Source organism: Talpa europaea, assembly GCF_964194135.1.
Source record: "Talpa europaea genome assembly, chromosome: 2".
NCBI lineage: Eukaryota > Metazoa > Chordata > Mammalia > Eulipotyphla > Talpidae > Talpa > Talpa europaea.
In genome coordinates, this window is record NC_140068.1 from 681,943 (window position 1) to 786,519 (window position 104,577).

A 104,577-nucleotide genomic window follows, 5' to 3' on the forward strand; every position below is an offset into this window, starting at 1 on the left:
GTGCCCGGCGGGGCCCCTGGGCTGCCCTGGGGGACGGCAGCGGAGCCTCCGTGGAGGGGCAGGGCCAGGGCGCTGGCTGGAGACTCCAAATTCTCACCCGCGGCCCAGCCTGAGCCCCGCTCACCAGCACCTCCTGGGCCACCCTCTCGGGGTGGGGCCCGGCCCCGCCATCCTCCGGGCAGCCTGGCTCTGCCGGCTCCTTGGCGTCGGGGCGCCCCTTCGGCATCCTGGCGTTGACGGGCCACCAGCAGCCGTGGCTTCGGCGGGGCCCCCATTGTGACCAGCGCGTGACACCACTTCCTGTCCCCCAGGAGGCCCCAGGAGGCCAGCTCAGCTCCCGGAGCCCGAGCGGCGTCCCGAAGGGCCTCCGGCCCAGAGGAAATCCCCGAGGCCTGCGTCCACTTGCTGTCCACTTGGGGTGCGGGCGGTCTCCGCGGGGGAAGCCGCCTCCCTCCCAGCACAGAGGCAGCCCCGCCTGAGGCCGCCTGGTGCCTGCCTCCCCGGGGTGAGGACGGATTCCGGGTCCCCCAGGGTGGGCGGCGCCAACCCTGCCGGGGAGTCAGGAAGCACCCCGCTCCTCAGCTGACTCCTGCCTAAGGGGCAGCCCCCTCGAGCCGGCCGCGCTGTGCACCCCAAGCCGCAGGCACAAGACTGAGGGAGGCAGCGTGGGGCCTGGACGCGCCTCCCGTGGGAGCCGGGCTGGCAGCCCCTCCCCCTCCCGCAGCCCTCACTGAGCCGCGGCCGCGCCCAGCGCACACCCGTGGCGGTGCGTGTCCCTCTCCGGGCCCCGCGGCCACTGAACCGCGTTTTGACGTCTAAGCAAGTGTTGGCTGGAAGGAACGTCGCGCGCAGGAGGGAAGCCACCCGAGTGGAGACCTGGACACGGGCGACCTTCATCCTCGCACGGAGCGCCTCCCCCGCCGGCCGGCAGCGGGCACAGGGCGGGGCGCGGGGCCGGCCAGGGGACACGCAGTGACCGTGCCGCCGCCGCCGCCCGTGCCGCTCCAGGCAGGGCCACCACGACTGTCAGCGCGTCACAAGAAACCACGAGCTAATGTCACGAGGGCGCGACGCGGTGTGGGGTCACGGCCCTCCGGGGTCGTCCCGAAAGGCAGACCCGCCGCTCCTCCTGCCCTGCTCCTCCGCTGGCTCCTGGAACATAGCGGGAGCCGCCAGGCGCTGCAAGGCGGGGGCCACGGAGCCTGCGGGCCAGCGCCAGCTGCAGGGACGCAGCAGCCCGCACCCCCAGGAGCTCCTCCGGGCACGGGACGCGAGGATACAAGGCCGAGTGGGGCGGGCCCCCGCCTGCGAGGGGAGCGGGGAGGCCGGAAGGGCTGAGGGCTGACGCGGGGGTCCGGGCCCGGGCGGGAGGGGGCGCAGACGCCCAGCCGCGGGCCTGGCAGGCCAGCAGGTCATGGCGACGGGTGTGCCGGGAAGCTGGGTCCTGCGGGAGGAAGGGGCACACCGGGCTGCGTCCACGCGGTCAGCGGCACGGCCACCAGGCGTCCACCCGCTGCCCTCCCCTCTCCAGTGCCAGAGGAGGCGGGGCTGGCCGCCAGAGCCCAGCCTTCCAGGGTCACATGCGGGCCGGGGAAGGGTGGTGGCGGTCTGGGGAGGGGTCGGTGTCCTGGAGGGGCAGCGGGAGCTCCAGGAACCGTGCGGGAAAGGCCACGGGGCTGAGAGAAACGACATGAGCCCACAGGGGCGGCAGGGCCTGCCGGAGGGGAGGGTGGGGGCCGGTGGCATCCTCGGACTGGGACAGGCGGGCCCGTCCCCCTCGTGCCGCCCAGGGCCGGGCTGCCGCGCAGGTCCTGTCCACACAGCGCATCCTGGGCACTGGACCCCACGCGTGACACGAGCTGCAGCAGAGCCATAGGCCACGGCCACGCCGCCCACGGCACCCTCCACGCCGCCCAGGGCACCCTTCATCGTGCTGCTCCTGCGACGCCTGCTCGCTGCCCCCCTGGACAGTGCCCCCCGGAGCCAGACGGGGTTGGAAGCTCCAGCTGCTTCTCTCCTTGGCCCAAAGCAGGGAACGCCTGACGGGCTCCAAACTCCTCAATAAAAACGCAGTAAACACCCTGACTTTGTCAAAAAGAGGCCCGAGGACCTCCACAGCCGGGGGCGACCTCTGGCCAGGGACCTGGGGCGACAGGGCACCAGAGCTGCCACGTCTGACAGACCCCCAGGTCCGCAGCGAGCAAGCAGGCCGCTCCCGTCCGGGCAGGCACGAGGGCGACGTCCCTGAGCGCGGTCCTCAGACCCTGTCCTGGGTTGAGACGAGCCTGTGATGTGGGGGTGGGGGTCCCACAGAACCAGCCTAAGCCAGAGGGAGGACCCACAGCTGTGGGCTGGGCAGCCAGGCCTCCGGGAGGAACCCCAGGAAAGCCCGTGGGCCCCGAGGCTGGGGGCACCCGCTGACAGTGCCCACGTGTGGCGTCACCACGGAGCCAGGCAGCTCCAGGGCGAGGGCGACGGCTCCGGCCCCTCCCCGGGCTCGCCGCCCCGCTGTACACCCCGGGGGGCCCCGCGCACCCTGGCTCAGGCCGGGAGGCCCGAAGCAGCCAGCGGGGCTGATCCTCTTGGCCATTGTAGGGACTCGGCCGTCCTGACACCACCCCGGCCACGTTCCCAGGGTGGAGCAGGCGCCGCCCAGCCCTCCCTGTGGGCCCCCATGGGCCCCTCACAGCCCCCCCGGGCCCCCATCCCAGGCGGGACTTGGCTCCGGCTTGACCCCGGGCGAGGCGAAGTGAAACTCAGCTTCCCCTTTCCAGAGCAAAACAGAAGAGAGAGAGGCGCGCGGGGCTCCCCCGCTCCGGCCCGGCCTCCTTCCCAGGCAAATCGGGCGCCTGACTGGCCGGCGCTGACTCAGCAGCTCCGGGACGGGGCGCAGACGCCGCGTCTGGGGCTGCAGAGCGGGTCATCCCCACCTGAGCAGAGGCTGCACGTCCACGGCGGGCGCAGAGCGGCCCGGGCAGAGCCCGCCATGTCCCTGTCCAACTGCTCGGCGCACAGCGCGGGGGTGGACGTGGCCGTGGCCTCGCTGCTGCTGCTGGAGTGCGGCCTGGGCCTGCTGGGCAACGCCGTGGCGCTCTGGACCTTCTTCTTCCGCCTGCGGGTGTGGAAGCCGCACGCCGTCTACCTGTTCAACCTGGTGGTCGCGGACCTGCTGCTGGCCGTCTGCCTGCCCTTCTACGCCGCCTTCTACCTGGTGCACAAGGCCTGGGGCGGGGGCCCCGGGGCCTGCCGGGCGCTGCTGTTCCTGCTCATGCTGGGCCGGGGGGTCGGCGTCTCCTTCCTCGCCGCCGTGGCCCTCGACCGCTACTTCCGGGTGGTCCACCCGCACCTCAAGGTGAACCTGCTGTCGCTGCGGGCTGCCCAGGGCATCTCCGCCCTGGTCTGGCTGCTGGTGGCCGCCCTCGTCCACCCCGGCGTGTTCGGGCCCGGGTCCGAGTGCCCCCCGCAGGAGCCGGGCAGCTCGCTGTCCTTCAGCGTCCTGTGGCGGGAGGTGCTCCTCTGCCTGCAGTTCCTCCTGCCCTTTGGCCTCATCTTGTACTGCAACGCGGGCATCATTGGCGCCCTCCAGGCCAGGCTGCGGGACCCGGCCCAGCAGCCCCGGCTGCGCAGGGCCCGGGCCCTGGTGACCGCCGTGGTGGCGCTGTTTGCCCTCTGCTTCCTGCCCGGCTTCCTGGCCCGTGCCCTGGCGGCCACCCTGCGCCCCTGGGCCGGCTGCGGGCTGTGGAGGGCGCTGGTGCTGGCCTCCGACCTGGCCGGCAGCCTCAGCTACCTGCAGAGCGTGCTCAACCCCGTGGTCTACTGCTTCTCGCACCCCGCCTTCCGCAGCTCCTACCGCAGGGTGCTGCTCACGCTCCGGGGCCGCGCGCCCGAGGCCGAGGAGGCCCCCGGCAACCTCCGAGACTCCTGCTCCTGAGGCGCGGTCAGCCGCCCGGCACCCGGCTCCCACCCGCACGACCAGCACCCTCGGGGACCGGCAGGAAGGGGAACTCGCCCATCGCAGCGGGGGTGCGGCCGGCAGGGCCGTCGGACGCGTCCCAGACCCAGCAGCCCTGACTGCCAGAGGCGCGGTCAGGCCGGAGCCCTGGGGCCAGCGGGGAGAGGGGCCACCAGCCTGGCTCCCCGCCCCCGGCCTGCCCCGATGCCACGGCCGAGCGTCCCTCCTGCGCGCAGGCTCCTGCCGCCTGGCTGGGGCGGGCTCGGCCGAGTCTCCCAGGCCCGCCGCCCGCTTGGGTCTGGGGAGAAGCTGGTCCCGTCAACCCGGCAGCCCCCCCGGGAGCAGGCGGGGCTGCTGCGCTACCTCCCGAGGCCACGTCCAGCAGCGCCCGGGCCCCCGGGCACCAGCGGAGGAGCCAGCTGCAGGCCAGCGGCAGCCCCGCGGGGGGCGCCCGGCAGAGCTGGGGACGCCCCGCCCTGCCCGCGACACCCCACAGCCACCGCGTCTCTGCACCGCATTCCTCTTACATTTTGCTAAAACGCTAAGTCATCTTGAGATGCTGGGCCCGGGCTCTGCGGACTCCCGGCAGCCTCGCCCGCATCAGGGGACCCTGTTCTCCCGGGGGCCGTGGCGCGCTCTGCTGTCTTCAGGGTCAGGCGGGAGGAAGGGCGATAGGACGTGGCAGAGCCTGGCCACTGCCCGGGGGGGTCCCGGGGGCTCCGAGCAGGACGCCCGGACCCGCCCAGGCCTGGCAGGAGGGTGACACCCCAGGCCCGGCCCTGCCTCCGTCAGCAACGGTTTGCTGCTCTCGCCGGCTGTTTCCTCGGACAAGGGCAGGGCCGCTGGGGACGCGGGCCGCCGGGTCAGACCCGGACGTGGCCCCTTCCCGCCGGGAAGACGCGGCCTCGTCCTGACCTGCCCATACGACTTTCACCCGCTTTAGCGCCTCGCGTCCGCCGCGAGCATTTTCCAGGGGACGACGCCTTCCCACAGGCGCCTGCAGTGGGCCCCTGGCCCGTCGGCGCTGTTCTCCCCGGCTTCTCCCTCCCTGGGGGGCGCTGGACGCGGGACTGTGTGCACAGGGAGGCGGACAGAGCACCCCGGCGTCGGCACACCCCGCCCCCGAGCCGCGGAGAGGCCGCGCCAGCAGAGCGTGTGCCGCGCAGCCTGTCCCCTGCCCCCCGCCTGCTCTGGCCCCCTCGGCTCTGGACCTGCCCACCTCTGGGCCCCCTGGCTCTGGCCTCTCCAAGCTCTGGCCTCCCAGGGCTGTGACCACAGGCTCCTGTCCTGCTCCAGCACCGCCCTGGCCACACTCTGCCCCTCTCCCTGCCCCTATGTCCAGCCTGGCAAAGCAGAAAAGCCATCACAGGGTCCCTGCCGCCCAGGCCCTGCTGGTGCGTCCTGGACAGGGCAGGTGGCCATGTCCCCTCAGGCAGCCGAGGCGGGACCCCCGCCAGGCCAGCCGCCCCTGGAGCCGCCCTCAGGCGGTCGCGTTAGGAATGCAGGAGAGTCGGCTGCGAGCACGAGGCGGCGAGGAAGAGCAAATGCAGAGACCGCGCAGCCGGGGCCCCGCGCTGCAAGGACACCGCGAAGGGCTTTACTCATTTCATAACCTTTTTCGAAAGTAAAGTTTACATTTTCCTCATGAGACGCGGATGTGGCTGCGGCCCGAGCCAGGCGCCCTGCTCAGCCGGCCCCCAGCAGGGGCGCCGCGGGCGTGGGGAGCGGGCTGGGGGCGGGGGAGCCAGCGGGGCGGGGGCGGGGGGCGCCTCTGCCGGGAATCAGGGCCTCCAGACCCGGGGGTCCAACATCCCGTCCAGGTCAAGAGCCAGCTCCCCTTCCAGAGGCGGCAGAGACGAGACGGGCTAAATGCCGACGTGGTTGCTCCACAGCCCCGCTCAGAGGCCGACGGCCGGGGCTGCGGGAGGGAAGGACCCCCGCTGCACCCCTCCTCCCTGCACCCCTCTTCCCTGCACCCCTCCTCCCTGCACCCCTCCTCCCTGCACCCCTTCCTCCCTGCACCCTCTCCCCTGCACCCCCTCCTCCCCCTGCACCCTCTCCTCCCTGTACCCCATCTTCCCCCTGCACCCCCTCCTCCCTGTACACCCCTCGCTGACCCCCCCGCCCCTCCTCCTCAGACGCAGGTGGGAGGGGCGTGGCTGCTGCTCTCTTCTCCCCCCGCTGCCCCAGCGTCCTGGCATCCACCCCCGCCCTCCTCACTGCAGGGCGGGCACCGCAGTCCCTGCCCCGCCGGAGCCCCTGCTCCCACCCGCAGGCCAGGGCTGCAGCCGGCACGGCCGTCACGCAGCGGGAGCGCAGCCCCGGCGCCCTCGCGCCTGGTCGCAGCCACGGGCTGAGTAGTGGCTGGGAGGCCGGAGAGGGACGTCCACGCCGGCCAGAGCTCCCAGCACAGGCCCTGCTGCCTGACAGGGCGGCCGCGACGAGGGCTGCTGGCGTGGAGCAGCCGCTGCCCGCGAGGGCCACGCTGGCCAGAGAGGGAAGGCGGGCGGAGGGCCCTGGCCTGCTCCCGCGGGGTGACCCAGGCCACGCAGCAGAGCCGTCCGCCGCGAGTGCGGCCGGAGCAGCGAGGCGCGGCCGTGGGCCCGAGGCAGGGGTGGAGGGTGGCGAGTGAGGGCGTCCGGGCAGCCGCTGTGCGGGCAGCCCCGTGAGCCCCGGCCCTGGGCGTGGACGGGCAGGCCCTGGGGACGGGGTCAGACATAGGGAGGAGCCAGCTGCGGGGGTCCAGGGGGCCTCGCTCTCCACCACCATGTGCCACGGTCCCAAGCCCAGGGCGGCTGCACAGAGGGGCGCCCGCCGCCCTCCTGAGGCCACCCAGGGTCCGCGGGGCTGGGGTCCCAAGCACGCCGCAGGACAGCCGCGGAGGCGGGGAGCCCCCATGGGGTGCAGCAGCAGCCTGGCCAGGCCGCCCAAGGGGCCCGCATCTGGGGAGCTCTGACCAGCCTGCTGGAAAGGACCGGGCAGGCCGCAGCCTCGGGGCAGGGTGGGGGGGTGGGCTGTCCCTTCAGAGAACCCGCTGGTCCCGGTCTGGCTGCACCCAGCTCTCGGGGCGAGGGCGGGAGCCACAGGCCCTCAGAATGTGACTGCTGGAGATGCCCTTGGGGGTGCTTAGGGAGACGAGGCGCTGGCGCCCCCATAGAGAACCCAGGACACAGGGAGGCGCTGCCGGCCGTGCGGGCAGCCAGAAGCCCCGGGGGACACAGGGGACGGGGCAAGGCCTGGGAGGATCCAGGCCCGAAACCTTGCCCCACCCTGGCCCTGGCCTGCTGGCTTCAGCACCCAGCTAGCCCACATGCTGCCCACACGCTGCCCACACGCTGCCCACACGCTGCCCACGCCACAGAGCACCTGGAATTTGCACACGATGCCCAGAAATTTTAAAAGTTCGGAAAATGGTGTCCTCTCCTGGGCTCCTTTAAAAACCAGGCGCTCCCGCTCGGAAGCAAACAAACCAGCGAGCCGAGGGCCGGCCAGACAGAGCCCACGCCACGGCCTGCTGTCCTGCTGGCTGCCAGGGCCTGGGCCTCTCACTTGTAGCCGACCGCGCCATCGCCACCAGCCGCCGGGGCCACGGGAGGATCCACGGGAGGATCCACGGGGCCACGGGAAGGCGTCCCCGGCCAGCCGACGGGCGGATGTCAGAGAGCCCACGGGCGGCGGGACGGGCCAGCGTGTCGCTGACAGGTCAGGGCTGGGGCTCTGACAAGGGTGGACCGGCCAGGAGGACGCTGTCTGGAGCAGCCGCCGTGGGGGCGGCACCCTGGGGGGGAGGGGGAGCCTCTCTGTGGGGGGCCCCAGCGGCATCCCAGAGGGCACTAGCACCCGGGCAGGAGGGCGGGCGGGGTCCTGTGCCTTCCTGACAGTTTTCGTCACCACGGCTGAAATTTTAAAAGGCCGCTGCTTTAGGAGGCAAGTCTCACCTCCCTGAGGCCAGTGGGCTCTGCCCCCCGGGGCCGGGGCCTCTCGGGACGGACCCGCCAGCTGCGCCCCGGGACCTGCTTTCGGGGCCGGGAGCCCGACCCCAACCCTCGCCGACGCGCGTCTGGACGCAGCCTCCACGCCTCACAAAGCAGCTTTATTTTGCGAAGCCAGCACCGCGCGGAGAAGGGGCAGGGCTGGGTCTCGAGCGCGCTGGGGCAGGTGCAGGCCGGGCTCGGGGCTCTGCCCACGCGGGACAGGCGCCCTGCGGGTCCCCGCACGTCCGGCCTTCGCTCCATGGACTTCCTCCTGAGTCGAGCACGGTCGGCGGCGCCGCCTCCCTGGAGCTCAGGTGACCGGGGAGCGGCCAGGCCTGGCTGCAGGTGCAGCCCTGAGGAGCCACGCCCCTGTCTCCGCCGGGCCTGGACGCACCGCCGCGGACCCGCTCGCTGTCCTCCGTGGGAGGTGGACTGTCTGGTTTTGACAATAGACTCAAGCCGCTGCCACTACGAGCTGCGCTGTCACTGGGTTTGCTGAGCAGAGACCAGGAAGCCCCTGGGGGCCTGACGTGGCCTGGGGGGGCGGGGACTCCCTTCCGCGGGGACACTTGCCACGCCAGCCGGCCACAGCCCCTGGCCCTGGCGCCTCCAGGCCCGTCCTGTCCCGGGAAGCCTTTCCAGCTGATCGGGCTGGAGCCCGTTTCCTCTAGAAGGTGGAGAGGCTTTTTGCCGGCTCCCGGTGGCCCAGAGGGGCAGAGTCCTGCTCGGGCCAGGGTGCTCATCGTCGGCCACAGTGGACGTCCAGCAGGTCAGGTGGGCGCCTTGTGCCCGGGCGGGGCGGGGAGAGCGTTTGTATTTTCCAACTTTGCTTTTTCAAGCCACGTGACTTGAGGCGAGGGGCTGGCAGGCAGCGGCGTGCGCAGGTGCTCACGGCAGTGAGAGTGGGGCTCAGCTCCCTAAGCCTGTTTGGGGGCACAGCGGCCCTCAGACCCCCGAGCCCCAGGGCCCCCAGCCGCAGGCCCCCGGGGAAAGGCCCTGGCCGCGCGCGTCACACGGTGAAGGAGGACACGTTCTCGTGCTCCGCGGTCTCGCTATTCTGCCGGGAGGGGAAGGCCTCGGCCTGCAGCCGCCCGCAGGGGAGGCCCGGCAGCCGGTGCCCCCACCATGCGCAGCACAGCCCCTTCATGACCTTCAGGAAGTAGCTGCGGAACTTCTGGCCCACGAAGGCGTAGAGCACGGGGTTGAGGCAGCAGTGCAGGAAGGCCAGGGCCTCGGTGACGGCCGTGGCGTAGGCGCCCGCCTTCTCGCTGCTGCACGTGCGGTTCATGGAGCCCAGCCTGGCCGCCTTCACCAGCAGGACCACGCTGTGGGGCAGCTGGCAGGCCAGGAAGACCACCACCACCGCCATGATGACGCGGATGGCCTGGTGCCGCCGGGAGTTCTGCGCCCGCACCAGGGTGCGGACGATGAGCGTGTAGCAGACGCCCATGAAGGCCAGCGGGATGAGGCCGAAGACCAGCTGCAGCCCCAGCGCCAGCAGCTTCCAGCGCACGGGCTCAGGCACGCGGGGGAAGTGCTGCTCGCACACCTCGCCGGTGTGCTCCTTGTACTTCTCGTAGAACACGACCGTCCAGCTGGAGGTGAGCACGGACACCGCCCACACGGCCACGCAGATGGCCCTGCGGTACGCCAGCATCCGGGACCGCACGCGGAAGGACCTGGCGGCCTGCACGATGGCCACGAAGCGGTCCAGGCTGATGCAGGCCAGCAGCAGCATCCCGCAGTTGAAGTTGACGGCGTAGACGCCCTTGGTCAGCTTGCACATGGCGTCGTTGAAGACCCACCGGCCCATCGCGTGGTTCACGGCCCAGAAGGGCAGCGTGAGGACGAACAGCACGTCGGCCACCGCCATGTTCAGGAGGTACACGTCGGTCATGGACTTGGACCTCTTGTAGAAGGCGAAGGTGAGCACCACCAGCATGTTGCCCACGAGGCCGCACACGCACATCAGGGCATAGGCCGCCGGCAGGAAGAGGGCGGAGAAGCGGCGGACCTCCTGCAGGGAGCAGGGCGAGTCCTCCGCGTCCAGCTCTCCGTAGTCGAAGCTGTCCCAGTAGCCGAAGCTGGAGTTGGTCTGTTCCTGGAAAGCGAACGCAGGGCGGTTAGCCAGGGACGCGCCCCCATGGCGGGTGGGAGCCCGGGCTGCCCGCCCACGTGCTTACCTCACTCATGGTCTGGTTGCGGCAGTGGGCGCGGCCTGGGGTCCAGGGAAGGATGTCTGCCCTCGGCTCGGCGCAGCGCTCACAGGAGAGCAGGGACCTGAGGGGCGAGACCAAGAACGTGACCGTTCCCAGCGGCTTCCCAGAGGCCCAGGGTGTCCACGGACAGAGCCACCCCTGAGCACTGGGCACACGGCCAGCGGGTGACTGTGAGGGCCAGAGCTAATGGGAGACCACGAGGGGCAGGGCCAGCGGGTGACCGTGATGGAGAATGTGCTTGGCAGCCTCCAAGGCCACACGTCACGGCTGCACAACCCACGGGTGTCTGGGGGGCGGCGTGGACAGTGCCCCGGAGGGAAAGTGCTGGCCCCGTCTGCGGCGGGCGACCTTGAGCAATGGTGGACAGGGTGACCCTCCGTCCTCGGACGTCCATCTGCACAAAAATCCTCAAGCGAAATTCAAGTGCATCCACCGAGATTCCACGGAACAAACCCCGGGACACAGGGCAGGAGGCTCGCGGGGGTGCCGGACACGGCGTGTGGCTGCGCGGGGGCTGTCGCGGGTCCACAGGCCCTGGGTGCGGTGTGCAGGGCATGACTGGCCATGCTGGGGCTGCCGAGGGGCACGGACCCTGGGGGGAGGGGATTTGCTGTTGGCCTGATCGGGAGCTTGGGCGGGTGACGCGGGCGTGACCTGGGCCTCGTGAAGCCGGCTCCCGACTGTCGGGTGCTGTGGGCCTAGGACGGGAGCGCCTGAGGGCCGGGGAGGCGGGGGAGGCAGAGGGGCCCCGGGGACCGTGCTGAGCTGGGGCAGCAGCAGGAGGGGAGCAAGGCGCAGGGTTACTGGGGACGCCCAGGGAGGTGCTGTGGGACTGTGGTCAGCAGGCTGCGGTCAGTCTGGGCAGGGTCAGCCGGGGTGGACCCAATGTGCCTGTGCCCCGGGGGTACAGCGGACAAATGGGGCGCTGGGCAGTTGATCTGGGTGAGCATGACCCACCCACCGGGCCAGGGGAGTCTGGGGAGAGGCTCGGCTGCCCTGGGATCCAGTTGATGCGGCCCCGGGGTGTCTGCTAGGCAGGTAGGAGGGCTGGGCGAGGAGCGAGCTGCAGGCCCAGCCCCACGGCAGGTCCAGAAGGGCCGGGAGGGCTGTGGGAGGACAGCAGGTGGAGGAGGGCGGGCGGATCCCAGCGGCCTCAGCCGCGTCCCGTCCTTGGAGGGGCGAGCCAGGTGCCAGCGGCATCAGGGGCACAGCTGGAGCCCTGGGGCTGACGTGACTGTGGCTGACATCAGTGCTGTGGGCTGGGCACAAGGCGCAGTGACCGCAGGGGATCCGGCCACCTCCTGCACTTACAGCGGGGAGCCCTGTGGGCTGCGGAGGGAGCCAGGGCTGGAGGAGCAGCGAGAGCTCCCTGCTACCAGGCCTGGAGCAGGACCCTCAGGGCTGGTCCAGGCTCTGCCGCTGTCGAGCCGCGGGTGCTGGGCGGGCGTGGCCTCTGGCTCGGCGAACTCGGGTCGGGGCCAAGACGGCGCAGCCCTGGACGCGCCTCCCTGCCCTCCGGCCCCACCCTCCTCCCGCTGTCCTGTGGGCTGCTTGAAGCCATGCTGAGCGCTGCGGGATTCTCAAAGTGATTTGCTCGTGTTTGGGGGCCTTTCAGGAGCGATGCTCCCCCCCCAGGTGCTCTGAGAGCCGCGTGGGCGCAGGCACAGCAGCCCCAGAAGACGCGGCAGGAAGCGCTTCTCCACCCCGGCGCCCGAGCCCAGTGCGGCGGGCAGCGACGCCGGCCTCCCGTGTCAGCCCTCGCCCTCCTGCTACACGTCCCAGGGGCAGGAGGCGGCGCCCCAGATGACGCACGTCAGGACACCCAGCTCTGAGGCACCCGGGCGGCAGAGCTGGTCCGGCTCTTTGCGGAGGAGAGTCGGGTCCGGGCAGCATGGGCTGGGCTCCGCGAAGGTCCATTTCAGGAAGGACCAGGCGGCTCGGGCGGCCTCTGCACCGGAGCCCTGTCTCAGGCCCCTGGGCAGGGAGGTGCGGGAGATGCTGCAGGCCCAGGTGGACTCTGCAACAGGCAACGGCCAAGGGAGGACGAGCAGGCCAGGAGTGGGACAGGCGGACGCTTATCTGCGTGGTCGCCCTGCCCCCCCCCAGCATCAGCTGCTGGCCCCCCCCCCCCAGGGACAGACACAGGCCCGGCTCCCAGGCTGGGGACACGCGAGCTGGAGCGTGACGCAGGTGCAGACTCGCTGAGCTGAAGCTCCGAGCAGGGCCGAGCTGTGGTGGGGCCAGGGTGGGACCGCGGGGCACGAGAGGCCCTGGCCGGGTGGAGAGACCAACAGAGGGGAAGGGAGGGCCCAGCAGCAGGACGCTGGGGTTGGCTCGATGGCCAGTCCCCTGGACTGTGGACCAGCAGCCCTAGCTGTCCTCGGCAACGCTCCCCACGCCCCATGCGGGGCCTGCCAGGCCGAGTGTCCTGCAGCCCGTGGGCAGGCGGCCGGGCCTGCAGACAGGCGGGGGAGGTTACCCCGCAGACCTGCCAGGACGGAGGGACGGGCCGAGGGCTGCCGACTCAGGGTGGGCCTGGGAGCTGGGCACACAGTGTGGCCAACAGGGGGTCCCAAAGCTGGGTTCTGGCGGCCATGTCGGGGAGCAGGGCCCGGGCCTGCCCTGTAAACTCAACGGACGGAGCGGGCGGGGCTCTGACCCCAGCGCCGCGGGGTTCTGAGTCTGGGTCGTTTAAGATGCTAACTTTTTGGTAATTTTTTTTATGGCTGCAAGTCGGAACTGAAACAGCATTCCATCAGCTGTCTATTAAAGTTGAGCTTGATTTTTAGCCAAATTATTACAAATCTAAGATTAGCACGAAGTACGTCTCGGTCCCCTACACTGCACACGGGTCACGTCAACATCGGGCTGCTGGGTCGAGGGACCGGAAAGGCTCCGGCTGGAGCAGGCGAAGCCCAGTGGCCAGAGACAGAGCCATGGGCGGGGGCGGGGCCAGGCCGGGCCTTCATCAGACCTGGGTCAAGGTCAGGCGGGGGCGGCGCGTTTCAGGGCACGGCGGCCCCTGTAGCTTGCAAGGCTGTCCCCTGAGAGGGGTCTGCCCCCCAGGCCTGGATGTGCCCACGAGCTCTGCAGACAGACCTGCAGTTTGGAGGGCTGGCAGGAGCCGCCGCATGCAGGGAGGGCGCGTCCGGACCCGCAGAGGCCCCCGCGTCCTGCCAGAGCACCCGAGTGGGGCAGCGGGTCAGACCCGGGCGCAGGAGTTGGAGCCGGAGCTCTGTGGAAGGGGGGCACGGGCCACACCCCTCAGCTCCACGTGCGCAGGAGGAAGGGGGGCGGGGGGCGGCAGTGCTCCCCGAGGACTGACCACTGGCCTCGGAGGATGCCATGGACAAGGTTCTGCGCCCCATCTGTCTCGGCTCCTCGGGGCTGACTGTGGCCTGCCCCCGTCCTGAGGGTCATTTGAAACACTGAGACCTTCAGGCCCGGCCGGTCACCCCTCACCCTGCCTTTCCATGCAGGGAGCCCAGCACCACGCAGCTGGCCGCCGGACCTGGCCGTGCCAGCACTTAGCAGGGAGACTGCAGACACGCTCTGGGGAGAAGGGGGCCGGCGCTGGCCACGCGGCTGCTGCCGCTGACGCCCCCATCAGTGTCCTCCCGGCCTGCTCGGGACGCTGTTCCCCAGACTGCTCAGCACAGGTCCTGGAGCCAGTGACCTGTCCTCTGGGGATGCTTCGGGAAGCCGGCCTGGAGGAGCCGCCCTGGCTTCACCTCTTCACCCACCAGAGCCCGGGTGGGGCTCCCGCCGGCCCCGCCTGCTCCCCGGCGGCTGACAAGCCCCACACCGCCAGCAGGCTGGGCCCGGTGACCAGAGCTTCTGGCCTGCGGGGGACAAAGCTCAGCCTCGCACTAGCCCCCACCAGCGCCCCCCGCCCCCGCCCTGCACGCCCTCCACCGGCGGGGCCCGGCCGCCAACCGGCTCCTCTCCCTCTTGCGGCGGAGCCAGGCTTCCTGCCACTTCTGAGCCAGCGCCGGAGCCTCCCGAGGAGCAGAGGGGCCAACCCCAGGGGGCGGCTGCGGGCTAGGGCCGCCAGGGGCTCAGGGAAGGGCCCCGTGGTTTCCCGCTGCTGCGCTGCCCCCTGGGGACCCGCATGCAAACGCGCCCCGCCAGCGGCCGGCGCCCGCCGTCCAGCCAGACCCCAGGGAGCCCGCGTGACGGTGCAAGGGGCCGCCTCGGGGGCCACATCACACAGGAAGTGTCAGAAGACGTTTGACTTTTTACATGCGAACTTACCTAATGTCAGTTTGCATTAATACACGCCAAGTCGCTTAGGGAAAGAAAGAAGCGGGGGGCCTCTCGGGAGCACACCACCCACGCCGTCGCCGGGGGCCAGGGCACCCCCAGCGCAGCACCCCCGCCTCCCTCGAAGAGGGAGGGGTCCTCAGGCAGGTGACCAGGGACAGGACCGTCGGGCGGCCCCCGTCCTGAGTAGTGAGCGACTCAGCTGGTGTCCGGGGACCGGACACACTCCCGAGCGCAGTCTGCAGGCTGGACTCTGGGGACAAGGGTGAGGCCCGGGCAGCAGCATCCCAAGGGGACGGCTGCCCCAAGGGCTGGAGGAGGGGCTGAGGGGGGCGAGAGCTGTCCCGGCCGCAGGCAGGCTCCCGCGGGAGACAGTGTCCACCAGAACTCTGCCGTGAGGAAAGCTGCGGACGTTTCACATGAAGCGACTCCAATGTCAAGCTTAACAGATGGTGGCCATGCAGCAGTGTGCAGGCGTGTGTCCACGCGCAGTGGGCGAGCCAGCCCCAGGGCACGTGTGTGGTGTGTGCACGTGTGTGCCGGTGTGTGCCCACGTGCATGTGCTGTGTGTGCATGTGTGTGTGCTGTGGTGCGTGCCGGTATGTGCCAGTGTGTGCATGCTGTGTGTGCATGCATGCGTGTGCTGTGTGTGCTGCGGTGTGTGCACGTGTGTGTGTGCCATGTGTGCTGTGTGTGCCTGCATCAGGGATCTGGCTGCACCCCGGGACGCAAGCACCGCTTCCCCTCGGCCGGCTGCTCGGCGGGCACTGCCCGGGCTCAGGGTGGGGCTGGGCTGCCCGGGGCGGCCCCTCCTGTCACCGCCCCCGCGGACTCCCCTGGCAGGGGCCGGAGGCCGATTCCCACCAGGTCCTGAAGGCCACGTTCACCTGGCCAGGTCAGCCTTGCCGGCGGGCTGGGGGCTGCCCGGCCGCGGGGCGCCCGGCCGCGGGGCGCTGTCTCTTGCCCTTTCTCAGATGAGCACGGGGGTGCGGAGCGTCTGCGCGACTTCCTTCTGCTTTTGAATCAGGGTGGAGAGAAACCAGGAGGTGTTTTCCAGCGATCTGTGGAGGGGCTGATGTTTCTTCTTTTTTCTCTGGTTCCTTCTGATTCATTGCGCGCCCACTCGGATGTTTGCTTTTTATTTGCCGAAACGACGTCTTCAATCATTTCGAGACAGCTTTAGCTCAGCCCTGGCGCTGACCTCCTTCTCTGCGGCTCCGGCCCCCCGCCCCCGGCTGCTCTCAGGCGCTGCGGGACCCACGGCCTCTCCGAACGTCACCGCCCGCTCTGCTGCTCGCACAGCCCGGCCGGCGGCCCCCGACCCGTCCCCAGGGGCTGCGCCTGCCAGCACCACCGCCCGCCTCTCCTGCGGGGCCCTCGGGCGCCTCCCGCGCCACCTCCTGCTCCTCCGGACACCCCCTCTCCGCGACAGCCCTGCCCTCCCCACAGAGCAGGTCTCAGCCTCGTCCCCAGCCTCCCCACACGTTCCCGCCAACGTGAGTCAGCACAGCGCAATGTCCCAGCCGACGCGCAGGGGCAGGCCAGGCCCTGTGGCCCGAGGGGGTTCAGACGCTGGACACCTCCGCTGCGTCCAGAGCTGCAGGACGATGCGCCTGTGCAGCGGGGGGCCCTGCGAGCACCTCGGCGGCCGGCCCGGGACCACCAACAGTCCTGCCCACACCCTCACCCGGCGGGGGCACGCTGGGGGCACGCTGGGGCGCTGGGGGTGCTGGGGGGCTCCGCCAGCTCACCTGGGCTGCCGGGTCCGAGGAGAATGGCCGTCACACCGTCGCGCTCCGGACAGCCATATCCCGCTGGGTCTGTGAGCAAGAGGCAGCGCCAGGTGAAGACAAATGCAGCGCGAGCCGGAGCTGCCCAGAAGAGTCGCCGTCACCACTTCCTACTTCCGAGCGACGCCCTCTGCCCAACGGGGTTACCCAGGCGCTCAGCAGGTCACAGAGCGGCCCCAAAGCGGGTGAAGAGGGGGTGGGTGCTGCCCCAGCAGGAGCCCCCAGAGCAGGACTCCACCGGGGTCCTGGACACAGCCGCTGGGGCGAACCGGGCTTGGGCAGCACCGACGGAGCGCGGTGGGCGCGAGCATCCGGGCCTGGGCCAGGACTCGCCCGGAGAGCAGCCCCACGGACAGCCCTGGCCCCCGGGCACACGCCCTCCTTGTGGAGCCCCACGGCCCTGGCGCCCACGCCGTGAAGCAGGGGGCAGCGCTAGAGCAGAACCCCGGCTGCGGGGACACTCTGGTCAAGGGCGCGGGCCCGGCGGAGCGCCTCCCCAGGGAGACTTGCCGCCGGGGCGGGGCCTGCGGGGCCCCCAGGGCCGAGGACTGGAGAGCAGCAAACAGCTGAGAGCGGCTCTGAGCCGGCACCTGCACCCGCAGTGAGTCACGTGGTCGCGTCTCGGGAGCGAGGGAGGGCCAGGCCCAGCGGGCAGGCCCAGAGGTCAGGGAGTGCCAGCCGCACGCTGGCCGCCTCCCGCCACTGCCCGCGCCCGTGATCTCCTGACACACGCTGCAGGCGTCGCTCCTCGGCACAGACACCGCCCGGCCAGTGTGGAGAGAGCAGCTGGCCCCGCCAACACACACGGATGCTCGGGCCACTGCAGGGCAGGACGCCGGCCGGTCCCCCGGGACCCAGGGCCCACACGGAGGGCAGGGTGGGTGCCCCAGTCCAGGTCTGCGGGGTTCAGACTCGGCGCTGCCCTGCCAAGGGCGTCAGCCTTTCTGCAGCTCATGGCCACGGGGCGTGGGGAGGCCGCCACCTGGGGTGGACGCCAGGCCCGGGGAGGGGAGGACACACCTGTGCGCTCAGCCTGGGGCAGGGCGGACGCCCTCCGGGGCCTGCTGCACGGCCCGGCGTCCGCCAGAGCGGCTGCTCCTCAGGCCCCTCTCGCTCCGTGGCCCGGGGCGCCTTCACCGTTTAGCTGCCACGAGGGTCCGGCTCCAGCGGTCCCCGCCCTGTCTCCGGGACACCTGCTGCCCAGACAGCCACTGTCAATTCCCTCCCCACGTTGCTGGCCCTCCTGACCCCGCAGGAGGGAGGCCTCAGAGTCGGGGTCCCACCTCCCTCCCGCTGCTGCCCCCGAGTCGTCTCCTGCAGTCCCGGCTCCGTGCCCTGCGCGCCCTGCTCTGCCCCCCACCTGGGAGCAAGGGCCCCTCCTCCCACCTCGCCCGGCACCGTCACCGCCCCACCCGCAGCGCCCACTGCTGCCCCTGCTGCGTCGGGCCCGGGGAGTGTCCGGGGGGGTCCCGGCAGCCTCACCGTGGGGCTCCCCCAGGCCTGGCACGGCCTCCCAGCAGCCGCCTTTTCTCCCCGCCCCCGGCCTCTCCCGACGGCCTCGCTTACCCAGGCTGAGACCCTCACAGCCAGACGGGCCGGGGGCCGCCCTTGCCAAGCACTGGGCGCCGGTTGGACACAGCCCACTGGCCCGGGAGGCTGCTCGACCTCCTGGTCTCCGGCCTCGGCGCGTGCGGGGTGGAGCTGAGCGTCTCCCGTGCCTCGCCCTCCCCTCCGGGTGTCAAAATCCAGCCCAGGGCGAGCTCGTCCGAGGATGGAGCCCCAATTTATCTCTGCCTCCCTAGAAAATGCTCCCGGGGGAGGCTCTTGGCAGCCCACCCAGTCGCCCCGGCCTGCGCAGGAGCTGCCGTGCGGGGCTGGGTGCGGAGACCGGGGCTGGGAGCGGGCCTGGCCTGGGAGCAGCGAGGGGCGTCGGGGGGCAGGCAGTGGCTGGGACACGCCGGCCAGCCCGAGGCCGTCAGACTGAAACTCAGAAACCGGCGACTTCCTCAGACCGTGCGGCTTCACTCAGGCTGTCGCCTGACACCGCAGCGCGACATCCGAGACCACGGCGAGGGCATGAGCTCAGGAGAGTCTCACAAACCAGCCAGAGCAAAGCGGACGGCCCACGGCCAGGCCCGCGGGGAGAGGCTGGCCTGCCAATCCCTGACCTGCCCGACGGGAGAAGTCGCAGCGCAGGCAGCGGCGCCTGTGCCAGGCTGGGCCGAGTGTGCCTGGGCGGGGGTCCTGTCACACAGCAGCGCTTCTTACTGCGAGTATGTGGCTGCCAGGTCACCGCTGTGACTGCTGGTCACCGCTGTTACTCCCTGGTCACTGGTGTTGCTGCCTGGTCACCGCTGGGGCTGCCTGGTCTCTGCTGTTACTCCCTGGTCACCGCTGTGGCTGCCTGGTCACTGCTGTTACTGCCCTTATTGCTGCTGTTGTTGCTGCTACTGACCCACCCTCTGAGGGGCTGTGGGGTAAGTATGGCCACCATCTAGGGTGCCCGGGACCGAGGGGTGCTTGGGATATGGAAACTGCAGGCCAGAGAGCCGGACAGCCTGGCAGAGCAGGGCCCTGGTCCCCGAGGGCGGGTGCAGGACGTCCTCTGCCCTGCAGGACTGGGGTCTCAGGCCTCACTGCAGCGCTGACTCCGGGCGGAGGGGCCTGGGCCCGGGACGCGGGGACGGGGAGGGGCCGGCTGGGCGTGCAGAGCGGGAGGGGTGTGGCCCTGCCCTCAGCTGCCCCCAGGAACCCCGGCAGGAAGACGTGGCTGCGGAGGGGGGAGGTGGGCTCCGGCCCCACCCTAGACGGTCTGTGAGAAAGTGGGAAGGAAACTCTGGGAGGCTCAGGGCGGCGAGGGGTGACTCGAGGGTCCCAGGGCCCTGGAGAGCCTGAGGGGCTGAGGAAGCCCCGAAGTTTCTGCAAGAGACCAGCGCTGGGGCCGCGTGCAGAGTGTGGCCCCCGCGTGGCGCCTGCGGCAGTGCTGAGGGGGTCCTCGCGCCCCCCACCCCGTGGGGCTGTCTCCCCGCAGCCCCGGCCCGGGAGGCGGGCGGGTTTCAACAATCCGCACGGGCTTCGGGAAACCCGCGGCGCCTGGCGAATGTCATTTGAGGGCCCAGATTTCCAGGTCTGGGGCTGCCCACAGCTCCGGAATCTCCTCGTTCTCATCACACGTCTCCGCCAGAAAGTCCGTGACCGCGGGCCGGGGGCACAGGCTGCGGGGCCCGGCGCGCGGTTACTGCTCAGAGGGGCCCAGAGGGCCGTCCGGCCGCTCCCCGCACGGCAGGCAAAGGCCTCACAGGCGCCTCCAGCCGCCTCTGGCACCCCCAGTGTGCCTGGGGCGCTCCCGCCCCGCCGCGTTCCGGGACACCGGCCGAGCGTCAGCTCAGACAGGCGTGGGGGGCAGCCGTGCGCCCGCCGGCCAGGCCGGCCAGCAGAGCCCAGCGGCCCCGAGGCCCCGCCGGCCCGGGCTCCTCCCGCTCACTTCAGGAAACCACAGGCGCCGGGGGGCCTGAGCAGCCTGCCGGGACCACCCGCCACGAGCACGGGCAACGCTGGACACCGTGGCCCAGCACCCCCGTGCCCCCAGGGCGCTGGGGCTCTGCCAGAGGCGCTGGCCACCGCCCAGCACGGGGCAGCCAGGCAGCCCCCAGCCCCGGCGCTGCTGCAGCCTCGCGTGCTCCCCACACACAGAGCAGCCGCCACAGCCGCGCCCTTTCCGTGGGGGCCCCGGCCCAGCCGCCCGGGCGTCCACCCCCACAGATGAGCCCCAAGCGCCTCCCCAGCCCGGCACAGGTGCAGCCTCCCCCCGCGAGGGCCGGGGCTGCCCCTGAGTCATCGTTCGTCTCCGTGACCCAGATTCAGGCCCTGTTTTCTGTCTCTTACGGGAACAGGCGGGCCGACTGCTTGGGTGCTGCTAGGGGAGCGGGGCCCCGCCCGCCCCACGGCCCCGCCGGCCCCGCCGGCCCCACGGCCCCACCCCCACCAGCGCGGCCGCCCCTGCCACCCGCCGCCCACCTCCCCCCAGCCCCCAGCCTCCCCTCCGGCCCCGCCACCCCCAAAGCCCCAGCGCCCCCTCGGCCCCGCCAGCCCCACAGCCCCACCGCAGCCCCCTCGCCGGCGGGCTCGGGAGAGGGGAGGGCCTTGCCGTGGGGTAGACCACGCACGGGGCGGTGCCCGACACCCTCAGCGCCGGCCAGGAGCGTGTGCTTGCGATGCGGCCCACTCACCGTCCACTCACCCCAGAACCTCAGGGGGACGGGCCTGGCGGGGGAGCACGCGGGGGAGGGGGAGCCCTCCGACTCCATCCCAGGGGAGCGGGGCTGCACCAGCGGGGACTCCCCGCGCCCCAGTCCCAGGTGATCTGGATGCACACTGGGTGAGCCTCCCGCACCTGCCCCTTCTCTGGGCGGCGTTCTGCCCGCAGGGACCCGCACCCAGACGGCCTCTGCCTCTCCCGGGAGCCCCGCCCCAGGCCTCCGGTCACTTTCGCCCCCTGCTGTGTCCCGACCCGGCCGCCCAACAGGCCCAGCCTCCCGCCTCCTTCCCGTCTCTGTCTGTCCCCAGTTTCCCAGACCGGCCCTTCGCTGCGAACTCAAGACGGAGCAGCCGCAGGACGCACGGAGGGGCGCTCGCAGCACCCCAGCCGTGTCCCGCACGCCCAGCGCGCCCCCTGCGCGGGGCGGGTTCTGGCCCACTCTCCCGAGGCTGGGCAGCTGGAGACACGCAGGACGCGAGGCCGACGGCCGGGGCCGCCAGACGCGCCCTCTGCTAGAGCAGCCTCTGTCCAGGCGCCAGGCCCTCCGCGCGCCCACTGTGGACAGAGGTCCTGCCAGCGGCCTCAGTGCTCCGCCCCCGGGCCCCGCACCCCCGGCCCGTCCCCACTGCGGCCCCTCTGGTGCCCCCCGCCGCGCCACACTGCTCCTCCCCGGGCCTCTGCAGCTGGACCTCCCCCACTGCTGTCCCTCTGGGCCTGACCACCGCCCACGCCTCAGAGCTGCCCCTAGAAGAGGAGCAGCCTGGGCAAGCTGGGCTTCCCGGGGAGGAGGACCGGCCAAGGCTCCTGGCCAAGCTGCGCTGCCATCTCGGACGGGAGGGTGACTGGAGGGCAGGAGCGGGGCCGGTGAGCCCCATTCGGCTCCGCAGCATCGTGAGCCCAGAGGGCGCTGCCCCCAACCCCACCCCCTTCCTTTCACGCCTGTAGCACCACTCCTGCGCCCCGAGTCCCGCGCTGCCCCGAGCCCCAGGAGCAGAGGCCTGCGGGCCGCTGCCGTGTGAGCTGCATGTGGTCCAGCCCTCCACGGTCAGTGTCAGCCGCTCAGGACCGTGACCTCGGCCAGGGGAGCCCAGCAGCGCCCAAGCCCCCGCGTCCTGGTCTCCCTGCACCAGACACTGGACACCCACCCCGCTGTGCCCTGCCCCTCCGCCCTCACCCGCCTGGCCCACCTGCACCCTGCCCGGCCCCGCCCAGACACGCCGTCCCCCTTTTCTGGGATGCTCCTGTTACAACCACACACACCACACACGTCACACGTGCCGTATGCCACACGTGCACACACCACACGCGTGCGCTGGCACACCCGGAGAGGAGGCTGTCTGGTCCAGTCTGCAGACCTGCTCCTCGTGGTCACGCCTGGTGTGGACGGTTCTTCCAGGGGGACGTGGTTTATCGGCTTCTTCACGAACCGTCTGCACCGCGGGCCGTTGCCTCTGCTGCGGGGCCCAGCTTGGCGCCTCTGCGGACGTGTCCTCGCACCACCCACCGCCCCAGCCCGGGGCCCGCAGCGCCCGCCCCACCTCCAGCCAGAGCCAGCGCCGGAGCCCCATGAGAGGGGCAGGCCCGGGCCAAGCCCTCTCAGTCTGCGCTGCCCACCGCCAGGCCTCACTGGCCTCGCTGGCCCTGCCTCCTGCACAGGCCGGCCGGGCAAGCCGCAGGGCCAGGCTGGGGTCCGCGCTGGGCAGGCTGGCCGGGGTGGAGCGGGCAGAGCAGCCTGGTCCTGAATTCCAAACAGAAAGTCCCCAGCGAAGCAGCAGCTTTGGTCTCTCTGCAGCCCTTGCCCTGGACACCTGGTGGTACGGGGCGAAGGCGCTGGCTGGGGGACCCTGGCCGCTGGCCCTGCCCTGGGAGAGCCCAGGCCGGGCACCCGTCCGTCTGCCGGCGGTCACCAGCGCCGTCGGGGCTGAAGGGCGCGTGTGAGAAGCGCCCAGGTCGGGCCAGGGCTGGCCCGTGAGCGACGTCAACGCCAGCCAGGCCGCCCGGGGCCTGCGGGAGGGCCGTCGCCGGTGTCCCGGGTGCAGCGTCCTCTGCCCTCGGGAGCGCGAAAGCCGGTGGGACAGCAGGGACACGCGCCCTGAGCCCAAGGCCGCGGACACCGCCGGAGGCAGCGGCTCCCACCAGCGGCAGCGCAGGCTGCCCTCCCGGACACGCGGGGCCAGACACGCTGCCCAGCCCTGCCCAGTGCACGGGGGGCCGCGGGCCCAGCGACTAGGTCACGTCTGTGGATTTCTTTAATCCTTCTCGGAAATTACAAATTAATTAGTGATTGTAAAGTTCTCTGAAAACCTAACGAATTTCACCATCAACTGCCACATTCCTGTTCTTCCAGAATGAAAAGCCCGGACCCCACGCACGCGGTGTGGGCAGCGGCCAGCGGCACGAGCAGAGGGGACGCCGCTGTGGGGCAGCAGCCTGCGGCCTCCCGTGCGCGGTCCGGTCGGGCAGCCCTGGCGCTCCAGGGGAGTCCAGGCCACCGTCTCCACCGAACCCTGAGCACCAGTCGCTGCAGCGCCTCCAGGAGAGTCCGGATGGATTTCTGGTGGAAACGCAGCCGCCAGGCAAGAAGCGGCCCCGCCCGCACGCGCCCTTCCTGCCCGGGCTCAGCGCCCACGGTGCCTGCGGGGTGCACGCAGCTGTGCTTCCAACTCTGCAGGGAGAGCCTCAGCACAGCGCTCTGCAGTCAGGGACCTGCAGCACGCGAGGCGCCGTCACCCGAGGGTGCAGGCCAGCAGGCCAGTGTCCCCCCGGCCGGCCACCCCAGCCCGCGCCACCAGTTCACGCCCTCAGACCCGGACTGGGTCTCCAGGGAAAGGCTGCAGCAGCGCAGCGCGTGAGACGCTCAGGCCCTCAAGCTCATGGGCGTGGCACTCAGCCGTGGGAGCCGGACAGTAGACAGCAGACAGACAGACAGACCGACAGAGAGCGAGATCCAGACCCTGGGTGGTGGCAGGTGTCAAGGAGGACGGCGCGGTGGGTGTTTTCAGTACAGTGGACGGGAGGGTGAGGGAGGGGCCTGGAGCCACGTGGGATGGGGGTGTCAGGGCCAGGGGCCGGGAGCCAAGGGCCCAGCCCGACGGCTCGACCTCCTCGGAGTAGGGGGGCTGCTGGAAGGTCTTGAGGGACATCAGCTGGTTTGCATTTTAAGAACATGGCCCCGTCTGCCTGGGGGACAGTGGACTAGCATCCAGGCAGGACGAGGAGCCCGGCCAGCAAGGCCCAGGGTCCACCCGGGAGGAAAATCAGGCAGGTTCACTGACCGACGGCTACTCGGTGCCAGCGGGCGGTCTGGACAGGGAGGGCCCGAGCCCTGGGGTACCACGGGTGCGGGGGCGGGAAGCTCGTGGGAACCAACACCAGGGTCGGGCTGGCGACTGCTGACCACGTGTGGCTGGAGCAGCAAGGCTCAGGGGTGGACTTCGTGGGGGGCAGCGAGATCAGGCAGGGGCGGGGTGCCTGGAGGGACGGGCGACAGCCTGGGTGCCTCCAGGAAGGAGTGAACGAGGCCCCTCGTGGCCACTGCAGGCCACACAGCAGGCAGCCGACAGAGCCACCCTTGGTCTTAGCAACAGGCAAACCCTTGTGACCAGGACATACCGGCCCGGCCGGGCGGCACAGGGCCTGGCAGAGGCAGTGGGAGGCGGGCGAGAACCAGACTCTTGCTTCTGGAGTTTTCTGAGGACAGAGAGGAAAGGGCAAGAGCTGGAGTTGATAGGGTCAGCCTGGAGAGAGCGGGGGCTGGGCGCTCTGGGGGGCGGGCCCTGGTGGTGGACAGGAGGGGGAGCCGCGCACGAGTGGCCCCGAGTTGGGGGAGGGGAGACCGAGGCGGCACCGGGGCCTCAAGGCGCAGCCAGACCCTGCGTGTCGCACACACGGCCGGCTGGGCGGGGCCCGGGGCTCAGCCTTCGGGGCGGAGAGGCAGCGCAGGCCAGTGCGCTCGCAGGGACCGCGGCCCCTCAAGGGCTGGCTGCCCAGGACGACCCAGCGGGCCCAGAGGCAGATTCTCCAGCAGCAGCGCGATGGCCCCAGCCGCTCGGACACGGGCTGGCCCAGGCCGGTGCGGGCGCTTCGGGGACGAAACCAGGGCCGCGGTGGGAGCAGGGTGTGCGGGGCTCCGGGACCCCGGGCCTGCCTGGGCCGGACGCCGCTCTGCGCGCCCCCCGGTAGCGTGCCCGGCGGGAACCACCTGGGCACCTGAGTGCAGAGCCGGACGAAGCCAGCCCAGGACCGGCCTCGGCGCACGGCCCCCCGCAGCCTCTCCGCCCTGGGGCCCGTCTTCTGGCACCGCTGGCTGGGGTGCCCCTGAGCGCCAGGTGGCTGCTGGCGTCCTTGTTGCCCAGAAGGCTCCGCGCGCCGGGCCTCCCGCGCTGGGAAGCAGCCTGCAGGGTCACCTCCGCGAGCCAGCACAGCGGGCCCCACACAGGATGCGACGCCCCGGGGCTCCGGGAGGACCCTTCACCCCGGTCCTTGCCGCAGACGGAGGACGAGGACAGAGAAGCCGGGAAGGAGGCAGCACAGACACCAGCTCGGCGGTGCCAGGAGCTGGGGCCGGGAGGGGGCAGGATAACCATGAGCCCGGCCCAGGGGCGCCCGGGGGCACAGGGCCCCGCCGGGCGGTGTCACAGGCTGCCGGGGTGTCCAGCCGGTGTCCGGCGTCCGCCTGCTCACAGCCTCTCTCCAGCTGCCGGAGAAACCTCACAAATAAATGAAAAGTTCCTCAGCGCGTGCTCTCCCTGCGCAGCGCCGGGCCGCGGTGAGCCAGGACGGCGCCGTCCCGCCGAGGCCTGCTGGGGCCCCCCTCGCTCGCCTCCACGATCCCCGGGTCAAGCGTCCCCCGCGGCCGTGGCGTCTGGTGTCCAGGCTAGTTCCTTGAACTCACAGAAGCAAGATAAATGACTTTGCCGCCGACGAGTCACTCCAGCTCTCCCCAGCGCAGCCGCTCGCTCGCTGGCTTGCTCTGCGCGGCGGGGACAGAGCCTGCTTTTCTGCTTCGCCAATTCTTTTGTGTCTGATTTTCTCCCCAAGTCTCCCCGCTCGCTTCCTGGGGGCTGCGGTTTCAGCCAAACAAGCTGGGCGCTGCCTGTCACGGGGCCGGGGCACCTGCGCTGTCACCTCCCTGGGGGCCCCCACTGCTCCCCACTTCCCGAGCCTGGGCTGAGCCCACCAGCCCCTCGGGGTCCCGCCAGCCTTCGGGGGCAGCTGTGGGTAACGCCAGCTTCTCCTCCTGCTCCCCGGACTCGCTCGCCCTGATGGTCAGGCGGGGTCGCCAGGCCTCCCGGGCGAGCAGCCCCACCGGCGTGACCGGGGGATGGGGGCCGGGCCGGGCCGAGAGGGCAGTCGTGCCCGCGGGCTCCTGGGTCTCAGCCGCTCTAACCTGGGGTTCTGAGCGCGGCCGTGGGCCGGGGCAAAGGCCACACTCGCGCCTGCGGAGCTCACCCGCGCGACGCCCGGCTGCTGCCGGGAAATGTTTCCTCTCACTCAGCCCCGGGGCTGGCGGGGCCAGGCGGCTGGCTTGCGTGGCTGTCTCAGGCCCAGGCCACAGACGCTGGCTCTCCTGCCCGCGAGGCTGTCCACCGCATCCAGGCCCTCGCCGTCCAGGCTCCGACGTGTCCACGCTCACGGTCTGGTTCCAACTCTAGCGCATCCTCGCGGAGGGCGGGCAGCTGCCTCTGGGCCAGGAAAGCGGCACCTGGTCCACTCGGCGAGGCGCTGGACAGAGACACCTGCTGGCTGTGGCTCTGTCCTTGGCCCCCAGCCCTGAGCTCGTGGAGAGAAGGCACGGGGTGCTCTCCCGCAGCACTGTCTCTGCGTCTTCCACCACGGGGGAATGTTTGCCCGGTGCCCAAGTCTGCGCCGGCCTCCCCGGGGCTCGGGGGGCTGTGGCTGAGCTCGGCCAGGAGGGACCGGCCAGCTGGAGGGACCGGCCACCTCACTGCCCTCAGCTGGAGCGGGCGTGCCTGGGGGCTGCTCGGGGAATGGGCGCTGGCAGAGGGGTGGGCCTGGGCAGGGCTGAGCATGACGGGAGAGACACCTTGGTTCCTTCTGGGAGAGAGGGACTGGGCCGCTTCCTGAGCGCGCAAGGGGCACAGGCCAGCTCCGCTGACGCAGGCTAAAAGAGCGGGCGGCCCGCGGGGCTCCCGGGGCGGGCAGGGGCTTCCGCGAGAGTCACGTGGGCAGCAGCGCAGATAACAGGGCTGCCTCTGAGAAGGCCCCGGGACAGGCAGGCGGGGCACTGGGAGTGCCTTTGGCACCTGTGCCCTCCCTGAGGTGCCCGGCGGGAGCCGGCAGTGAATGCGGGACCCCCTGGACGGTGGGGCTGGGGCAGAGCCGGGGCCGCTGCGTCCTGCAGAGGAGACGGGAACTGGGGGTCCTGACCTGGGGCGCACAGTCAGCCTCCTCGGATGCCCACGGAGGAGAGCCCAGCCGCCCCCAGCTTGGCAGCCGGTGAAGATTTGGGTTCAGGGGGAGAGGATTGAAGAGGGAGGGAATTTCTGTCCAGCATGCTAGTGAGAAGTTTGAAAAGAGGAAAACTCAGTGAGTTTTATGCCAAAATACCCTTGGATCAAAGGAAGGGAGCGCCCCGAAATATCTTTATCCCCCCCACACACCCCCAACACCCAGCGTCCCCCACCGCAGCGCAGCGCCCGGCCTGGAGGAAACGTCCTTGGACAGCGAGCTGGGAGGCCGGGCTGCCCGGCGCCGGGCGGACGCCCCCACCCCGAGGCCTCGGGGCGCACGGGCGGGGGCTGCCCAGGCAGGCCGGGGGGGCTGGGCGCGCAGCGACTGGCGCAGGATCCGGGTGCGGGGGAGGGTGCGGCCGGCGCCCAGGAGTGAAACAGCCTCCGAGGCTGCTGGGTGAGAGGCCGCTGCCGCCACCCGCCGCCCGGCCCGCGGGGCACACGCCACCTGCCCGGGGCCGCCCGGGTCTCCGCCCCCCCAGCGTCCACAGGGCACAGGCCGGCCCCCCCCCGCGGCTGTTCCCGAGGGCTTGTGCTTCGGCGCCACCGTCCATGGGGCTGTTTCTGAGTCCGCCTCAGGGTCCCTGGCCGGCGTGTGCTGCTTTTGTGTCCTGCAACTGCCCCACGCTTGTCTATTCATGGGAACTCGTTTTCGTGGAGTCGGAGGAGTCCCTGGACTCGTCGTCGTAAGCGAAGCCGTTCTCCGCCCTTCGCGGGTCCGGTGGCTTCTGTTTCCTTTTTCTGACTCACGTCTGAGTGGAGTTTCTGAGCCTGTGAGTTCCTCAGCTCCTCAGCTGGCCCAGCCCTGAGCTGAGTGAGTGCGGTCAGAGCGGACACCGCCGTCCTGTTCCCAGCTTGGGCTTAACTGCGTCTCCCCCACACCCCGCGGCCACCAGCGGCCTCTGGCGTCAGCTGTGCTCCGTCCAGCCCTGGCCGTTGAGCCCGTGGGAGTTTCGTCCAAGGCCCTTTCTAACGGGCCACACACGCGAGCCCCAAGCTTGCTGGCGTCCCTGGGGCTGTCCAGGCAGCGCGTTGCACGAGGCTGCACGGTCCTGGACACGCTGGGGACTCCCGCCTGCCCAGGGCCCGCGCAACGGCCGCTGACTTCCGGTTTCCAGTGTTTTGCTGAAAGTTCTCGTGTCGTGTTCGTCAGGGAGACCGGCCTGAAATTTTCCTTTTTTTTTTTTCTGCTTTTACTTTTATTTCCTTTTAAGTTGAACAAACTCCCTGGCCTTAGTTTTCTCTTCTGGGATGGCTTTCTTCCGTGTGGCCTCTTCTCTGCCTCACGAACAACCTGCTCTCCAGCAAGGCCCTCGGCGTGGCGAGGCGCGCGCGTGCTCACCCGGCGCGGGCTCCGTGGGTTCTGGGCGTTCACCTGGAGGCGCTCGGCGGCCAGAGACCCCACAGCCGAGGCCTGAAGCTGGTGTCGCTCTGCGTTTCTAAGCACGTGCGGCAGAGACTCAGCGCCGTGCTGACCCCCCACGTCCAGCCCCACCGCTTGGCCTTTGGGATACGCACACCCTCAGGCCCGGGCGGCTTCCCACGTGCTCTGATAATCAGCACAATTTCCAGCCTCTGGATTTGCACCACTTTGTAGGGTTTTCTGGTCGAGTGAGGAGCGAGCCCAGTTCCGAGATCACGGAGGCGCTCGCGGGGAGCCCGGGCTTGTCCCTTCCAGCAGCGTCCTTGACGGGCGGCCACGGCCACAGCCACGGCCACGCCGGCCTCGCCAAAGGGCTCTGGCAAGTTTGCGCCTCTTCTGCTTTGTTTCCGAAGGGTCGGTGTAGGGTGTTGTGTTTGGTTGCTGTGAACTTTTAGGTTTCGAGGTGAGCTCAGCTGGTGCTGCTATTGTTTGCTAGGAGATTTTTGATTATTTTTTAAAAGATTTATTTATTTATGCATACAAGGACCCGGTGCAGGCCGGAGGTGCGGGGGGGGAGGTGAGAGGACTCCCCAGAGACAGAGCGGGGAGCAGAACAGGCGGATCCCCTGAAATCCACAGCAGAGGGGAGCAGCGGGGAGACAGGAGGGGTCTGCTGCGCCATGTGGGCAGCTCCCTGGCCGGGGATGGAGCTCGTGCTGCAGAGGCTGCGGACGGCTTCAGTGCTGAGACTGATCCCGCGCCACCAGGAAGGCCCCAGATTTTTGATTGATTCAATTTCCTCATAAGCAAGCAATCTTCAGACTTTTTATTTCTTCACGATTCAGTCTGTGGGTTGTACGTTCCGACAAATGAATCCATTTCTTCAAAGGTGCCCAACCTTACGACATGATTATTCATCAAGTTCTCTTTAAAGGTCTCTGTAGTTGTGTGATGTAAGTGGTAATGGCTCCTTTTTCATGTCTAATTCAATTTCTTCTTTCCTTGATGCGTCTGTCATCTGTTTTATCTTTCAAAAAATAGCTCTTGATTTCATCAATCTCTACCGCTGTCTTTTGGTTTATTTCTCCTTTGAGGTTTGTTACTTCCTTCCTTTTACTAATTTTGGGCTATTTCTTCTTTTTCAAGTTCCTTGAGGTGTAAAGTTCCTTGAGGTGTAAAGTGTATGTATCACCGTGAATGTCACTTAAATAGATATATATATATATATATATATTTTTTTTTTTTTGCTGTACCACACAACTTTTGGTGTATTATGTTTCCACTTCGGTTTGTCTTGAGATTCCTTTTTCTGCTTTCGTATGTTGACCCGTTGGTTGATTGGGGGCATGTTGTGACTTTCTAAGTTTTCTTCCTGTAACTGATTTTTAATTTCACACCACTGCTTTGTAATATTTCCATCTTAACTGTGTTAAGACGGGCCCTGTGCCCTGGCGGACGACGGTGGAGAGTATCCGCGTGCACTGGCGAGTGACTGTGCTCTGCTGCTGCGGAGGAACTTCTGCCGGGTTCACTGGTCTGGCGGGTGGTTCCGGGTCCCTGCTGCTTCACTGATTCTGTTTATTAAAAGTGGGGCATCGAGCTCCACTGCTTTTACCGCATGGCTGCTCCCCTTTCAAATCTCCCGGAGCTGCCGCCGGCACCGGGACTGCCCTGCAGCGGACGGGGGCTCCCCGCTGCCAGAGCCCCTGGAGGAACAGGCCCCTCGGTCACTATGTGGCGGTCTCCTCTGTCTCCTCACGGTCTTGGCTGGAAGGTCACCTCTGAGAGGAAGGTGCCACCTCTGCCCGCCCCGCCTCCTCCCGCCCTCCGCGCGTCCGCCCCGTCCTCCCGCCCTCACGCCCCGGCGAGGCTCCTCCAGACGGCGCGTGCACGGGCCGCCCCTCGTGTCGGGCGCCCGTCTGCTCGCTGGAGCGTCCGGCTTACTAAGGACGTGCAGGCTCGCCCGGCCGTGTGTCGGTGCTGCCGTTGCCGGTCCCTCGCCTCTGCTCTCGCGCACCCCTGGGGATCTGGCGGGCCTGGGAGCGCTTGGCTTGGATCCCCTGCTCTTTGCGTCTCTGTGCTTGTCATCTGAGGCGTCTCGTGTCCGCGAGTTCATCTTAAACTGACAATTGAACTGCACAAATACCAAGTGTCCCCGCCCCCTATTTTGTTTTTTAGTGTCAGAATTTGCATTTTTATCGCGCATCCATTAACAAATCATTGTAGTTTATACTTACTTTTAAGTGTAACTTCCATCGTCCACCCGGGGACGGGAGCTCTATGACCGCGGGCGCCGCGGCGGCATCAGCGTGTTCTGAACTTCACGGCGCGTCTCCCGAGCCTGGACGTTCTCCCTCCTCACCGCGCCCTCCGTTTCGGATCAGAGACCGGACACGGCGGCTCCGCGGGGACGGACGGGGGTTTCACTGTCTCCTGGAACCCCGAAAAGCAGCTTCGCCGGATGAAACTGCTTTATTGCTCGATTCCTCCCTTCAGCGCCTGGGGACACCCCCCGCCCTCCGGTTGCATCGAGGGCGTCAGGCCGCGCTCCCGGGAGGAGCCGCCCCCTCCTGCTCCCCTTGAGACTGCCCGAGGCTCCGGCGCCCGCCAACCCCGCAGCGCCCTGGCTGCGGCTCCCGCGCCCGGCCTGCTGGGTCTGGGCGCTTCTCTCCCCAGATTAGGGACGTTTTCAGCCATTACTTATTTGAATGATGTTTCCGCCCCCCCCCCTCCTCCGGCGCCTGCAGATCGGCGCATGTGACGGTGCCCAATAAGCCCCTTCGGCCCCCTCCCGTCAGCCCGAGCCCCCCGCCCCCCACTAGGGCCTGCTGGACGCCCTCAGGCCTCACTGACCGTGACTTGGAGGCCGCGCTGCTCGTCACCGCGGCGCAGGGCGTTGGACGGGCTGAGGGCGGCCGGGGGCCCAGTCTGGGGAGCGTGTGCCGTGACCCCGTGGCCGAGTGGCTGCGTAAGAAATGACCTCGGGACCTCAGGGACAGGCAGCCCGGCCCGTCATGCCCGTGGCCACGCCAGGCCCCTCCAGGAGGACAACGGTGCTGAGGGCGCCCGGTCCCGGCGGCAGGAGCTGCCTGCACCTCGGAGGGGCTGCTGCGCGGCAGACGGGCTGTCCTCGGCCCCCCAGGCTGTTCTGAGGGCCTCCGTCCCCCAACACTGCCTGGACGCAGACACAGGTAGAATCGGGGAGGTTCCGGAGACGCCAGCTCGTCCAAAGGGGAACTTTCCGGCAGAGGAAGCAAATCATCACTCCTGGTCACCCCCCCACCCCGCCCCAGTTCTGAATCCCAGAGGCCACGGCCACGTGGGGCAGAGGCGGGCCACGCCGCGCGCTCTGTGGGCCCCGCTCGGCACCGTGTCTGAGGCGCCCGCAGCCGACACGGCGCCCGCAGCAGCAGCACAACACCGAGCTGAGCCCAGCCTCGGGCCGCCAGGACCCGCGCCTCGACGCAAGGTCAGGTAGACGGGGACGAAGCAGAGCTGAGGGCTGTCCTCGCGGCTCAGTGTCCTCGCCACGGCCGTCCTGCCCCCGGGCCACAGGCCGAGCCTCGTGGCTCACCCCTGGGGCTGCTGGGCCTCCCTCACACCGTGCTCCTCTGGACCGACAGGCCAGCCCTCTGCCGGCTCCAGCTCCAGAGCCAGCGCTTCGCGTGAGGAGCAGAGCATCACTGCTCCTTCCTCCCCCGCGGCAGCCGCTGCAGGGCTGGAGGGGGCTCCTGGGTGCGGCCGTGAGGACACAGGCAGCGTCACAGGCTCCGGGTCTCAGCGGGCGCGGCGAGGGCCCCGCCTGTTCTCTCGCCTGTGCCGCCCGACGCCAGCGCGCCCTGCACGTGGGGCCCGGACGGCTCCCGGCTGAGACTGGGCGCCCGGGAGGAGCCGGGACTGCACGGGGCCTAGTGCCTGCTGCTCCCCTCCAGGGAAAGGGTCCCCTTCTCTAAGGGCCGGTGTTACGGGCTCCCTGGGGGCGCAGGGGTCAGGCTCAGCGCTGCCAAGGTATCGGCAGCCACTGTGGCCTGAGTCTGTCCCCGGCCTGGGAGCTCCCCACATGGCGCGCAGACCTCTCCTGCCGCCCGCTGCTCCCCTCAGCAGTGTGCTTCAGCCTGTCTGCCTGTTCTGCTCCCTGCTCTGTCTCTGGGGAGTTCTCTCGCCCCCGCACCTCTGGCCTGCACCCCAGCTCTTGTGAGCATAAATAAATAAATTTTTTTTTAAAAAGGGTCAGTGTTATTAAACCTTCTCTGACAAGGGGGGGAGGTCTCCCCTGAGTCCACGGCCCAGAGAGATCAAGAGCCCCAGGGGGAGCCACCAAGAAAGGTGACCAGGGCCCCAAGTGGTCAGAAGCTGCTGCTCCCGCCCAACCCGGGCTACACCAGGACAGCCCGAGCCCGAGTGACGGAGCACACGCCCCAGCTCGTGGCTCCCAGAGCTGGCAAGAGGTGGTGCCCACTCCCTGGTGCCACAGGGGCTCACCCAGGAGTCGGGGCATGGCGGGTGCTCCCTGCACCTTGTCGGGACCGCCCTGAGCCGACACCTGCCCTACAGGATGGCGGCCGGGCAGCGTGGGCAGCTGAGAGCCAGAGGCAGCGTCAGCAGGTGTGGCCTGCAGTCCCCCCGCCCCCCGTGTCCTCTCCCCCTCGAAGGACATGGGCGTAGGGCAACAGGCACCTCACCAGGGCCAGGGGGTCATCTCCAGGGTCTTCGTGGCATCTGTGGCGTCCAACACGGCCATGCCCCACGGATGGGGGCACCAAGGGGGTTCCCCAGCCCATGGTGCCCCCAGGAGCCCATCAGAGCCCCCCCAGGAGGCTCCAGAGCCTCAAACCTCAAGCCTGGCCCCACTCCCTCGCACCTGCCTCTGGCCCTGCCGTCTCCTACTCAGCCGACCCAGGGGACCAGGCCCACCGCCTCTCCGGCAGGTGAGCGAGACCCCGAGTCCGACCCGGCGGCCCGAGCAGAGCGTCCCGGGAACCTCCCTAGGCAGGCAGGGCCCGAAGCGGGGCAGCACGGTCGCGGGGTGAGGGGGCTGCTGTCTGCAGCGAGGCGGCAGCCGAGTCTCCTCAGGTCCAGGAGCAGCAGGAAGGCCGAGGGGTCTGAGGGCGGCTCCGGGCAGGGCACAGGCGCCACCCCTCGGGGGTTCCGCCCCCAGACCCAGCGCTGAGCATGGCGTGAGGCGCCCCTTGGCCCGCAGGAGCCCGGCTGGGGGACCCTCACAGCTGCGCTGTTCTGGGGCGCGGGGCACCGCGTCCTGGCCCCAAACCCAGCAGCTCCGGCTCCGCCCCTGCCAGCAGCCTGGCCCGCTCCCCCTCTTCCAGGGGGTCTCCTGTCCTGTGACCTCCGCCTGCGTGTTCTCCACAGACCAGCGAGGCCGCAAGTTAGGCCAATCGTGGCCGCGCTGTTCTCCAGACCCGTCAGAACAAGCCCTGCGTCCTGCGACCTCTCCTGCCGCCCGCCCACCCCGCCAGTGCTGGCTCCTGCCCACGGTCAGCTCATGGTAACGCCTGCCGCGCCCATTTGGCTCAGGGCTGACCCCCCCCCCCCGTCGGGCGCTGGGCCTGCACAGGGCTGTGCTCGGGGCCTGTGGGTCCAGACGGGCAGGGACAGGCAGGAGGGGCTTTAGGCCTCCACCTGCAGCAGCTGCGGCCTGGCCCCCGGCAGCCCCCAGGTGAGGCGCAGACGGGGTCGACCTCGGCAATCTGGGGCGCGCCGTTGTCAAGATTTGTCATCTCAGAAGGAGAAGAGGTTTTAACTTGAAAGAAGAGAAGTAGGCTGCCTCTATGTGGGACACTCGCTGGAAGCTCAGCGGCACCCACTTCCTTCCCTCCTTCCTGCTGGACCCAGGGCGCCCCGGCGCCACGGCAACCCGCCCACACGGTGCTCAACAGCTGGGGGCGCGGGTGGAGGAGCCCAGGCCACCCAGGCCGGCTCCACCTGCCGAGCCCTGTCCGGGCTGAGCTGGCAGTGGGGAGGAGAAGGCCCGGCCAGACGGCCCGCTGTGGCCCTGGCGCTGGGATGGGCCTGGGGCAGAGGCCAGATCGGGGGACACGCTCGGCCTCTAGCTGGACCCTGCTGCTCCCAGCTGGGCGACGGCCCTAATGGCCACTTCACGGGCCTCCTCGCGAGTCCCCTCTGGGGACGCGGCGCCTCTCAGGGAGGCCTGGGACGCGGGGGCGGATGGCAGGGCCCGGGCAGCGGCTCGGAGGCCATGGCCAGACCCCACTCCTGGGGCCCAGCTGGGAGCAGGCGCCCCCCAGCCACTGGACCCTGCTGGCCAGTGGCTGCGAGGCGGGTGGAGGGGGAGGACGTGGTGGGGCGCAGGGCGTCGCTGCACGTGCAGGAACCCCAGCTTGGAGGAAGTGGGTCCAGAGGACAAGAACAGGAGGGAAAACAAAGCAGCCTGGGCGGGGCGGGGCGGGGGGGGGGGGCGGCTCCTTCCTGCCCCCTGGAGGGCACCGGCTGAAAGGGACGCGGGTCCCCACTCTGGTTTTCCGGCAGGGTCTGGACACATCCCTCCTGGGAGGGAGGGAGAGCAGCTTTGGGGGGGCCCAGGAAGGATGGGCCACTCTGTCCTCAGGCCATCCTGCCGGGCCCAAGCCCAGGGGCAGCAGCTGCCTGGCGTCCCGGGCCCTACCCTCCGCCCTTCTCCCCATGCAGTGGCCCAAAACCACCGGCCACCTCCACAGTCAGGCCCCCACAGCCAGAGCCGGGGGACCCGCCCCCCACGATGTTCCACTCACACAGCCCAGGGCCCACGTGGACCCCGAGGGGACACTGCTGATCTGGGGCATCGCCTGGAGGACAGGGCAGGGGCCAGGATGGCACAGAGGCGCCTACGCTTCCGCCCAAGAGTCCAGCACGGCTGCGCCGTGTCCACGGTGCCGTTTGCCCTGATGTACCAAGGGACACGCGACCTCCCAGCAGCAGCGTCCCCGCCGGGAGCTGCCCGGTCCCCGTGTGTGGACACTGCCGCAGGCCTGCTTTGGCGTGATGCCCTGGCCCCATGTGTCCAGGTGATAAAAGCCTGGACACCTCACGGCCATGCAGGTCCAGCCACGCTGGCCCCTGGCCTGACCTCACTCAGCCTAAAACCTGTGGGCACCTCAGCTCATGACCGAGCGTTCAGGTCTGCGGGGACACCGCCCGCGGCCCCTCCCCACCCCGTGTGTCGGTCAGACCCGTCCGAGGCCCCGCTCGGTCCAGCGCCTCAGAGAACCGGCTCTGCCATCTGCCCCGGCCCCGGGGTCGTGGCCCGCAGGCCGTGTCCACCACCACCTGTCCCGTTCCCGGAGCAGGTCCTCGGACGTCTGCCGCGAGCAGCCGCCTCCCCGTGCCTGAAAGCATCACGACGCGCGCCGTCAGCAGGACCCGCCAGGGGATCTTCCGTCTGGCCACTCGGGCGGCGGTGCCGGCGCCAGGTCCCCTGTGCATGAAGTGGGCCCCCCCCGGACACGCCGGGCTCGGGACGCATCCAGGGAGACGACGAGCGATCGGGGCACACCCGCGGGGTCCACTGCAGCTCGTCTGCCCCTCGCGTCCCTGCTCCGGGGGTGTCTGGGCGTCTTGTGCCTGACGGGTTTGGAATCCCCGGCCGCCGCCGGACTTTCTCAGACTTTCCTTCCTGCTTCGCGACACGGGGCCGTCAGCCATCACACTGCGCCGCGCCCTGCTGGACGGCGCCGTCCTTTATTCCTCCCTCAGCAACTCCCGCGGACCTTCCCTCGAGCCCATGGGCCTCCCCCCAAGCGAGACCCCTCCGCTGCCTGTGGGGCCCCCGGCATCTCGCGTCGCTTCCCACTCGGCACCGGCCGCAGGCCCCGCCGTCACACGCCCCAGCCACCCGCCTCCACCCGTGTCCAGGCGCGGCTGGCGCGTCCGGCATCTTGCGGGCTCCGGGCTCGCCGGTCGGGGGCAGCGCATCGTGTTGCTTTGGCGGACGCCAGCTGCCGACTCACCACCGCCGACAGGGCCCGGAGTTGTGGGCGCAGGCGCTGCCCGTGTCTGGCGCTGCCCTCCCCGCCCCAGGCCTCCCCTCCGGCCCTGCGCGCCCCAGACACCCCAGACACCCCGCGTCCCGCCTCCCGCTGGGCCTGTTGGGACTCAACGCCGCTGGCCCTCCGCGTAGGCAGTGCCGCCTTCTGCGCTGACTGGGCTGGGCCGGGGCCGCAGGGCGGGCGTTACATAGCCGGCTGCCGGGCACGACGTCCCCCCTGAACCGGACGCCAGGCCCAGGGAGCCCGCGGCGTGCTGTAGAGGCGGCCTCAGGGACGGCCGGGGGCCCGACGCAGGCGAGCTTTCAGGGGCACATCCTGAGCTGCAGGACACTCGGGGTGGGCGGAGAGCCTCACCGCACGCCTGACCACCCAGATGGTGCTGGGGAGTCAGCCGAGAGGTGACACTGGGCTGCAGGAGTGTCGGGTGGCATCTCCAAGACGAGGACGTCACCCCACTTTCTCCAGAGAACCCTGCACCCCATGCCTGGTCAGCTCCCAGTTACTCAGCTGACCGCTCGCCTCACCCAGTGTCCCACAGAGCCCCCACAGCCAGTTCCAGTGACCTGGAGGGCAGACGCCACACTCTCCCCACACACACCCCCCCCACATACGCACACCACACCCCCCCCAACACCCCCCCACACCACACCCCCCCACATACACACACCACACACCCCCAACACCCAACACACACACCCCAACACACACTCCCCACACACACTCCCCACATACCACACACCCCACATACGCAACCCCCCAAGCCCCCACACACCACACACACTCCCCACACACACTCCCCACATGCACCCCCCACCACACCCTCCCACCACACATTCCACACTCCCCACTCACACCCCACACTCCCCACACCACACACACGCCCCCCACACACCACACACAGTGGGTTCTGACGTGGCAGAGTAAAGCGTCTGTGCTCCAAGTGCTAACGGGGATCCTCTCAGCGAACCCCAAGACGGCAGGCAGGAACCGTCTCCTCTCTTCCGTCAGCACTGCCGTTTCTGGGTGACAGAGGCTCAGGGGGTGGCAGCAGGAGATGGTCTGGCTGCAGCGGTGAGGAGGGAGGCGTGTGCTCCCCTGACACTCCCTGATGTGCAGCCCGAGACGCCGCCCAGGGCCAAGGCTGGAGCACACGGGGTCTGGCCGCTGTGCTGGGGCGTGTGGTGTGTTTGTGGTGCGGTGTGGTGTGCGGTGTGGTGTGTGTGTGGGGAGGTGTGTGTGGTGTGTGTGTGGTATAGTGGGGTGTGTGTATGGTGGTGTGGGGTGTGTATGGTGTGCGTGTGGGGTGTGTGTGGGGAGGTGTGAGGTGTGTGTGTATGGTGTGTGTGCCGGGCACACACGTGTCCACAAACGTGAGAGGCTGCTTCGCGGATCCGCCGCTGGAACCCCCCTCCATCGGGAACACCTACGAGCCCCGCCTGACAGGCTCCGTCCTCAAGGGGCGCCCGACAAAGCTGAGCGGTGGGGACCCCTGAGGGAGCCCCCCCTCCACCCTGCAGCCATCCCTCCCGGAGCGGCCGTGAGCCCACGCGGCCACAGCGGCCAGGAACCAGCTCCACTTGCTTTTATTAACAAAGGGGACTTTTAATAAAAAGCCGTCACGTGGTTGAAGCGGGACGTGCACGCGTCCACGCCAGCAAGCCTCCCTCGCCCGTGCGGGACGCGTGCCCTGGCTGCTCTGGGCGCTCAGCAGCGGGAGGCACCCTCGTATGGCAGCGGCAGAGCCGGCCGGCCGGCGATGTGCTGTGGGCTCACCCCTCACGCCCCCAGAGCAGTCCAGGGTGGACACAGCGTCCCCGCACACAGGTGACCCCGAGGCCGCTCACGTCAGGCTGGCGTTGCGTGCGGTGCCCCTTCAGGACAAGACGGGCGGCCAGCCGCCCCGGGACACGTGGGCCACCCCGGCGTCCAGGATGAGCAGGCGCCAGCACGCAGGAGCACGGTACTGGGGCCTCTCGCGCCGACCAGCCCGTGCGGAAGAAGCCACAAGGCACAGAGGGACGCCAGCCCTGCCCGGCAGAGGCCTCGGGGCGCCCACAGTGCAGACCCGGGCGGTGGAGCCCGTGGCCGGCAAGTGTCACTTGCCCCGCAGCCACGTGCGCGGGATCGCCGAGAGCCCCGCCGCCACCCCCACGTGCCCCGTGGCCTCCCCAAGCGCAGCCGGACAGGCAGGGCCACACCGCACGGCAGGGCTGCTCGGTGGGACGATGCCGAGTTTTAAGAATCTCTTCTGCAGTCTCGAGGCACAAGGCACCCAGACGGCCGGCGCCGGCAGGGGCCCGCCAAGAAAACCCCAAAACCAGAAACAAGCGCGGAGCCCTGGTCCTGGCAGGTGGAGCACGTGCCCGCGTCTACGCGACGTCCTCCAGGTAATCCGCGACGTCACTGAGCTGGGACACGGTGAGGTCCTGGGTCAGGTCATCCAGCTGCAGCGCCAGGAGAGGGCGAGGGGTCGGCAAAGGCGCGGCCGCAGCGGGCACCGCCCCCACCCCACAGGGCCCAGCCGCCTCGCTTTCTTCCTGGCTTGCGACTGCGCTGAGCAGAGGCGGCCTGGGCACAGGCCTCGCCCGCGGAGCATGGCTGGAGGGGCCCCGCGGTGCTGTGCGCAGCTCCCACACACGGCCTCAGGAGGACGCGGGCGCTGGGGACCAGCCCCACCCGCAAGGACCCGGAACTAAGGCGTTTCCTGTGCTCACCTGCGCCCGGGCCTAGGGGGCATGAGCGTGTCCCTGTCCCCATGGGGCTCGCATGGGGACGCCCACGCGGCTGCATCCACGGCAGCGCAGCAGGGGCTCAGCAGCCTGCGTGGTGGGGGAGGCCGTGGTCCGGAGAGATCCCGGGGCCGTCACCCATACCCCCGCAGCCTTCGGCAGGGCATCCCCGTCTCACTGCCCTCCCCTGCGGCCGGGGCCCTGGGCGCCCGCAGCAGGCGGCCCCTACCTTGTCGCTGGTGCTGAGGTCGTCGATGTCCACGGACAGGTCCTCCTCGACCTCCTCGCCGACGCTCGGCTGGCTCCTCTCCGAGCAGTGGCTGGTGCTAGTGCGGAGGTAAGAGCCCAGGCGTCACCCTCTGGACGGTCAGCTCCGCCAGACAGAGGCCACATCGGACACCGCGGCCTTCACCCCCCGCTAATGGACGCCCGGACTATCAGGGCAGCAGCCGGCCAGCCTGGCAGCCAGAGCGCAAACACCCGTCACCCCAAAAGCCTGTTAATAAAAAATTCCAAATTGGAAAAAAAACCTACCACTTACCTGTAATTTTCAGGTTCTAATTTCAAATTTCCAATCACGGCACAAACGTGACCCCCAGACCACCAGCCACTGCAGCCGCGCGGAGACCGCGCCTCGGCCCGCGCTGCTGGGCCCAGTCTCAGCAGGTGTCCCGCACCCGCCACATGCCAGAGGCTACAGCTGCCGCGAGGCCCCGTGACCCACCCCGCTCCCCCTAGCCAAGGACGGGCGCCCCCGCCGCCCCTGCGCCCCCCAGCCCAGCAGCCCCCGCCGCTCACCTGTTGAAGTCGTCGGCATAGTCCTCGTCCTCGGCTGTGCCTGGGGCCACAGAAGAGACACGTGAGTGGGGCTCATGACCGGCGACGCTAAACACCGATTCCTTAAATCCCCTACCGAGACGCCACGTCGTTGAAAAGGCGGAAACGTCTTTCTACAGAACGTGATCCACAGGGATCACACGGCTGCCAGCGGCAGACCCAAGAAGTGACCATCCCCCGCCCCGCGAGTGCCCAGCCCCACGCTCCAGCGCGCCATCTGCTTGGCACTTGCAGGACGAGGGGGCTGTGGTGGCCCTCTGGCTTAGGGGGCACCGCGGGCAGGTCAGGCCCCCCAGGCTGCTCTGGGCCCAGAACTCCCCCCCCGCAAGTGACATCCGTGACATCCAAGCAGTGGCCCCAGGAGGACAGCAGTCACAGGGTTCCCTGCTCGAGAGGTGGCGGCTGTGAGGGCTGTGGCCAGCCAGCCGCCCATCTTCCCGCCTCCACCCTCGGGCCGAGCCGGGGGCAGGTGTCGTGCCAGAGCTGCGGCCCTGCGCTCCTGCGGGAGGCTGGAGACTGGGCCCACCCTGGCCCCTGCACATCCTCCAGGACAGGGAGTTGCCCAAAGGCAAAGGCTGCCTGACCAGCGAGGGGACGGGCCGCAGAGCAGGCTGCCCAGACATGCCGTGGGGACGGAAGCCGTGAGGCGTCCACGCGAGGGGTACGAGCGTTCCAGTCCTGGACGGGCTGAGTGTCCAGTGTCCCGCTCGGGACCCCCAAGGCTGCCTGTGAAACTGCCCACATGGACTTGAGGCCCAACGGGAGGGGAGCAGAGCCCTTTCTTCCTGCACTGCCTGCCCCGAGGGTTCCCAGCAGGCCCTCCCCAGACCATGTGGACGCCCCATGCAGGGCACAGGGCCGCTGGCAAAGAGCGCAACCCCGGAGGCCAGACTTAGGGCTGGGGGCCCAAGGCAGCAGTGGTTGGTCCGTGGGTCAGCCTGGCGAGACCCCAGGGGCCATGTGGAGGGCGTCTGAGGCACCGCACAACAGTCGCGCCAGCCCCTCCCTGGCCCGTCCCCATGCTGACCCGTCCCCATCATGACCCGTCCCCGCGCTGACCCGACCCCGTCCTTCCCACGCTGACCCGGCCCCGTGCTGACCCGCCCCCGTCCTGACCCGGCCCCTCCCTGAGCGACACCCCCATCCTCGCTGCCAGGTCCTGGGCCAGCAGGCTGCGGGCTGCACTCGCCCAGGACTCGGCTGAGACACTAGGGGCCACGTGGGCACCAGGGAGCACCACGCCTGGTCTGAGGGGCCCGGTGGAGGGGGGAGCGGCTTCACTTCCAGCAACCGGCCCGGGCTGGGAACCCCGTTACCTGCTGCAAGGGGCACGCCTTTCTCAGCGGCCGGCTTCGGCTCCCGCGAGGACGTCCTCCGCTTGCCTGTGGCGGGAGAGCATTTGCATCACACGCCCCGCCCGAGCCCCCCGTGCCCAGCTGCTGCGGGTGCCCGCGGCTCAGGGACAGCGGGGCCAGGAGAACCTCGCTGTGACTGCGGCTCCGCTCCAAGCCCAACGCCCTTTCAGCCGCACACGCCGGCCTCTGCCGCCCCGACCGCCGGAGGGGCCTCGCCCGCCTCCAGCCGCGCAGAGCGTGACCTGTGGCCACGGCTCATCTTTCTCACCGACCCTGTCTTTCCTCTGAACTTCAAATTTTGCTTCAGTTTAATCACAGCGACAGCGCCCGGCCCCCGGCAGCCCTGCGCCGACGGCTCTCGGGAGCGCCACGTCCACGCAGCGTCAAGCCCTCCGGGGCACGGCCCCACCGAGGGCATGGCCGCTCGACTGGAGAGCCAAGCTGTCACACGCCGCCCCCCGACCCGGCGCATCGCGTGGCTCGGAACCGGCTCCGTCGGCAGACTCCACCGAACTCACACGGCCGGGCCCCGTCAAGACCACCCTCAAGAAAGGGTCTCGGCTGTGCCGCCACCCACCCGCCACCCGCCCCCCTGTCACAAGTGCCCGCTACGGAGCTGTGCACACAGGCCACGCGGGAGGGAGGCGCGGCTGTCGCGCCCTGGGCCTGTCCTCCCTCCAGCGCAGGGGTCAGCGAGCGTCAGGCAGGGACGCAGCGCAAGGCCTGTGGCTGCCCGGCCACAGGTGCGAGGACAGCCAAGGCGAGACTTCCCGACGGGGGAAACTGGAACTGGCGGGCGGAGGGTGGCAACGCCACCTGTGCACGGGCACTTGTCATGGCACAGCCGGCCTGAGGTAGACGATGGGCAGGAGGGCATGGAGCCCAGCCCCGTGCAGACTGAGGAGTCCCCTCCGTGTCTGCAGCGGGGCGGTTTTAAAATTAGCGGAATTCAAACCCTACTCGAGACCACCAAAGCGTGCGCGGGGCGGCCTAGGCGTCACAGCGTTAACCCTGAGGGGCGGATAAAAAGGCCCTCTCCCGAGAGCGCCTCCATGGCGCGGGAACGCAGCGCAAGCCAGGAAAGCGCACCGTCAAGGCGCAGGTCCCGCGGGCTCAGGGCCCGGGCAGCACGGGCCCCAGGCCGGGCGCTCAGCACTCACCCTCGGAGTCGTGCAGGGAGAGCGTCCCTGTCAGGGAGCTGAGCCCGCCTCTCAAAGGCGGGGCGTCCGAGAGCGAGGCCAGGCCGCCCGCTTGCTTGCCAGGCTCACTCCTCCTACGCAGAAACACGGGCCAGTTAGGGGGCGCCGGGGGCAGCCAGCTCGGCCAGGGGTCAGCGGGGCCCGGCCGCGCGCGTCACAGTGGGACGGAGGCGGCCCTCCCGCCCGCCCGGGGCAGACTGCCAGCAGCGCACTCTTTCACGCACATAGAAAGCATGCGTTCAACTCCAGCCTGACCCCCCACCCGCAGGCCACTCACCACCCGCAGGCCTCCTCGGGTCTGGGGATGGGGTCGTCGAAGAAGGGGTCGGCCTCTGTGTCGCCGCCATCCTGCAGGGAGACCCGGTCCCCACTGCCGAGGCCCCCAACACTGGGGAGGGGGCCTGTCTCCGTCTCCGGGGCCTTGGGGTGCAGGCCGGACCTGCTCCTGGGCTCCGAGGAGAGGCTCGTGTCGCTCTGACTGGCCTCGCTGCCCGCTTTCTGGAAAGCAAGGAGACAAGCTGCCGGGCACCGGCCCCGCAAGATGGCTCGCACAGCGGGGGGCCCCGTGGCCCGTGTGCATCCCCGTGCGGGCAGGAGGGCCCGAGGGTGGAGAGGCCGCGCGGAGGCCGGGATGGCCCACGCCCAGCTCATGGCCCTGGGCAGGGACACAAACGCCGCCGACTGACGGGCCTCGTCCCACCCTGCTCCGCTCCTGACCCCGCGGGGAGCGCCTTGGCCGGGACGGCCCCGCCGCAGACGGCTCCGGGGAGCGTCTTCCGTACAAGCAGGAGTCGTGGGCACCGCAGAGGGCGGCAGGTCACACAGCAGACGACCTGGCTTCCCAGCGGGAGCTCCCCAGGAAGACCCCCCCCACCCCGCTGAACCCGAGCCCCAGCACCGCAGGCAGACCCCCGCGGTGCGGACGTCCCTCTCCGCCACGGGGTCCATGTCTGAAGCCCGCAGCTGCCGCAGCTGCCGCCTCCTTCCCCCAGCCCCGGCCCGCCAGCAGCAGGTCTCCTGGCTCTGCTCCCGCCTCCCCGGCCCAAGCAAGTTCTGTCACCTCTGCACAAACGGAAAAAGGCGACGCTCCAGCCACCACCGCGGTCCCGGGGCTGAGGAGTCACCATGTCTGACTCCAGCGCCAGCTCTCGACACTTAGCCGGTTCCAGGCCGAGCCTATGAAGCAGCAGCTTCTGGGGTGCACAGACCCGCGGGCAGGGCTGGCTCCGGAGAGGCCCACAGGGCCAGGGCAGGGTGTGCGCGGGGGCGGGGCCGGGGGCTGGAGCGGCGCTCAGCGGAGGGGGCGCAGAGCCGGCAGCAAGGTCAGCGTGGACGTCCTGCCGGGCGAGAGGCCGCAACCGGAGCGTGCCTGGGACTGCCCGGCGAGGAAGCGCCTGCAGGAGCCGGGGGGCCGCGTCCCGAGCCCACTCCAGCTCCGGACCCTGACACAGACGCCCGCCGCCATCTCAAGCCGCCCAGGTGCGGGGCCGGGTCCCGGCCGCTGAGGAGCTGACGCAGCGACTGAGGCTTCCTCCAAGCGCGTCCTCCTGGCAGGGAGAGGCCAGGCAGCCAGGCGGCAGGGCGGGCAGCGGCGGCGAGGGCAGCAGGGCTGGGGCCACGGGCCCCTCAGCAGCCCCCACTCGAGTCGGTCACTTGGACGAACAGAATTAGCACCGGGAAGAGGGTCACAGCGACCCGTGGGCAGAAAATGGAATCAGCCAAAAACGGCGTGACTAGACTGGCTTAAAAGTACAGAAAAAAGAGCGTTTCCAAGCTAAAAGTTTGATCTGCGCTGCTCAAAAAAACACCGAAGGCAAAGAAACACCCTAGTTTGCAAAAGGACTCCCCATTCAGGGCACCCAGCCCCGCCAGCGCAGCAGCTTCTGGCCGTGACCACGGACACACGCCGAGGACCCTCTCACTGGGGTAAGGCGCACGCGCTTGAGGGCGCCCCAGAGCGCCGGGCCAGGCGGCAAACACCACGAGGCCCTTCCCAGGCCTCCCAGACCGCCCGTCCCCCACCAGCCCACGGGACAAGCCCAGGCCCCCGCCCGACGCTGGCGGCAGTGGCCTCCGCAGGCCTGCCCGGCTCCAGGGCCCAAGGCTGTGGGGCAGCCCCTGCGGAAGCCCAGACCAAGCAGCCTCGCCTCAGGGCACAGCCAGGAGCCCCCCACGAGGAGAGACGCAAACACGCCCACCCCGCCCACCCGGTGCCGGCAAGGCCAAGCTCGTGCGGGACGCGCAGGGTGACCGCAGGGTGACCGGCAGAGAACCGCCTTTGAAGGCTTGAAAACAAAAAACCAGCTCCAGGCAGCTAACACCTGGCAACAGAGGGCGAGGACAAGCCTCTGGGCGACGTCTAAGGGACGAGCGCGCCTCAGCAGGACGCCCCGACAGACACATGAGCGTCCCACGCGGGACCTCCCCACGCGGCGCAGGGGCCAGGCCGAGCCCGCTGACCTGTCGCGACGCAGCCACTGAGCTCCTCGGCCGCGCCTCCGGCGACAGGGACAGTCCAGCAGACACAGGCCGCGCGGGGATGCACAGCTCCATGGGGGCCGCCCTCTATGCACCCCGCCTCTAAGCAGCTGCCGCAAGCGCAGCCTGTGGCTCCAGCCCTGCCGCAGGCTCGGGTGGCACGGGGGGCCCTTGCTCGCACGGCCCTCTGAGGCCCGGCTCCGCCAGCGGCCCCTGGCCCCTGGCCCCACCCCGCAGGCCTGCGGCCCCGCTGGTCAGGGCACGGGGCAGCTCAGGGCTCGAGCAGCATGGAGCCTGGCCGCCCCGGGCCTGCGGGCATACACTCCACAAGGACCTGCAGCATGACGCCCGCCAAGGCGCCGCAGAGGGGTGGGTGGCTCGGCGGGAGACCCCAAGAGGGGCCTGCGGAAACAGCACGGGCTTCTTACAAGGAGCAGGGAGGGAGCCCAAGACTGGGCAGGGGTTTTCTGCCCAGGAAGCCCCCGCCCGGGGCGAGTCTGCACAGGCCTCCCCACAGAGCCCGGCCGCCAGGAGGCCGTGAGGAGGCCGGCATGCAGCTCGCAAAGCCAGCTCACGGCGCTCATGGGCGCCGTGGTGTCCAGGCACGTCTGTCGCCCTCAGGCAGCCCCTGGTGGGGCTCAGGGGGCCGTCTCGCCCACAGCACTTTCTTCACATCGTCACTGCTGAAGGGATACCTTGGGGACACCGAGGAGCCTGGGAACGCCAGTGCAAAGGCAGGGCCCGGTGGGCCAGGACTGACCGGCTGGAGGAATGGGGCCGAGGCCCTTCACCATGGCGCCTCCGGGCCTGTCTGTAGCCAGGGCCACGCGGGCCTGCGGGACCAGGGCCGGGAGGGGAAGGACAGGGCCCAGCGGGTGGTGCAGGCCGGGGGGCACACACGCCCCGGAGCACCAGCACCCGTGGCACAGCAGCCCATCCACTGGCGGCCGAGCCCGTCCTCTCGGGAGGGCGCCCGGGCCGGGGCTGAGGGGCAGCGCAGCCCCACGTTCAGGGCTCGCGGGAAGCGAGGGGAACCCGGGCAAGGCTCAGCTTGATGTTCTTGTTGCCTCGCAAGCGCGGCAGATACGCGCTGAGCTCACGCAGGGGGTGCGAGCGTCCCGGCGCGCGGCCAGCAAGGTTGGCACAGCCGGCGAGGCCCCCACCTGCATAACTGAGTCGAGCTGCGTTCTTTCGCGCTGCCACGAGGGCCACGGCCTGTCCAGAGCTACAAGGGACACTTGACACGAGAAGGGGCCGGGAGGACGGCCGGGCCCTGCGAGTTACCTTGGCACCAGGCCGCTGCCCGCTGGTCGTCTTCTTACCTTGTCCTGTGTACCTGGGTATCTGAGCACGAGAGCGAAACAGCATTTCACCACAGTGTCAGCTGGAAGGTAAACTGAGTCACGGCACGCGCGCGAGGTGGGCTCCGATCGGAGGCCCTCTGACCGCACGCCCTCAGGGCGCCCACGGGGGCCTGTCTCTCCCTGGCCCCTGTGCTACCGCCCCCAGCCCTGGCGGATGACCACGTGCAGCAGTGACGCCAGGAGTCCAGGCTGTGCTCGCCTGCTCGGCTCCCACGCTGGCCGCCGTCCCGCCCGGGACAGCAAGAGAAGGGCCGCCGGCCTGGCCTCCACGGGGGCTAGCTGGACGCTTATGGGGCCGCAGCTCCCAGAGTCCCTACAGCAGCTCCCATGGCCCCGAGGGCGCGTCCTCCCGGGCCCCCATCATCGGAAGGCTGGCAAGGAGGGCGGAGGGCAGGCGCCACGGGAGCCCCAAACCCAGCCCCCGGGTCCAGGGGCTGCATCTTCATGGCCCGGAGCAGACTCGCCAGCCTGCGCCTGAGCCCCAAGGTCAGCGTTATTCCAGGGCACCCAGCAACTCTCCCGAGGACGGGGGCTCCCCATGCTCACTCTTTTGGTTTGCGGAACCCTTGCCGGCAGCAGGGGAACGAACCGGCGCTGCAGAGGCTGCGGGCAGCCCTGCAGCCCAGCGCTCAACCACCAGGGGAGGCCCCCATGCTCACTCTTCATGCAGACCAAGCACGCTCCTGCAGCACCATGTCGGGTCAGCGCTGAGAGGACGACCGCAGGGCAGCGTCCCGGCCCACCTGTGGGCGAGCGCTTGGGGCGAGCGCAACCGGGCCTCGGAGGGCAGGTGCTCGGGGAGCAAACGCTGCCTGCTGGCCGGGAGCTCAGCCCTCGTCCGCGCGGGGCTGGCCAGCCCCAGGAAAAGCAAGGCCGGCCCCAGGAACACCTTCCTGGGCCCCCTGAGAAGGGCCCCGAGCTCAGAGAACGGGACCGGGGATAGCAGAGGGCCCCCCAGCTTAGAAACTCAGCCCAAAATCACTCCAGAGCCTCAGTCTGTGGAGAAGCACAACGTCAGGGCCAGGCCACGTCCCCTCTGCCCAGACGCCCGCCGCAAGGGCGCCCTCCAGACGCACCCTCTCGGGACACAGCCAGGCTCTGGAGGAGGACCCCTGGGGGCTGCGTCGCTCGCCATAGAAGGAAAGTGGAGCGCAGCCGCCAGCTGACCCCGCAGCCCGGCTGCTGCCCATAGAGGCCATACCTGCAGCGAGAACCCCGCCATGCCACCCTGCAGCACTTGACTGCAGCCCCACGCCACACACACACACACACACACCACACACACACCCTCACGCATACCCCACACACTCCTCACACAACCTCCCCCACACACAACCCTCACAAACCCCCCTCACAGACCCCACACACCCACCACACACAAACACCCCCCTCCCACAACCCCCTCCCACACACACCCGTGAGCAGACCACAGGCTCTTGACACCCCACCGAAGCAGCTCTCTGCTGGAAGAAGCCGTCCTGACGCACGTTCCCGAATCTGGTCCTGCCTGCGGCGCTCAGCACGGCACTCTCCCAGTCTCCAAACACCCCTCCTGGGCCAGGCGCTCGCGAAGGAGGACGAGCCGCCTCCTGAGCCAGGGGCCCCACGACTGCGTGGGGAGCATCGTCCTCCTGGCACGAAGCCCAAACCGCTCCCAGCAAAGCAAAAGGGGTTAACGCCACGCTGGGCCCCAAACGAACGCGTTCCGCACACTCGGGCTTCTCCGGGGAGAAGCAGGACCTTCCCACGGCGCTCACCTTGCTGGGGCTGCTGTGGGAGCCTGCTCTTCCCTCCGGCGACCTGGGCGGAGAATGGGGGTCGGACAGGTCCAGGGCGCCCTGAAACACACACGGGCGACGTGAGCACCCTCGAGGGTGCACCGGGGAGGCGGGGGAGGGGCCCGACGCTGCTCACACGCGCCCCTCTCTTTCTCCCTGTTGCCGTCGATCAATTCCTTCATCAGGTTTCTCCCAAATCCCAGCCAAAAAAAAAAAACCTAAAAAACCCACGAAGCAAAACACAGAGACCTCAACAACCACCCGCTCGGGGTTTCCCCGTCGCCTGGCCCGGCCCTCACGGCACCCCGGGCGCCCCCAGGCCTAGTCCGCGTGTCCCTGGCTGCTGGGGCAACCTGAGCAGCGGCTACGCCGGGGCAGATGCCCCCTGGTGGGGAGGCCAGCCCCGCTCCTCCTCGAGTCACCCACCGGGACTCCCGCTCCAACACCGTGTGAGGAGGGGGTGTTCGCGCCCCTCAGCCGACACCCGAGCCCGAAACCTCCATCTCCTGGAAGCTCGTCCTTCCCCTGCGGCCACCAGAGCCGCCTGCACCTCCCTGGCCAGGCCTCACCGCCCTGCGCCGCCCGCCGCAGGGCCACTCCCAGCCTCCTCGCCCTCGAGGCCTCGCCCTCACAGACCTGCCTTCCGGCGCTGACCGGGCTGGGCTGCCCACACCAGGGCCGCTCTCCGGGGGGGCTCCTGCCCCCCGCCTGTTCCGTGACGGCTGCAAAAGCAGCTGCTGTGCAGGCCCCACCCCACCGCTGCCTGCCGCCAGCCCCCGCGCTGGGCTGGAGTTCCGAAGCCTCCACACGCACTGCCCCCGCCCCCCCGACCCCCCCCCAGGCCTCCTCATAGGCATCCGGGAGGGATTACGGCCCCTCAGCTTGTCCTAGTTGCAGGGCCGCCACCGAAACGCCTGCAGGCGACCTGCTCCTGTGGGCCCCGCCTTCCAGGATTGACCCGCGTCCAGCGCAGGCAGCAGCGCCCGCCGGGGCCACAGACTGACCGTCAGACCACCCGGGAGCAGACAGGGCGGCTGTGGGTCCGTCCATCCGAGGTCAGCGTCTGCGAGGGCGGCCCCCGTCCAGACAGAAGCCAGATGCCCCGCGGCCCCGCGCAGAGGCACGGACGGGCCAGACCAACGGCGCAAAGCTGGAGGCCGTCCATGAAGCTGTCAGAGTCCCGCCTCCGGCATCTGCACAGCCAGGAGGGCAGCAGTGGCTGTGCAGCACCCACGGCGCCCAAGTCCCTGTCCCACAGGCAGGAGGCAGGACAGGTGCTGAGCCTCATCGCGCCCACTCGACCTGCAGTCCCACGTGGCGTGCGCAGCTTCACTGCCACAGAGAAGCCAGTGTCCGCTAGGCCCCTCTTACCTCCCCGCCGCTCGGGCCCCGCTCCTTCTGCTGGCAGCGCCGGATCACCTCCAGCAGCAGGGGGCCGCCCACGGTGCCCTCCGCCTCGATGATGCCCAGGTCCCGGGCCAGGTTCTCCCGCCCTTCAAGGCCGTGGAGCTGAGGCGAGAGGAAGTCGGTAAACACGTGGCATAGCAGGACACTCCCGAGACATGACCCCCTTTCTGGGGATACCTCGCCCCACCCGCACGCACCGGCCCCCAGGCGCAGTCTAGGGAACACCCCGGGACTGCGCAGGCCTCCGCGGCAGGGACGCTGTGCCAGAGGCCCGACGGCTCAGTGCTGGTCACGCCACGGGTAGCCCACGCTGTCCGGCCTGCTCACGCTCAGCTTCAGGGAGTGGTTTGGACCAGGAGCTTCAAGGGGCAAAGGCGAGAATCGTTCTTCTTACCGTGCTGGTTTCCGGCTGAAAAACCGCCAAGGTGAAGTCAAGGTTGAAAAACTGAAGAAACTCCGCGACGAGGCTGGCCACCAGCCGGCCTGCGGAGACAGGAGGGTCAGCGCCCGCGGCCCGCAAGACGGGGCATCGCGAACTGAACCGGGCCCATGGGCTTCGAGCCTCAGGTTTCTCCTCTCGGAACCGCACCCCCCGGGTCCTGGGGACCCGCGTGTCGGGAACAGGGCGGAGGTGGCCCTCACGGTGAGACCAGCTGTAATGACTCCCCACAGCAGCTACATGTGACAGCAGCGTAACAGCTGTCAGGGAAAACGCAACTTTCAAAAGAGGACCTGTGCGCCTCGGAGCCCCCAAAACATAACCCGCACCCCACACAGGCGGGGCTGCAGACGCAGACGGACAAAAGCCAGCTGAGCGTGGGCTCACCATCTTTCGTCGTCAGAAACTTTTTCAGGCTCTCGTTGACTAAAGGGGTTTTGTTCTGTGGAGAGAGGAGACATGGCCAGTGCCAGGAGAAAACAGTCAGTGCCGGCCAGTCCGACCCGTGGGCAGGACGGGAGCAAAACACACCACGCGGGGGCGGCCACGTGGCGACGTCGGGAACCGCCACACCAAGCGCGCAGGAGGATGCTGGGTCGGGCCGGCAGGTGTGTCACCAAAGGGCAGGGAGAGGAGGGACAGGCTTGCCAGGAGCGAGCCTTTGGGGGCCACTGCTGCTTGCACAGGGGACGGTCAGTCAGGTGAAGCGCCGTGTGGCCACCGGCGGGCGGGAGGCCGCTGCCTTCCGTTTATTTTTGAACCTTGGAAAGGACTGCGCTAGAAGCTGCCCCGCCGCGGGGCCTCTCAAGTGTCTCTATTTATAACCCCACTGCTCACTGCCCGGGGGCAGGAGCCCGCCGCCCCACGCCGCTCCCCCTCCGGCCCCACCACGCAGCGCCGGCCCCCACGGGGCGCAGGGCCAACGCCTTGCCTCGTCGTGACCGTCACCTGACAGACAACACCATGAGCCCAGGAGCGCCACTAAACAGGCCGTGAGCAGCAGGTGATGGCCACCGCTGACGGCGGGACACGGCGCCGGAGAGCAACCCGCAGGCGTCCTGGAGTGCTCCGGAGACCCGCCCGTCAGCTCCAGCGTGGCTCCCTCCCCAGAGCCGCCCCACACATCTTCCCGAGGAGGAAAGCGCCCGCCAGCAAGCCGGCCCCCTCGAGGCTCCCAGCAGCCTGTCATGGGCCGCGCGGGGCCGCCTCGGGGTGGGTGGCGGGAGCCGGTCCCAGCGAGCAGGGCGCGAGGCCGCACGGGTGCCAGGAGCACTCCCTGCTGACTCCGGAGTGCCCTGGACCTGCGGGCCACCCTCGCAGGCCACGGTTCTGTGCTGGAGAGTGTTCAACGTACCAAAGGGCACCTATAAAGAACGTTGAACTTAAAGCAGGTCTGTTACACCCCAGTAGGACTCTCCAGAGAGCCCCCAAAGTCGAGGGGGGGGGAGAGCTCACGAAGGCTGGTCTAAGGGGTTGGCAGAAGCCACGTCGACTGAAACGTTTGAAAAAAAGAAGAAAACAGACGAGATGAGAAGACCCAGCAGGGCCAGCCTGGCGCAGGGGCAGAAAGGGCTGCGGGAAGACGGCAGGGACCCCGCGAAGGGGACTGGGCTGGAGGAAGGGCAGGACGTGGGCAGGACGTGGGAGGTGGCCAAGCGCCGGCTTCAGGGAGGGCCGGGGCAGCGACAGAAGGGCTGGGCCGGGGAAGGAGGCGGCGCGGGTCCCGGCACCCCCTGGCTCTCCCGGAGGACAGTCGGGGGCCGGCAGGTGGGGGGACCGCAGGGCCGCAGGGCTGTCTGCGGGGGTGACAAGGACAGAGACCCGGGCTGCAGCCACAGGCATGGTCGAGGCCCCCGGGGAGGGCAGAGAACCCGGAGACCGCGCCCCCGTGCTTCCGTGAGCCGCCCAAAAATGACAGAAATGGTCCCAAAAGCCGGCGATTTTCAAGTGGGAAAGAGAAGGAGAGAGAAGTGGCACAGCAAGGCCGCGAGCCGGGCGTCAGGCCACAGGACCAGGCATAGTGGCCGCGATGGGGCGTGGATGAAGGGGGGCCAGGACCCCAGAAACCCGGGAGACAGGCGCCTTCCCTCCGGGCCCTGGCCTGGGTGAGGGGCTGGGGGGCCGGTGCCGCAGGCTCCCCTGGGGGCCTCGGGGAGGCGGGCGCTGGCCTCGGGGTCCAGGCCTCGGGGTCCAGGCGTTGCCCGCCGAGGCCCCAGGTCCTGCGCCGTGCTGGGGGGGTAGCAGCGCGCCCAGGCCACGGCCCCGACCCTGCCCGCGCCCGAGGGCCGGTGGGGGGGGGGGCGGGGGGCGGGACGGTCGGGTCCGGTGCGGTCCGGCCGCCGCCCGGGTCCTACCTCCACTTTTTCTTGCTCCTCCAGCGCCAGGAACACCGCCGCGCGGAGCTCGGCCTGCGGGGGGGGGGGGGGGGGGTGTCAGAGGGGCTCAGGCGCGTCACAGGGGGGCGGGGGGGGCAGGGGGGCGGCTGGGGGGCACCTGCACGCGGGGGTAGCAGGGGGCGGCTTGGGGGCGGGGGCGGCTTGGGGGGCGGCTTGGGGGGCGGCTTGGGGGGCGGGGGCGGCTTGGGGGGCGGCTTGGGGGGCGGGGGCGCCTGCGCGCGGCCGGGCCGGGGGGCGCGGGCCCCGGCGGGCGGTCGGGTCCGGGCCCCGCGCGTCCCCCCCCCCCCGCGCAGGGCCGCCGCCGGGCCCCGCTGGGCCGCCCGCCCGCCGCCCGCCGCCCGCACCTTGATGCGGGCCAGGACGCCGTTGCTCTCCAGCGTCTGCACCAGCAGGTCCCGCAGCTCCGTGTCCTCCTCGGCCGCCGCGGGCGCCGCCGCCGCCATCTTGTTTCTCCAGGACAACCGCCCAAGCCGCGCCGGCGCGCGCCGCGCCGGCCCCGCCCCCGCGCCCCTGCGCGCCTGCGCGCCCCGCCCACGCTGGAGGCGGGGCGTGCGCCGGGGCGGGGCGGGGCCGGGGCGGGGCCTCGAGGGCGGGGCCTGGGCGGGGGCGGGGCCGCGGCCCGGGAGGGAAGGAGCGGGGACCCCGGCCCCCGCCCCCGCCCCGGGTGTTGGTGGAACCGCCTGGCCTGTCCTCTCTCTCCCCGCGCCGCACGCTCGTGGCCCGCAGCCCGCAGCCCTCGCGGGGTCGCCCCGGCGGGACCTTTGGTCTTTGGGGCGCAGGGCGGGCCCCGAGGAGCAGACAGGCCGGCGTCCCCAGGCCCCCCCCACGCCGGCCCTCCCGCCCTCCCGCCCCTCCCAGGCCGCCTGGCTGCGGCCCCTGCGTCCGTCGGGGGTGAGGCTGTGCTGGCCTCCCAGGCGGCCCGGGTCCGTGGGGCTTTGTGTCCGGAAAGGTGCCCCTGCCCGTCCTGTCCACGCCCGCTGCCCAAGCCCACCGCGCCGTGCCAGCCCTGCCAGCCTTGCCAGCCCTGCCAGCCCTGCCAGCCCTGCCAGCCCTGCCAGCCCTGCCAGCCCTGCCAGCGAGCTTCCCGTGCCCACCCCGCGCCCAGGCGCACCTGCGGCCCATTGCCCGCCCCGGGCTCCCCTCCAGAGCTTCTGATGAGCCCCTCAGCAGCTCCAGGTGGAGCCGAGCCCCCCAGGCTTCCTCCTGCTTTCCACCCTGAATAACTGAGTAACTTAAGATGGAAATGACTCCTCCCGCTCCCTCTTTACATACCGCTTGTGTGACCCCCCAGGTGACACTGAAGCAGGAACGGGCCTCCCCGCGGAGCCAGCCCCTGCGTGGGTGAAGAACAGAACCAGGATCATTATCCGAATTGGGGTGCCAATCCCGAGAGAGGCGCTGGCATGGCGTATACGTTGTGATCCCCTGCTGCAGAAGTAAAGGGTGCAATTTTCAAAATTCTTGTGCTTTTTTGGGGGGGGGATCCTTGCCAGTGGCCAGGGATCGAGCTGGCGCTGCAGAGGCTGCGGGCAGCCCCGCAACCCAGCGCGCCACCGCTGCGCCACTGGGGAGGCCCTAAATTCTCGTGATTTTAAGTATTTCCAAACAGGAGCTGCATGAGGAGGCTGCCACGGGCACTCCTTGGCCCGCCTGGCCACGCCCAAGCCCCAGGTTGCAGCCTCCGCCTCCCAAGGCTGCCCCGGCTTCTGATCCAGTTGGGGCAGGGTCAACCCTCACCGCCTCAGCCCACCTGGCCAGGCCCTGCCCCGGGCCGCCCCTCTCAGGAGGCGTCTATTTGACCCCTCTCACAGCTGCAGCCCCTCAGCCCCTGACTGCCCAGGGGGCACGCGCACGTGTAGCCCCCAGGCAGGCCAGGCCATGGCACCCCAGAGCTGGGTGGACGGATGTGGGGGACGAGCTCTTTCCTTATTGCCTAAGGGACCAGCATGCTTTGCTCCACACTGGTTCCTTCTGGAAGCTGGAGGTCCGCAGGTGAGCCCACTCCCACATCAGGGCGTCCACCTGTTTACCTCAGTCCTCCCGGGGCCGTGCTCGCCTCCCTGCCCCGTTGGCTGGTGACTGGCCTGCGCAGCGGAGCCCTGGATAGGAGCAGGGCCAAGCCCCAAGGAAAGGCCCTCCCGCCCCTATAGCCCATGTGCACAGTGGACGCTGCAGAGCTGGCCTTGGTGAGGGCCGGGGGGGGGCCCTGCACCCCGCTGAGGACCCCAGGGGGGCAAGAGTCGCTCCCCACTCCCAAGGGCGGGGCTGGCAGGGGGGCGGGGTTGGCAGGGAGGGCACGCTCGGCCTTGACCGGCTGCAGGTGTGGGCCTGCTGCTCCGGGCCACACCTGAGGCGCATGCTCGGGTCTCGTGCCTCATGCGGACGCTGCGTCCAGGCTCAGCCGCTCAGCGCGCAGCTCCTGGCCACGTGGTGCGAAGGCGTATCAGCGCGGCGTGGCCAGTGCCCGTGGCCCTGGATGGAGAGGACGCTGCTGGCTGGGGCGGACGCCAGGGCCGGCTGCCTTGCGGCTTCTTTCCTTGGGGAGCAGGAGGCTCTGCCCCCTGCAGCACCCCTTCCCTACCTGCTTCCCCTTGTCCTGCTCCCTCTTCCTCGCCTGCCCCCCTTCCATGCCTGCCCCCCTAGCCGCGCTCCCCTTAGCCCCACTCCCCCTTCCATGCCTGTTCCCCCCACCCAAGCTGCACCCCTCTGCTCTCCTGCAAGCTGAAGACCCCAGGTAAGCTGCTTTCTGGGGCAGGGGTGGGGGATCTACCTGTTGGCCCGCCTTAGCCTTCAGGGGCTCTGCTCACCTGCTGGGGCTGCTTTGCCTGCACGGAGCCCCCTCTTGGCTCCGGGACTTGGGCCCCAGAGGCTGGGGCAGGAGGCAGGGGCGCCTTTGGGCTGACCCTGGAGCTCGAGCAGCCGCCTGGCTCGCCCCTAATGTCCAGCGCCTCAGCCGGTGGATTCCTGCTGGGGGCGGGGAGCAGAGGGCGCTGCAGGAAGCAGGCTTTGGGGTGTTGGGCTACGCTTTCTGGGTGGGCCCTTGGGCGCGGGCGCTGAGTCCCTGCTCGTAAGGGGGTCTGCCGCAGCGGCTCCCGCCAGGCTGCTCTGTGGGCTGGGGACGCTCTGGGGGTCGGGGGAGTTTGAGACGCTCCTTGCGGGGGACCAGATGCTTGTGGACGGTGCAGACCTGCCCGGCGGTCGCGGTGGTGGGGTGACGAGGCCACTGGGGTGTCAGGGCCTCGGAGAGGGAGGAGACATTCTCCCGGGATCCACGCAGAAAGCCCCTCAGCCTAAGCCAAGCCATGGCGACTGGTGGAGGGTTCTAGAACCCGTCCTGGGTCTGGCTCCTGGCCCAGCCTCCTGGCGTGGGGCCTGAGGTTAACTCACCCCAGCTGGCTGGTCCCTGAGGGGCGCTGGGGCCTTGTTGACGGCCTGGGCCTTAATTAGGGTTCGTGGCCGGCAGCTGCAGGGAATTAAGGACAGCCCAGGCCTGGCCCAGGACCTTGCAGCCCCCGGGCTGCGTGTCCCAGGTTCAAGGACCTGGGGCTCTGCACCCACAGGTCCTGGAGCCGGTGCGAGAGCGGCTTCCCGCCTGCCCTGGGAGCCCTTGGCTGCCCTGCGGGGGCCGACGATGCTGCACAATAAAGCTCTTTACACCGTGTGCGTGTGGTTCTGGCGGCTCGGAGCTCCCGGGCAGTGGGACGGGGCCTGTTCACAGCCCCGCAGAAGCTGCGAGACCTCCTCGCGTCCTCGGTGCTGTGGCAACAGGTAGGAATCTCTATTTCTTTGCTGAGAAATTTTGGCTCATGTTGCAAGACGCATTTCAGTATTTTCTCCCGAGAATGATTTTATTTGGTTTCGGCTGTTTCTCGATAAAGTCACGGCAGCATCCGGTGGACCGGGCCTCGCCGCGGCTGGCGTCCGAGCGGGGCCGGGTCCGCGGGTGTTCTGCGTTCTGGGCTGTCCTGAGACACTGGACGGGTTGGGTTTAAGGGCATGAGCTGGACAGCGCGAGCAGCGTCTGACGAGTGGGCTGTTTCCGGGCGTGAAGCAGGAGGGCGAGCGCTGAGGTGAACAGGACGCCGAGAGCGAGGGGCCTGACGGCAGGTTCACGGCCACGGGTGCCAGAGTCGGTCCTCGCGCCGGGCCCGGCGTCCTTCCTGGCTGTGGGCACGGGCCGTGCACGCGGCGTGGAGGGTGTTGGGTCGAGGCTGGGCGCCTCCCGCGCCGGCCGCCTGGTCTGGCCGGCTGAGCCCTCCCGGGCGCTGCGGGATCCCGCTGCTGAGGCAGCCGCTGTCCTCGGTCTGGTCCCCGCCAGCAGCCGCGAGGCTCCTGGGGCGCAGATGAGTCCCAGAGCAGAACTGGGGTCCAAGGTGGGGCTCAGCTTCGTGTAACGGGATGTCGGCGCCTCACCCGTAGCCCCTCTGTGCGCATCTGGGGTCTAATCCTGAGCCCCTCGGCCTGCTGGGCAGGTCAGATGAGGGGCTGCGGCGTGTGCTCGCTGCTGCTGCCTGCGGGGCCCGCGCCTGGGCGTGGCCAGTGGCCGGTGAGGTCCCGTGTACAGGACCGGCAGGAGCCTGGGAGCTGTGTGCTGGGGGGGGGGGCTGGCGGACGGCCATGCGGGGAGCAGGCTGAGGAGGAAGGTGGCTTGGAGGAGAGCGGGGAGCTGGCGAGTGAACGGGGGGGTGGGGGGGCTCTGGGTGCTGGTCCCTGCAGGGCGCAGCCCAGAGCTGCTGGACGAGTGACTTCAGAAGAACCAGAACCCCAGGGCTCAGTGCGCCCCTGAGAACTGCTTTGGGGTCACTGTGGCTGAGGCTGCTCGCTCAGACTGGCGGACGGGGCAAGGCGCTGCGGTCTCGGCCTCCGGGTCACTGGGGACTTCGCCGGCCCAGCTCTCCTGGCAGAGGAGACCCGTGCCAAGGTGGGGGGCGCGGGCGGCGGCGTTCAAGGCGGGGTGCTGTGGTGCGCGCCGAGGGTGGCTGGCTGGGCAGTGCGGCTGTCCCGGTACGGCAGACGGGCTGGCTGTGTGTGCGGTGGGACGCCCTCCCGTGTGTCGGGGTGCAGGCCGGGGCACCCCCGGTGCTCAGGGCTGGGGTGCTGGCCGCAGCCCCCGCTCGGTGATCAGGAGGTGCGCAGGGCGGGGCGCGGCCTCTGCTGCTGCTGCTCCAGGGGCCTGAAAGCCGCCGCGGCCCAGACAGGAGTTGCAGGCTGGGCAGTGAGGCTGGCGCCTGCACTTCAGGCGGCTGCTCCCCGGGACGGTGGAGGAGGATGGCGGGGGGGGGGGGGGCTGTGTGGGGCTCTGCAGCCCGGGGGGGTGGGCCAGGGGCGTGTTAAGACCTCAACAGCAGAGGCCCGGCTGGGCCAGAGGCCGTGTTCAGGCCGCTCCTGCCGGCGCGGGTGGAAGGGTCCTGCGGGTCCCGGGGCGTCCGCACCGGCCCCCACGCGGCAGCGCCGTGGGCCTGTGTGTAAAGAGCAGCGATGAGCACATTTACCACGAGTCTCTCTTGGTAAGTAATACACCGTGTTGGGGTGAACATGGGTAACTGAAAGCCCCGTCATGCTCCCCGTGGCAGGTCCCTGAGAGACCCACGCGGAGAACACAGCGCCAGGGCGCCGGCCTGGGGGGCTGGGGCCGTCTTCAGCCACAAGCCACGCGGAACCCCCATTTGAAATGAGTCACCGCCTTGGACGTTCCTGCACCTGCGTCCTCGCGTCCCTTTTGTGTTCGGCGCTCGAGGCAGTGGCGCAACTTGTTGGGCCTTCCCTGGCTGGTCACCTCCCGCGTCACCGGCCGGCATGGGCGTCCCTCGCGGCCGCGTGTCACTGGTCACACGCTCCTGCGCCGGAGCTGGTTTTCCCGTTTTTAAGTGTTTGCTTCCCGGCCTCGGTGTGGCCCCCACAGAATTTCCCTCCCCAGCGCCCCAGCGCCGTCGCGCCCCCGTGCCGGGCGTCCCGGGTTTGGAATTGTCTGGTTTTGTCATGTTTCGTAGCTTGATCCCCCACCCCCACCCCCCCACCCCACCCCCCACCCCCCCCACCCCCCCCCCCGTCTGCCCGGGTTCCCCTCGATCGCAGGTCCTAAACCCGTGGTTTGGTGAACACGTAAAAGCGCGTTCTCCCTAAACGCCAGGAGTGTGCTTTCTGCTTTTGTGCGGCTTCTGGATCTGCTCACGCGGGCCGTGGCGAGCAGGTTTGGTGCCCTTGATTTGGCGAAGGCCACTTGCGCGTGTTTGGGAGGCCGGGCGAGTGCAGGCTGAGGGGCCCCGGAGCCCTCAGAAGCTGTTCTTACCTTTGTGGCCTTTGGTCGCGTTGGTCTTTGTGTCACTCACACGGGTTGGTGACGGCGCTGTGTGCTGCAGGGAGCACATCCCCTCCCGCCGCCCCGCCCGCCGCAGCCGCTCCCCTGGCTCTGGGGGCGCTGGCGCAGGGAGGCCCCGGCTCGTCTTGGCTCCTTTGTTAGAAACCGCGTGTGAAGTCCCGTGGCCGTGGGCCCCTCCCCGGGCGGGTTTTGTGACTCTTCACTTCCCTTGTGACTAGGTCGAGGTCTGCGGGGCCGGGAGTCCACGCGCCTGTCGTGCCCGGCTGGTGGGAGGGGTCGCAGTCCTCCGGGTTTCTGCTGGGGCTGCTGCGCGAGCTCTCACCCGTTTTTCTGAGCCTGGCTAAAGGCTCATGAATTTGTATTTTCTTTTTCTTTCTTTTACTTTATTATATAATTTGCAACATTTTTCATTTTTGTACAGTGGGAGTGTTTTCATCTTGGTTATAGTCCTCGTGAAATTCCCACCACCCATTCGCCCGTAAATTATCACCAAGATCCCTCGTGCTCTCCCCACCCCTGTTTCTTTTTTTCTTTTTTAAGTTTTTTTTTAAATATTTATTTACACAAGCACTGGGTACAGTCAGAAGCATGGGAGGGTAAGAGAATTCACCAGAGCGGGGAGCAGAACAGGCAGACTGACGAAGTGCACTGCTGAGGGGAGCAGCGGGTGGCAGGAGAGGTCTGTGGTGCCACGTGGGACCCTCACCCAGCAGCCGCGGAGCAGCCGGGGATCGAACTGGCGCTGCAGAGGCTGTGGGCAGCTTCGCAACCGGGGAGGCCCCCCACCCCTGCTTCGATCCTACTCCCTTCTCTCCTGCAGGATCTCTCTGGTTTATAGTTGCTTGTTGATTTTGATTTTTTCTTTATTATAATCAGGTTTTTTTCCTGGTCCCTTATTTAGGTTTTCTACATTCCTGCTATGAGTGAGACCATCCGGTATTTTTCTTTTTCTTTCTGGCTTATTTCGCTGAGCATGATCCCTTCCAGCGCCATCCATGTTGCTGCAAACTGCATGTGTTTATCTTTTTTGAATGCTGAGTAATATTCCATGGTGTATATGGACCCCATCTTCTTGACCCAGACATCTATTTTAAAGAACTAGAAATAAGACCTGAAACCCTGGGCATTTGGGCTGTTTCCAAAGCTTAGCTATTGTAAACAGTGCTGCTATAAACATAGGGGTGCAGGTGTTCTTTGGAATTGATGTTTCTGTGTCCTTTGGGTAAAGACCTAGGAGTGGAATTGCTGGATCCTATGGAAGCTCTATGTTTAGTAGGTCCAGAAATCTCCACACAGCTCTCCAGAGTGGTTGGACCAGTTTGCACTCCCACCAGCAGTGCAGGAGAGTTCCTTTTTCTCCACACCCTCGCCAACATTTGTTGTTGCTAGTTTTTTTAATATGTGCCCTTCTCACTGGTGTGAGATGGTATCTCATGGTAGTTTTGATTTGCATTTCCCTGATGACAAGTGATGTTGAACATTTTTTCATATGCCTGTGGGCCATTTGCATTTCTTTTTGGAGAAGTTTCTTTTTAGCTCTTCTGCCCATTGTTTGGGTTGTTTACTTGTTTTGTTGAGTCTTGTCAGCTCTTTGTCGGTTTTTGTGATCAGTCCCTTATTGGTATTGTGTGAGAAAGTTTACTCCAGTCGGAGGGGTGTCTCCTTGTTTTGGCTACGGACTCTCTCGCTGTACAGACGCTCTTTACTGTCGCCCCAGCTGCTGATCTTTGCCTTCACTCTCACTGCTTTGGGTGACGTGTCTGTAAAGATGTTACTGAGGTGCACGTCACGTAGTGTTTCGCCTGTATTTCCTTCTATATATTTTAGGGTTTCAGGTCTTATTTCTAGTTCTTTAACCCATTTTGTACATGTGTGAGGTCGTGGTCAAGCTTCATTCTTTTACATGTAGCAGCCCAGTTTTCCCAGCACCGTTTATTGAACAAAGTTTCTTTGCTCCAATGCATAGTCTTTGCTCCTCTGTCAAAGATTAGTTGACTGTAAATCTGTGGGTTTATTTATGGGTTTTCTATTTGGTTCCATTGGTCTGTGTGTTCTTGTTCCATGAAGTTTTCATGATTATGGCTTTGTAGTATGTCCCGACCCGCGGGATTCGTAGGCAGGAAAAGAGAAGGGCTGAGGATTGAAATGAGGGGCTGGAGACAACTTGACGCTGGCGGTTGCTTCTTTATTTTCCTTCTCTTTCTTTTCCCCGTCTTTCTACCTTCCCTGGCCTTCTCTCTGCTCTCTCGCAGTAACCTCTCGCAGTGTCCTATCCTACTCTCTCCTGGTTCCCTTCCTATACCCTGGTAGCTCCTCCCATCGTACCTCCCAGTCTCACGTGATTTACAGGAAAATGCAGTGGTTTCTCAGCAGGCGAAACGGTAAATCGAAACTCATCGCGTGCGTGCGCAGCACGGCGCATGCTCCGGACGGCTCCGGACAGTAGTATAGTTTGAAGTTTGGGTGTGTGATGCCTTCATTCCCTTTATTATTTTTCCCCCCTGAGGAGAATTTTGGCTATGTGGGGTTTTGGTGGCACCATATGAATTTCATCAATATTTGTTCTATTTCTTTGAAGAATGTCATAGAAATTTTTATTGGAATAGCATCGAATCTGCAAATGGCTTTTGCCAGGATGGCCATTTTGATAATTATCAAATGACCATTTGATAATTCGGCCATTCCGATCCATGAGCAGGGGCTCTCTTTCCATTTCTTTGTGTCTCTTATTCCTTTTAACATTGTTTTATAGTTTTCTTTGTATAGGTCCTTCACCTCTTTTGCTAGGCTTATTCCCAAGTATTTGATTTTTTTTTGTTTTAATAATAAAAGGGATGGTTTTTTTGATTTCTTCTTCAGATTTATTGTTTGTGTATAGGAAGCCTACTGATTTTTGTGTGTTGATTTTCTATCCTGCTTCACTAAACTGGTGGATTAATTTAGTTTTTCTGTGGAATTTTGGGGTTCTCTATATTATATCATTTGTGAATAGTGATAATTTTAGAATTTATATTTTCAAAGAACAGGCTTTCGCTATCTTTTACACTGTCTTTTGTTTCATTTATTTCTACTTTTTTCCTGTTTCCTTCCTTCTGCTGGCACCTGTGTTCTCCGGCTCCTGGAGATGGAGCAGTGGACGCGTGAGCGTGTCCTCACCTGGTCTGTGTTGCTCCACACTCGCCTCCTTGTGTCTCTGCTGCACCCCACATGCTCTGGTGCGGGTGAAGTTACTGCCTTAATTTTGAAAGATTTTTTTGTTGCCAGAGGGTCGTTTCCTTATAAACGAATCTCTGAAACGCTTCCTTGGGCAGGGGAGGGTCAGGAGGCGGAGCTGCCAGCTGGCTGCATGGACTCCAGGGCTGGACTTCGGGAGGGGTGGTCGGGGGAGGCCGGGCTTGTGTGATGACCGGGAGGGCTTGTTCCTGCGGCGCCTCAACCACCTGCTGCTCTCCGCGTAGACTCAGCTCCGGGGTCTGTGTCTCCCAGGGAAAAGCACGGCCGCGCCTGCCACCCAATCACTCCCTGTTCTGGGCCTCCGCGTCCAGGGAGCTTCCTGAGGACTTGGCGACCCCTGTCCCCGGGGCCACGTGTGCGACGCTGCTCCTGGGTCCCTGGGGAGCGAGTGGGAATGGGAAGTGGACACCCAGACTGCCGAGTCCTCGTCTCCCCCGTGGGCAGGAGGGCGCTGGGGCCGCCCGTCCTCTCCCGGCTCCTGAGCCATCTGTGGCGCCAGTCCCTGCCGGCTCCTCTGGGCCGTGCTGACGTCCGTGCTCACCAAGAGGGGTGGCCAAGCGAGGCGCTGGAGGCTACCAGCTCGATGGTCAGGGCTGCTGTGTTGGCAGGTGGGGGGCTCACTGGGACCCTCTTCATGGCCTGTGGGCATAATGGGGCTCTTCCATCCACTCCCGCTGTGCCCACGTCCTGGGGGAGCTGCCTGCAGGCTCCGTCCCTGCCCGACCAAGGCCCCAGCACACGCAGACCAGCCAGGCCCTGCTCCCCGCGGACCCCTGAGCAGGGCATCAGGATGGGCGGGCAGTTTGCTCCTGGCCCCGGGACAGGCACCACGCGTGGGCCGCACCACAGCTGGCCGGTGGGGGCGCCCCCGGCGCCTTAGGCGTCCCCATCGTGATGCGCACCGCGCATGGTCAGACCGCGGGTTCTATGTTGGCGTAGGGGGGCCGCGTGAGGCTAGGAAGAAAATTTTCTAAATGTTTTCATTTAAATAGTATGAAAACCACACATATGGCTTAGCGTGTATCAACATATTTCAGAACCGTAAATAACAAACACCCGCACTGCGTACGCGCGAGGTACTGGGTGTAAACTAGGGTTTGGTTTTGTCACCGGAGACGTGCACTCTGGGAGACGCGGGTGGACACGTTCTCAGCCCCTTGTCTGCCATGAGAATGAGCCCCGAGCTCAGCATCTGCTCGGGAACAGTTTGGAGCTTCATCAAGCTCACCTTGAGGCCAGCAGCCTGACTGCCAGCAGCATGTGTGCGCGCGCGCGCTTAATCGGGGAAACTGAGGTCAACAGCAGGACGACCTGGTGTCAGCCTGCGTGGGGGCCCCGCCATGTCCACCTCCACTGACCCCCGACCCCTCCCTTGTGGAGCAGCCAAGCTGCTGGGGAGGGACACCGCCAACTGCGGGGACAGCTGCCCACTTGGTCACTGGACCCTGCGGTCGTGGCCGCTGCGACCTGGGCCTCAGCCGCCTGTGCTCCTGCGGCCTGGCTCTGCCGCGTCCTCTCCGGCGCCCCCTGCGTCTGGAGATTTGCTCTCCAGGAAGCTCCTCGCACTCCTGAAGGACCATCTCGGACTCCGAGGATGCTGGGCTGGAAATGTCTGTGTTCGGAGCTCCTGCCACCCCCCGCCTGTGGGCCCCCAAGTTCCCGTCCCCCCGCGCTGCTCAGTATGTCTGGTCTCTTCCCCAGGCTGTTCTCAGCGGTTCTTTCTTTGAACTTTTTCTGTCCTGACACCCCGTGACGCGGACATCACTTCTCTCCAAGTCCTTCCAAACCGTTCTCGGGGCTTCACGTGCTTGTCCTGTGTTCATTCTCCCAGCTGTGCTCATTCTTCCAGCTGCGCCCCCCCCCCCAAGCCCCCCAAAGGCTGCGCAGCTCCCTGGCTCTCAGCACTTGTCTGCTGTGGCGGCCGCCTGCAGATCAGGGGATGTTGCTGCGGAGTCTCTGGCCATGGCTGGGGCAGTCACGCCGGGTCGGTCTGTCCCACCAACCTCTGCTTCTAGGTGCCACGCCCTGGCCCTACCACCTGTGCGAGGGCGCCTCCGTGGCCTGCCGGGCACTCGTGGGCGTTTCTCTCCAGTGGCACACGTGACGTCTGGCTCTGCTTGGCTGGTTGTTGGTTGTCAATGCAGTTTCCTTCCCTGAAGCTGGCGTCCGTCCTGCCCACGAGGGCTGGTGGACTCAGCCCCTTCCTCAAGATCTCGGGGCATCGGTCACTCCCGCCCACTGAGTTTGCGCCTGTCAGACGGCCGGGCAGTGGTGCTGGAGGGGTCAGCTAGCACAGACCAGGAAATGGCCCTGAATGCCCCTCAGTGAGCAGCAAAGGGGGAGCTGCTTGTCACCAGCCCATGTCATGGGCGAGGATCAGCCATGACACTCCCCTGGGGCACCCCCTGGCCACCCGGGAAGGGTCTGGCCAGCAAACAGGCATTGCTCTGTGTCTCAGAGCAGAGCCTCACCCTGGGGTGCTCATGTTCAGGTGGGGTGCCCTGCCTGATGAGCCACCATCAGATCTGGGCCTGGAGCTGCTGTGGGCAGGATCAGCACAGCCTACAGGTGCCTGCTCTGAAGATAGCAGCTCCCCGGCTGTCTGCACCCCGCTGGGCCCCGCCCTGGGCCAGGGGCCTCCACCCAAGTCGGGGCCTCTGTGCCCCACAGGTGTGAGCGCTGCAGCCTCTGCTGGGTGCCAAGGCTCTGCACCCTGACCCAGTGCAGGGTGTTTCTGGAAGAGGCCCTGGCAGAGAGACGCTTACTGAGGACCCTCACCCGAGCCTACAGCCCCTTCCACGAGCCAGGTTCTTACTAATTGGGGTGGCAGGTGACTGCTCCCCCACGTTCCTCTGGAGCAGCTTTCAGGACAAAGGGGGCGAAGCCCCAGCGGGGAGGTAGACTGGGTCCAGCTCATCTTAAAGTCCATTGAGGCGCGATGCTGGCCCTGTCTGAGGGCCCAGCTAACCCCCAGCGGGTGGCGCTGAGTTTACCCCTCGGGTCCCAAAGCGTAGAAGGACTCCAACAGGCGGGCCCAGGCCCGCGCGGCTGCGGGGAGGGACCGGGAGGCGTCCTCCAGGTGGCGCCTGAGCCTGAACTGCTCGGGGCCCTGGGGCCCACCCGGGCGTGAGGCTGTCCCCGGGATGGTGTTGATGTCGTTTAGGCTGCGAGAGAAACTGGAGCTTAGACGAGGGCCGCAGAGCCCGCGGGAGCTCATGGTCTGAGTGGACAGTCGTGCATGGCCCCGCGGAGGGCAGCACCGCAGGTGAGGGGCTCAGTCCAGGGCGGGCTGGGGCAACCCTAGGGCCCCTCATGTTTGTCTAGAAGCAGGTTAATAAGGTGGGGGGTGTCAACGGGTGCGTCTCGTCTGCCGCGGGCTAGGGAGCAGTGGCCAGGCCTGCCACTGAGGACTCCAGAGTCCCGCTGACCAGAGCATCCTGGCTCCAGGCCTGCTGCCCCCACGCAGGGTGCTAAGCTCTCGCTGACCTTGCAGCCCAGCCGCGATGCCTGCTGTTTGTAGCAGACGCCAGCTCCCGGGTGCGCCTCACGCAGCGCCTTTGCCTGGGGAGGCTCCTGCCTGACCATGCTGAGCTGACCAGCAGGAACCTGGGCTCTGAGCCAGCAGCCTGAGGACGGGCCCCACGGTGAACGGGCAGTTGCCTGTGGGGCAGGACGCAGCTGGAGGTGGGGGCAGCAGAGCGGCTGGGCTGGGCCTTGGCCTCGCTGCCCCCATTGGGGCGGTTCTGGCCGGGATCTCTCCCCGGGACCCGTGCGAGCTTTTCCTCCGCTGCGCGTTGGGGTTTACAGTAGGCGGCGTGTGGGGTTAATGATGACTCACCCACGACATGGACGTTTTGAGATGATGAAAGCAGGTTTCAGGGGGCTCTTGTTTACCGTAAGCTCGTTAACAAGCCTCGACTCGCTCCACCTGGTACGGGAGACGCTGGTGGCTGATCAGTTTCCCAGGCCAGAGCAGGCCCCGGGGGACGGTGAGTGGCTTTAATGACTGGTTACGTCTTGGAGGAGAGGCTGGTACTGGGGCCACACGGTGCTCAGACGGCTCTTTCATGTAAGGCCAAATTAATGCTCGGAGCAGCGGGGGCGCGTGTGAGCAGGGAGACCCTCCTGGGAGGCCGTGAGCCACCCGGAGGCACCACAGCCCCGGCCTGTCCCCCCAGGGGCCGAACCTCAGCCAGCCACTCCTGCTCCCTGGACAGACCAGGGCCTTCGAGCCCAGTGGGGCCGGAGCACACATCCCACTGACCGCTGGGAGCCGGAGGCCAACATCTGTGGCACAAAGAGGGACGTTTCTGAAGACACGTCATGGGCAGGCCTGAAGCTGGAGGCTACGCCCCCTCACATGAGCCCCCAGGAGGGGTGTGGCCTCAGCACTGGGGGACCTGGTCACTCCCGTGCGCTGACCTGATCGCTGCCTGTCCCCGCCCCTAGTCCTCGGTGCGTCCTCAGCTTTGTCTGCCCAGCAGTGGACGCACGATTTTGCTTTGTGCACAAAGTGCTGCTGCGACGCCGTGGTCACCGCTGGGCTTCGGGGTGATCACTCACACGTTAGCGGTGCCCGGCCCACTGCTGCCCCTGCTCTTCGGTGCTCAAACCCATCCTGCTTGGCCAGGGGGCGTCCTGCTGGGCCTGGCCCTCAGAGGGTGTGCCGGCCATGCTGGGCCTGGCCTGCCCCACCTGGAGGAGCCGCTCTTGGATGGAAACCCGCCCGCGGGGCTGCCGTGGCCATCGCTCTCGGCCCTGAGGCGGGACCCGCGGGAGGGCTTGGGTGCCAGGTTGGCTTCTGGGCTGATGGGAGGGCGCCGCTCAGCTGTAGCCCGTGGGCCTCCCCCTGCACTGGCCCGTGACCGTCTGCACCGCCCTCGCGCTCGGCCCTATCCACCCCCCCACCCCCCCGCCCGGCTCAGGCCAAGGGCCTTTCCCGAGTCCTTGGCTTCTCTGTCCGCGCAGAAGGGAAATCGTTGGTTCTTCTCTTCCGCCTTATTTCTCTTGGCACCAGCCCTTCAGCACCGTCCGCGGTGCTGGCAGGAGTGCCCCTGGGTGCTGGCGAAGGCTCCATCTTCCCGGCCCCTCGTCCGCCCGGGGCGTGGCTTGTTCTGCGTCCTGGCTGCTGCGGAGGGCACGGCAAGGCCCCGGGGGCCGGTTTCGGCTGGCTCCTCTCGTGTGCCCAACCCCACAGAGCCAGAACGTTCCTCCGGCCTCACAGGTTGAGCGGATTGGCATGACCCTGAGGAGTGGGGACCACTTCTTCTCACCCTGGGGCATTCGCATTTCTTTAGAGCAGCGTCTCTTGGCCTCTCCCCGCCCAGCCTGTGCCTCACGGTGCTGCCAGGTCCTCTCAGCTACTTGTCGCCTCCCTGTCTGCTTGGCTCCCGGAGACCTTGAGACGTTTCTGGGGCTACGACGGCCTTGTTCTGTCTCCATCTGTCGGGTCTGTGGGAGTCTCCTGATAGAGGCTGAGTGAAAACTTTGGAAAGGAGGCACCACAAGGCCAGACACCGGCTCACACAGGCCAAAAGCTGGAGACGGGGCTGGACGTGGTTGACAGTCCCCAGCGGCTGTGGGAAAGATCTGGGGCCACAGACTGGGGAGAAACATGGAAATCGAGGACGACTGTGAAAACGTCGGGTCGTTTCGCGTCTTCCTGGCCAAATACACGTTCTCAAGGCAGGAGCGCAGAGCGGGCGCAGGTGTGGAGACTCAGAGGCTTTATAGGATCCCCGGGCCTGCCAGAGTTCAGCTAATAAGTGAAAAAGTCCGCTCCACAAAGGAGGAGCCCCCCGCCCCCCGAAGACCATCAGGGCGATCTCTGCCCTGGCCCGCTGCAGGGGCTGCTTGTTCCCTGTCCCCCCCCCCCCCCGCTGCCCACCGGCTGCACAGGCCTCGTGACCGAGCTGTCCCTCTAGGGCAGCTCATTCCTCCGCGAGTGTCCTTTACTCTCCTCCCTTTTTATAGTAAACCTGCCCTTTGGATTCGGCGAGGCGTCTCTGCCTCGGGGGGAGCTCGCTGGTTCTGCAAAAAGGGGCTCAGGTGAAACTTCCCCGCGGTAACCCAGGACCCCGCGCCTGACCCACCCCGCTGCGTCAGGCTCCGAGCACAGGCCACTGTCCGCCGCACCACGGTGCTCCCTCATCGGAGAGTGGACACTGCGGACAGTCCTGGCGTATCAGCCCTAGATCATTCTATGACCATCGGTGTCTCTTGCCACCCTGAGCAAATTCTCAAGGAGCACAGGTCGGGAGGGATGAGGCGATGGAGGGCTTGGAGGGTTTGATTTGGGTGCGACCCCCCACCCGCCCCTGCCACCCCCGGCCGGGCCTTGCTTGTAGAATTATCGCCCAACTTTTCACTTCAGTCTGCTTGTTTCTGAGACGTGTACCCTGTGTGGGCAGCACAGAGCTGGGCTCCGTGCTCTAATCCGCCGGGCCTCTGTGTCTACACCAGCCGTGGGAAGACACACGGGGCCAGCTCGGCCCAGCAGCACCCGCTGCCCAGGTCTGTGCCGCCTCCGCGCCTCACCTGGGGCTTCCTGCTCGTCCCTTGGCGGGGAGACCCGGCGTGACTGGTGACTCTGGGCGTGGGGTTCAGTGGCGAGTTTCTGAGGATTTTGCCTGAGGAGGTGCTCGTTTCCCCCTCGTGCAGGGAGGCCTTTGCAGGACGGTGTTCTCGGCGGGCATTCATTGGAGTTTTCTGCATCGGGCTCTCCTTGCCTGTGGGGTTGCTGCGAGGAGTCTGCTGTGAGCCTGACGTCTCCCGTCATAGCTTCTGCTGCTTCCCCCTCATCAGCTTCGTCATTTCTTCTTTGTCCTGCTGGCACGCGGCGCTTTTCTGCTGTGTCTGCTGAAGTTCCCTTTCCCGCCGACAGCCTGGGGTCCTCCTAGCTCCCTGCGGCTCTTTCCACTTCCTCCCTCAAATCGGGGACTTTTCTTCAATGGCTGAGTGGTTCCGGCTCCCTGTCTCCCTCACTGGGGTTGCGCTTACCTGGCCACTCTGTCAGGTGATTCTCGAGGGGTGTCTTCATTTTCCTCTCGCACGGCTTTCCTTTTCTTGGCTCTGTCCGGATCTGTGTCTCTGGGAGCGCTGGCCTCCTTCCTCCGTCATGGCTTCCCCAGAAATTACCTGCCCCTGGATCTCTCCACGCCCACAGCTCCTCTGCTTTCGTAGCTTCGGTCTTGTCCTCCTGTGCCGCGGACTAGCCGAGTCGTGCAGAATCTGAAGGAGGCCGGTAGGAGATCAAGCAAGGCGGGAATCACGTGTGGTGTGAGCTGGACCGGGTGGGCCGTGGCAGAGCGTGGGGAGGGCGGGGCACGGCCCACGCGTCCGTAACAGCATCTTGGAGGCATTGGGGGCTGCAGGGGCCGCAGCGCTGAGGAGCCGTGAGCCTGCGCTGACGCAGCGCTCTAGCTTGGAGGTCCCAGTGGGGAGACGTCCTCGTTCTCGGCCTCGTGACCGAGGGGCCGTCCACATCTCCGGCCACTTGGCGGGGCCCAGGCCCGTGGCTTCCAGCACTGTGTGCGTGTCTCACAGCCGCCGCCTCTTCTGCATCCTCCTGTGCCTGAGTTTTGTTCAAGTTTTGGATCCAGCTGTGGCGGCTGTGGGGTTTGGAGCGGAGCGAGTCCCAGGCGTGCTGTCTCTGCGGCGCCCCCGGCCTGTGTGTCCCTCCTTCTCCCCACGGTTGCTGCGGTTTTCTCTGCTGCAGTTGGGGCGTTGGTGTCCGAGCCCCTCACTGGCCTGGGTGTTGACTTGGTGGTGGGCACAGCTACTGGGTCTTGCAGGGTCTGGGGTGTTGCTAGAGCCTCCCCAGAGCTCTCTGGGCCTTGCTCCAGGGGCGGGGGTGCTGCGCTGAGCGGCTGTGTTGCTGGAGGGTCGGCGGCCGGCCTTTGTCTGGAGGCGGGAGGGCGGGGGCTGCTGAGCTTCCTGACACGCTGGGCTGCACGTCTGGGGTGGCTGGGCCTGCCGGGGCATGACGTGGGCCTGTCCACTCCTGAGGCACTGGTGGCCGGGCCCTGATCGGGGGCCTCACTGGGGCTCGCTGAGGGCCCCTGAAGAGCGAGGCTAGTCTGGGCCCCGTCCACTGGCCTTTGTTATTTTGTGTTTAGAGAAAATGATGGAATTCAAATTTAAGAATGACAAAATTCTCTTCCTCACATTGAAAACATGTCGCAGCCACACAACGTGCGGTGGCTTCTGGGCCGGCCCCCCGGGGTGCCGGCTCGCGTCCTCCCGAGTTTCACGGTAACTGCCAGGACAGACGGCAGACACCGCTCAGGCGCCTTCCGTTAGGAGGAGTCCCCCGAATCAAGCTGGGGTCAGGAGCCAGACCCCGAAAGCTCCGTCCTCAGTGCTGTCCCGGCAAGGGAGGAGCTGAGCGCCGAGACCAGAGTTAGGCAGAGGAGAGTGTCAGACACGGAGGGCAGGAAAGCCCCCGGGCGGACAGCGGCCAGTGGGAGGCCCTGAGGGGCAGGAGAGAGGCATTTACGTGCTTTGTTCGAAAATGGGAGGGGAGCTCCTGCCCTCTGACGGACAGGGCCGATGGACAGGGCCCCAGGACGCACCTCTGGGTGGCTACTGCTGGTCATCACCTGGGCGGGTCCTGAGGGCAGGCGCTGGTGGTCTCAAGGGGGTGTTTGCTCCAGGGCAGGCACCTGTGGGATTTCCTGTTCCTGGGGTGCTGCCAAGGCTGAGCCCCCCAACTGCCTCCACTCGTCCACACTTCCCCCCTCACCGCCAGGAAGTGGCCCCGGGAGGGCGTCTGGTCAGGTGCTCAGGGCCCACTCACCGCCTTCCACTTCACTTTTCATCATGAGGGCTTGGCTTTTTACGGACGAGCTTGTGTCACAACCATGTGCACCGCGCGCCACGTGGCTCCAGAGCCGACTGGACAAAGCGGCCCCGCTGGAGGACCCTGGCTCCCTCCGCCTGCATCTCCCTCCCTCCCAGGGGCCCCACGCTGGCGGCTGCCGCGGGTCCCCACCTCTGCTTGGTGCCCATCCGCCACCCGCCTGCCCTCGGCGGCGTCCTGGGGTGAGTGCCTGGGGAGGTGGACCCTGGGGCCGGAGGACCCTGACCTCACACAACCCCCATCTGGGCGCCCCTGGCTGGGGTCAGTGTCCCCCCAGCTCCCAGGAAGGCCCCCAGCGGGAAAGGCCTGGAGGCGGCCCCGGGCTGGAGGCTGGTTGGTTCTGGAAGACGGGGACACCTCACTCCCGCTCTGGCCCTCCGTCACTGCACGCTCAGAGGGGGCGGGCACAGCCCGGAGGGCAGGAGCACGACCGGGAGGCTCAGCCTGCGCCCCGGAGGCCCCCGCAGCTCCCTTTACTCCGAGGGACAGGACACGGTTCTCACCGGAAGGAGCCGAGGTTTGCTCTCGAAGACGGGCTTGTGTTTCTGTGGAAAGTCTCTGCCTGGGACTTAGTCACGCGCTGCGCCTCCTTGCTGAGCCGTCTGCACGGGGTGGGGACCCCAACCAGCCGTGGGGTCTGTCCAGGAGGCGGCCGGGGTGCTCAGGCACTCACGGCCAAGGTCAGAAAAAGTCGGGATTTTGGTCTGTTTACAGGGACAGGAGAGGAGCGGACGCGTGATAACAAAAGGCCGACTTCCGGCTCATTCTGCCCTTTCAGCTCGGGACGGAGGCTGGCTCCCGAGGCCCCTGGCTCGCTGATGGAGGACCAGCCCGCGGTAACGCCGGGCATCGTGGCCCCCAGGCGGGCTCAGCTGAGCTGCTGCGCCTGGGGAGGCCTCGGGCCAGGCGTCGCTGGGCTCGCCCTGAAAGACCCCAGACATGGGCGCAGCGAGGCCAAGCTCCTGCTCCCCGGAGTGGCCACCTTCAGACATGGCTTTGTGCCCAGCCACTCTGTCCCGGTGCCCCGCCCCTGGAGGTGTCCGGCGAAGGCCTGGATGTCTGCCCCCAGGCAGGTTCATTTCCTTGGTCCACACGTGGATAGGAAGGACGTGCCGGCCCTGGCCGCGGGGCAGTGGGCACCGGTGAGGCCTCGGCGATTTCTCCAAAGTCGTGCGGGGAGGGCTCAGCCTGAGCGCCCTCGCGGCTGCAGTGCTGGCCTGTCCAGGCGGCCTGCTGCCCTCCTGGGGAGAGCTGCTGAGCTCGAGAGTCAGAGGAGCCATCCACGGCCCTCGCCGGCTGCCGACGCGGGGGTGCTTGTCGGGAGGAAGAGCTCGGCTTCTGAGTCAAACTCCAGAATCGCCGGGGCAGGCTCGTGAAGGCAATTCGCGAGCGCGCCCTGCAGACGAGAAAGACGAAACGCCCTCGTGCCAGCGTCCGGGTTGGCGCCTGGGCCGGTGGGCGCACCTGCCCTTCAGCCGAGCCTTTGAACGAGAGGCAGAAACACGACGTCCAGAGGCTTTGGTGCCCCTTAGCCTTGAGGCTCAAGGTCTGACGTCACAGCACAGGCGCGGCTCTGCGCCACCCTCGGGGCTCTGCAGCGTGGCCGGCCGCTGGTCTGCTGCTGTGGTCCAGGTGTCCACGCGACACCAGAAGGCCCACTACAGAGCCCGAGGCTGGCCTGGCCTGTATATCACCGCTCAGCAGGGACGCAGGCACCGGCCAGACACAGGCGACGAGAAGGGCCAGGTCGAGGAACGCGCTGAAAGGGCCCACCCGTCCGTGTGGATGAGCCGGACCACAGAGAGGTGTCAGGGCGGGATGCCCCAAAGGTGGCAAAGCTACCTAGAGTGAGACCCTCAGTGCAGGCAGAGCCCATCCCCCCAGCAGGGGCAGGGCCAGGCCAGGCCGAAGGCGACATCAGCTGCCTCCAGCAGGGCCAAAGCTGAGCGGAGACGAGGCACCTGGCCGGGCCTGTGGGCATCCCCCCAGCATCGCCACTGGCCCTGCAGGAGCCGGTGTTTCCCGTCTGGGGAGGGCTGGGGCCGAGAAGCCAGCTTGCTGCCAGGACCTCGGGGTGAGTGCCGTGTGCCCTGACCCAGCTGAACTCCTTCAGGGTCCCTGCCCTGACCCCGCCCTGGGCTTCCCAAGAGCCATGGCTGTGTCCCCAAGGCGCCTGCTGGGCAGCCCAAGTCCTCTCTGCCCTGCTGGGAGCACGGCTGTCGCCCGTGGTCCTCTCTGCTCGCAGGTGTGTGGACATGCAGGAGGGCAGCCTTTCGAGCTGTGGGCGCCTCCCGAGTGTTCATGTGGGTCAGTTTGCAGCCGGCAAGGCCCACTGTGGTGCTGCTGCCCCTTGGCCACGACTCCTGGCCTGGCTGCGCAGGCGCCTGTGCCCAGCAGCTATGGCCTCCCACATGTCCCCCGCCCACCTGGGGAGTGAGGCCGCCTCCCACTTGTGGCCGATACAGTACCGTGCTCCTGGGGGGTTCCCCCACCCCCTGTGGCCCCTCCACTGGTGGGGCGAGTGGCCTATCCCCGCCACAGGTGCCAGGCTTGGCCGTGCGGCTCCTCTGGCAAAGGGGCTCACAAAGATGCTGAGGTCTGGGAGGCCCAGAGGTGCTGGGTCCTGCTGCTCCTCCATTGTGACGGCCAGGGACTGGGCTGTAACCTCGCCAGGGTGCCCACCCAGCCGCAAGACCAGCAGGAGCTGGCATGCGAGGAGCCGCCGAGCTTGGGGCTCTCTGCTCTGGGGCGGCCTGGGTAGGGAGCCAGGAGGCGCCGGGCAATGAGTCACTGGCCTGGTCGCCGCCGTCTCTCGCGTGCCGGTTCCGGCCAAGGGGGCGGTGGCCTTGATCTCCGTGAGCAGCCTCGGCCGCACTACCTGTTCCCCACCCGGGTGGTGGCGGCTTGGCCGTCTCCCCAGCCACCATGACGCTGGCGGATCCCAGAGCCCGATGGGGCTCCCTTAGCCGCCCCCGCGGCACCAGTGCTCCCTGGACGCTCGCCCTGCGGGAGGCTGGGAGGACTCCCTGGGAGGACTGTGCCCAGCTGGGTGAGCGTGAAGGAGCTGGGGTCCAGGTGTGGGCTGGGCACTCAGGCCGCCCGAGCCCCTCTTCTGGACTGGCCGCCATAAATGCTGCCGAATCCCCGCCGGCATGCTGGGCAGCACCGGGCCTGGGTGAGGGCCGCGGCTCGGCTGCGGGCACACGGGCTGGTGAGCAGCTGGTGGCGCTGATGTTTCCCTGCCCAGGCGATCCTGCACCCAGCCCAGGTTACATGTCCCCACCCTCTGTGTTCCTGAGAAAGCAGCTCCCGGCAAGCACCCCTGTGTGCCTCGCAGAAGTCTCCCGCCCCCCAATACCGGCCACAAGCAGATCCTCCGGCTTCCCGTTTCCTAGTGGGGAAGTTGCTGCCCGCCTGTGGCCGGCCGTCAGATGCCCCAGCTTCTGCTTTTCCCCGGGTGCGCCCTGGACTTGACCCGCCAGCCCCCGCCAGGCTCTCCTGCTTCGCGGCCTCAGGAGAACCTTCTCTGAGCTCCCCCCGGTGCTCACCTGGTTCCTCCTGCTCCATGCGAGCAGCGGCGGGGGCTGAATGCAGCGTCTCCTCAGCCCTCCTGACCTACAGACGCGGCTCGTGACCCAGGCCCGGGCGGGGGGAGTGCCGAGCACGTCCCCCAGGGACCGGGTAGAGGGGAGGCTGGGGGCCCCGCGGGGACGGTCTGAGCTGGGTCACTCGTTTAGGAACTTGGATGGGCTCTTGTCCTTTTACCACCAGTGGTCGAGGGGCTTCAGGGGCTGCGGTGTGGGGTCTTCACAGTGGCGGGCAGATCTCCCATTTCTTTCCTCGCTGCCAGTGAGAAATTCCGGGGTGCAGAGACAGGCTGCCTCAGCCCCTCCCCAGTCTCAGTAGGGCCGTTAGAGGCCCCCGCAGCCTGGCTAGTTGCCGCAGGAAGCCTCAGTCCAGACCTGCTTCCAGGTGGCCAGGGCCCTCTGACATCTGGGCGAGGGATAGTCTTGTTTTCAAAAGTGGACAGGACTGTGGGCATGCCTCGGTTACCTAGAGGGTCGGCTCAGGGTGCCCAGAAGGGCCAGGCGTGGTGCAGCGGGGCTGGCTCATGCACCCTGGCCACGTCCTGGTGAGCTGGTCAGCCATCCTGTGCCAGGCAGGACGCATCTTCTGCCTTGCCGTCTAGAGGGAAAGCTGGACGTGAGCAGATGAGCAGGCACGGTGTTGGGGTCCTGCGCTGGGGGCCCTGGGGCTGTGCAGTCTGGAGGCCGAGGCCGGAGGAAGCCCGGTTAAGTCACGCCTGGCCGTGCACTACAGGAGGCTGGCATGTGTACGGGGAAGGGAGTGCCCTGCAGAGGCTGGGAGGCCAGCAGTGAGCATGGGGTTGGACCGGGTCCTGTGCTCCCGGCCAGGAGCAGAGTTGGGGGCCCCCAGCATGCTAGTGATGGGGTTTTGGAGTCAGTGGGCTTGGGATCCTTGGGTTCCCGCTGGGAAAGGCCTCCCCAGAGCTCCCGTTTCAGCGGCTTCGGCGAGTCTCTCCACGAGGCGGAGACGTTGGTGACATTTAAAGGCAGGTTTACTAGGAAGAGGGACGGGAGAGTAAAGGACACCCGCACAGACGCCAGCGGGCGGGACGAGCTGCCCCGGAGGGACAGGTTGCCGAGAGGCCTTGAGGGGAGCGGCCTCCGCTGAGGGGGTCAGGGAGGAGAAGCCCGGCAGGTGCAGGTCGCGGGCAGGCAGGAGGCGGCTGCCCTGCAGGAGCGAGCGGGTGACAAGCGGCACCTGCACGGGCACAGGCGGGCAGAGGGACGGCTGCCCCGGCCAGGGCGGAGACTGTCCTGAGAGCCCTCTGTTTGAGGGGTCACCCCTGGTGAGCCTGGGTTAGCTGCTGACTTTGGACAACACGGCAGAACCTGAAAGGGCCCGAGAGCCCACGGCGGGCTCCATCTCCGTCCCCCTGGGCCCCTGCTCTGGACACTCCCTGCAGGTCTGACCCTGCTTGGTCTTGGTGTGACCTGGGCCGTGCGCCTGAGGGTCGGGGCCCCGGCGGCTGGTCAGTGGCCGGGCGGGTCCCCCTGCCCCACCCCCGGGCTCTCCGCGAGCAGGTTGGGGTCTTGGGGCGCCGCCTCTCCGGCTTTTCCCTGCCCCCCCCCCCCCGCAGGGCCTTCGCTGCACCGGCGCGCAGGAGCCCGTGTCCCCAGGAGAAGCCCCGATGCCTGCAGCCGCGGCCAACTCTGGGGTCGCCCCAGGCGCGGGCCTGGCCGCGGGGACCCCGGCGCTGGCGGGCGGGGGCGCGGGCTGCAGGGGCCGCTGGACGGCGTCCGTGCCCGCCCGGCTCCTGTCCGCTCGGGCCGCGGCAGGGCGGGGGGGGGGGGGTCGGGCCTGCAGACATCGGCGGGGCGGGTGTCCCCCCTCTCCCGCGCCTCGAGGTCGGGCGGCGGCCTTGGGGGGGCACTCGCGGGCGGGAAGCCGACCCGGGCGGGGGGGGGGCGTGCCCGCGTCGGGGGCGTGGTCTCGGGGCGGCGGGGCGTGTCCGGGGCGTGGTCTCGGGCGGCGGGGCGTGCCCGGGGGCGTGGTCTTGGGCGGTGGGCGTGGGCGGGGCGTGTCCGGGGTGGGGCCTGGGTCCCCGCCTGCTGTGAGTGGCTGGGCGGGCGCGCGCCCCGGCGCGGGGCCTGTGGGCGGCATCGGGCCGCGGCGGCCCCGGTGGGCGGGTTCGGGCGCGGTGGGCGGGTTCGGGCCCGGTGGGCGGGTCCGGGCCCGGTGGGCGGGTCCGGGCGCGGTGGGCGGGTCCGGGCCCGGTGGGCGGTTCGGGCGCGGTGGGCGGGTCCGGGCCCGGTGGGCGGGTCCGGGCCCGGTGGGCGGGTTCGGGCCCCGGTGGGCGGGTCCGGGCCCGGTGGGCGGTTCGGGCGCGGTGGGCGGTTCGGGCGCGGTGGGCGGGTCCGGGCCCGGTGGGCGGTTCGGGCGCGGTGGGCGGGTCCGGGCCCGGTGGGCGGTTCGGGCGCGGTGGGCGGTTCGGGCGCGGTGGGCGGTTCGGGCGCGGGCCGCCAGGTGCCGGACGTCCGCGCGCTGCGCCTGCCCCCCACCCCCCCCCCTCCGCCATGCGGGCCCCCGCGCTGCTGGCCGCGCTGTGCCTGGCCGCGAGCTGCGTGTGCGGCGCGCGCGCCCCCCGGAGCAGGTGGGTCCCGCGGGCCGGGCCGGGCCGGGCCGGGCGGGCGGGCGGGCGGGCGGCGCCTCCTTTGGGTCCCGAAGCCGCCGCGGGGGCCGGGGGGGGGGGGGGGAGTTCCTCTTTCAGGCCCTTCCCGGCGGCGGCCCGGGCTCTGGGGCGCCCCCGTCGCTGCCGCGCCCCCCCTCTGCGCGCCGTGTGGGGGGCGCCCGGGCCGGCGGCCCGTCGACGGGGAGGCGCGGGGCGCCCCGCGCACCCCACCCTCCCGCGGCCGCCTCCCGGCGCCCCAGCGCCCCCGCTGGCAGGTGCCCCCCCCCCTCTGCCGGGCTCAGGCTTCGGGGGCTGTGTCGGGCGTGGGTCCCGCTGGGGTGCGTCTCCTTCCTGAGGGGTCCCCCCAGCCGCTGTCCGGAGGGCAGGGGCGCGGCCTGTCCCCGAGGGTCCCGTCTCCTGCCGGGGAGGGTCAGCCCCTGGGGAGGCCGCGCCCGGAGCCGTCGGGAGCACCCGTGGCCGCCCGGGACGCGCCGGCCGGGGCCTGCCGCTGTCCACGCGCAGTGGGCCGTGGGCTTCTGCCGGCTTCCCCTGGGGGGGGGCCCTGAAGCTCCCTGTGCCCCCCCGCCCCCCAGTACCCCGCTGCCCAGCGAGGGCAGGTGTTGGCGGTGGAGAGTCCGGGCAAGGCGCTGACTCTTGTGTGACGGCGCGGCGGGGTCTCGAGAGCTCAGCTCCCTGTCGCCCACAGAGACGGCCACGAGTGGAAGAAGCTGATCATGGTCCACCACTGGCCGGTGACGGTCTGCAAGGTGAGTCCGCCGGCCCCGCGATGCCGTCATGCCCGCGCCACCGTGGGTCCCGGGCCCTCCCTGCCCAGCCTCACGCGCCCAGCCCCCTCGGGCCTCGCAGGACCCCCTCACGGCTCTGGAGGGCGGTCGTCACGTCAGCAGGTGAGCCCCCCAGAGGTTCTGGGGGGCACGGTGCTGCGGGGGTCCTTGGCCACCCTGGGGCTGTGTCCTAACCGGGCCACGGCCTCCCAGACCCTGCCTCAGTCAGCTCGGGGTGAGCACGCAGGTCCCCCCCAGGCCTCGGCTTGCTCCCTCGCTGCTCCCCGAGTCCTGTGAGGGTGTCTGGGCTCCGCCCTGACCCGAGCCTGCCGAGCCACTGGGGGGGGCATCCTGCGGCCCCCGGCACCCGTTCCCTGGGCTCCGCCAGCGCCCTTGTGGCCCCGGCTCTGGGTGTTTCTGGAGTTTCGAGCTGCGAATTCTGCACGTGGCTTCTCCCGCGTGGAAGCAGCTGGGAGTGCGGGGGCGGGGTGGCCTGAGGGCCCTGCCGCCCCCACTGCCCGCCCCTCCCTGGGCCTCTTGCCTGTGGGCCTCTGGTGCCGTCCTTGCCAGGGGCTCCTGGGTGGGGGGCTCCTGAGGGGGGGGCTGGGGTTGCCTCAGCCGGCAGCGGTTTTGTAGGGAGGCGTCTGGTTCCCCACGGTTTTTCCAGAGCTGGGAGGTCATGGGGGGCCCTGGACGAGTGGCTCCAGGACTCCCCGCGCTTTGCTGGGTCACAGGCCAGAAGCTGCCCGAGCTGGTAGGCAGATATGCAGGGCCTTGTTCCCGCCCTGAGGCTTTAGGAAGACAAGAACAAGCGCAAACCCTGGAGGACTCTCATCATTGGGGGGTTAGACCCTCCCTGGGGTGTCTGGCATGAGGGCAAGGTGTCTGGGGGTCCCCCATGCATGTGGGCCTAGGGCAGAGCCTTGGTCTCCAGCTCCCAGCCTTGCCCTTCATCTGCCTGCACCCTGGGAGGTGACCCACCCCTGGACGGTGGAGCTGTGGCATCTGGGGTGACCTGGTGTAACCCTAGGCTTGGCCGTCCTGGCTCCTGGCTGGGCGTCCTGTGGGCGCCACACCAGGCCCCCTAATTTCCCGACGCGGCATGAAAGGAGCTGTCGGCCCACACAGGCATCAAAGAGAAAGGTGGGGCCGGCCCACCTGCCCGGCCGTCTGCCGGGGAAGCAGCGCTGGGTGGGAGGGTGGTGGCAGCTGCAGGTGCTTGGGGGTACCCTCCCGAGCCATCTCCGTGGGGCATGGGCCCCTGGGCACCCCACTGGGCGGGCTGTGGGCTGGGCTAGGACTCTGCAGGTGCCTGAGGGGTGTGGCCAGCAGGGTGCGCGTGGGTCCTGTTCCCAGGTGCTTCCTCCCAGCTGCCTGGTGAGGACGCTGCTCCTGTCGCCCGACTGACTCAACTCGCAGGCGCGGAAAAGCAAGAGCAGCCCTTTGGCTCTGGGGGTTGCAGAAGCCTGGGCGCCCCGGCTCGCGGGTGCCCTGTGGTACGGTCCTGCGCCGGGTCAGGGCGGCCGCTCACACTCTCGGTAGCCGGCCGGTCACGCTGCGTCTTTGCTCCCCAGGAGCCCCGGAACGACTGTCACCACCCTCCCGACTACTGGACCATCCACGGCCTGTGGTGAGCGCCCGCTGGCCCCCTGGCCGCTCCGGCCCGGGCTGTGTCTCTGGGGCGACGCCGTGGGCAGGCGGCAGCCGGGTCCTGGACTCCACGAGTTTCCTCACGTGACCTCGGCTCTGCGGTTCTGCTGGTCACGCGGCTGGGCTGTGTCCGGTTGACTCTGCAGAGTCAGGGCGCACGCGGGATGCCTGGACTCAGTGTTTCCCCGGAGACAGGACACGGTCCGCGCCCTGGCCGGCCTGCTGGGCTTGTTCTGTGGCATGTGCTGTTGCTCGCCCGTCCGGGGGCTCGCCCTGCCCGGCCCTGCGCGCCTCGGGGGCAGGGTAAGCTGGGGCCGGGGCCGGCCTGCACGCGCCCCACCCCGCTGTGGCCTCCGGCTCCCTGGGTGCTGGCTGCAGCCGGCGTTCTCCAGGCTCGCTTCAGCTGTGACAGCGCAGTGCTGCCCGCCCCAGGGGACGTCACCCGGGGCCTCCCCAGTGTCCTGTGCTCACCCGGAGCTGGGGGCAGGGGACCACGGGGCAGGGCCGCGAGCGCCTCTCAATCTTTGGCCAGCTAGAGGGAACGGCTCCAGCCGCCTTGTGGGGCGGGCAGGAGGGCGCAGGCGCCCCCGCTGGTGCGCCCTCCCGGGGTTGCAGAGGTCCGGGCCCCCTCGGCGTCCACCCCCTTCCCTCTGAGCCCACTGGGCGGGAGCCATCAGCATGTCCTGGACACGCTGTGGGGCGGGGCGCGGCGCAGGTGCGCGAGGCAGGACTCTGCTGCCCGGTGAGCCGCGCTCCTCCTCGCGCAGCAGCCAGCCAGCGTGTCCGCGTGACGGTGGCGGGAGGAGCAGGTCCAGGGAGGCTGAGGGGAATCAGCTTCATGGGGAGCAGGCGGGGCCGCGTCGGCCTCAGGTGTGGAGGCCGCCTTTGTGGGGGCACCGTCCTTCCCGGGCCTCTCCCAGGTGCCGTGAGCCACGGCCACAGCCAGCGGCTCCCTGGGAGGTGGCCGTGCGGAGGCCCAGGTGGGGCGGCCACGCGAACCGGCTCGGCGGGGACACGAGGCTCCGGCCTAGGCGTGCGCTGAGGCTCTGCCCAGGGTTCCCCCCGGACGCCCTCCCAGCCGAGACTGACCGCGTCCCCCTTCCTCCGAGGCCCGACAAGGCGGAGTCGTGTAATCGGTCGTGGCACTTCAATTTCAACGAGATTAAGGTAAGGACCCCGGGCTCTGCCCGCCGCCCCCCACGCCCTCCGTGCCCTGCTCTGGTGGGGATGGGGCGCGCTGACCCCTCCAGTGTTCGCTGCTCTAAACTGGCCTTGGTCCCCGTCCCCTCCCCCGCCCTTAACTGGAAAGCACGTGGGGAGGGGGGCTTGCCCCGCCCGCTGGCTCGGTGCCCCCAGCCTGCGGTGCCAGGGTGACGAGTGCCTGGATTTGCAGGCAGGGCCCACGAGATCACGGGCTTTCCCTGAAAACGGGTGGAATATGGTTCTGCCAGAACAGTGGGTTCATGGCAGGGGGAGGGGCACCCCAGAACCCCAAACCTGCTCACTCTAAATAGTTGTGCCGCCGGCCACGCCAGCACGGATCACCCCCCAGCGCGTCAGCCCTTCGCGGGAAGGGGCGTCACTGCAGCTGGCGCGCGGCAGAGGCGGGACAGCGTCAAGTTTCCAAATCAAACTCCCGGAGCCGCCCGTCCCCTCGCGGCCAGCGCCCGGACAGGCAGGGCTGCCCACGCAGGGCCTCTGAGGCCCGAGAGCTGCCCCCGTCTGAGGCCCCTCCTGGTGGGGACCCACAGGACGGGGTCAGCAACAGCCGGACAAGCCTGGGGGAGAAGAGCAAAGTCAGACTCAGGATCAAAGCTCCGCGTTCCCTCCCCCGGGACTCCCCTGTCTGCTCCCACCCGCCAGCACCGGGCGCCAGCGCAGCTTCTGCCCGAGTCTCTGCTCCGGTCCTCCCCGGCTCCTCCTGCCCCGTCCCGCCGCCTCCTCCCCGTCTCCAGCCTCTCCCTGCTCCGCGCCGCCCACCCTTGGGCAGGGCAGTGATCTGGCGCCCCCTCTTCTGGGGTCCCCATTAGAGGAACGCGTGTCCCCCACAGGATGAGGCGGTGGCTTCTGGTCCATAAACAGAACCGTTTCTCCTTTCGGAGATCTGCGGTGTCCGCCGGGTCCTCGCAGCCCTCAGGCCTCCCGGAGCCTGGGGGGTCTCATTCCTCCCAGACTCGCTGCCGCCCCCAAGAGGCAGGGCCGGCCCAGGAATTGCTCAGGGTCCAGGCCTGCAGGCAGCAGTTGGGGTGTTGAGCGCCTGCGCTTTGCCAGGCCCGTGGGGGGCCGGCGGTGGGGAGTAGGGCCAGCAGCGGCCCTGCCCGCCTGGCTTGCGCGGCACCTACAGTGAGGCTGTTAGTTGGGACAGCAGCCCTGAGCTGGGCCCGTTGCCCTCGGTGCGGGGCTGGGAGCTGCATTCCAGGGGGGGTGGGAGCGGGGCAGCCTGGCCAGCAGGGGACTAGCCAGCAAAACTCTGGCCTGGGCTGGCCTGCGTGGCCAGGCTGCCGTGCCCCGTTTAGGCCCAGGGCTACAGGGGTGTGGCGGGGGCTGGCTCTGGACACGGTGGCCGGAGTGCCTGGAGTGAGGTCTGGGCTGGAGATGATGTGGGCATGACCCGTGCAGGTGGACAATGCTGACCTGGGAGCAGGACCAGGCAGAGCGCCAGAGGGGTCCTCCCTGGCGGGCCGTTCTTAGCCCTGTGCCTAGTGGCGTCTGTGCCAGACAAGTGTCCTGGCGGGGCCATCGCCCCGGCGTCCCCCACCCCTCCTGAGGGCTGGTGGGGGTAAGACCAGACCCCCAGCTGCCTGGGCGCAGGGGTCCCGCTCTGTCCCCTGGGGGAGGGGGGAGGGGCAGCGCCATGTCTGCAGGGAGCCCCCCTGTGCCCCAATGTCAAATCTGAGCCGGGAAAGCATCTGGAAACACCTGCTCCCATGGGGTGCGGGGGAACGGGGCCCAGCCCTGGCGCCCAGGGACGAGGAGCAGCCAGCACTGTCCCGGGAGAGAGCTGGGAAGACAGGCGGTGGGGGCGGGGGGCACAGAGCATGGGGGGTGGGCAGTGCTGGGGGACACGTGCTTTTCTGTCCGTGCAGGACCTGCTGCCCGAGCTCAAGACCTACTGGCCCGACGTGATCCACGCCTCCCCCAACAGCAGCCACTTCTGGTGAGTCTGCGGGCGGGGCCGGGCGAGCAGTTCCCGAGCCCCCCGGGGACCAGGCAGTGTGGGGGACGCAGGTGAGGTTAATAGGCTGTTAACCTGGATGCCTTCTCGCCTGGCACAAGTTTCCTGTCGGGGGTCAAGCCCAAGCGCCGAGTCTGGGAAGCTGGGGCGCGGTCAGAGGGCGGGGTCGCTCAAGCCTGCCCGGGTGAAACACCTTGGGGGAGGCGGAGGCGACCCTCCTTTACTCACGTGGTCTTAGCTGAGGGTGGGGACACCCCCCTCCCCCCCTCCCCCCTCCCCCCTCCCTCCCTCCCCCCCTCCCCCCTCCCCCCCTCCCCCCTCCCCCCTCCCTCCCTCCCCCCCTCCCCCCTCCCCCCTCCCCCCTCCCCCCCCTCCCCCCCCTCCCCCCCCCTCCGTGTCGTGGTTTCTAGGCCTGTAACTGGATTTTATTTCAAAAAAGGTGACTGTGACCTGGAAATATTTTGTGCAGAATTTTCAGGAAAAAGTGTAGAAAAAGCTCCTCAAGCCCAAGCGAGGCCGTGGGGCTTCCCCGGAGGCCGGGCGCAGCGCGAGAGCCTGGCGTCCGCGGTCCTGGTTGACGGCTGCAGCGTCTGCAGAGACGCTCGGTGCTCGCCGGGCAGCCAGGCCTGTGCTCGCCGGGCCCGCTCAGACGGGCAGCGGCCCTGGGGTCGGGGAGGAGGCGTGGGGGTCGCCCGGGCCCTGAGCGCTCGGTGTCCGTAGACGCCTGCAGCTGCGCAGTCAGCAGTGGCTCCCGGGGGGGCCCTGCGCTGGGCTCGGACACGCACCCGAGTGTCCCTGGGGACTTGGCGGGCAGGGCTCAGCCGTGCCAGGTGTCCCTGCAGGTGGAGTCACACTCGCCCGCGGACCGGGAGGGCCGGGGTGTCCTCGGGCGGCCTCACCCAGAGCTGGGCCGCTCCGCTGCCTGTGGGGTTGTGGCGCGCCGCCGGGGCCCAGCCTCCACCCCGACTTTGTCAAGGCGAGGGGTCTGTCCCAGCCCCGCCTCCGACCCCCGAGAGCTAGGCACGCGGGCTGCGGGCCGGCGTCACGTGCTGCTGCGGACGGTCCAGGGCAAGTCCCTGCCCATCAGCCTGCCGGGTGCGGTGTGTGCGGCCTCCGCCAAGCAGGGCTCTGGTTTGGGTTCTTGTGGGGGAACCAGGGTGGGCTGTGTCCCTTCGGGGAGGGAGTCCCGGGGTGGGCTGTGTCCCTTGGGGGAGGGAGTCCCGGGGTGGGCTCTGTCCCTTGGGGTGGGGGCCCCGGGCCCAGCACACTGGCCTTGTGGCCCCGGGCGGGGTTGGGGTGGCCACACCAGCCCTGCTTGGGGGCAGCGGTGGTGGGGACGGCGACCTGGTCTTCGGGGGTGAGGGCCTCTGGGGCGGGGGTGGTGGTCAGAGCTTTGAAGGACGCCGATGCCTCAGCGTATTCTCGCCACCAGCGCTGGCTTCCGCTGGCTCCAGAAATAGCAGCTGACACGCACTGAGCGTGACGAGAGGCGTTTCCTGCTCCCCCGAGTGCTTCAGCCACGGCTCGGGCAGAAGGCCCTGGACTGCCCGCTCCCGTCGAGCAGGGAGCAAGGCGGCTCTGACTCCCGGCCTTCCCCAGCGAGCTGGACAGCGCCCGCCCCTGCGCAGAGCTGGGCTGGCGGCGGGTAGCAGGCTTGGTGCTTGGGGCCTCGGGCCCGGGCGTGTCCTTGCTCTGCCCCAGCCGGGCGCTCTGGGGCTTGGTGGTGCTGGCGGCTGCTGAGAACCGGCCCCTGGAGGGCTGGGCACCTGCCTGTGCGTCCTCCCTGCGTCTGCGGCGGGAGGGGGCGCGGCGCCGGCTGACGCTTGGTCCGGGCTTGGTCCGGGCTCCGGGCCGCCTGGCTGTGTCCACGGGAGGTGCTCCGGCAGCCCCGCCCCCGCCTCGGCTTCCCCAGTTCCACCAGGGACGACGGTCTCGCCCTGTGGCGCCGACGAAGTGGGCTGGGAGGCGGAGGAGTCGGTCTCCCTGCAGACTCTGCGGGGCGAGAGCCGCGGGCCCTGGGGTCTGGCGGGGCGGGGGGCTGCGGCCGGGGGCTGCGCTCGCTGCTTCCTTAGACACGGGTGTTTGTCCTGAATCCCGGCCCAGCCTGGCGGCCATGAGTCCCCAGTCAGCTTCCTCTGCTGGGGTCTGTCGATTGTCCCTGTGACTTGGACTGTGGGGCCGCGGGGGCTGTTGGGAGAGAATGCCGCTCCTCCCGTGGGCCTGACCACCGTGCAGACCCGGCCCAGCCTGGTGGGCACCCGGGGAGCTGCTCCGCCACCCCTGAGGGACTTCGGGACGTTCCTCCAGGAAACACGAGTGGGACAAGCACGGGACCTGCGCCGCCCAGCTGGACGCCCTCAACTCCGAGAGGAAGTACTTCGGCAAGAGCCTGGACCTGTTCAAGGCGCTGGCCCTCAACAGGTGGGCGCTGGGGCCACCCCCTCGCCGGCTTCCCCCAGTGGATGGGCCCCGCTGACCGCCCCGGGACCCTGTGCCTGGCACAGACCCGCTCCTGCACTCTGGCCCCCGCAGCTGGGGCAGATGCGCGTCCCCTTCCCCAATGCTCTGGTCAAAACACAGCAGGTGGGGAGCCGGGGCCACCTCTCCTGGCACCCCAGATGGCGGGCGGTCCGGGGGGTGGGGGAACGAGCCTGGGCCAAGGCGAGGGGCAGGTTCCTCGGGTCTGGGCCATCTCCAGGCATGCAGGACTGCGTCCCCCGCATCTCACTGCTGCTCTGGCTCTCTGGAAAGGCCCAGGCCACTGATGCCCCCAGGAGGGGCGCACAGCCGTGACAGCCTCGTCATCTGATGGGGGGGGGTCCTCCTGCTCCCTCTGGGCCGTGTCCCCAAGACCCAGCATTGACAGTTAAAGGTTTGGCCAAGTGGTTTTCCGGAATACGCGCCCAGAGTTGATGCTGTGTTTGAGCGGCCTGGCAAACCGTGGCCGTGTGTGTGCCCTCCAGTGGGTTGTGGCAGCGGGGCGCCCGCAGGCCCCGGCCCAAGGGGGCTAATGAGCCTTTTGCCAAAGGCACAGACGTGAGCACTCTAAGGCCATCCTCACCTTCGCTCTGAGGGGGTGTTTGAGCCGCGCTAGAGGGAAGCGGCTAATGCTTTCCGGTTTCCTCCCAGCATGCTCCAGAAACTGGGGATAAAGCCGTCCACCAACTACTACCAGGTGGGTCTCGCCTCCTGCGTCGTGCCCAGAGCCCGTCTGCTCTCCGCAGCCACGGTTGGGGTTTCAAGGGACCCCACGAGCCCCTCCTGGTGTCTCAGTAAATGGTACCGAAGTTCCTCCCCCGCCCCGTGTTGAGAAGGAACCGAAGGCCACGCCAGCCAGCGCTCGGCTGCGCGTCCGTGGTCAGACGTGTTCCTGGCGTGGACCGTGTGGTCTGGAACACGTTCAGGTTTAAAACGTGCTCTGGGAGGAGCCGTCCCGTGTGTGGGTGAGCTGCTCTGTTTCACGGGAAGCTGGCGCCTGGGCGCGGCGCGGCGGCCCTGCAGGGCTGTGCAGGGCGGCCCAAGCCCAGCTGCCGCCCCGGCCCAGGTCACTCACCTGGCCCCGCCGTGCAGGGTCCTCTCGGGCCCCTGGCGCTGGTTCTGCTTCCGGCAGGCCTGGGCCCCGGGGCGCTAGCCAGCCGCCGGCCGGGGCGTCTGGGAGTAAAGGGCTCCGGTCTCCTTGGCCCCGCTGCCCCGCCGCCGGGAGGGAGGGGAGCTGGACTCTTGTGCCGTTAGTGACACAAACCCGGGTCTGATGCGCGCGTGTGACGGCAGCAGGAGCCAGGAGGTGGGTGGGGCCTGGCGAGCCGGAGTGTGTCCCCCCACCCCAGCCCGCGCTGGACTCACGCTCAGCTGGACAAGGCGCGGTGTCCTGTGTGCCTTCGGGCCTGGTCGCCGCGGCCGCAGTGCCGGGGTCACCTCTGCGGGGCACATCACCTCGGGCCTGGGGGCAGGCAAGGGCGGGGCCCATGCAGGGGCTCGCGGGCGCCACCCCGGGTGTGCGCAGGGCCTGCCCCGCTGTCGCTTGTGCTGAGGGTGTGACCCTGCACTCGTGCCGAGCCCGCAGAGCCGGAGGCTTTCCTGACGCGCCGTCCTTCCAGGTTGCCGACATCCAGGACGCCCTTGCCGGCGTGTACGGCGTCGAGCCCAAGATCCAGTGCCTCCCGGCCCAGCAGGTCAGGCAGCCCCGCCCCCCCGCCTGTTGAGAAGGCCGGTGCCCGTGCGGCGTCTCCGGCGGAGCGTGTGCACTGAGTGCTCGGCCTGTCTGGCGCTCTGCCCGCCACCCCCTCTCCCCCACCGGGGCTGCAGGAGCCGGGCAGGGGGCTGGGTCGGCGCCACAGGCTTCCCTGGTCAGCACCTCTGGGCGTCCGCACTGAGCCAGGTGCCGCCAGCTGTGGTGATCCCGTTTCACTGGATGTGTTTCCACGGAGGTGACGGTCGCTCCCGCGCCGTACCTGACAGGGTGTGGGCTCTCACCCGCGGGGGCGTTGCCACCCCCAGCCCCCATGAGCCCCTCCCCTGCGTCCCCCCCAGGCTTCGGTCGTCAGCCCAGCCATCGGCCCGCTCGGCTGTAGTGTCCTCTCAGCTGCTGGCGTGGTTCGCAGCAGCGGGCGCGTCCGGCCGTTCCCGCACAGGCCTGGGCTCCCCAGGGCGCCTGTGTGCTCTGCACGTTGCGTTGGGGCGCCAGCGGCGCAGGGAGCCCAGGCCAGGCCGCCACTCCCACAGGCACCACGGTCCTGAGGCCGTGGGATGGAGGGGCCGGCCCGGCAGGGGCCGCATCGTCCTGGGGCCGGGTGGTGTTGGCGCCGAGGGGCTGCCGGCGCCGAGCCTGTTGTCTGTCCTGCAGGGCGAGGACGTGCAGACCATTGGTCAGATCGAGCTCTGCCTCACCAAGGACCTGCGCCTGCGGAACTGCACGGAGCCGGGGGCCCCAGGGACGCTGCGGGCCCTGGGGCCCGGCCTGGAGGTCTGCAAGGACGGCCCCGTCTTCTACCCCCCACCCTGAGAGCCTGCCCCGATGCCCGGTCGGGAAGCTGCCCCAATGGACGCCCCGTCGCCTGTCCTTCGCTGTCTCCCGCGCGGCCTCGGTGGGGACGCCCCTCGCCCTGCAGCCGCTCTGTGGCTGGAATAAAGCTCGTGGGTGTCCTTTCCTTTGCTCTCTGGTGTCTTGGAAACACAGCCGGCCGGGCGGGGAGGCCAGCATCCGGTGGGGGTCCCTCTGCGCTGCTGCTGGATGGGGTCAGGTGCCGAGGGCCTCTCCCCTTGGGGGCTGATGGTCCTCATTCCCCGTGCCGGGGTGGCCTGGCGGCCTGGGCCTGTGGCCGGTGTGCAGGTGCCTGTCCCGCCGCTGCCCGAGGATCAGCTCGCTGCCGCCCAGGACCTCGTGGCGACACAGGACACCTCGGCCTGGGGAGGGAGCAGGGCCTTCTCGGTCTCCAAACCTCCTTTGAACGCGGTTCTGCCCGGTCTCGGCCCCTCTTGAATTTTGCTAGCTGCAGAAACTAAGACACGACCCACGTTTCTTGACCAGGTCAGATTCCAGTTGACACACTTGAGCTGGAGCTCACCGCCCATGGTGGTCAGCGCCTACGAAGAACAGCCGGGATTTTCAGAGCAGCCCTCTATGTAAGGACGTCTTCTCGGCCCGTCCGCTACCAGGGTGTCCCGTGTCCTTGCTGGCCGGTGGCTCCAGGGCCAGGGAGATGCCAGCGTCGTGGGCTCCACGGGGCGCTTTGGCCTCTCAAGGCGGGAGTCTGGGATGCAGGTGAGGGCCACAGGGCCGTCTGTCTCCTGCTGGCCCAGCTGCCCGGCCCCCCTCCCTTCTCCAAGGACACGCATCTGTTGTCTCGGGAGACGTGCCGGTGGCTGCCTGGGCCTCCCTGGGGCCTGTCCACTTGCCCTTCTGGGTCCGAGGCTGCTGGCCTCTGCCGGCATGGGAGGGACCTCGAGTGATGCCAGGTCACCAGCTGTGTCCGCAGAAGGTGCCACCTGCCTGGACTCCTGGGGGCGGCTTCCAGGCACACCGCCCCTCCCAAGTCCACACAGGCTGGGAGGTGGCCACCCTGCCTTCCTGTCCACTGCCCCAGCCGCCCCCATCATCCATAGGCTCAGTGCTGACCAGCTCATCCATACGTAGCCAAACTGCTGCCCCCACCCCACAGGCCTCTGTCCACCCCACCGGCAACACCAGGAAGGAGAGGGGCAGGTGGGAGGCCAGCAGCCGAGGCGCAGCCTGCAGTCCTGGTCCGTGTGGCCACGACCTCCCTGCAGCAGCTGCTAAGCTTGGGAGGAGGCCCATGTGGCGGCATGAAGGCCTGTCTTCCCCCCCACGATGCTGGCACCCCTGCGCAGAGCCCCGCGGGGGCGGCCCCGCCTGTGAGCAGCGGGCCGTTCAAGTCCCAGCCCTGGCTCTTCGTGAGGCTGCGATGACACCTTTAAAAATGTTTTACCACATCTGGCAGCACCGCCAGCCACAGCAGCAGGAACGGGCTGCCGGCCCTCGTGAGCCTGCAGGAGGCGAGGCCTGAGCTTGGCTGGGGAGGGGCCAGGATTAGGGGCCTGCTGGCCAGGGTCCAGCCCCTGCGGGTCGCTCGTGAGGCAGCAGGGGTGCGGGGGGCAGGTTTGCACTCGAACACTCAGTGTCTGTTGTCGCTTGGGAGAGATTCAGGTCAAAACTGCCGCAGATGCAGCCTCGCCCGGGTCGAGCCCCGCACGGCTGCCGGAAGGAGCCCCTAACGCGGCCGTGGGGTGGCCGCTGGTGGGCTGTGGCAGCAGCACGGATCTACTTGGAGAGCCAAAGGGGCCGCGCCCTGTGGCAGCCGCCGCAGTCTTGGGCGTCCACGGATCACGACGCCGTGAACCCCGCACTCCTGGCATCCACTGCAGCACTGCTGGTGCTCAGGGGGATGCTGGGGTGGTTACAAAGCAAGGGGGTACCCCAGAACCCCCAAACCTCCCTGCTTGAAACAGGTTCTGCCATCCACACATTGAGGCACTCTGGTATGTGAGGCCTTCGGTGGCGCTTCAGTGAGATGAGCCTGAGAGACACGAGGGAGAATGTAGTTAACTAGTTTCCGAATCACGCATCCTCTCGTGGGTCAGCCCAGCCCAGCCGAGGCCCGGGAGCCGCTACAGTCCAGGGGGCGGCGGGCTGCTTGAGGCGCAGCGAGAGGCCGGGGTAGGGCCGGGGTCCAGGGGCTCCTGGCTGCGCCTCTCTCCCTGCCCCCCCAAGGCGCAGTGGGGCATCGTGGGCAGGCGCGTGGACGGGCTTAGTTGCAGGACGCCAGGGTGCCACGGCTCCTGGTGCAGCTGTCACTCCCGAGGCCCTGGCGGGAGTAGAGGCAGAACCCCAGGCAGACTTAGGGGTGGCCCCCCTAGTGCCCCCCACCTCCACAGGGATGCCTGCAGGGATGGGGTCTGCACTCCCCTCCTGCTTCCCTGCAGGGACGGGGTCTTCTCCCCCACCCCAGCCTCCTCCCCACAGGGACGGGGTCTCCCCCCATCCCAGCCACCTCCCCGCGGGGTTGTGAGTCACTGGAGTGAGGACATGAGGCCTCTGGAGCAAAGCTCAGCTCGCCGGCTGCACCCCAGCTTACCCCGAGGAAGGCGAAGGGCCCACTGGCGCTGCAGATATTAACTTGGGGCTTATTTTGCATTTGATTGTAAAGGGGCGAAGTTCTGGACGGGTCAGTGGAGACTGGAGCTTCCATTTGTGGAAATAGATGAAGTGACCTCACGGGTGCCTTCAGGCACCCCCAAACTCAGGCTCCAGAAGACGTCTTACAAGATCACTAAGCAGGAGGCCGGCGGGGGGCGAGGAGGGTCCCCAGAACACAGCCGCGTCTCGGCCGGCGGGAGAAGCCAGAGTGGCCACAGGCCGAGAGCCTGGCCACCCACCTTCACGGCCGTCCATGTTTAAGTCGAGATGACCCGGATGTTTTGAGGGAGACACGGGCAGGCCCAAGGGGGTTGGCCCCCGGAGCAGACTAGTTGGAGCCGGCCCGCAGCAGCAGGCGGGCAGAGCGGTGGGCGACGGCCCTGCTGCAGCCGCCCTCAGGATCCAGGAGCAGGAGCGGCGTCTAGTGGAGGCCACCGGCCTGGTCTGGGTCTGCGAGCCCCCAGAGGGAAAACGGCGGATGGGGGCGCTGGCGGGGAGGGGGTCAGCCCTTGCTCCTCGCTCCTCCCTGTGGGCCTGTGAGGAGGACTCAGCCGCCTCCAGCAGGAAGTAGCCACAGCAGAGGCCTCGGCCCAGCCCAGCAGAGCCAGACCCTGCAGGCGACAGGCGGGTCTGCAAGGCCTGAGCCAGGTGTTTGTCGCCCTCCTGCCGGGCTCCCAGTCAGCTGGGGGGGTTGGGGGGGTGGCAGCATAAAGGTGAGACCAGGCACAGCCCCTGGGGCAGGAAGCCCTGAGCTGCGTAAACATAGGTACCCCCTCTGCCCCCCACTCCCGCCCCAGGCAGCAACAGCTTGTTCCTAATGGCGCTTTCCACGGAGGTGACCTGGTTTGCAACACACGCAGCTCGGGGTGCAAGTGCAGGCCCCTCAGGTCCAGCTCCCCCAGCCCCCCGTACCCCTCCCCCGCCGGTGTTTCCTTGACTGCGCTGCTGCGAGGGTCGCCTGGGGCCTGACAGGAGTTGGCCTTTGGAGGGAGGGGTCCTGAGCCCTGGGGTGGGTGGGGGTGCGGTTTTGTTCTGCACGGTGAGGGCCCCTCAGCCCAGCCAGGATGCCCACCTTAGGGGCCGCAGCCCCGCATGGAAGGGTCCGTGGGGGTGGCCGCTGCTGGGTCAGCCTCTCCAGAGGCTGAGCTGGGCGCTCCGGGTGCAGACACAGGTGACGCCCCACTCAGTGTCAGAACAGTGTGGTGGGGGGGTTGCTGCTCAGGCACAGCCCAGCCCGCGGTGGACCCTGGGGCCCTCCTGGGGTTGAGGGGGGGGGGTGCTGCTGCTGCTGCTGGGTTTCCTCCTAGGGGCACCTAGAGGACCCCCCAGGAAGCCCCAGGCTGTGCAGATGTCCGCGTTTTCTCAGCGCTGGTGTAGCGAGGTGGATGCAGGAGCTCGAGTGGCAGGTCCCTCGCCCCCTTCCTGCCCTCACACGGGCTGACGGCCTGGGCCAGCCTGGGCACTGGTCCCGCCTGGAGCCCAGGGCTGTGACTTTGATGGAGACAAGAACAGGAAAACTGAAGAGGCGGCGCCACAAGACCAGACACCCGGCCCGCACAGGAGGTTGGGGTGGCAGAGCTGGGCACAGCCATCCTCACAGCTGTGGACACTGATCCTTGTGCCAACGCCTGGGTCACAAAGCACAGCACCCAAGCGGGCACACCCAAGGGAAGGACACGGAGATGGAGCCCACGGTGGGCTCTCCGGGCCCTTTCAGGTTCTGCAGGGTTGTCCAAAGTCAGCAGCTAACCCAGGGCTCAAGGGTGACCCCTCCAAAACTGGTCTCTCAGGGCGGTCTCCGCCCTGGCCGGGGCAGCCGTCCCTCTGCCCGCCCGTGCCCGTGCAGGTGCCTCTTGTCACCCGCTCGCTCCTGCAGGGCAGCCGCCTCCTGCCTGCCCGTGACCTGCACCTGCCGGGGCTTCTCCTCCCTGACCCCCTGGCTCTGGTGACCCCTTTCCCAGCAGGAACCCGAGGACCCGCACTCCAAACCCACAGGTTCCAAAAACAAGCAGTTGGTCTTGTTGCCGCCTCCAGCCTGGTCCTCTGCCTTGAGGACACTGGCCCTTGGCGGGTTGCGGGCCTGACAGTCCCCGATGTGCCGCGCCAGCCTGTTACCCCCCTGGTTTCCTTAGGAACAGCTGCCGTGTCCTGCCTGTCCGGGCTGCGTGGCTGCAGGCCTCGCGGACGCTGTGGTGGGCGGGAAGCTGAGGCGCCTCTGGCCGATGCGCTGCGCGGCGCCAGCCCCACGCCGGCCCCGCCTCACCGGGGCCCGGCCCTCACCTGTTCCAACCTGCTGAGCCCCTGGGTGTCTGGTGGGCCAGGCGCGGCGGCGGCCCAGCGCAGCAGAGGGCGGTGTCTGGGCTCGGCAGAGGGGCCGCTGTCTGCCTCCAGGCAGCCCGTCCGCCCGGCTGCGAGCAACCCCACTGACGGGGGCGGGGCCGGCAGGGCCACCCCTGTCGCCTCCACCCCCCACCAGCAGCCGCTACTGTGGAGATGGGCGAGGAGAGGCAACTCCAGGGGTGACCTGGAGGCGGGAGGGGACGCCGCAAGGGGCCTCCAGACACGGTAGCGGGCAGCGTGCTCGGGGATGGCCGTGCAAGGTGAGGCCAGCTGTGGCCTTGGGGGTGGGGGCAGCCGTCCAGGCGGGGCAGCTGCCCAGCCAGTGCTGGGCTGTGTCCTGGCCTGTGCCCGGCTGCGATGGCGGGGGGGGGGGTGGTCTCTGCTTAGGGGGGAAGGGGGTGTGCCCTCGGGCGTGGCTTCCACGTGCATGAGCCCTGGGCCCGCGTGAGTGTGCGTGGACAGGTCTCCCCACAGACGGGCGGGCTTGCCCAGACGCGCCCCGTGGCCTGGCCACCAGGCCGGTCAAGGCCTTCAGGCTCCAAGAGGAAACTTGCTGTTGCTCTAAAGACTGAGGGGACCCAGACTGAGGGGGCTCCAGGGCCTGTCGGAGGGCCTGCCTCGAGGCAGGTGGGCAGCCCCTCCCCCGCGAGCCCCGCCGCCCCGCCCCTCCCTTGGCTCAACGGCGGAGCCCCCCGTCCGCCCCCCTGACGCGCTCTGCAGCAGACGGCACACCCGAGTCGTGGGCACGAACGTTTTCAGGAAATTTTTTTGCGGAGAAACAAACGCTTCTGCCTTCCTGCCTGGGGGAAGGGAGTTTTTAAACATGAAATAAAAACACCGTGTGTTTCGTTGTGTGTCTCACACTTCACTGTCGTCTACGTTTTAACGAACCATCTGCCCAAAAATTATTTTCAAAAATCGAGGCCTTCGTGGCCTGGCCCGACGCGGGCTTGTCTGCCTCTCCCCGGCCACGCTGTGGCAGTGCCCCCGGCTGAGTGCGCTGAGATGCCAGGCGGCCGCCGTGGGTCGGAAGGAGCAGCTCCAGGCCAGGGGTGCAGGGTTGCGCACCCTAAAATCCACATGAGAGACGTGAGCCTCGAGGAATCTTTCGAGTGGATTAAAAACAGGGACAATGCTGAGAGGCGGGGCAGAGGGAGCAGCCAAGCAGATGGCTCAGCCGGGAGGGGGCGGACCTGGCTGGCCGTCCCCTGAGCTGAGCTCTGGCGCAGCCACTGCCGGAGGGAGGGCCCGGCTGGCGCAGGGGAGGGGCAGAGCCAGGAGCCAGGAGAGAAGGGCGAGCTCAGCAGAGGGGCCAGCAGCACCCCAAGCCGGGCTGTGGGTCGGAGGAGAGGGAGGGGCGTTCTCAGGGGCTGGGCCACTGGCGAGGGGACACTGCCCCTTCTTCCATCAGACAGCTGTGCAGATCGAGACTGTGGACAGGGCCTCCCAGGGGGCCCAGGGGTCAGTCTCAGGCTGTCACCGCTATGGCCTGAGTTCGACCCCCGGCCAGGGAGCAACCCACAGGGCGCAGCAGACCCCTCCTGCCTCCCCCTGCTCCCCTCAGCAGTGGATTTCAGTGGATCTGCCTGTTCTGTCCCCCACTCTGTCGCTGGGGAATCTTCTCACCCCCACCTCTGGCCTGCACCCCAGCTCTTGTACACATGAATAAATCCTTAAAAAAAAGGGCTTCTGCTCCAGGCCCCCCAAGCACGCGCACATCGAGGGTCGGTTGCTTTCAGACGCCTGCTCCTTTCTGCATTGCCTCTTTCCCGGTTAACACAGCGGTCGGGCTCGAGCTGACCTTTCATTCCCCCTGGGAGGCTGACTGGCCGCCCGGCTCAGGCCCAGGCCCAGCCCAGAGTCGGTGCAGGGGCCCCGCGCCGTGTCCCCTCCCAGCACCTGAGGCTCGTATTCCCGTATCTGGCCAAGACTGTCCAGAGACTTCTGAGAACCAGCCTTGCTGGACGGTGGGGACGCAGGCTTGGACGGGGCTGCAGCCAGGCGGGCCCCGGGGCCCCAGTACGTGCGAGGGCGCGGGCCTGGTGGGCAGGAGGCCACTGCTACGTGGCGGTTCCTCTTTCCAGGAACGCGGCTGCCTCACGCCCACCCTCCCCGCCCACGTACACCTTGTGTAGATGCCTGAAAAGCCCCTTAGCAATGTGCTGGCTGCTCGCAGGCGAGCAAGGGCTCAGCTCTGGCTGTGTGTGTCGCGGGCGCGGGCCGGGCCGGGGGCAGATGCGGCTGCCACTCCACCGGTCTCTGGCTGCAGGGGCCAGGGCCTGCACCCCCAGGGCCTCCCAGCCCGCCCACACCCCTCCTGCGGGCCTGTCTGTGGGGCCTGAGCCCAGGGCCTTCCCTGCGAGGCCGGAGGGTATCTCAGGCTCCCCATCTGGGGAGTCGGGGCGAGCCCCGGGGGCCTACTGGGGGCGGCCACCTTCTTGTTTCGCTGGTTCTTTGCCCCGAGGGTGTTTTCCGTTTCTCTGCTCTGCATTAATTCTTTTCGCCTCTCAAATGTGGACGCAGACGTGGGCCTGTCACCCCGCTGGTCTAGCAGACACTTCACGTGAGGTCGGTTTCCTCTTGCGAGGCCACACGCCAAGGTGGCGTCCATCCTGTTCTTGCTCTCCTAATGGCGGCACGCATTCTTCTTCCTCCCTTTTCAATGATTTTTTTTTTTTTAAAGCATTTGCTGTAGAAGACAAGGCCGAGGGCAGGAGACAACTGGTCTGTGCAGAGGAGCGGGGTGGGGGCTCCCGGCCTGGACCTGCGCGTGTCCCGTCTTGGCAGCAGGCCCCGATGCCTTCTCTCAAGGAGCCCGATTCAGCTGTTCTGGAATGGAATGGGGTGGCCTGTCCGGGTCCTGCCCCGCGTGCTTAGCGGAGACTTGGAGACCCAGCCGCAGGCACGCACGAAAGGCCAATGAAGGGTTTATTTACAAAAAAGGGAAATGAAAACATGAATGAGTCCGAGAAAGAGGGAGACCAGCTGGGGACTGCGTCCCGCCGGTTCCGCTGAGCTGGGCCCAAGGGGCGCTCAAGGCCGGCAACAAACCCGGCCCCCCAGGCCCAGAGTCTGGTTCGAGCCGAGCCTGGCTGCCGACTCCACCGGTGGTGGTGACATTATGGACCTGCAGCCCGGGGGTCTGGGGTCTCTCCGCTGGGTGGGGGTGGGGCCATGAGCCTGTTCAGGACGCGCGACCCCAACAGAACACACAGCACCCTTCAGACCTCCTTTCTGCGAAGGGACCCCAGTGCTGGAGTTACTGCTCCAGGGTGGGAGCGCTATAATCACCCCAAAGACTGCCCCCAGCAGCAGATGAGGGCCCCCGGGGCATCTGGGAGGCTCCTATAAATACCATGCCCCAGTGGCTGATAGCTAAGGGGCGCCTAAGGGGCGCCCACCGTGGCTTTGAGCCCAGGAGCCGACTCTCCACCCAAGTGCCCTCGAGGGCGGTCCCGGGGAGGCCTCCGTCACTGTTCAGAGCCTCCTGGGGAGTTGCCTCCAGGCCTCCTCCGCTCAGCCTGACTCTGGGGTCACTTCTGGTCTGGTCCTGGCGACGGGACTCACGCCAGACCAGGTCAGTGATGGCAGTGACAGCGTGAGAGGCAGGCCCGGCGCCTCTGGCCCTGGTCTCGAGGTCCTGCTGGTCAGGGTCCCCGGGGCCGCTTCAGGGGAGGTTCTGGCTGCAGTCCCGTAGACCCCGCGCCGCCCCGGGGCTGTGTTTGGCGTCGGCTGTGCTTCAGCTGGTCCGACCGGCGCGCTCTGCCCGGATCTGGACTAGACTGACCCTCGGCTCCTGGAGACCCCGCGCCCTCCTCGCGGTGCCAAGGGACGCCTGCTCTGTGCCACATGGACGTCTGTGAAGAAGGCTCAGGGGACGCAGAGCCCGCGCCTGCTGAGGACTGTCCAGGGGGCTGACGCCGGTGCGGTGTGGTGGGGTCGGCCCGATGGACGCTGAGATAAAGTGGGAGCCAGCGCACTGGCCCGGGGCTGAGGCAGACACGCCCTGGCGATGATGTCACGGGCCGCGCTGGGCATGTGGCCTCAGCCTGGGCCCGGGTGTGTCTGCGGCCCCCAAGGTCAGCGAGACGCCCAGCCAGGAGGGCGGGTCAGCCCCCAGAGTCTCTCCACAAGATTGTCTAATTTCTGGAGGAATTAGATGAGGAAATTAAAACACAGTTGTTGACTTTTGCGATGTTTCATCTTTCTGAACAGTGTGTGTGCGCAGTGTGTGTGGTGTGGTGTGATGTGTACGTTGGTGTGTATGTGTGAGATGTGGGTGGTGTGTGTGTGAAATGTGTGTGGTGTGTGGGGAGGTGTGTGATGTGTGTGGGGAGGTGTGTGTGTGTGCTTGTGTGTGTAGGGGGTGTGTGGTGTGTGTGGTGTGGGGGGGTATGGGGGATGTGGGGGGAGGTGTGTGTGTGGTGTGTGTGGGGGTGTGTGGTGCGGGATGTGTGGTGTGGGGGGTGTGGTGGGGTGTGTAGGTGTGTTTGGGGAGGTGTGTGTGTGTAGGGAGTGTGTATGTGGCGTGGTGTGTGTGTAGTGTGTGTGGGGTGGGGGTGTGTGTGTGGGGTATGTGTGGTGCGGGATGTGTGATGTGGGGTGTGGTGTGTGTGTGGTGTGGTGCGGGATGTGTGGTGTGGGGGGTGTGGTGGGGTGTGTAGGTGTGTGTTTGGGGAGGTGTGTGTGTGTAGGGGGTGTGTATGTGGCGTGGTGTGTGTGTAGTGTGTGTGGGGTGTGGGTGTGTGTGTGGGGTATGTGGGGTGGGGGGTGTGTGGTGCGGGAGGGATGTGTGGTGTGGGGGTGTGGTGGGGTGTGTAGGTGTGTGTTTGGGGAGGTGTGTGTGTGTGTAGGGGGTGTGTATGTGGCCTGGTGTGTGTGTGTAGTGTGTGTGGGGTGGGGGTGTGTGTGTGGGGTATGTGGGGTGGGGGGTGTGTGGTGTGGGGGTGTGGTGGGGTGTGTAGGTGTGTGTTTGGGGAGGTGTGTGTGTGTGTAGGGGGTGTGTATGTGGCCTGGTGTGTGTGTGTAGTGTGTGTGGGGTGGGGGTGTGTGTGTGGGGTATGTGGGGTGGGGGGTGTGTGGTGTGGGGGTGTGGTGGGGTGTGTAGGTGTGTGTTTGGGGAGGTGTGTGTGTGTGTAGGGGGTGTGTATGTGGCGTGGTGTGTGTGTAGTGTGTGTGGGGTGTGGGTGTGTGTGTGGGGTACGTGGGGTGGGTGTGTGGGGATGTGTGGTGTGGGGGTGTGGTGGGGTGTGTAGGTGTGTGTTTGGGGAGGTGTGTGTGTGTAGGGGTGTGTATGTGGCGTGTGTGGTGTGGGGTGTGGCGTGTGGGGGTGTGTGGAGGATGTGGGGTGTGGGGGTCCATCTCCGCCACTCCGAGCAGGGGTTGGGGCGCCAGCCGGTGAGCTGCGGGGCGGCGGAGGGTGAGAGACTCTTCGCTGCTGGCGTTGGGGAGCCGGGAGCGTCCATGAGGGGGGCCCCGAGGAGGAGGGGGCTGGCCTCGGCCCACGCCCGGAGCTGCGGGGCCTCGGACACCGCCCGGCCTCCACCCCGAGTGGCCGGCCGACCCCGCGCCCGCAGGCGCCGGGCTGCCCACGCCGAGGCCGGCCCGCCTGCCGGTCCCCCGGGCAGGGCCTGTGGCGCGGGGACGGCCTGAGGCCGGCCCGGGGGGCGGGGGGCCGGAGCCGGCTCCCGTCCTGCCCGCGGAGGGGCTCCGGTTCCGCCAGCCTCGTCCGGGGCTCGACCGCGCCCGCCGGGACGGGTCTGGGCCTCATGGCGGTGGCCGGGCCTCGCCCCGCGGGGGCCCGATTCCCGGCGCTGTCGGGGAAGCCGCCGGCCGCGGGGCGGGGGTGGCGCGCAGGGACGCGGGCCCTGCGGGGCGCACGGCGGCTGGAGCGGGCGCGCCGGGCGCCTGCGGCGGTCACCGATGGCCTGGCCTGGCCTCCCGCGGGCCGGCTGCGCGCGGGCAGGACAGAGGCCCGGCCGCTCCCGGGGCCGCCTCAGCCGCGGGGCGCCGGGGCCTTTCCAGGGCTCGCGGGCACAGGTGCCGGCGGCCAGGGGCGCAGGGGTGGCCCGGGCCTGGCACCCCGGCGCTGTGGGGGGTGTGGCGCGTGTGGGGGGCTCCTCCCGCCGCGGCCCAAGGCCCCGGCCCCCACCCCGCGCCTCGGGGCGCACTCCGGCGCGGGCACGGGCCGGGCGGCCCCAGGGCGGCCCCGCGGGGCGCCACTGACCCGGCTCCCGCGCCCCGCGCCCCCGCCCGCCCCCGGCTGCCGCGCGGTTTCCATGGCAGCGGCAGCCTCAGCCCCGCGCGCCGCGCTGAGGGAAAGGGGTGTGGGGGGGAGGCGCCCGCGGGGGACAGGCCTCGGCGGGCGGGAGCGCGGCTGCTCCGCAGAGGCACCGCCGCGCCCAAGCCGCCCTCGCCGCGCCGCGCCGGGCCCGCAGCCCGCAGCCCGCGCCCCGCGCCGCCGCCATCTTGCGCCGCCCGCCCGCCCGCGCCCCGCCGCGACACCCCCCCCCCGCCCCGCCGCGACACCCCCCCCCGCCCCGCCGCGACACCCCCCCCCGCCGTCGGGCCCGCGGGGAAAGTTTCCGCGATGCCGATCGCGCAGCTGCTGGAGCTATGGAAGAAGATCGAGGTGGAGCCCATGGACATAGAGGTGAGGGGGGCGCGCGGGGCGGCCGGGAGGGAGGGCGGCGCCCGGCGGGGTCACGCGAAGGGGCGCCCCGGGTCTGCGCGGGGTGGGGGTCCCTGGGGCGCCGCGGTGGAGCCCGCGCCTGCCCGGCGCCCCCCGCCCCCGCCCGGCCGGAGAGGACCCCGCGCCGGGACGCCTCAGGCGCCCTCGAGTTCCCGCTGGGCGGCGGCAGCGCGGCCTCCAACAGGTGGCCCGGCCCGCGCGCCCCGCGCCCAGCGCCCGCCCCGCGCCCAGCGCCCGCCCCGCGCCCAGCGCCCCGGGAGGAGCCGCGGAGCAGGCCCAGGCCCGCGCGGGGGGCAGCCCAGGGCGCGGGGGGGGCCCCGCGCAGCGCGCGTCCTCCTGGGCGGGGCTGGGGGGCTGGGGGGGCAGCCCGGAGCGAGCCCCCACGTGCCCGCTCAGGCCTCCCGCTCCCCCGGGCCGGAACCAGCGCCACGGCCCGGCGGACCCGCGTGTGAGCCCCCCGCCCGCGGAGCCGCCAGGCCCGGCGCCCTCGACGCTCTGGGGCGCGAATCTGCCGAGCTGGGGGGGACGGGCTCCCCCGCGGCGGCGGCTCCTCCCTCAGGCCGCCCTGGCCCTGCAGGGCCCCCCCGCGGCTCCGCCCCGCGCCGCCTCCACACGCACCTGGCCCCTCGCGCCTGCCGCGTGCGCCTGTGGCACCACCGGGCGGGCCTCGGCTCTGCCCGCGCCCGCCGCCCTCTGCGTCCTTAGGGCGCCCGTGGGTGCCAGGCCCGCGCCCTGGGGGCCGGCGGGGTGGGGCAGAGGCGGCCAGCGGCGCTCAGGTCCCCGCGGCCCTCTGGCTGGGCGGGCCCCGGGCCCCCCTATGACACAGTCCTTGACAGCAGTCGCTGCGCTTCCCACGCAGACCCGCGTCGGGCCGGCTGCGGCCTGTGGCTGTTGGAGATGCTCTGGGGGCCCGTTTTATCTTCCAAGGCGGACACCTGGCTAGCGCGGCCCTGGGCCTGGCAGACACCCCGAGCATGGCCGTCACCGCTGGAGGCGGCGGGTGAAGCTCCGTGAAGGAGGGTCTAGCCAGGCCAAGGCAGGACTGGTCCGCAGGGACACCACAGCCCGCTGGGCACAGCGAGGGGCCGGGAGGCGGCCCCGGGCGATCCGGGCTGTGAGTGCTCCCGGGACACTGCGGGGATCGAGACAGGGAAAGGCCTCTTAGCTCCCTAGAGTCTCAGGCCAGCGAGGCCGAGGGCGAAGCCACAGACAGCAGACAGGTCGCCTCGAGGCGCTGGGCGGACAATCAGGGCTACGTGTCTAGAGGCCCCGCGTGGCCAGTCAGGGGTCCGTGTCCTGAGGGCCTGGTGGCCGGTGCAGGGTCCCGAGGGCCCCAATGTGATGTGAGAGGACAAGGCCGAGCAGCTTGCCCAAATCCCAAAGGCGTGACCCCCGCCATCGGGCCTGGGCTGCAGGTGCAGGGCGGCATGGTCTCCCGGCCCAGGGCGGCTCAGCACGGCACATCTGTGGCCTGTGGCGGCCAGCGGGACGGTGATCCCTTCTGTTCACTCAGGATGGCTGCAGACGGCCCCCCACAGGGCGAATGTTCCAGCCGCAGCATATCCACCCCCGCTGGATCGGTGGCCTCTCCTGCCCTCGCGCGTAGCCGGGCGGCCCGTCCTGGGCAGGAGACTCAGAGTCACAGCAGGCCCGTCCCCGCGTGCGGTCCTCTGCGCCCTCCCCGCCCGCTAACCCACCTGCTCTGTGCCTTTGTTGTCAGACCGCGGAGGACGGCCTCCTGCTGGACTCGGAGCCCTCCGCGGCCGCCGCGCAGGAGGAGGAGGTAACCGCCCTGCTTTATCTCGGCCTGGGGGGGAGGGCAGGCCTGGACGCGTGAGGTGACCAGTCCCCGAGTCCTGTTCAGTGTGTGATGGCAGGACAGGCGTGCACGTGAGCGCGACCCCGGCGTCCCGCCAAAGGGACCGGAGAGTGTGGGGCGGGTCCTTCCCCAGGCAGGACCCAGCGATGGGCGCCGCCTCCCTCCAGAGCCTGGGCCTAGCCGGAGCGCTGGGCTGGTCGTGGAGCGGAGCAGGGCAGGGCCTGGGGGGTCGCGGGGAGGGGCGCTGGGGTCCTCTGGGAGAGACCCGGGTGCTGCCCCCGACCAGGGAAGGACATGGCCGTGATCTCATGAGGCGGCCACGCGGCGGGCACTGGGCGAGCTGACAACGGGTGAGCCGCCGGGCTGCAGGGGAGGCCGGAGCCTGCACCGGTGCTTACCAGGACTCTCACCTGGGCACCCCGCTCACCCCCAGGTCCAGCCTGGGTGTAGAATGGGCGACGCAGGACTTAAAGCTCGCTGCAGGCCGGGAGGGCGGTGCGGGCTCCGTCAGGCCCGGCGCGTGGGGCGGGTGAGCAGTGGCCGCTGGGTTTTTGGGCTGTCGGGTCTGGTGCGCTCAGGCCCTAGAGCAGCAGCTGGCTGGGCCCGCCTTCCCGGGGGGCTCCTCTGCCAGGGACTCTGCGGGCGGGGAGGACACCCTGCCCCGGCCGGGGCTCAGCAGCTGCCCTGAGGGGGTCGGGTTTCCCGGGGCTGTGCCTGGGGCAGCGTGACCCTCGCTGGGCTGGCTGTAGGGGGCGCAGGGCGGGGGCGCAGGGCTGGGGGTAGGGGGGATGCAACAAGGCCTGTGGGCCCCTGTACAGCCTCGCATCCCCCCAGGAGACGGGAGGGGGGCGACGTTTCCTGATGGGAAACCCCCTATTGGGGGTTCGCAGCGAGCTGCGGGGGCGCTGGAGACCCACGCGGGGCTGCAGCATATGTGCCATCCTGATGTCAGTGCCCGCTGGCTGGGACAGTGCCCCCCTGTGCCCGTGGCTGCCGAGCTCTGACAGGGTCAGCTTCTCCCTGTGCCCAGCCTCTCGGCCTCCAGGCAGCGAGGCCGGGTGGGGCCTGGACTAGGGGTCAGGCTTCCCGTCTGGGCATGCGCCACAGTTAGCAAACCATATCAGGAAGGTGCCCTCCTCGGAGGGTGTGTGGCAGCGGGACCCCACTCCTCGGCCCCGGTGCTGGCTCCACCCGCTGTCCCTTGGCCGCCTTGCATCCCTGCTGGTTTTCTGTCCAGCCAGAGACTGAACCACCTCAGCCCTCCTCAGCGCTCTGGAGAAGGCCGAGCCGGCACAATGTGTGGGGGGCGACGGCACCGCACTCTGAACCCCGCTGGTGTGTGGATGCACCGGCCCGCGCCTGGAGCCCTGGTTGCTGGCACGTCCTGGGGCAGCACAAAGGGACACGGGACATGCATGACAACAGGCAGCGTGTCCTCCAAGGCGCAGCGTGACCGCCTGTGGCGTCAGCACAGCCGTGGAGCCCGGCGCTTGCCTGCGTGGACGTATGTCCTGCCAGCCCCTGCCACTGCTCCGAGTGACCGCCGGATGCTGGGCGTGTGACCCACCAGTGAGGTCTGGGGTTTTGGCTCCACATCCCCATCACGCCCTCGTCTCTCCATCTACACACACAGGAAGCCTCCGCGAGTGTGCCTGGGCAACCTCTAAAACTGCCGTCCCCGTTCAGGGTCAGCCTTAGCTTTGCCTGTGCCGTGCTGGTTGAGTCCTGCCAACCACAGGCCCCCGAAACACCCCACAGCCTCTGGGCCGGGCAACATGACGGGCTGGGGTGTCCCCACCCTGTGGCCGCCAAGACAGCCTCGGGAAGAGAGGACCAGCTCCCGGGACGTGGCGTGTGCCCATCGCAGCCAGGCGCCGTCTCTGTGCAGACCCTGCGCAGAGCCCTTTAGTACAGGTCAGTGCTGGAGAAATCCCGGCATCACTTGGGGCACTTCTGGGTGCCCGCTGGAGTGGCCGCTCATCCTCCAGGCATGCATGCCTGGACGGCCCCGCGCCCCCCCCAGCTGGGCCCTGCCGCTGGGCTCCTCTCCTCTTTGTTTTCGGGGTCGTGAGAGGGGGCATCCGAGAGACGCGCTGTGTAGAGAGCAGCAGAGCCGCACCCCAAGTACCGAGGCGTCTCCGAGAAACACTGACTCCCTGAAAACGTCCCAAGGGCGGCTGCAGCTTTGGGGTAATGGAGCCAGGGCTTGGGGTCAAAAGCCAAAGTCTCTCTCTTTGCTCCCAGGTGTCACACTTGACCCCGTGGGCGGGGGCCGGGCTTGGACAGGAGCGCCGAGGGCGCCTGCTTTCTCCTTCCAGCCCTCGGGGCTTCTGGGAGTCCAGGAGAGCACCCAGAGAGCCGCCTGAGCCCCACCCCGCACCCCCCAGGCGGCCGCTGCGCCCACGCCCGGCTTGCTCTGTGGCCCCGCGGTCCAGGCCAGCCTGGCCCCCGCCGGCGCGCGTCCACCTCTGCTCAGCCCAAGCGCCCCCCTGCCCCCAGCCGCGCGCGCTGCCCGCACGCTCAGGGTGGGAGGGTTGTTTACTGGCGAGAGCCGCGTTGTGGGGCTTCTCTGAGTCGGGCTGGCAGCGAGCCCGCGCCGCTTGGCTCGCGCGTTTGCTGAGAGGACTCAGGAGGCGCGGGGGCGGGAGGGGGAGGACGGCCTGTGCCGCTGTCCTGCCAGGGGCTGCCCCCCGCCCTGCACCCGAGACCCCGCCCTTCAGGAGGGGCACCTGGAGGTCGCCCCCGGGTCACCTGGCGCTCTGTGTCTGACCTGGGACTGATTTCCTGGGGAGCTGGCGCGTCCCCTGCTTCTGCCCCTTGCCCGGACGGCGCGGCCCCTAGAACACGCGCTCAGGGTCGCGGCCCCTCCTGGCCGCCGTCTCGTTGCTGTGATGGCGCGCGGGACGGAGCCGAGGGCCTTCCAGATGAGGCTGGGGCCCGGGAGGCGCGGCGGGAGGGAACGCGCCCCATGACTCCCGGAGACGTTCATGGCTCCTGAGTCCGGTCTCCGTGGGCCCCACAGGCGCCGGCTGCCTCTCCCGGCGCGACCTGGCGTCGCTTCCAGTGTGGGCGACGTGGAGCAGGTGCCCGGCTCTGGGCGTCTTGCCGCCTGCAGCCGCGTGGCCGGGAGGTCAGCACACGTGTGCCCTTCGGCGAGCAGCCCCCGGGGGGCCAGCGGGGCTCTCGGCGAGTCTCGTGAGTCCCTCGTCTTCCCCCGCGTGACGGGGATGCTAGCAGGCGAAAATTAAAGGTGGGAGGAAACGGTTTTCAAAAGCATCTGCAGCTAGAACGCCTCTGGATTTTTTGGTACGTGTTTAAAAAGAGCAATTTTGTATTTTCCCAAGACAGAACTTGGAGAAAGGAGAACAGATGCTGTGAGCTCAGCGCGCCACGGGGGACAGATCTCGGCGCGGCTGCTCCTGGCCCCCTGGGCGCCACCGGGAGGTGGGGGCCTCTCAGACCCCAGGGCCTCCCCTCCTTACGTGGCGGCGGCTCGGGCACCTCACACCCGCTGGCCGCCAGGGGTCACCCTCGGGGGGGACACGAGCTCGTCCTCCGGCCTGGTCTGGTGGGCACGGGA

The 104,577-nt window shown here is 68.7% G+C and overlaps 3 protein-coding genes across 3 annotated transcripts; 2 read left to right on the forward strand and 1 right to left on the reverse strand.

Annotated features, from left to right (window-relative positions):
- Positions 1-2,986: 2,986 nt before the first annotated feature.
- On the forward strand, positions 2,987-3,940 carry GPR31 (G protein-coupled receptor 31; the record flags this gene model as incomplete). The annotated part of the gene is made up of 1 exon (XM_084259566.1): positions 2,987-3,940. The coding sequence occupies one exon, from the start codon at positions 2,987-2,989 to the stop codon at positions 3,929-3,931; it is 945 nt and encodes a 314-aa protein (XP_084115692.1). The 3' UTR covers positions 3,932-3,940.
- A 34,721-nt stretch (positions 3,941-38,661) lies between these two features.
- Positions 38,662-52,717, reverse strand: CEP43 (centrosomal protein 43; the record flags this gene model as incomplete). The annotated part of the gene is made up of 13 exons (XM_084228787.1): positions 38,662-38,736; positions 39,251-39,347; positions 39,820-39,859; positions 41,175-41,240; positions 42,374-42,486; positions 42,690-42,910; positions 46,175-46,234; positions 48,012-48,092; positions 49,404-49,541; positions 49,834-49,922; positions 50,266-50,320; positions 52,233-52,286; positions 52,619-52,717. The coding sequence occupies 13 exons, from the start codon at positions 52,715-52,717 to the stop codon at positions 38,662-38,664; spliced, it is 1,188 nt and encodes a 395-aa protein (XP_084084913.1).
- Positions 52,718-76,788: 24,071 nt separating this feature from the next.
- On the forward strand, positions 76,789-87,568 carry RNASET2 (ribonuclease T2; the record flags this gene model as incomplete). The annotated part of the gene is made up of 9 exons (XM_084228788.1): positions 76,789-76,865; positions 77,590-77,650; positions 79,243-79,298; positions 80,428-80,485; positions 82,405-82,475; positions 84,801-84,914; positions 85,623-85,668; positions 86,591-86,665; positions 87,337-87,568. 9 exons carry the CDS (start codon positions 76,789-76,791, stop codon positions 87,493-87,495), a joined length of 717 nt encoding a protein of 238 aa, XP_084084914.1. The 3' UTR covers positions 87,496-87,568.
- Positions 87,569-104,577: the final 17,009 nt, after the last annotated feature.